The following is a 144,179-nucleotide window of genomic DNA, read 5'->3' as shown; positions in this document are numbered from 1 at the left end:
GCACTAGTACAGTGTATATCCACCTTTCGCACCAATGCAGGCTGCTATTCTCCCATGGAGACGATCGTAGAGATGCTGGATGTAGTCCTGTGGAACGGCTTGCCATGCCATTTCCACCTGGCGCCTCAGTTGGACCAGCGTTCGTGCTGGACATGCAGACCGCGTGAGACGACGCTTCATCCAGTCCCAAACATGCTCAATGGGGGACAGATCCTGAGATCTTGCTGGCCAGGGTAGTTGACTTACACCTTCTAGAGCACGTTGGGTGGCACGGGATACATGCGGACGTGCATTGTCCTGTTGGAACAGCAAGTTCCCTTGCCGGTCTAGGAATGGTAGAACGATGGATTCGATGACGGTTTGGATGTACCGTGCACTATTCAGTGTACCCTCGACGATCACAAGAGGTGTACGGCCAGTGTAGGAGATCGCTCCCCACACCATGATGCCGGATGTTGGCCCTGTGTGCCTCGGTCGTATGCAGTTCTGATTGTGGCGCTCACCTGCATGGCGCCAAACACGCATACGACCATCATTGGCACCATGGCAGAAGCAACTCTCATCGCTGAAGACGACACGTCTCCATTCGTCCCTCCATTCACGCCTGTCGCGACACCACTAGAGGCGGGCTGCACGATGTTGGGGCGTGAGCGGAAGACGGCCTAACGGTGTGCGGGACCGTAGCCCAGGTTCATGGAGATGGTTGCGAATGGTCCTCGCCGATACCCCAGGAACAACAGTGTCCCTAATTTGCTGGGAAGTGGCGGTGCGGTCCCCTACGGCACTGCGTAGGATCCTACGGTCTTGGCGTGCATCCGTGCGTCGCTGCGGTCCGGTCCTAGGTCGACGGGCACGTGCACCTTCCGCCGACCACTGGCGACAACATCGATGTACTGTGGAGACCTCACGCCCCTCGTGTTGAGCAATTCGGCGGTACGTCCACCCGGCCTCCCGCATGCCCACTATACGCCCTCGCTCAAAGTCCGTCAACTGCACATACGGTTCACGTCCACGCTGTCGCGGCATGCTACCAGTGTTAAAGACTGCGATGGAGCTCCGTATGCCACGGCAAACTGGCTGACACTGACGGCGGCGGTGCACAAATGCTGCGCAGCTAGCGCCATTCGACGGCCAACACCGCGGTTCCTGGTGTGTCCGCTGTGCCGTGCGTGTGATCATTGCTTGTACAGCCCTCTCGCAGTGTCCGGAGCAAGTATGGTGGGTCTGACACACCGGTGTCAATGTGTTCTTTTTTCCATTTCCAGGAGTGTAGAAATATCTGCACTTACACCCCTAACACCCTACATAATAAATCCATCAAGTAACTTTAAAATTAGTGCTATTTAACTGCTCACTACCAAAGGTAGGAACGGACTCCAACTGATATTAATAATGTGCCCTATCGTTTTTGTTTAGATAGAGTGAATCTTACGTCATACGACCTGCTAAATTTATTTCAGTTACTATTGTTATGATTTAGGAATATATTATATAAATGTTATATCTGCATTATACACTACAATTGAAAATTAATAAAATGACGTTCTCAGACTCGCTTGTGGGTGTGTTATCTAGTAATTTGAGACAAATGGAACATTGGGAGGAAGGCTAGCTACAGAAGTGTTGCTTGCATTACAGTAGCATGTGCCGACGAATTGGTGTGTTGCAATGGTTGGATGCCAACATATATCTGGAGACAACGACCACTGCATCTCCGCGCCTGTGGCCTGGCTAGACTACCAGTAACTCCAGATTATGGTCATCATCTACGAAAGCAATCAATATCATGAGAGATCTCGCAGCAGAGAATGCTTCAAACACAGCCTCCCACAAAAATATTCCACTGTGGGAAGACCTCTATCCTATTATCAGTTGTGATACTATTCATGTATCTGATCAGTCCAGCTCGGATTGTTTCTCTCGCCAGTCATATTACATACATCAAAAAAAGTTTTGCATCAGCCCAGTTCCCAGACATCCTGAATATAGACGTTGACTGTGGATAGTGTATCACAGACACAGACGCTTTGACTGTTCAGAGATGTCACAGGCCCAAAGACGTAAACAACCATGCATGAGCAGCACCTATCAGACAGAGGGTGTCCAACAGCCGATTAGTTCCAGTCATTCCACCAGGAAAGAGGTTCACGGCTTGTCTTGTCTCTAGTTCAGCCATGCGTAAATGGTCAATACCGGGGTTCGATTGCGTCTGCAATGTTACCTTATGACAGGAAGGGCTCCCAACAAAGGAAGTGTCCAGGCATCTTGGAGTGAACCAAAGCGATGTTGTTTGGATATGGAGGAGATACAGAGAGACAGGAACTGTCGATGCCATGCTTCGCTCAGGCCACCCAAAGGCTGCAACTGTAGTGGATGGCCGCTACCTACAGATTATGGATCGCAGGAAACCCTTACAGCAACACCAACATGTTGAATAACGTTTTTCGTTCAGCCACAGGACGCCGTGTTACGACTCAAACTGTGCACAACAGGGTGTATGATGTGTATCTTCACTACCGACATCCATGGCAAAGTCCATCTTTGCTACCACGGCACCATGCAGCGCGGTACAGATGGGCACACCAACATGCCGAATGGACCGCTCAGAATTCACATCACGTTCTCTACAACGATGAGTGTCACTTATGCTTTCAACCAGACAATCGTCGGGAATGCGTTTGGAGACAACCCGGTGAGGCTGAACGCCTTAGACACACACTGTCCAGCGAGTACAGCAAGTTGGATGTTTCCTGCTGTTTTGGTGTGGCATTATGTGTGGCCGATGTACGCCGCTGGTGGTCATGAAATGTGACGTAACGGCTGTACGAAAGGTGAATGCCGTCCTCAACCAATAGTGTAACCATATTGGCAGCATAATGACAAGGCTTTCGTCCTCATGGACGACAATTCGCATCCCATCTTGATCATCTTGTGAATGACTTCTTTCAGGATAACGACAGCTTTACTAGAGTGGCCAGCATGTTCGCTATACATGAACACTATCGAACATGCCTAGGATATGTGGAATAATCGCGTCTACTGCCGGATGTTTGTGTCGCCCTGGCACAGTATTTCGGCCATGTAACTCGTTGCCTACTTCAGGTGCTACCTGAGACTACCGTATTGGAGGAGCTCGTCCAGTATTTAGGCCCAGAGGGCGCTGGCTGCTCTCTTTGCCGTCCGCGCCGCCTGGCGCTGCTTGTAATGTGTTGTCTCTTCCCCGATGGTCCCTCAGACGTCCGCGCCCGACTTGGTCGCCATCTGTGGCAGCTGTCTGAGGCTCGTCCTGTGTCGGGCGTTCCGTTCGCGGTTCGCTCCAACCTGGTGCTGCTCCTGAGGTGCCCGGCTCGTCCACCATCTGTGGTCGTGGCAGCTGTCTGCAGCTGGACACGCGTTTGGCGTTCCGTGCGTAATCCGCGCACGCTTGGCGCTGCTCCTGAGGTGTTGGCACTTCCCTGGTGCTCCCATGGACGTCCGCGCCCGCCTCATCCACAATATGCATTTGTGGCAGCTGCCGGAGGCCCATCCCGCGTCGGGCTGCTTGTAAGGTGTTGTCTCTTCCCTGGAGCTCCCTCGGACGTCCGAGCCCGACTTGGTCTCCATCTGTGAGAGCTCTCTGAGGCCTGTCGTTTGTCGGGCGTTCCGTTCGCGGTCTGCGCCCACCTGGCGCTGCTCCTGAGGTGTTGGCACTTCCCTGGTGCTTCGACGGTCGTCCGTGCTCGTCTCGTCTGTCATCTGCGGTCGTGGCGGCTGTCAGAGGCCCATCCTACGTCGGGAGTTGCGTTCGCGGTCCGCGATCGCCTGGCGCTGCTCCTGCAATGTTACTACTTCTTGAAGAGTTTCTTGGTTCCTTTTATTGTTCCCTGATAAGTTCCAGAGCCGCACTCCACGCCGAGCTGCGCTGGTAACCGCCGTCTCGATTCATTAGGTTATCTGTGACCTTGATCTCGGTGGCTTCCTTTATGACACTGTCCCAAAGTCCTGGTGTCTGTGTCACAATTTTGGTGTTGTTGTAGTCCATTGTGTGACCAAGCTCCAGACAGTGCTCCGCTATGGCAGATTTGGTTGCCTGTCCGAGTCTAGTGTGCCTCTGGTGTTCTTTGCATCTGATGTCCACCGTCCTGGTTGTCTGGCCAACGTATGACTTTCCATACTGGCAGAGGATGTTGTAAATGCCTGGTTTACGTAGCCCCAGGTCGTCCTTCACAAACTCTAGCATTGTCCCAATTTTGGAGGGTGGACAGAAGACACTCTTTATATCATATTCTGAAAGAATTCTGCTGATCTTTGCAGAAATAGGTCCAGCATATGGCAGGTATGCCTTATGCCACCGTCTTCGCCTCCTCTGGCTCCTCCTCTGTACCCTGTGGTTGGCTGGTAGCACGAAGTGCCCTTTGGATGTCTGTGGAGGAGTATCCATTTCTGCTGAACACCAGCTGTAGATGTTCCATCTCTGTGGCCAGACTTTCCGTATCTAATAGAGCCCAAGCCCTGTGAACTAATTTTTTCAAGACTCCATTCTTCTGTGCTGGGTGGTGGCAGCTACTGGCTTGAAGGGATGTCATTGTGGGTGGGCTTACGATAAACACTGTGCCCAGGGTGCCATCTGCCATTCTCTTGACCAGGACATGCAGGAATAGGAGCTGACCATCCTTCTCTAGCTCCATAGTAAATTTTATACTTCGTGCTACCAGCCAACCACAGGGTACAAAGGAGGAGCCAGAGGAGGCGAAGACGGTGGCATACGGCATACCTGCCATATGCTGGACCTATTTCTGTGAAGATCTGCAGAATTCTTTCAAAATATGATATAAAGAGTGTCTTCTGTCCACCCTCCAAAATCGGGACAATGCTAGGGAGTGTGAAGGACGACCTGGGGCTACGTAAACCAGGCATTTACAACAGCTCGTGCCAGTGTGGAAAATCATACATTGGTGAGACAAACAGGACGGTGGAAGTCAGATGCAAAGAACGCCAGAGGCACACAAGACTCGGGCAACCAAATCTGCCATAGCGGAGCACTGTCTGGAGCTTGGTCACACAATGGACTACAACAACACCAAAATTGTGACACAGACTCCAAGACTTTGGGACAGTGGCATAAAGAAGGCCACCGGGTCAAGGTCACAGACAACCTAATGAATCGAGACAGCAGTTATCCTCTCAGCTCGGCGTGGAGTCCGGCTCTGGAGCTTATCAGGAACCAAGAAACTCTTCAAGAAGTAGGAGCAGCGCGAACGCAACTCTCGACGCAGGACGGTCCTCTGACAGCCGCTACGACCGCAGATAATGGATGAGTCGACCACCGACGACCGTCGGAGCGCCAGGGAAGTGCTAACACCTCAGGAGCAGCGCCAGGCGGGAGCGGACCGGGGACGGAACGCCAGACACAGGACGAGCTGCCACAGATGGCGACCAAGTCGGGCACGGATGTCTGAGGGAGCACCAGGGAAGAGACAACACATTACACGCTCCTCCAATACGACAGTCTCAGGTAGAACCTGAAGTAGCAACGAGTTACATGGCCGAAATATTGTGCCACAGTGACACAAACATCCGGCAGTAGACGCGATTATTCCACATATCGAGATCTCGCTGGGAGAGCCTGAAGAGTTACATGCCTAGGAGAGATTGAAAAGGGATTTCTATGGACGACGTGACCAACCAACCACTCTGAGCGATCCACGCCGAATCGCCGTTGAGGAATGTGACAATCTGGACCAACAGTGCGTTGATGAATTTGTGGATAGTACTCCACGACGAGTATAGACATGCATTAATGCAAAAGGACGTGCTACTGCCTATTAGAGATACCACTGTGTACAGCAGTCTGGACCACCACTTCTAAAGATCTCGCTGAATGGTAGTATGACATGAAATGCGTGGTATTCATGAGGAATAAAAAGGGCTGAACTGATGTTTATGTTGATCTCTGCTCCAATTTTCTGTACACGTTCCGGAACTCTCGGAACCGAGGTGATGCAAAACTTTTTTTGATGTGTGCATTTGTTAGTAACTTTTGTTGCTATTCCACAGCGGCTTGTTTTATACATACACACACACACACACACACACACACACACACACACACACACACACACACACACACATTTGATAAAAATGTTCCATTCCACAAGGATTCCGTTTAATCTTGAGAAATTTTTAGTTTGCAACAGTTGTAAAACACCATTCCGTCTTTGGTCGTTAACATCTCAGTCCCTTCGATCAACTCCACTGTAGAAAGTCTTGACCTGCAGAAGGAAACATGCTGTGAATGCCCATGTGGTACTTCTGGCTTTTAAAATAGATCGCAACAGTGAGAAATGGTGACTGCCCAGGGCAAACACTGTCTCTCAGTGTATCTGCACTGGGCCTTTGGGGTCAATCTGAGAAGCTGTAGCACACTCGTAGTAAACTCCTCTGCTACTGATGGTACACCGACCTGATTACAGATGACAAGCTGAAACTGTAGGCCTGGGTTCAATAAGCCTTTTTCTTGAGCACCGCTCAACTACTTGAACAGATGTGCAATTTTGCTACATTATAGAAAGTATTGTAGTTTGGAAAGTTTTTCTGTTTAGCATTGCCGGCAGTTAACACCATTAATTTATTAAAATAGGGGAAATTATCAGACTACTAAAGCGAAACGATACTGCAACAGTTCTAAGACCTACCAATGCTGCCCACCATCCTACACTGAAGCGCCAAAGAAGCTAGTGTGGGTATGCGTATTCAAATACACAGATATGTAAACAGGCAGAAAGAGGCAGTGAGGTCTTCAGTGCCTATAAAAACAAGTGTATGACGCAGTTGTTAGATTGGTTACTGCTGCTACAGTGGCAGGATATCAATATTTGAGTGAGTTTGAACGTAGTGTTACAGTCAGACCACAAGCGACGGGACACAGCATCTCCGAATATCAGCTGTCCGATAAAACATCAAATCTCCGTCATCGCTGTGGCCGGGAAAAGATCCTGAAAGAACGGGACCAACGAGGACTGGAGAGAATAGTTCCATGTAACAGAAGTGCAACGCCTCCACAAGTTGCTGCAAATTTCAATGATAGGCTATCAGCAAGTATCAGCTTGCGAACCATTCAACAAAACATCAGCGGTATGGGCTTTTGGAGCCGAAGGCCCACAAGTGTACTCTTGATGACTGCACGACACAAAGCTTTACACCTCGCCTGGACCTGTCAACACTGAGACTGGACTGTTGATGACTGGAAACATATTGCCTGGTGGAACGAGTCTCGTTTCAAGTTTTATCGAGCGGATCGACGTGTACGAGTATGGAGACAACCTCATGAATATACGCACCCTTCCAGTCATTAGGGTCTCTTCAAACTGTTGGAGGCTCTGTAATGGTGTGCGGCGCGTGCAGTTGATGTGTTATGAGACCCCTGGTATGTCTTGATACGACTCGGACAGTTGACACGTACGTAAGATTCCATTGTGCATTACGACGGACTTGCGCAATTCCAGCAGGACAATTCGACACCTCCCACTTCTAGAATTGCTACAGAATTGCTCCTGGAACACATTTGTTAGTTTAAAAATTTCCGACGGCCACCAAACTCCCCAGACACGAACATTATTGGGCATGTCTGGGAGGCCTTGAAACGTGCTGTTCAGAAGAGATCTCCACCCCCCTCGTACTCTTACGGATTTATAGGCAGCCCTTTAAGATTCATGCTGTCAATTCCCTCCAGCACTACTTTAGACATTAGTCGAGTAGATGCCTCGTCGTGTTACGGCACTTCTGCGTGCTAGTGGGGACCTCACACGATACTACGCAGGTACACCAGTTTCTTTGGCTCTTCAGTGTAGTGCAAATTGCGAATGACCTGATGAATTACTACATCAAGTGTCAACCTGTAACTAAGCGGAGGAGGGCACCTACTTCCCAATATAAAGCGAAACGGATTTTTAAATGCATGGTATGCAAAGTGATGCAGACACGTGAGTTATTTGGGCAAAAGAGACACGTGTACAAAGCGACAGGCAATGAATCTTGGGATTAATGTTGCACATGCTCGTCAGTTTCGTTCAGAAACAACATAGTGGATGACATTTTAATTTAATAACTCAGTCATAATGTGTTTTAACTACTTGCACACACAAAAACTACAAATGAAATAGTAAAAGTCTTAGCTTTTGTGAAGGAAGGAAGGATTATATTTGTCTGGGTGACATCTAATGAAGTGCTGAAATCTTGAGCTTATCTGACAGTTCTACACCTACACGCAAGCCACCTGACGGTGTGTGGGGGAGTGTTACTTGAGTACCTCTAACGGTTTTCCCTTCTATTCAAGTCTCGTACTGTTCGTGGAAAGAAGGATTGTCGGTATGCCTCTGTGTGGGCTCTAATCTCTCTGATTTTATTCTCATGGTCTCTTCGCGAGATATACGTAGGAGGGAGCAATATACTGATTGACTCCTCGGTGAAGGTATGTTCTCGAAACTTCAACAAAAGCCCGTACCGAGCTACTGAGCGTCTCTCCTGCAGTGTCTTCCACTGGAGTTTATCTATCATCTCCATAACGCTTTCGCGATTACTAAATGATCCTGTAACGAAGCGCGCTGCTGTCCGTTGGATCTTCTCTATCTCTTCTATCAAACCTATCTGGTACGGATCCCACACCGGTGAGCAGTATTCAAGCAGTGGGCGAACAAGCGTGCTGTAACCTACTTACTTTGTTTTTGGATTGCATTTAATTAGGATTCTTCCAATTAATCTCAGTGTGGCATCTGCTTAACCGACGATCAACTTTATATGATCATTCCATTTCAAAACACTCCTAATGCGTACTCCCAGATAATTTATGGAATTAATTGCTTCCAGTTGCTGACCTGCTATATTGTAGCTAAATAATGAGGGATCTTTCTTTCTATGTATTCGCAGCACATTACATTTGTCTACAAGGAGATTCAATTGCCATTCCCTAAACCATGCGTCAATTCGTTGCAGATCCTCCTGCATTTCAGTACAATTTTCCATTGTTACAACCTCTCGATATACCACAGCATCATCCGCAAAAAGCCTCGGTGAACTTCTGATGCCATCCACAAGGTCATTGTGAATAGCAACGGTCCTACGACACTCCCTTGCGGCACACCTGAAGTCACTCTTACTTCGGAAGACTTCTCTCCCTTGAGAATAACATGTTGCGTTATGTTATCTAGGAACTCTTCAATCCAAACACATAATTGGTCTGATAGTCCATATGCTCTTACTTTGTTCATTAAACGACTGTGGAGAACTGTGTCGAACGCCTTGCGGAAGTCAAGAAACACGGCATCTACCTGTGAACCCGTGTCTATGGCCCTCTGAGTGTCGTGGACGAATAGCGTGAGCTGGTTTTCACACGAGCGTCTTTTTCGAAACCCATGCTGCTTCCTACAGAGTAGATTTCTAGTCTCCAGAAAAGTCATTATACTCGGACATAATACGTGTTCCAAAATTCTACAACTGATCGACGTTAGAGATATAGGTCTATAGTTCTGCACATCTCTTCCACGTCCCTTCTTGAAAACGGGGATGACCTGTGCCCTTTTCCAATCCTTTGGAACGCTACGCTCTTCTAGATATCTACGGTACACTGCTGCAAGAAGGGGGGCCGAGTTCCTTCGCGTACTATGTGTATAATCGAACTGGTATCCCATCAGGTCCAGCGGCCTTTCCTCTTTTGAGCGATTCGAATTGTTTGTCTATCCCCCTGTCGTCTATTTCCATTTCTACCGTTTTGTAGTCTGTGCGACAATCTAGAGAAGGAACTACAGTGCAGTCTTCCTCTGGGAAACAGCTATGGGAAAAGACATTTAGTATTTCGGCATTTAGTCTGTCATCCTTTGTTTCAGTACCATTTTGGTCACAGAGTGTCTGGACATTTTGTTTTGATCCACCTACCGCTTTGACATCAGACCAAAGTTTCTTAGGATTTTCTGCCAACTCAGTATATGAAGTGTAATGTAAGGAAACCACAGAAAAACCAAAATCTGGAAGACCAGCTGCGCAGGTGCGCGATCGCATCGTTCTCACTCGTGTGTGTGACGTGTTGTACCAGTGCATATCCTTATAATCAGCTGAAAGACAGGAAAATCTGAACTTCGATGCCTTTGCACGGATTTGAACACCACACAGGAACGTGTCCAGCTAACAAGTGGCCCAGTACAGCGGTCAAGGAACAATGAGATGTGGTGTTCAAATCCGTGTTCTGGGATCGATATTCAGTTTGCCAGTCTTTTAATTGACTGTTCCACCAACTGTAAAATCGAACTGGTTACAGCTTCACATATTGTTGTGTGACAGTTACTTAATTCAGATATTGTTACAATCAATAAGTGAAGATTTATAGCCACACGTAACTAAATAATTCTCATCGTATACTCATTTTGCCTAACTACAATATGGCAGCCGTGCAACGATAAAAATCTGCACTTACACAGAGGTTATAATCAATGAAAGAAGGTTTACAAGTATGTTACTGATCCTTTAACAATTTTTGCCTCTCGATAATATGGCTGCAATTCAAGAAATCAGCACCCACTTAGAAGTTATGGTCAGTGATAGGTTTACAGTGGTAGAGATAGATAATCCCTAATGACATACAGTTTTTGATTAACAGCGATATGACGGGGATGCAACAAGAAGCATCTTTTTATAAGTTACGATCAACTACAGATAGCATAAGGTCACAAATAAGTACTTCTTGAATACGTACAATTCGCAGCGATGCAACGATAAGAATTAGCAGGCACACACACACAAGTTCTGTGTTGGAAGACGAGAGTTCTCCATCTAGACATCACGCAGATCTATGATTCTCGTACCGCCACTTCGAATAAGAGCCACCTGTTTCACGGTGTTCCACTGGTTCAACAAATAAAGAAAAATATCTGTATGCAACATCCTAGGATGTAAATTTTAGTTTTTATTCCTGAATTATTTTATATTTCAAGTAAAAACACGCTTGTCTTACGCTAACAGTAAACAAAGATCAGACATTACGAAATAATTTTCTGAACGACCTCTTGCTACATGGAAACGCGTTTACAGAGATACATCACTCAACTGTGCGTAAGGTGTTTTAGAATCTGACCAGTGTTCAGACTCAGCCCATAATCTATGTGGATACATAAACACCAAATCAGGGTGATACAATTAAGTGATCTGTACCAGATATAAATAGAGTATTTTATTCCCTGATTATAGGCTACATCCGAACACCGATCGGAAAATCGAATCATTTAAACGCAGCAAATTGGTGCAAGCGTCTAAGCTTCCTTATAAGTGTTATGCTGCGTCATTGTGAGACACCAAAATAATTACAAAAATGTCGCTTCGAACATCTTTGCAGCCATCCTCCTCAGGGTCACTGAATTTCTGAGTGTTTACAATATGTACCGTCCAATTTGGTTATCAGATGACAATTGATGTCACACTTCGCTACGTCAGTGGACAGATCAAGGTCGAGATGGCGGCAGATCTGTGGATGCACGTTCTACACCACTGAAGCAAGTGACTGGCACCGAACATCCAGTAGGCAGCTTGTTCACGGAGCAACGTTTCTCCCGCAGCGACACATCGCTGTCGCGTGACATTTCTCCAGGTCTCGTGAAGACGCGGCTGGCTCACAGACACCCCTGCGGAATTGGATCTTCATGTCGGCAAACTGTAGCTCTTCTCTCTGTTTAAGCCGTTGAGGCGGTATTTTTTTCCACTTTTTTAAGCCACCCTCAATTTCCGCCGCTTGATCGGTGGCTGCCAAGAAAGCACTTGGCATTCTCGGAAATTAGCATTGGAGATGGTTTTCAGATATTGCCGATTTGCTACGCTGCCCTGTCGTACATAGCATCCACACTCCGATCAGCGACTGCCAAAGTAGCTATCACCGCAATCACTTTTAAGTTCGTAAAGGCCTGCCTACCATATCCATCACGTTTCCCCATAGATCTCGGGTCTTTTGGACTCTCTGGAATATTGTGTTAATTGTACCGTGACCCAGCACCATGGCTATGCAGTTTCTGACGCAACTGCAGTAAGATATGACAGCAACTTGGAGCTGTTCCGGTCCATTGTTCTGTCTTCACAGCCTGTCACAGTTCATTGTACACCCAGCCATTCGGTCGGCCTGAGGGGGACTGCTGCAAGGTGCGTCGAAACATAGCGTTTATAGTTGAGTTAGTGTTTCAGAATGATGTGGTCTAACACCGAAGAGTACACTACTGGCCATTAAAATTGCTACACAAAAAAGAAATGCAGATGATAAACTGGTATTCAGCGGACAAATATATTATACTAAAACTGACATGTGATTACATTTTCACGAAGTTTGGGTGCACAGATCCTGAGAAATCAGTACCCAGAACAACCAAATCTGGCCGCAATAACGGCCTTCATACGCCTGGGCATTGAGTAAGACAGAGCTTGGATGGTGTGTACAGGTACAGATGCCCATGCAGCTTCAACACGATACCACAGTTCATGGAGATTAGGGACTGGCGTATTATGACTCGGCTACCATTGACCAGACGTTTTCAATTGGTGGGAGATCTGGAGAATGTGGTAGTCAGGGCAGCAGTCGAACGTTTTCTGTATCCAGAAAGGCCCGTACAGGACCTGCAACATGTGGTCGTGCATTATCCTGCTGAAATGTAGGGTTTCGCAGGGATCGAATGAAGGGTAGAGCCACAGGTCGCAACACGTCTGAAATGTAACGTCCACTGTTCAAAGTGCTTTCAATGCGAACAATAAGTCACCGAGACTTGTAACCAATGGCACTCCATACCATCACGCCAGGTGATACGCCATTATGGTGATGACGAATACACGGTTCCAATGTGCGTTCACCACGATGTCGCCAAACACGAATGCGACATCATGATGCTGTAAGCAGAACCTGGATTCATCCGAAAAAATGCCGTTTTGTCATTCGTGCACCCAGGTTCGTCGTTGAGTACACCATCATATGCATTCCTGTCTGTGACGCAGCATCGGCTAAACGCAGCCATGGACTCCGAGCTGATAGTCCAAGCTGCTGCAAACGTCGTCGAACTGTTTTTGCAGATGGTTGTTGTCTTGCAAACGTCCTCATCTGTTGACTCAGGGATCGAGACGTGTCTGCACGGTCCGTTACAGCCATGCCTGTCATCTCGACTGCTAGTGATACGAGGCCTTTGGGAGACAGCACGGCGTTCCGTATTACCCTCCCGAACCCACCGATTCCATATTCTGCTAGCAGTCATTGGATCTCGACCAACGCGAGCACCAAAGTCGCCATACGACAAACCGCAATCGCGACAGTCTACAGTCGGACCTGTATCAAAGTCGGAAACGTGATGGTACGCATTTCTCCTCCTTACACGAGGCATCACAACAACGTTACACTAGGCAACACCGGTCAACTGCTGTTTGTGTATGAGAAATCGTTTGGAAACTTCCCTCGTGTCAGCACGTTGTAGGTGTCGCCACCGGCGCCAACTTTCTGTGAATGCTCTGAAAAGCTAATCATTTGCATATCTCAACATCTTCTTGCTGTCGGTCAAATTTCGCGTCTGAATCACGTCATCTTCATGGTGTAGCAATTTTAATGGCTACTAGTGTATATTTCTGGTAGAGGGCCAATGGCTATTTTTTTCTAATCTGTATATATAAATACAAAAAATTATGATTAGTATTGCTGTAATCATTCTAATACCTCATTACTGCTTACAGATCTTGAAGCTACTTACGTTTAAAGTAGAAGACATGAAGAGAAAGTCAACAACTGTTGAGTCTCCAGCATTGGAGATACACCAGGGCGCCAGTGGAAGGAGTCGACTGGACAAGAGCAGACGGGTGCCTCTTCGTGAAGAGAGGTTTGGCAACAGCGCACTTAAGCAGTTGACAACACCAGGCGACGGAGTCGTGCGCGGCAGTGCAGCTGGTGAGGCGACGCTGCACGAAGCGGCGAGAGGAGGCGACTGCGAACGTGTAAGGCAACTGATCGGAGCCGGAGCCGGCGTCAATGCGCAGAACAATCAGGGTGAATCAGCGATACATTTGGCAGCAAAATCTGGTCACGTGGAATGTATAAAATTGCTACATTCTGCAGGTGCTGACGTCAGTTTGCGAGACAAGAAAGGCAAAACTCCATTGCACTGTGCGGCAGCGACCGGCAGGGCCCAGAGTGTGGAGCTACTGCTGGAGGCTGGCGCAGACGCCCTCGCACAGGACTCCGAATGCTGCACACCACTGCACGTGGCAGCCATCAGGAGGAACCCTGAATGTGTCAGGCTGCTGTCCTGCGCAGTCGGAAACCTGGAGTCGACAGACGCGAGTGGCTTCACAGCGCTGCACTATGCTGCACGGAATGGTGACGAGGAGTGTCTGAAACACCTGTTAAGTGCAGGCGCTCACCACAGCCCAGTGAGTGACACCCTGAACACACCTCTGCACCTGGCGGCGGACAGAGGTAAAGCAGAGTGCGTGAGGCAGCTGGTGCAAGCGGGAGCAGACGTGACGGCGAAGAACGCCGACGGTTTCACCGCGCTGTACTTGGCCGGACGGAGCTGCAGCCCAGACTGTCTGAGGCACCTCCTGAAAGGAGACGCAGACATCCAGGAGAAGGACGGGTTTGGTAGGACACCGCTACACTGGGCGGTGAAAGGAGGCTCTCCAGCCTGCGTCAGGGTACTGCTGCACGAAGGAGCTGATGTGGACGAGAGAGACAAAAATGGCGCCACTGCTCTGCACGAGGCGGCGCGCACAGCCTGGCCCGATTGTGTCAGGGAGCTGGTGGACGCGAAGGCGGACGTGGCAGCGAGGAACGCCGACGGAAAGACGGCGCTGCACTTGGCCGCGCAGGTCGGCTACCCCGGCTCTGTGAAGGATCTCCTCGAGGCGGGCGCAGATGTCCAGGCGTTGGATGATGCCGGTAGAACACCGCTACACTGGGCCACAAAAGGAGGCTCTCCGGCTTGCGCCAGGCTACTGGTGGAGGCAGGAGCTGATACGCACCAGAGAGACAACAAAGGTGATACACCACTGCAGTTGGCCGACAGTTACAGTGACAATGAGATTATGAGGAGTATTTGGGATTCTGTACTGAATGTGGGAAACCGTTGCTCGAGCCCAGAGCACGCATCGAATGAGTGAATCAAGACGGTCACATTGCACCCTACTTTATTGCCGGATCTGGTCAAGGAGCGTGCGTCAGGCTACTGTGCGAAGCTGAGACTTACTCTGAAACAACATCGAGCAGCTGGTGTCCGTGACAGAGCCAATATTCACGTACAACATGTCGAGAGCGTTACTCCACTGCACTATGCAGCACGTTCTAGTTCTATGCACTGCGTAAAAAATCACCTCGAGGATGGAGCAATAGTCTGAGTAAACGACAAGTCTCGTATCACACCTCTGCAAAATGCTGCCAGCTATAGTGGCGCTTTTTTAGATTAGATTAGATTAGATTGTTTTTTCGTTTCATAGATCCGTGATGAGGAGATGCTCGTGGATGTGGAACATGTCAATTTTTTTAAAAAAAGCTGAAATAATAATACTAATAGTATGAATATATGCATACATCATTTGTTTCGATTAAAAAATTCGTCAATGGAGTAGGAGTTGGCCACTAGTAAGTCTTTCAGTCGCCCTTTAAACTGATCCTTCTTTGTAATTAAATTTTTTATGTTTGCTGGAAAGTTATTGAAGATGTGTGTTCCTGAGTAGTGGACCCCTTTTTGAACTAAAGTAAGTGCTCTTAAGTCCTTGTGCAGATCATTTTTGTTCCTGGTATTGTATGTATGAACTGAGCTGTTTATTGGAAAAAGATATATATTATTTAGGACAAATTTCATCAAGGAGTAAATATACTGAGAGGCAGTAGTTAGTATACCCAGTTCTTTGAAGAGGTCTCTACAGGACGTCCGTGAATTTACTCCACAAACAATACGTAATAGACGCTTTTGAACTCTGAAAACTTTTGTCTGACTGATTGTAGAGGCTGCAGCTAATTTACAACTGCAAAATATTGACGGTTGCACATCTTTGCTAAGTGCTATGCTGAGAAGCAACTTGAACTGCAACTGAAAGGTTGACAGGCGAATGTGCCGCAGCCATTGGTAGTGTCGAGACCATTCGGGTTCTGGGAAGGTAGGTGCTACTGTGCAGGTTGTAACCTACTCTTCTGTACAGGGATACAAATAATATTTAAAATTGTTCAGCAAACCTGAATGGTGAACAGTGATGTGGTCTGTGTAAATAATTATCAGTTCTTTGAGAACACGAAAAAGGGGTGAATTCACATTGTAAAATTGTATACTATTTATCTTTATCACTGTTTTGTACATTTCTACGTGTTTCCCACTGGCATAATATATCTAGAAGTATGTTTCATGTTTGGTGAGGAAATATCGATGATAGTGATTTTTGTTACACGTCTACTTAAATGATTTGTTGTGAACGTTTTACTCATGATTATTTCCATATTTTAATACTTCGTTTTGAACGACACACCATAGCACTCAGATACTGAAAGACCAAAACTGTTCTATAAAAATGTTAGCATTGTCACCACATTGGCTCACGGCGTACAGCCCTCAGCAAAAAGTAATAAACACTCGCCTCACAACGACAGAAAACCCGCCGCTAACCACACAGCTCAGCGATATATTTTGCCATACTAAGATATTGTTTGAGATCGATATACACAAAGACAATGTTATGTGTAATTTAGAGCTGTGATAATTGACATTATAAATTTCGTAAGTAATCGTAGAAAAATTGTAGAGGAAACAATAATAAGAATAATAACAATAATAATATTAATAACTATAACAATTTTAGTGTTAAAAATATTCTATCTGAAACACCTTATATTACATATTTTTACATTTGAATGCAAAGAAATTGCACGTTACCATCTGTTTGAATGAAAATGGAAATGAAAACTAACTGTTGCAAAAAAAGTCATTGCTTTGGGAGTGACTTTACTTTTTTATCGTGTTTTCATTTTAAAAAAAAAGATGTGTATCACTGATCATTTGCGACATTAGTATTTAAAGGCACATTTGCACGCTGAGCGGTTATTTAGGAAAAATTCGTAGTTGTAAGTTGAAAAATAAAGATATAATGAAAAATCACAGATGAAATACACGGCTGTGCAAGCATTGTCTGCAGCCGCTGGAAAACAGTGGAAGAATTACGATAGTCAGATGAAGAAAGTATAGGTTACCTTTTGTTTGATAGGTCCTGACAGATCAGACGTGTGTGGTACACGGCGATTAACATTGTATTATTTCAATATTTTATTCTCGAATTGCGATCAGCGGCACTCGTAATCACATGATGTAAGTGTATTTTTAAACTATGTCTCTACCTCAGAATATAATTATTACTACTCCATGTATATTTTATTTTGTGTCACTAGTTATTTGTAAGATTGTTCAGTGTCTTAGCTTGGCAAAGAAAGGATCCGTAAATTGACGAGATAGTCGTCCAGCACGAACCATCGACGTCTTCGGGTGCTGATGATCTCAAATACGAATATATAGATAAAAGGTGAATGTGGAAGAGCGCGGTCATATTTAACATAACGGACAAAGATGTCTTGCCTAAGCACATAAAAAATCAAAGTTTGTAAAATATCAAACATAATTAATATTGCATACTGTTACCTCTCTTCTGTGTGTGTAAAGTTCAGATACAAAAAAGACCATTTATATTTATAAGTTTTAGAATGACAAACCTGAGACATTACTACACATGGAAGCAGGCTGTTGCGGTGAATGTCGTCGTAAGGCAGAAAATGAAGATCTGTAGTATGATGCTCAACAGCAACATATGACAGTAAAATATAAAATGCAAAACCACAGTGACTGTGTCACAGACCTATTGAACAGTGGTACTAATGTTAACACCGCGACTACTAGATCGAAACCACCCGTACATCGTGCAGTAATAAATGAAAATTACGAATACCATAAGGCACTACTGGAGGCGAAAGCAGAAGTAAGCATATGTAACATCTGTGGCTCGACACCACTGCATGGTGCGACTAAATATCACCCAACTGTCAGGCTGTTGTTGAGTGCAGGAGCCGCCGTGTTTGTGCAAGATATAAATGATCACAAGACACTTCATTATGTGGTACTTTACGAAAAAAATTAAATTCCAGTTGGAGTTACTTTAGTCACCACGAATTTCTGAGTGTTGAGGCGTGTAGGGTTGACATCTTTGGACTTGGCAGCCATTACTGCCTACGAATATTGCGTGTGGCAGCTACTGCATAGACACTACGCGAATCTGCCTTGTGTGTGCAAGGTTCTACCCACACTAACTAAATTCCCCCACTAAACTTGTACTGTAACAAGACTGTCATCGGCGAGGTTGATGGGAGCAGTTGCAATGACAGAAATCTAATGGAACACCATTGCCAGATTCTGTCTGCTGCCAACCTTAGCTGGCTGAAAACACCGCGCCAACAAAAGAAAGAGCCACTGACTGAGCTGATGATAGCTGGACTATTATAAATACCTGATTCTGACGGCAACAAATTTATTCACCTGCAAGATTTGTTTGGCACATTCCAGTCATTCATGTACACACCTACGAACCCAGTCTCAAGCAATCGACTTCTCTTCATAGATTACACATCCTTCCTTTGCAACTGTTCTCCCAATGAGATCTCACACTCTCTTCCCTATAGTTCCTTATAATAGGACTCCCCCACCCCCTGTAATACTTTTCTATCTACTCTACAAATATACCTTTGTGCCATCCAATAACACATAACCCAGTTTGCCACGTTTTCGTGACCACAAACGTATCACTCACTTCATTATTGCCTTCCGCGCAAGACTTAATTTTACGTCCTCAAGATTAATATTTCGCCATGTGGACGTTCCCAATCAGTAACCTTTGGGCCCCATCTGCAGTGTTTCACCATCACCATTATCAAAACAGATTTTTAAAACAGCAAATTACAACCATGCATTTGATAGTTTTATAATATCTGTATGTTTTACCACTATTAGGATATTTTGAATCTGTTTTGATTTGTAAATTATTTAGCCTGAAAATTAACTTTTGTTCATGAAATCTTTCCTCACAAAACAATAGTGCCTTTCTTAAGCAACGTGTTGTTGAATGAACATATTTTTCTACAAATCGTAACTGTGAAGGTTAATCCAAAATCATAAAGTACCACATCTCTCTATACGTGGTGACTCATAAGTAAGCTTAAATACAGGGTGAAAAGTATTTAAACCGACAAACACTGGGAGGTTGTAGGGCACATCAAAACAAATATTTTTCCCTAATATCATTTTTCCCTATGAGGAGTATTTAAACCGGTAGAGGAAGATTTCTTTAGCTGCAAATTAATAAAACCAACAAACACTTTTCCATTTTTTATGACCAAGAGACAACACATTAACACAACCCAACTTCAACTGCAGTAGATTTTCAAAAATGCCTCCATTGACACGTAAACAAAGGTTACACCGTCGGATCATGTTCTGTCTGACACTGGCAAAAACCTCAGGAGTACCCTGAATTGTTCCTGCTGCTGCTGCTGCTGCTGCTACTATCCAGACAACCAGCTCCTCTTCTGATGCAACAGGAGTTGCGTAAACAAGTTTGCGCATCTCTCCCCACACAAAAAGTCCAGAGGGGACATGTCTGGGGATCGAACAGGCCACGGTACAGGACCAGCACTGTCAGTCCACGGTTCTGTGAAACTTCGGTCCAGGAATCGACGCACACAACGACTGAAATGTGTAGGCGCACCTTCATGTTGGAACCACAGGTGTTGTCTTGTAGGGAGCGGGACGTCTTCCAGCAATTCTGGAAATGCACTGGCGCGAAAATTATAATAGTGCATGCCATTTAATGGCCTAGGTAGCAGATACGGCCCAATTAAACAGTCCCTAACAACACCGACCCACACATAAACGAAGAACCGCACTTGATTGTCGCTAGTAACTGTAGCATGTGGGTTATTCTCACTCCAAACATGAGAATTGTGCATGTTGAAGACTCCATCACGCCCGAACGTTGCTTCATCGGTAAACAATACAGACGATGGAAATGTAGGATGGATTTCACACTGTTCCAGGTACCACTGCGAAAACTGTGCTCCGGGTGGATAATCAACTGGTTCCAGGTTGTGGACACGCTGTAAGTGAAACGGACATTGCTGTCGAAGGACTGTTCTTACATTCGTCTGATTTGTCCCCATGTTAGGTGCAGTTGCACGAGTGCTGATCGAAGTATCCCTCTCCACATGCTGCAAGACAGATTCCTCAAATTGCAGCGTTCTTACCGTGCGACGTCATCCCCGTCCAGGTAATCTGCTAAATGACCCGGTCTCACGCAGACGTTGGTGCACAGCGGCAAAGGTCGTATGATTCGGGATACGGCGATTAGGATATTGTTGTTGATAAACCCGCTGTGCAGCTCGTCCGTTGTGGTGCGCTACGTAGTACGCACCAACCATATCAGTGTACTCACTCCAGTTGTGTCGCTCCATTAGTAAACGGAGTTAATGCACTACTACACTGGTGGGCAACAGTTGCCTACAACTGAAGATCGTAATACGCCATCTAACAGCTGAAGTGCGTAATACGGCCTCTACCGGTTTAAATAATCCCCAAAGGAAAAAATGACATTAGGGAAAAATATTTGTTTTGATGTCCCGTACAACCTCGCAGAGTTTGTCGGTTTAAATACTTTTCACCCTGTAATTCATGGGTGTAGTGTATGCATCAAAAGGCGAGTAAAATGGTAAATAAAGTTTGGTCTGAAGCTGCTTTATTTCCGAGATATGATGGATAATGTCATTTGTGCTAGGCTTTACATCATGGGCCAAATACAGGCTTTTGACGTGTCGTGTTCGCCTGCATATCGACTGATGTTTCTTTATACAAACATCTCCACTGATCGGTTGATTCTGGCATGAAATGCCTTTCATTACGTGACATCGGAGTGGACCGTCACACGCTATCGCGCTGTTGAAGCGTAACGGCACCAGACGTACTTCGTACATTCATTCTGTCAGTAGAACATTGATTGTAGTCGTTGTATATGCTTCGATGGCGTACCCAGACAGTGAATACGCGGATGTGCCACTCCTCTACGGTGCAGCAGAGGGCAATGCACGATCATCAAGACGATAGTATTAGGAAATATTCCCAAAGGGAAGAGTACAAACCATCAGACGTCCACACCTGTGGACAAGTGTTTAAGAGAATATGGTATCCACGGTGTGATACGGTTAGCTTGGCGTTAACTGCCATGTTGTTGTTGTTATGGTCTTCAGTCCTGAGACTGGTTTGATGCAGCTCTCCATGCTACTCTATCCTGTGCAAGCTTCTTCATCTCCCAGTACCTACTGCAGCCTACATCCTTCTGAATCTGCTTAGTGTACTCATTTCTTGGCTCCATCAACGGTTTTTACCCTCCACGCTGCCCTCCAATACTAAATTGGTGATCCCTTGATGCCTCAGAACATGTATGACCAACCGATCCCTTCTTCCAGTCAAGTTGTGCCACAGACTCCTCTTCTCCCCAATTCTATTTAATACCTCCTCATTAGTTATGTGATCTACACATCTAATCTTCAGCATTCTTCTGTAGCACCACATTTCGAAAGCTTCTATTCTCTTCTTGTCTAAACTATTTATCGTCCACGTTTCACTTCCATACATGGCTACACTCCATACAAATACTCTCAGAAATGACATCTTAACACTTAAATCAATACCCGATGTCAACAAATTTCTCTTCTTCAGAAACGCTTCCCTCGCCATTGTCAGTCTACATTTTATATCCTCTCGACTTCGACCACCATCAGTTATTTTGCTCCCCAAATAGCAAAACTCCTTTACTACTTTAAGTGTCTCATTTCCTAATCTAATTCCCTCAGCATCATCCGACTTAATTCGACTACATTCCATTATCCTTGTTTTGCTTTTGTTGGTGTTCATCTTATACCCGCCTTTCTAGACACTGTCCATTTCTTTCAACTGTTCTTCCAAGTTTCTGACAGAATGACAATGTCATCGACGAAGTTTTTATTTCTTCTCCATTGATTTTAACACCTACTTCGAACTTTCTTTTGTGTCCTTTACTGCTTGCTCAATATACAGATTGAATAGCATCGGGGAGAGGCTACAACCCTGTCTCACTCCTTTCCCAACCACTGCTTGCCTTTCATGTCCCTCGACTCTTATAACTGCCATCTGGTTTCTGTACAAATTGCCTGCCATACCATAATAATAACTGAAAAAAACATATACACGTAGCCTATTAGCAAATTCCCGTCACAATCTTCTAGGACTCATAGAGGGGAGTGAGTAGATAATACAGGGTGTATCAAAACGAATAATCCGATTTGGCACATCTATAGTTCCGAAACTAAAAAACGTATAAAATGAATTTTGTTTTTTGATGAAAATTTTTTTTCATACCTTTCCCTAGGTGTTCCATACGCAACCCCTGAGATGCACGGCATATGTCAATCCAGAATTCAAATAGTTACCACACTGCAGCGAGCATGTCTTGAGCTACAACTTACGTAGCTGTTGCTATGCGATGTTTCAGTTCATTCGCTGTTGTTGTTAACGGAGGCACATAAACAGAGTCATTTAAAAGCCCCACAAGAGATAATCACATGTAGTCAGGTCCGGTGATCTTGGAGGCAAGTAACGTAAGGCTCCATCATTTGGCCCAATAAGACCGATCCATCGCTCAGTACTCCTTAGATTTAAATATTGCCGCAATTCCAGACACCAGTGTGGCGTTGCCCTATCTTCTTCGAATCAGTCTCCAACTGTGGAAAAAGAAAGTTCTCAGGCATATGTGTTTCCTGTAACAGTGTTCTAGGCAAATAAAAATGGACCATACACTTTTTCTTGTGAAACTGTACAACACACACTAAATTTTGGAGAGTCCCTCTCATGAGTTATGCGTGGATGACAGTCGGTGGAAATAAGCTACGTCTGGTCAAGGCCACCACGCGGGCATGGCGTACGTCCCACCAGTCATGCAGGCGGGCACAGTCCCTTAACACACGGATTTTTACTCCGGCGGGAGGACCCCCCAATCTGCAGTGCTTGTGGCGTCCAGATTACTGTCCGCCACATTTTACTTGACTGTCTTTTATTCTCTGACCAGAGGGCGGTGGTTTCCTTGCCACCGGATTTGCCCTCTATTTTGCAAGACGACGCAACGACTGTGGTAAAGGTATTACGGTTTTGCGTCCTGTCCAATTTGTCGTCTCGGATTTTTGGGAGAGGATTTTAATGTGCTGCTGGGTGACTCGCTCACCCAGGTTTTAGGTAAGAGGTCCGCCAGTCACGATTACCTACTTGTTTGATTTCGATTTCTGTTCTCTTTTCTTTGTGTTTCCTTTCCTTTTTAGAGCGTTTCTTCTCCTCTTGTTTTGCCTCTGTATGTGAGGATTTGGAAATGCGTCAGGTCTCTGTCTTTTACCTGTTCTCCTTGTTCGCTGTCCGTCTTCGTGCCTTCACCGCATGTGTTTCTGTTTCTATGCGTTTGGGCGCTGATGACCACGCTGTTTAGCACCCGAGAACCTCAAAACACACACACACACACACACACACACTCATGTAGCACAACTTCATGTGGTTGTTACGTACCCCGTATTCTCACATTATGACGGTTCACCTTTCCATTTAAATGGAGTGTTGCCTCGTCACTAAACACTAAGCGCGGAGGAAAACTGTCATCCTCCATCTTGCCAGAACGAAATTACAGAACTCCACACGTTGTTGTTTGTCACCTCCACGAACAGCTTGCAGTAGCTGAGTTTTGTATTGTTTCATGTGTAAACGTTGACGCAACGCACGCCAGACGGACACGTTGAACTGTCGAGGCAGACAGAGAACGGATTTATGCGGACTGGGAAACTATGGCAGACGCGTTCGATATCTGTGTCAAACGCTCGGGGACGGCCCAGCGGTTTGCCTTTACACAAACAAAGTTGTAACCTCCCAACAGATAAATTATCGTAACCTACCAAAAGATAAAAAATATAATTATATAATTCACATTTAGCGTAACCTCCCAATAAATGAATTCCGTAACCTACCAATAATACAATGTGACTAACGTCTCAATAAAATTGTCGCTCACTTATAACCTTTCAATAATGACTGTGCATTTAAACTGGTAAATTTTGGACGTCAGCAGCGCTGCGTCATGGCCCTGAAACATCATTCTGAATAAATTGAAAATTCTTATCTCAATAAGGTCGCCGGATAACGCGTATATATCTGCTCCTACAAGAATTTTTTTTGGCACAGCTGAGTGCAATGCTGGCCGATAGATTTGTCATGTATAAAAAGAAACAACTGATTTTTCTTTACAATAATCAGGATGATCATGGATTGGAGAAATTAGTAAAATCTTTCAACTGAGTTGAATGATTGTCAAAAGTTAATTTTTATCAGAAAGATTATTATTAAGAGATTTCTTCTTAAAAACATTTACATGGGACTTGATATTACACAAACGCGAAGCTGCTTTTACCTTATACTACAACGCTCAGGCACCGCCATAGCTCCCACGACCGGCCCAGCCAACTCGATACACCAGACTGACAGCTACTACCTATTCCTACTACCACACAGTTCCTCCTGCATACAACACTGCTCTCTGGTCTGAGATTCTCTTATAGCTTACATATCGCAGGCAGCGCGTGAGCAATCCATCCAAATTACATCTGCTCGAGTGCGCTAGCAACAAATTCCTTAGTCATGGACCTCTTGCAACGTGTTTCTCGGAATTATTCATGCCATCGTGTAATGCTGTAGGAGGATCCACACCATACCCAGTACGAAAGTCACGCTGAACAGTTATTACTGACCCGCACTGCGCAAAACGTAGTACACAAAACGCTTTCTGTTGTACCGACACCATTTTTACCAGAACTGAAGTGGGCGCACACTGCTGCTACCTAGCGGGAACCATGTAAAACTGGAGAGTTTTCTGTTTCCAACAGCACATTCTTCGTGCACTTATCTGAAATTACATAACGGTTATGATTTTTTGAAATCGGAAGATTCTTTCTGGTACATCCTGTGTTTTGAATAGGTATCCATGTCCGGAAAAGCGCCGTTTCCGTGCTGCAGCCGTTTGAAAACATTTTTGCTTGGAAGGTATGCAACAGAGTAGTCATGGTGGGGGTTGCTAACGTCCGACTGGCTCACGGCATTTGACTTCTGTCCTACCTCTCTGACCTGGTTCGAATCTCATCCATGTGTCTACGAGTGTTAGAGCAACACGGTTCAATGCACGTTTTCAGAATACACCGACATGGTCCTTCAGTAGGGCGATGCTCACGGTGAATGACGAGCTGCTCGACGCGTTTATCAAGATCGTTCTCCACCACGTCCGACTCCATCGTATACCCTGTTCGTCACACTTACGCAATGGCTTCCAGTGAGGGAAACCCCCCACCCCCCGTCAGTAGACGTGACTGTAGTTCCCCAAGGAGACACCGCGCACCCGAATTGGCGTATTGCATCGCGCTGAAAAGAACCCGTCCATGAGCACTTGAGCGATTGTTGGATGTTGCTCCAGCACCGTCTAGTACAGGGTGATCAAAAAGTCAGTATAAATTTGAAAACTGAATAAATCACGGAATAATGAAGATAGAGAGATAAAAATTGACACACATGCTTGGAACGACATGTCGTTTTATTAGAACCAAAAAAATACAAAAGTTCAAAAAATTTCCGACTGATGGCGCTTCATCTGATCAGAATAGCAATAATTAGCATAGCAAAGTAAGACAAAGCAAATATGATGTTCTTTACACGAAATGCTCAATATGTCCACCATCAAATTTAAGCTGTAGTCTAGGAATAATGTTGTGAACAGCACTGTAAGGCACGTCTGGAGTTATGTTGAGCCATTGGCGTCGGATGTTGTCTTTCAGCATCCCTAGAGAAGTCGGTCGATCACGACACACTTGCGACCTCAGGTAACCCCAAAGCCAATAATCGCACGGACTGAGGTCTGGGGACCTGGCAAGCCACGCATGACGAAAGTGGCGGCTGAGCACACGATCGTCACCAAACGACGCGCACAAGAGATCTTTCACTCATCTAGCAATATGGGGTGGGGCGTCATCCTGCATAGACATCGTACGTTCCAGCAGGTGTTTATCAGCCAGGCTGGGGTTGAAGCGATTCTGTAAAATATCGGCGTACCTCTTACCCGTCACGGTAGCAGTTACAAAACCAGAATCACGCATTTCCTCGAAGAAAAAAAGGCCCCATAATGGTAGATGTGATAAATTGAACCCATGCCGTGACTTTCTCGTCGTGCAATGGAGTTTCCACGACAGTTCTAGGATTTTCGGTAGCCCAAATTCTGCAGCTGTGGGCGTCGACAGACCCTCGGAACGTGAAATGAGCTCCGTCGGTCCACAACACGCTACTCAACCAATCGTCATCTTCCGCCATCTTTTGAAACGCCCACACCGCAAATGCCCTCCGCTTCACTAAATCGCCAGGTAACAGTTCATGATGCCGATGGATTTTGTACGGATAGCATCGGAGGGTACGCCTAAGTGCCAACCAAACAGTAGTGTATGGAATGCCGGTGTGACGTGCGACTGCACGAGCGCTGACTTCCCCATAGACGAACCCGCTACAGTCGCCATTTCTTCCTGAACTGTCTCAGCAGCATTACGCCTTGTGCTCGGTCGGCCACTACGGGGTCTATCGTCTAAACAACCCGAAATCATTCTCGCCACAGCTTCATTTGTCAACGGACCTTTACCCTTTCGAATCCCCTTCCTATGGCGATAGGATCGTAACGCTAAACTATCACATTCCCCATTCTGATAATACAGCTTCACTAAAAGCGCCTTTTCAGGTAACGTCAACATGCTGCGACTGCTGGCACATCTGATTCTTTCTCTCATTACAGTTCCTTTATTACACGATTGTCACGCGCCGTCACTGAGGTTTTGCTGTCCAGTGCCATCTGTCGGAGGTTCTGTGAACTTTTTTTTGTTCTAATAAAACCCCTTGTCATTCCAAGCATGTATGTCAATTTTTACCTCTCTATCTACATTATTCCGTGGTTTATTAAGTTTTCAAATTTATACTGACTTTTTGATCACCCAGTACATTGTGGATGACCAACAACTACATCCATACCATCCCCAACACTCAATACCACCTCTAACACTCACAGACACGTGAACGAGACTCGAACACTGTGAGAGAGGTAGGATAGACGTCTAGCAAATATGTTTCCAAACGGCTGTAGCATGGAAACGGTACGTTTCCGGACATGGATTCCTGTTAAAAATATTATGTACACTCCTCTACAAGACCTAGAAAATTTTAGTGGGAATTACCAAACACCGTTTCATTTCAAGACATAAATGAGTTGGTAAATAAACTCATTGAAACTGGATTACAAAAGTGGAAATGAAAAATTATCTCTGTAGCCAGCTGTATTTCTGTAAACTGTAAAACTGGATACAGGTTATAATGGAACGTTTCATTCGTATTAGTCTTTACTGCCAACTCCTCAAATATTCACTCTTCTTCTGGAAACGCCCTCAATACGCGTATATGGATTGACAAGAATCACATGTTACTCCATAAATTAGTGATTAATTGAAAGTACGAAAATGTCAAATATTCTGAGTTCCTCCTATCTCGTGGTGGCTGTGCTATATGTTACCTGATACATTTGCTAGCGGAAGTGGAAACTGTCATGGATAATAGACACACTTCGATGACAATTATAACGAAAATTATGAATAAGAGACTTCACCTCTGGGAAGCCTACGGGATGTTCGGAGAAGCTCAAAAATGTTGAATAATGTACTTTTTGTATTGATCAGAACCTACAAGCATATGCTTTTGATATGTAACTACAGAATACTACGGATCCTCTCTAGTAAACTTTCAGTTGTTTACGCGAACCCTAAATGCATTATAGTGCTACCTATCAGGCGAAAAGAAAAACTTAGTAGTCTGTGGACATTTCAATGCAGATTTCTTAAAATATACGGTCATGCAAGCGAATTAAAATCATTACTTGGGTATTTCAGTCTAATTTCAGTAGTCGATTTCCTAACTCGTGTGCAGCAAGATAGTAGGACATTGATTCATAATGTTTTTGTAGGCAGTTCTAAAACTGAAACAGTTGTTAATGGACTGTCTGATCACGACGCACAATTAACGAAATAAACAATATGGTACTTCACAGTGCTGATGTAAGTTCAAACAAAGCAGTGAAGCTTACGGGTAAAAACAGGATATAACATTTTAAGAGACTCTCAAATCCAGTTTATGCCATAGCAAATTTGTGTCAATTTTTGAAAGTTTCTTTCCTCAAACGTTATCCAGAAAATCCACTAAAGGAAAAAGTATGCTGTAGACAACTAAGGGAATTAAAATCTCATGTACCAGGAGGAGGAAAATTATTGAGACTTGGCAGAAACAGTACGAAAAACTACTGAGTGTGTTGGAAGAAGGTTCTGCTGAGAAGCCTGCCGCGGTGGTCTCGCGGTTCTAGGCGCCCATTCCGGAACCGTGCGACTGCTATGGTCGCAGGTTCGAATCCTGCCTCGGGCATGGATGTGTGTGATGTCCTTAGGTTAGTTAGGTTTAAGTAGTTCTAAGTTCTAGGGGACTGATGACCACAGCAGTTGAGTCCCGTAGTGCTCAGAGCCATTTGAACCATTTTTTCTGCTGAGAGACAGTTCTCAAGAAAAATCTCTAATACGTTGTGGCACTTCAGAGTTGTTTTGCATTGAAGTTAGCCAGTCAGGCTGTTGTGCGCCCAGGTTGAAGAAACGTGCAAGATGCAAATGCCGCCGAATATGGTCGTCTTTTGATTTCTTCAAATCGAACAAAAGTAGCTTTTACTCACCTGGCATTAATTCATCACTTCTCAAATAGGACCAATTTAAGTGGTAGCGATCATTTCAACACGTGGTAACTCACAGACCCATGGATATTTGTGCATTATCGCATTTTAGCGCTTCCAAGTGCTTCAATTTGGTCTCGAAACAACACCGTTGGCCAGCTTCAACGGTAAATAACTCGGACTTGGAACAAGGTATAGAATTTTTTCTTAACAATTATTTCTCAGCACAGCCCTTCCTGCAACGCCCTTACATGCTTTTCAGATTCTATCTGACCAACTCTGTAAAAAGAGCAGAGTAAGTCAAGCTCTCACATTATTTGAATACTACAAACGGTGCTGTAATGTCTGAAAAATGTCATTAGACTGTCAGGCAGTATGTACAGTCTGACATAAATTAATAATGTGAATACTAAGATTAAAATACATGAGATATTGTCAAGCAGGAGACAGGACATCCAGTCAGCATAACAATTAGAAACTAAACTCCGTCATGGCAGGCCTTGAAGACTCAATGGTACCTACGACCATAGTGTCATCCTCAGCCCACAGGAGTCTCTGGTTGGAGATATGGAGGAGTACATGGTCAGCGCTGCGCTCTCCAGGCTGTTGTCAGTTTCTGCGACCAGAGCTGCTACATCCAAATCAAGTATCACCTCAATTGATCTCACAAGGTCTGAGTGCACACCAACTGCCAACAGTGCTCGGCAGACTGGACGGCCCACCAAAGAAGTGCTAGCCCAGCCCGACAACACTGAGAGGAACCAGAGTTACCACAGCGGCAAGGCCATTGCCAGTGTAACAGTTAAACTATATGAAAATGTTCTGGTTGGTAAGTCACAAGTTAAGACAACTATTAACAATCACTTCCTAAATGTAGCAGCAAGAATTGGATTCAATGGTTTAGATGAAGAAGCAAGAGAATGTATTGAAATTCCATTCCACAAAACTTAAAGTAACTAGAAATAGCGCCGACATGTTCAATGAAATTAATAGCATTACAAGATTTTTATGAAACAAAAGCTCATGTAGAGTTGATGGAATATCAAAAAGAATTCTCAAAAGTTGTTCCAACTTAATAATTAATGTCCTTATTGATATGTGTAATGCATTATTGACATAGGGAATTATTCCAGACACATCAAAATATACAATTTTTAAATCTTTTCATAAGAATTGTGACAAGGAAGACTTAAGCAATTTTCATCCAATTTCCCTACTGTCATCTTTTGCCAAACTATTCGTAAAAATAATGTGCTCAAGTAGTAGTCTCACACTTAAGTTGAAACAATTTACCTGGAATACCACTGTTGGGATTCCAGAAGGATTGCTCGGCCGATAATGTTATTTATATACCCTCTCACCAAACAGTACAAGCTTCAAATGCTAAAATATTCCCAGTTGGATTTTTTGTGATCCTTCCAAGGCACCTGAGTCTACAGCTCATGTTACTCTGTTGGAAAAGTTTAAGTTTTATGGAATTTATGGTTTTATATACAGCGAATTTGGAACGTGCTTAACAAACAGAATGCAGGCTGTCCTGCTGAATAATTCAAAGTGTGTTGAGCAGATAGAAAAATTATTGATTGGGGAGGAATCAGAATGGGAATCCCACATGATTAAATTTCTTGTCCATGCCAATTCTTTATATATCTGAATGACCTTAACACTCAACAAGGAGGATTGGTACTTTTTGCAAACGATACTAGTCTAATGGTAATTCCAATAAGATGGAATGCAACAGATTGTAAATTATGTTCAAATAATTTAAAGGAATGTAGCCAGATAACGTCGTCTACAATCACCAATATTTTGACAGGGACACACCCTGCCATTTTCAGGGGGGAACTGGAGTTTTGCCTTGAAAATGGCTGGATATGTCCCTGTCAAAATATCGGCAGGTGCAGATGTCACCTTACTGCTGTCTCTTAAGTTATTTGAACACTGTACACGACAGGAGAAACTAAAGTCTCACACTATAAAAGATGTTTTCCAAAGACAATGATTGTCAGAAAACGGTCTCTCTTTAAATTTTGAAAAACAAGAAAAAGGCAGACTATACTCAGTACTCTGTAAGAGATAGACTCATACCAACAATCGATGTAGTACATGAGTATAAATAAGTAAGTAGGGCAGGATACTACAAATTTTATATAGATGTAAATTTGAACTGGAAGAAGTATGTTATTGAGCTTCTCAAACAATTAAGTTCAGCTTCTTCTGCTCTTTGTATAACTGATAAAGTTGGAAACAAACACAGTAATCTCCTGATATATTTTGATTATTCCATTCAATAATTTATTACGAAATAATTTTCTGGAGTAATCCACCACATAGAAAGAAATTTTTGATTGCAGGAATGAGAGCAGTAAGATAATATGCGGTGTTCACCCACAGATCTCCCTGCAATCAATTAGCCATTTTAACAACACCATCACAATATGCATATTCAGTACTGAAATTCGTCATAAATAATTCATCACAATTTAATAGACGAATATCTGTTTAAAATCAGACAGTCTGTACACACAAAAAATGTTCTAAGTCTAGTTATACGACAAAACGTAAATGTTATGTTAACACTACAATACACATCCTCTAAACTGACTCGTTCCACATAATTTCACTAAACGAATCGTTAAAAATATATATGGAATTCGTAACCAACTATGTGACGATTGATGATAAATATAAAAGGGACCCTACATATCTTGAGTCCCTTGAAGTCTGAAGATGGTAATCTTTGGTCAGATACATGAAGAGGGAAAATATTCAAAAGATGAGAATCGTGGTTACAACCCCTAAGCCAAGGTCAACAGGATATATATGGAGAAAATAGAGAAGGTATGTACAAGTAAAGTAGCTGAAGTGATTGAATCTGCTGAGGATATAAACGTTAAGTGGAAATTTATATTATGACAGGAGTAACGTTTCAGTGGCTTGCACAGAATGTGACTGTCTTCATAAATTAAGGTTAAGTATAAATGATGATGAGTCCCTAAATACTGATATGTTAGAAAGTAATAAATATGAATGGAAAGAGGGCATTAAGTCAAGAATAAAGGACTAACAAGGTAAGTCAATAGTTATGAAAATTGTGGTGACATAACACCTGCAGATCACAGTATCAACTGACTTTGTGAAGTAATTCAGAAAGTTAGGTTCCAGTTAGAAGATGAAGATATTGCGAAAGAAGAGGAACAGGAAATTGTATTACTAGAAAGATATCATGATGAGAATGTATATTTTGTTAAAGCCATGGCAGTGAATAAGTCACTTATTGGCAACTTGAGAGAATTCGAACATAATACATAGGAAGTAGTAAACAATAAAACAGCACAGGCTTGGCCATTAGACAAAGTATGTACTAGAAAATTTCAAGGTCCTGATTTACTGATAACTGTTCTAATTGCTTTAAGTATCACCAGGGAGTATTCTATTACTCTGTCAATCTTTTGAATAGTGTGGCAAACTTTTCTGTATCAAAAAAAAGTTGAGACACACTAGGAAGATGTGGAAGTAAAAAATATGACACAAAAACGTACAGTGGGTTTTACCACACTGTCAACTAGACAATAACTAAGAATTCATTATTGCACTCTGCACATATAACGTACACCAAAGTGTTGTGAGCGTACAAAAATACACATGATAGGGGTGATGATTAAAAGTAACAGTAAAAGTCAGGTGAATAATGTTGGAAACGCAAATCGATATCTGTGGTCATAAAGTTAAGAAAGGTAGTTTCTGATTATAAATCAGCTTCTGCAGGCAGCTCAGATGGTTAAAGGAGATGTAAGGATGTAAGAGAAAACTGAACAATGTAGGTGATGCGTAGTGGCCCACTTTTTACTAAAAGGAATTTAGTCAGTAGGCGACCAGGAAGTCATTCCCATGATAACAGAAAGCAGCATGTCATTCTCAATGAAGAGAAGTCTTCCAAAGTAAGAGTGATTTCAGGTGTGTCGCAGGGGACTGTCATAGGACCGTTGCTGTTCACAATATACATAAATGACCTGGTGGATGACATCGGAAGTTCACTGAGGCTTTTTGCAGATGATGCTGTGGTGTATCGAGAGGTTGCAACAATCGAAAATTGTACTGAAATGCAGGAGGATCTGCAGCGAATTGACGCATGGTGCACGGAATGGCAATTGAATCTCAATGTAGAAAAGTGTAATGTGATGCGAATACATAGAAAGATAGGTCCCTTATCATTTAGCTACAAAATAGCAGGTCAGCAACTGGAAGCAGTTAATTCCATAAATTATCTGGGAGTACGCATTAGGAGTGATTTAAAATGGAATGATCATATAAAGTTGATCGTCGGTAAAGCAGATGCCAGACTGAGATTCATTGGAAGAATCCTAAGGAAATGCAATCCGACAACAAAGGAAGTAGGTTACAGTACGCTTGTTCGCCCAATGCTTGAATGCTGCTCAGCAGTGTGGGGTCCACACCAGGTAGGGTTGATAGAAGAGATAGAGAAGATCCAACGGAGAGCAGCGCGCTTCGTTACAGGATCATTTAGTAATCGCGAAAGCGTTACGGAGATGATAGATAAACTCCAGTGGAAGACTCTGGAGGAGAGACGCTCAGTAGCTCGGTACGGGCTTTTGTTAAAGTTTCGAGAACATACCTTCACCGAAGAGTCAAGCAGTATATTGCTCCCTCCTACGTATATCTCGCGAAGAGACCATGAGGATAAAATCAGAGAGATTAGAGCCCACACAGAATCATACCGACAATCCTTCTTTCCGCGTACAGTACGAGACTGGAATGGAAGGGAGAACCGATAGAGGTACTCAGGGTACCCTCCGCCACACACCGTCAGGTGGCTTGCGGAGTATGGATGTAGATGTAGATGTAGATAACAAGAAATTTTTGAATAGGTGAACTACATTTCCATCATATGTTATTTGAAGAAGTAAAGTACTGAGTAATACATGAGCTGGTAAGTTCTGAGGTAGGATTTTGCTAGCCATTCAAACAGGAAGGAACCATGAGGAAGTAACTTATAAACATTAATTAACATAGTTGTAGTAGCAGCAAATGATGTGCTGATATTTTATATTAAAGCAAAACTAAATGCCATGCAGAAACTATAAAGCCTAATATGGCACAATACTGTCACCTTTGTGTTGAAAAACGATATGGTGAACAGAAACACTAAGCATGTACTGAATTGAGTATTAGGGACATGTCAAAAAGAGCTTAATCCAACATAAGAAAACAATGCAGGCAATCAGTACAATGTGTACAATTTTGGCAGTGCAAAAAAGGACAGTGGGTACAATACTTGCATTCTACAGGAAATATGTCTTAATGAAGTAAAAATTAAAATAATATATCGACTGTATAGCAATGTTTTCAACCAGAAATATGGTCTTCATGTTTTTAACATCTAATGCAAACTGGTGGGAAATCTGAAGCAAACTTTATATTTCAAGAGCTGATAGGAAGGTAATGTGATATTGGGTTGTCACGTTAACAGCCAGGAACAGGGCAAGAAGAGGAACTGGTTTCAGCAGAGGGTTTAACCCTCAGCTGAGCGGACTAGCCCCAAGATAAAGTTCACAAAAATTACATAGATCAGGGAAACATGTAGCACCACAGAAAGCAGCTTCATTAACTGGCTAGAAACACAACTCACAAATTTAACAATGTCTAGTAACTCCATCATTAACAGTCATTTAGCACTTGAATCTTTAATTAATATGTATTTCTCTTGCAGAAATACAGTATGATTAGTAAATAGTTACAATGAGAGCACTAGGCATTCTTCATTACAAACCTTTTTTATGAATTAATTAAATTAACTATATTATATCATACAAATTAAATTAATGATATTGTATTATATTTTAAGGATTTTTTTGTATAAAAATCTTTATAAATAGAAAATAATAAAATATAGTGTAATTAGATAATTTCATTAATTTGTAACATTTAATTAATTTAATTAATTCATAAAAAAGGTTTGCATAAAAAACATGCCTAGTGCACACACCCCCAGTGCATGGAATGTATCCACTTACTACTATATATAAGCGTAAATAATGGCAATTTTGAGTGCATTACAATTAATTTTTTTTCAGATTATTTTGGAGAATTAAATCTAGACCATCCATAACTGAAGTATTATAAATAAAATGATTGATACACATAAAGTAATCATATTTTTTAAATTATATATATTTAACTAAAATGAAATATTAAATAATAAATTTGATATCAATTAATGTTGTCAATTTAATAACATTAAACATTAAAAACATTAAGATTCCTAATTGTCATACATTAAATTCAATGTTTCAGGGCCATGTAACATGAGATTATTGTGATATAAAAATAATACAAATTTATTTTACAATTAAATATTAATTGTAAAAAATAAATCAAATTTAATATATTTAAGATATAGTTACCATTAATATTTTAAATGTTATACATTATGTTCATCAAATTCTGTGACGGCTGGCTATCTCCCACAAAAATACTGTGAAAAACTCACAACAAAAATTCTACACAATGAAATTCATTGTTATTATTTTTCTGCTTCTTAATTCCTTTACATCTGTGTTAAATATTGCCTCCTTCAGAAAATTGAAAAGCCTAATCACTATCTAATTTCTAATATTTGTCTGGCAAAATAATTTTAAATTCGTAATTCAGTTCCAAAATTTATTATATCCAAATGTAGTATTCAGATATTTGCAACAGGCAACATTTTACAAAAATTTACTATTAGCTCCCTAATGTTTTAAACAGACTATTATTGCTAGTGTTGTTGAGATTCTTCAGTAGGGCTTTCATTTATATAGAATAAAAATTTATTAACAAAATTTAACATCTGTGTAGGACTGTATCATACTTTTCTAGAACTATTCCTTTCTCATGTTGAAATGAGAATTTCTCCTTAATTTGTAAGTCAATGAAATATTTAGTTTTTACATCTCTAGTTATTTGACTGTACTCTAATTGTATCTTTTCTTTCACTTCATAGTTAAAGAAACTCATCGTACACTCGCTATTCAACTTTTGAATATTCTTGTAATTTAAAGTGCAGGCTTTGACCTTTTCTCAAAATTATAACTTTTTGGTTCTGTTGAAGTCCAATTTGTAAACCATATCCTGTAATTCATCTGTCCATTCACCCAACATGTATCTTTATCTACAGTATTTTTACCATCAATGATATATACTGCACTGTCCATATTAAAATACCTAACAGGTTCTTCTAGTTTATCTAAGATATCAAAAATCTAAGCCTTGAAGTTCATATAGTGAATGGTGCTATAAGGTATTTGTAGCTCAGTTATTTTCCACAAAATAGTTCTTGAAATGTTTTCTGTACCATATGTTCATTACCAAAATCTGTATCTAAACAATCTAATCGATCATCCAATAAAATCTCATACAATTGTTTTACTCATATTTCGTTCTAGTCCAAAATTTCACCATAATTAATTTAGATATATCTTAGGAATAGCTCTTTTCCCTGAATATTCTTTTATCTTATCAAGATGTAAGTCCCTATTCTACTTTTCTTTAACTTCTTTGATATACATCTCATTAGTTTAGAAATAAGGGGGGCTGGTTTCTAATTTTATTTTTTAAAAGTATTTCAAATCATTTTTAAATAATATTTTGCTCTTATTTTGATAATTTCACACTTCTTACAAATCTAAAATTTTATAACCTATTCTATACATTTATTTATTTCATCTGATATCCAGTTATTATTTTTGTATATACCCATCCTTGTGACTTGAGGTCTGGCAGACAATGGCTGTTCACCACTGTAAGAAAATGTAACACCTACAGCGATTCTTATGATGTTACTTATTGTGTAGATACCAGTTTTGGCGCTTCAGTCTACCATCTTCTGGAATTAGTTGATGCTGAAGGGGTTATCAAGATCCATACATATGAGATATCAGTGGGCAACATAATTGGTTTACACAGACATAACAGAAACAATAGTTTTTCATTTTTATCAGTCTGTATTTGCACTGTTAAAACTGGATGATAAGATGTTTTAGGTGCCACTACTTTACGTTTTATTAGACCACAGATTTTTTTAGAATATCTTGGCTTATATATTTTTTTCTGGATGGCCTACAGGATAATAATCATAACGTTGAACAGTTGGATAAAAACTACATAAATATAAATATTTTATTTTTGTGTTTATACCTTCTGATTTACCACTTAATTTCATTGTATTTGTACAACCACCACAAAAAGCATGTCTTAGATTCAGTGGTTCAACAACTTCAGGTAACCGTATAAATAAGTTTTTTATACACTGCTGAGTTAATCAAATTACATCCCCACATCTCTGCTAAATTACATGACAAATTTCGTCTTTCTGTCCTTTCTCGTAAATATATTCTCTTATAAATCAACCATTGCTTCTCGACTTTTTGTTGCTAATAGTTTTAGTTTAGAAACGTTTTTTAGAACTATGCCAAAACAGCTATAGTATTGTTGATAAATAGTATTGGTTCCTTTATCAAAGTCATCTACTGCAACTCCAGCTATATTAACTTTATCACCATTGAGAGCTTAGTATTGTTTGAACTAATTAGCCAGCCTATAGGTTTGTTACTATAATTTCCCTTTTGTTATTTATCCAATACAGCTATTCTTCTATTAAGTAAATGTTTTTATCTCTACATAGCCATACAAACTCCAGAGATTGTTAGATAATGTAATGGATCTATGTTAGTTATTTCTATTAATAGTTTTCTTAATTCTAAACAACATCTTCTCAACATACGTACATCGGAATTACAATTTCCATTAATTTCTATCCTCACCTTGGACACGCATTTTTTTTACATTTTTACTGTCACTTGAGAAATATTTCCTTATCTTTCATTTTTATAGCATCAACACAAGAATATGCATTATCAGGAATTGGACCTCCATAGTTTTCATATTCTTATGTTTTGAACAAATGTGGGAAATGTCGGCTCTTTAGCTCTTTCAAATCAAATGTTCTTGGAAATCTACTAAGTAATTCTTGTACAAAATTACTGCTATCTGTAACTTTGAAACCTAACTGTTTTATCTCCAGTAACATTAATTTAGTTCCGAAGTAGGTGGTACATGGCTTTCTTATGTTTTAAACACAATACAATAAATTGTGAATGATATCCTTCAGCATTATGAGCTATAAATGTATAACCATTATGTTTATTTCATATTATCTGACTATAAAATTCATCATTTGTTTTAAATTTATAAACAGTATCACCACTAAAATTATGGACTATTAGATATTTGGAATATGTATTCCTGTTTCTTGTAAAGCTTCATAATCAAACTGCATGTATTTTTCAATATAGGTACAAGAAATTCCCTTTGTGAGTGCTTTCTAGAACACTTAAACTGTTTTCCTGTAACTGTATTTTTGCACTTCAAACATTCTGAAATACAATGCTTTATAATTTTCCATTAAAATAACAACCAGTTTTACCACATTTTTGGCAACCTTTCAGTATATATTCTTCGATGAATTTTCTTTCACATAAACCGCCTTTTTGTGTTCTGTATCGCAAGAACATTTTTTTTATATTTAATTTCTAATTCTAGATTACAGTTTCTGTGTTTCATAGTCACATACATGTTCTTTAGCTCTCGAACAAATCCTTTCCCAATGTTGACATTTGTAAATTATAATACAAACTTATTGGTGATTGTTTAAGGATTCTTTGTTACAACAGTATTTGTTACATTTTTCACAGTATATCTTATTTTCCACAGAACCATGTTCTGTATCATTGCATAACATACATATTTTATTTTATAGTTTGCTAGTATGTTCATTCTTGTTGTTATACCTTTTGTTACACTTATCACAGACAGATGATGAGTGTAAGAATGTTGACACACTGTTAATTACATCTAAATAGATAGGACTTTTATACAAATACATTTTTATTGTTTTCTCAGGGTCATGCTAGATAAATGAATTGAAATTTTCAGCATATAGCACATTTATTTGAATATCCAATAACTGCTCCACATTTTTTATGTTGTCTAGAGTTAATCCTCCTTTGTTGTATGCACCTAACTGATTACATAATATACTGGTTAAGTCTTTCTGTAATTTGTTTAATGTACTTCACTAATTTTCTTAATTTCACCAGTAGTTAATTGAAAAAGGCAAACTCTGTGTGATATGTTAAAGCAATTGTTATTGCTCTAGGAAACACAGGTTATCACTATTATTAATTCTAGTAATGCATCTTTTAATAATCTTATCATCTCCTAAATTTATCATCTTGTTACCTTTGCCACCTCTTGGAATTGAATGTCAAATATAGTACTTGCTATACCAGTAGACGTGTCAGATGTTAATAAATCTCTGATTTTATAGCCTAAAACTTTAACATATTGTTTAGTATTATTTAGTGCTTTATAATTTTGTAGAAATTGAACAAAACATTTTAGGATTTGATGTTATATTCAACATATCTCCTTTCTTAAAGTTAGTTCTCTTTTTCAACACTTCTATCACAGAATTGAGTGCTTTCTCTATATGATCTGTTTTCTCAGTAGTGGTATCGAGTTCATTAATATTACCATCGATAAAGACAGATTTATAGTCATCAAACTGAGCTTTACATTTTTCATTACATTTAGATTTTATTTCTTTAATCTCATATAAATTATTTGCTGAAAGTTTTTACTTTTTATTTTTGCTCAGATCGTTTACTACTGTATTTGACTTAGCCTCACTGTTTCTTTTCTTCTTGGCACTCAAGATTTTCAAAGACATCATCGTCAAATCTGTAAAAATAATCAATATTAGATACCCATTTTGGTCTTGTTGTAGTCTTTTGGGATTATTCTCGATGAAAAGAAAAATCTAGTAAAATAATTTAATTAATTAATTCTGATTTCCTCAATTTCCTGTATCCTTTGATATCAAGATTTTAACCCCCCATTTTAAGTTCAGCTGCCATATTAGTATTGAGACTCTTTGTAGGAATAGATAATTAAAGTGATATAATTATATTAATTAATTCATCATCATGTAATTTGTTGTGATTAGTTATACTAGTTCTTATACAACAATCACAAATTTGGGTAATTATCAATTGCTCCAGTTTAGTCTTTTATTTAATACAAAAAAATTATTAAGGAATTTTACAAAAGTCACAGCCAGGATTTTAATTTTAGATTTCTTACACCACTTGTATGTTAGTTTTTCCATGATGAATTTGAGCATAAGTAATCTAAAACTTTAATTTCTAGTCAATCAACACATTTTTACCCTCATTTTGTTGTTCAGCATTTATCATTGACAACAATACCTTTGAATGTTCACTTCGACTTTCTTGTAACTGATTTTTATAACAGTATGTAGAAACATTTTCTCCACCCCCCTCCCCCCTCTCACACACACAAGGAACTGGATAGTGTTGTACACTTTGATATGATATTCATTTATACTTTGTCTAAACATTTTCCTATAACCATCTGCTGCATATTTCTGTGAAGTAAAATTACAGTTGACTCCTTAGCTTTACAATATTTAAACACTGTGTATTGGATAGTTTCCATTTGTATAGAAGCAATTTTCACTGGGAAAAAGTAAAATTTTCTAGTTTTTGCAACGTATGTTTTAATGTATGGTGATGGTATATTGCAATCAGTACCAAATAAAAATAAATTAGCTGTACCAGCATAAAATAATTTTTTTGTATCATTATAATCATACAATATATTATCCTTTCAAAAATACAACAATCTATTAATGTACCTAAACATAGAATTTATTGTTGTATGCCAGGCTAGAAATTCATTAGTTATAACACCTCATCTATTATGTGTAAAATTGCTTCACAAAAGAAAAAAAATTGTTCTTCCGGTATATGTTTTTATTACACCACTTAATTTGAAATCTTTACTTAACAATGAGTGATGCCCACCCTCAAGGATGCAGGTGAAGCCTTATGGCTCTGAGTGTCAACTATAAATGGCAGAACTGATGGGGCTGTAACTAATATTGTAGCTGTGGCATCGGATGATGTCATACACACAGTGAGTAGCCTCTCAAATTTCCTTTTAGCTGTAGTGTTGGTCAGTCGGTCCAGAGTCTTGTATTCCATGATTTTCCTTTCTTCCTGGTAAATCCTGTAGTCTGGTGGGCACGATTATCGTCGGTGAAGAAAACGACACCGCACAGTAGACGGAGGAAATGCACCCAAGAAAGCGATAAAAGATGCTAAAGATCTCAGCACATGATGGACACAATGCACCACATAAAATGCCCTCTCCAATTAGATCACTCCTTGGAAAAATTTTGAAGAATGTAGATCAAACCGAACAGGGGTCCATCACAGAAAGGCTGAAACGTTTGAGACTCCTTTTAGTCGCCTCTTATGATGGGCAGGGATGCCTCAGGCCTATTCTAGCATCTGAATCTGCAGGGGAGTAAAGTAACGCCCACTCAGTGCACAGTCATGTGTTGTAACTTTGATGCTATCATCTTTTTGTCCCCCCCCCCCCCCTGTGTATGAGCAAAGCAACTCTAGTATGGAGCCCAAAGGTTTCTGATGCAAGCACGTTTATTATTGGAGCTATTGTGAGATTTATATATCCCATTTTTCAACTTCATCAAGCTTGATACTTAACTGAACAGATTTAACAGAACAATTATTGTTCTAGTCTGTTACAGCTTCCAGCCGGCTGGACTATACGAGCGGTACTAGGCACTACAGTCTGGAATCATGTGACTGCTAAGGTCGCAGGCTCGAATCCTGCCTCAGGCTTGGACGTTCATGTTGTCCATAGGTTAGTTATGTTTAAGTAGTCCCATAGTGCTCAGAGCCATTTTGTTACAGTTTCCAACTGTAAAATGATAGAATGTCTTAAAATTGTTGCTAAATGCTGGACATCAAATAATTAAATAATAGAGAAATTATCTATCTATCTCACATTCGCCACATTGGGTAGCTATGCAGTCTGAGGCGCCTTGTCAAGGTTCACGTGCCCCCCCCCCCCCCTATCAGAGCTTCAACTCCTCCCTCGGACATGGATGTGTGTGTTGTCAATAGTAGAAGTTACTTAAAGGTAGATTAAGTAGTGTATAAGCTTAGGGACTGATGACCGCAGCAGTTGGTCCCATAGAACTTACCACAAATTCCCAAAAATTATCTCACCTTCTATTGAACATATGGGTGACTCAGTATGAGATGTATGGATGTAAGTAGTGGGATAAGTGACCTATGAGCACATTTTGTTTGTAAGGGTCACATACATTCAGGGGCGAGCATACATTTGGGGAAAGTTATCCCCTCTCCTTAATCTATTGTTATACTGATTTATGATGCCTCTGGAGGTTGTTTCATGACACCCTGGGGTAATTAATCCTTCTGATTAACCCCACCGCTCCTGACCACCTTCATCTCCTGCACCCTACTGGAAAAATGGTTGCCGATTTGGGAGATTTTTGTCATTTCCTTCTTTGTTCATTTCTGAGCTACATCCCCTTTTTTGTAATCCTGCAAACTTCGTCCCCTACCCACACCTCCACCCTCCCTCTCCATCTGTGTCAGTTACATTGTCATGTACATAATATATAAAATTCAATTTGTATATTCTTTATTTAACCAGTTTTCAGGAGACAGAGCTCCTCCTCTCCATTTCACCAGTTGTGAATTGAAGGAAAATACTCTGTGTTGAGGTGCTGGAGAGGAAGGACATTATGTATTATCTTTGGAACTGTGTTCATTTATTTATATGTGTATTATCCTGCTGGAAAAATTTCCTAAATTTTGGCAGGAAAACCGAACAGTTATCTTACAGCCTTGCTGCTGAAATTCAAATAAACGTAACTGCTCTGCTCCACCACTTGTGAACTGGTGGGGAAAAGACTTAGTTTGTGCTGGGTTGCCACAGAGGGCTGTCTCCCCTCTTCCAGTTGTGAATTAGTGGGAAAAGCGGCGGAAAGAAAGGTGCTGGCTCTTTTTTGGCGGGAAATGTGTTCAACTGACGAGAGTTTGGTGCTGAACAGAGAAGAGTTTAATAAATGTATTACCTATTAGCGTTCAACTGAGGACTGCAGCTACAACCTCCTACAGGAGGAATGGAACGAGGTGATAATTAATAAGTATAGGGTAAATACTTTTCAGTAAAAAATGGTGATGAAACAGCATGCATTTTGCAACCCATAGAGGCTACTGCTTATGCTGGAGCTGTTTGTGTTTTTTTCAAATGGGCGATCAGTCCACAGTGCAGGAGATAAATTTATACCGCTCCACTACCCCACTAAATGAACCAGAAGTGTTTGTCTTGGTGTACGGGACGCGTGAAACGGGTATTATTCTTCTTTTCGATCGTGTGTGTGTATCTGTTCACCTTGCTGTGCGCACTAGTCTACGATACCATTCGATACTGATGGGAAACTCTCCTACAGGCGCTGCCAAAAAAATTGCCTTCTACTGAACTACAAGCGAATAGCTGCTAAGGAACTTGTACACAGATACATGGTGAAAAGGAATAGGAAAGCAAATTATCACTTAAGTGTAGGAAAAGTTGCCTCCTACCGATGTAAAGGTGAACAGCAGCTAATGACTTGTGCACACACAGATACGTACATGGGAAGAAGGAATGGGGCAGCAAACCACCACTGAAGTGTAGGAAGGCCGATACTCGCCACCACAAACGATGTAAAATGCTTCACTGATCTGATTACAAATCGAAATTGTCGTGAAAAAAATACCTCTCGTAAACAATGGATCATAATGGCACACACACACACACACACACACACATACACACACACACACACACACACACACACACACACTGGCAAAAAAAACATCATTATAACAACAGCAGTTGAGTACTGCTCCATAAACCGACGTCAAAATATCTCGCCACAAGAGAGTGGCGGCAGTTGCATGTATCTTCATCTCGATGTGTGGATACAGTGTATGCAACTTAGAACCAGTCTTAGCTCCCCTCCTGCCTCCCCTTCGCCTTCCTGTAAAGCTAGGACTGCTAGTTTTCTAGGTCTGTTCTAATCTGTCACTGATGGTACATAAGGATTTCAGTCCACAACAGGCGCTCTGTTTTGCTCAGTGTTAGGTTGCCAATGTTGTACTCCTTCTGGTCGGGAGCTGGAGCCTTCCATAGGTAGTGGTTCTGCTTTTCCAGTCCTGTTCTAACCTCTCGCTGATGGCACTCAAAGAGACCCATTTGCTGATAATGCTCTGATTTGGTTGGCGTTGTGTTGACAATGATATACGATTTGAGGTTTGCAGAAATTGAACATATTTCTAGGAAATGCCGATCCCTAATCAATAGTGAAATATTTGATTGTTCATCATGGGGAATTTTCAAGAAGAAGAATAGTCCTCAGCTGTGTCTTGTGATGGAAAGAGGCAGCTCCAGGGCTGCACTCACCAGAGGGTGGGCGACATAATCAGTTGCTGTTGCGGTCGCTGCAGGCAGTCGATATTCAATTTACCAGCGCCACCACCCCGGCAGCTGCCAGCTGTACCCAGCAGCCTCCCACATCCCGTGTGCTCTCCCAGCTTCCAGGCGCTCAAAATTGGTGTCTGTAAAAGTCATGTAAATACAATGTCACGCATTTGGATATTACAGCATTTCACATGGACAAATATCAAGACAGAACAGCAGCTTTCACCTTATTATTGTAGAACATTCATTTGAGTAAAAGAATTCTAATTTCCAAAAACATTCAATCTCCCGAAACATCTACTTCATAAGGTGTGTTTGTGACCGAAATTTTCAGCGGAACAGCTGAATCTAATGTCAAATTCTCTCTTACAAGCGCTCAGCTATTAAGTAAAAAGCACACACTTTTGCAATGATAATAAAGCAGATGTTTTTCCGCAAGAACTGATAAAACCTATTTCTTTCAGTTAGATGAACAAATTGGCAAAGTTGAGAGCATTCCTGACATTCAAAATTGCTGTGTGTGGAACTCTTGCAAATAAATTGTCGAGAACGTGGATATTACATGGTTTTCAGATGCTTGAAATATCGATACAGAATAATATCTTTCATTTTATCCATTTACATGTTGGGAAAAAACCATAGTCATTTTTATGCTCAACAGTATACTACATTCGTATTTTTATCTCTCTCTCCCTCTTTTTTTCCCCCCTCATTATTTTGTAAGATCTGACAGAATAAAATTACAAACTACAACAACCCCCACTAACGTCACCTCTTACAGAATTCAATAGGATTTTTAACCTGGCTCTTTCTTCCAATATATCAGAAACAAATATTGTCCACATGATGACATCGAACATATGTGGCCAGTGATCGAATTCTCTTCCACAGACCTCTACAGGAAGAAGACCATACCCCACAGAATACCAGTCAGAATAGAGGGTTCCTGAGTTGTAGTTTCATAATTAGTCTGAGACTTTGTTTTCCGCTGTAATGCATCGAAATAGTGTAAGACTACAGTTTTTTAGACCAACATATGTTCTCTTTTCATCCCATGACATTGAGTTCTATGTCAGGTGCTAAACAACATCAATACATTTCACCGGCCAGAGTGGCCGAGCGGTTCTAGGCGCTACAGTCTGGAACCGCGCTACCGGTACAGTCGCAGGTTCAAATCCTGCCTCGGGCATGGATGTGTATGGTGTCCTTAGGTTAGTTAGGTTTAATTAGTTCTAAGTTCTAGGGGACTAATGACCACAGCAGTTGAGTCCCATAGTGCTCAGAGCCATTTTTGAATACATTTTAATTCATTGGCTCTCATAGAAAGTTACAGTTGCTGTGTTGTGCTGCTCCCACAACACACACAGGGTGGTGAAAATAAAAGACAGAGGTAATATTTCTTATTCACAAAAATGTGGAAGACATCGCAACATATGGAAACTGGAAGAGTTTCCAGCATCCAAAGGTATGACCTCTACATTTAATCTTAAATTCTACAATGACGGGGTGCAGATTTCTCAGCATTTAGTTTCCAAAGACACCAAGAGCACTGATTCCTCATATTGCACCTAGGTACATGATCACTGTTTTGATCTCCTAAGTGTTGGGCATCTTGACCGCCACATCTTTGGACAACAAGTCATTCATTATTTTAGGGATTACAATATGTAACCATGTGTGGAATAGGGTGTATTTTGCAGGACTTAAACATATAGAGCATGGGTAGTATGTTCCACCAGTTGTGAATTTCACAAATGGAGGAATGGAATGATTTTCATGCAGCCAGGTTGGCACCTTACAGGCACATATCGAACAATGGGTATTTTGCATTACTTAAACCCATAGAGCTTGTACATGCGACATTGCGCTAGTAGACGAATGGAATTATTTTCATACACTCAGCTGAACATATGAGTATCCTCAATTTCATGTATTTTCAATAAATTTTCGAAATTTTACAAAGTTTTCCTTAATTTAAATGCACATTACCCAATTACTCGAGTTCGAAACTATTGATCTCGACGACTTGTCAACCACTTATCACGTCAAAAAAAAGTCTCATTACATCGATCCTTTGATGCTCTCAGCTTGATTATCAATTTCAGTATCACTGCTAAACCAGCTCTGTGCTATGGGCTCCTTTTACATGGAACAGACTAGATCCTCTGGATGTTCGGCTAATTTGATACCATTGCAGCCATTCATGGGCTTCATGATCCCAGAAAAACAATGGAATTTCTATGTATGACACTGCACCATGTCACTGGGGCACAATTGTTCCCGATTGGTTTAAAGAACATTGTGGACAGTTCGAGTAAACGATGTGGCTGGCCAGATCACCTGACATGAATTCCATCGGACATTTATGGGACATAATCGACAGGTCAGTTTGTGCATAAAATCTTGCACTGGCAACACTTTCGCTATTACGGACGGCTATAGAAGCAAAATGGCTCAATATTTCTGCAGGAGACTTCAGACGATTTGTCTGGCTACTACATTACATTGGGCGAAAGTTGGTTCAACACGATATCCCATGGTCTTTCTCACCTTGGTAAAGATATATGTGCATGAATAGCTATTCACCAAAACAACAAATGTCATTGTTTTACTGCAGTTCTGTTGTTAGTCACTTGGTGAATCCTCAAAATTCAATACTAAAAATCATCTTTCTGTGGCAACCTCTAAACGTGGTCTACCTATTTGGAGGGGTAAGGGCGTTACCACTACAATATTGCTCTCTAGCTTGGGATCCGGAGTAGGTAGGACTGGAAAGGGAAACAGGGAACATTGTGGACAGTTCGAGCAAATGAGTAGTGCGTTTCGTCACAGGTTCGTTTGGTAAGCACGAAAGCACCGCGGTGATGCTCAGCCAATTGAAGTGGCAGATGCTACAAGAGTGTCGTTCTCTATCACGGTGTGGTTTACTGGTAAGGTACTGAGAGCGTTACAGTGTTAGAAGAGTGCAGCAATAAACAGCGTCCCGCAATATATACACTCCTGGAAATTGAAATAAGAACACCGTGAATTCATTGTCCCAGGAAGGGGAAACTTTATTGACACATTCCTGGGGTCAGATACATCACATGATCACACTGACAGAACCACAGGCACATAGACACAGGCAACAGAGCATGCACAATGTCGGCACTAGTACAGTGTATTTCCACCTTTCGCTGCAATGCAGGCTACTATTCTCCCATGGAGACGATCGTACAGATGCTGGATGTAGTCGTGTGGAACGGCTTGCCATGCCATTTCCACCTGGCGCCTCAGTTGGACCAGTGTTCGTGCTGGACGTGCAGACCGCGCGAGACGACGCTTCATCCAGTCCCAAACATGCTCAATGGGGGACAGATCCGGAGATCTTGCTGGCCAGGGTAGTTGACTTACACCTTCTAGAGCACGTTGGGTGGCACGGGATACATGCGGACGTGCATTGTCCTGTTGGAACAGCAAGTTCCCTTGCCGGTCTAGGAATGGTAGAACGATGGGTTCGATGACGGTTTGGATGTACCGAGCACTATTCAGTGTCGCCTCGACGATCACCAGAGGTGTACGGCCAGTGTGGGAGATCGCTCCCCACACCATGATGCCGGGTGTTGGCCCTGTGTGCCTCAGTCGTATGCAGTCCTCTTTGTGGCGCTCACCTGCACGGCGCCAAACACGCATACGACCATCATTGGCACCAAGACAGAAGCGACTCTCATCGCTGAAGACGACACGTCTCCATTCGTCCCTCGATTCACGCCTGTCGCGACACCACTGGAGGCGGGCTGCACGATGTTGGGGCGTGAGCGGAAGACGGCCTAACAGTATGCGGGACCGTAGCCCAGCTTCATGGACACGGTTACGAATGGTCCTCGCCGATACCCCAGGAGCAACAGTGCCCTAATTTGCTGGGAAGTGGCGGTGCGGTCCCCTACGGCACTGCGTAGGATCCTACGGTCTTGGCGTGCATCCGTGCGTCGCTGCGGTCCGGTCCCAGGTCGACGAGCACGTGCACCTTCCGCCGACCACTGGCGACAACATTTATGTACTGTGGAGACCTCACGCCCCACGTGTTGAGCAATTCGGCGGTACGTCCACCCGGCCTCCCGCATGCTCACTATACGCCCTCGCTCAAAGTCCGTCAACTGCACATACGGTTCACGTCCACGCTGTTGCGGCATGCTACCAGTGTTAAAGACTGCGATGGAGCTCCGTATGCCACGGCAAACTGGCAGACACTGACGGCGGCGGTGCACAAATGCTGCGCAGCTAGCGCCATTCGACGGCCAACACCGCGGTTCCTGGTGTGTCCGCTGTGCCGTGCGTGTGATCATTGCTTGTACAGCCCTCTCGCAGTGTCCGGAGCAAGTATGGTGGGTCTGACACACCGGTGTTATATATATATATATCACGAAATCACCATCATGACAAAATTAAAGGGATTCGAACCCACACAGAGGTTTACTAGCAATCGTTCTTCCCACGAACCATTCGCCACTGGAACATGAAAAGAGAAAAACGACAGTGGTAGACACTGCACTCTCTGCCACACGCCATAAGTTGGATTGCGGTTAGATGTAGACGTCGACTGGAGACATGTGAATGCTTGTAAAGGTCAGAGCCAGTACTTAATTTCTAAACTTTTAGGTGCCCGAACTCACTTCTTCAACTATACAATCTTCCACACACCTCCTCTCTCCCCCTCACTAGTTTTACTTTTTCAAATCTGTGGTAAAATTTCCAATGAGAAACTATTTTATAAAAAATATTTCTCTGAAATTGATATTCGTGAACATAATTTCTCATAATAAAAACAATAAACCAACAAGAGTCAATAAAAACAAAAGGTACCACCGTGTGTCCCAGTAGCAATTTCGTTCTGCTCCCTAATTCTGCTCCATACGTGTCGGAACAAGTAGCTCGTCTTAGTGACCACAAAGTAACGAAACGAAAAACCGACCGGATGAAATCGATACCGGCATTTTAATTCGAAATAACCGATATTTTTCGGTATTTATAGGACGATAGCTATCCACATCTAGCTTGTTATTACCAGGCCTTGATATTGCAACAATGCGAGGGGGATGCGCCATGGCCCCAGATTCGGTTGAAGATGGTGGCGCTGATAATCCACTGTCAGGTGTTTAATCATTTGGGAATGGCGGCAGTCCAGTCGCGTAGTTGTGTCAGGACTATCAGCAAGGGCGGTAATTCTTAGATCCAGCGGTGCGAGCATAATGCTCGGCAAGACATTCTGCGATTACATCCGGATCATCACATACATCTTCAAGCGTGGAAATTCCAGGTATGTCTGCAGGGGTCTGGTGCCCATAAAGACATCTGAGCTTGTTCCAAACCTGGGAAGGAGAGGTTCGTGCGCTAACGTTGGAGACGTATCGTTCCCAACACTCCTGCTTCCGTTGTCTGATGAGCTGACACGCCAAAGCACAAAGCCATTGAAAGGCAATGAGATGCTCCAGGGATGGGTGGCGGTTATGACTTTGGAGGTCCTGCGCATGGTAATGGCTGCAGAGTTTTCCGGCGACCACCAAGGCACTGTCTTCCACTGGGTGCAATCTGAGGAACAACGTATTGCCGATTCAGCTGCGGCAAGAGTGGTAGTAGTGCCGGTCTGTATAACTTCATCGATGTTGCCGTGCAACACAGGAAGATTCAATAGTGATAGCAGAAGTGTAACCGCACCAGTCAGCCTTAGTAAGATCGCATCTGGGTAACCAATCAAGTGAGTCTCGCTGAGGAAGCGACAGGAATAATGGAATGTGGTCACTACCACACAGGTCGACGTGAGCTCTCCAAAGGATGCGCGGGAGAAGGCCAGAACATCAAACCCAGAGAACAACGGCCAAGTATATGACATGTTTCACACCGAAATCTGTGAGAGCACCTGTACTTAGGAGGCAAAGATCGAGTTGTGTTACTAGATCATCGACATCTTTACAATTGCCACTAATCTTGGTTCCACCCAACGAGGGCTTATGGATGTAAAAGTCACACAGAAGTAGAAAAGGTGGAGAGGGTTCGGAAATCAGAGCAGCCTACACAGAGGGGTCCTTGATAGTGACCGAACCAAATATCTCACGAAATAAGCATCAAACTAAAAAACTACAAAGAACGAAACTCGTCTAACTTGAACGGGGGAAACCAGACAGCGCTATGGTTGTCGCGCAGGATGGCCCTGCCGTAGGTCAAATGGATATCAACTGCCTTTTTGTAATAGGAACCCCATTTTTATTACGTATTCGTGTAGTACGTATAGAAATATGAATGATTTAGTTGGACGACTTTTCTCACTTTGTGATAGATGCGCTGTAATAGTCACAAACGTGTAAGTAAGTGGTATCACGTAACATTCCGCCAGTGCGGACGGTATTTGCCCTCGTGGTACATGTTGTTGTTGTTGTTGTCTTCAGTCCTGAGACTGGTTTGATGCAGCTCTCCATACTACTCTATCCTGTGCAAGCTGCTTCATCTCCCGGTACCTACTGCAACCTACATCCTTCTGAATCTGCTTAGTGTACTCATCTCTCGGTCTCCCTCTACGATTTTTACCCTCCACGCTGCCCTCCAATGCTAAATTTGTGATCCCTTGATGCCTCAAAACATGTCCTACCAACCGATCCCTTCTTCTAGTCAAGTTGTGCCACAAACTTCTCTTCTCCCCAATCCTATTCAATACCTCCTCATTAGTTACGTGCGCTATCCACCTTATCTCCAGTATTCTTCTGTACCACCACATTTCGAAACCTTCTATTCTCTTCTTGTCCAAACTAGTTATCGTCCATGTTTCATACATGGCTACACTCCAAACAAATACTTTCAGAAACGACTTCCTGATACATAAATCTATATTCGATGTTAACAAATTTCTCTTCTTCAGAAACGCTTTCCTTGCCATTGCCAGTCTACATTTTATATCCTCTCTACTTCGACCATCATCAGTTATTTTACTTCCTAAATAGCAAAACTCCTTTACTACTTTAAGTGTCTCATTTCCTAATCTAATTCCCTCAGCATCACCCGATTTAATTTGACTACATTCCATTATCCTCGTTTTGCTTTTGTTAATGTTCATCTTATATCCTCCTTTCAAAACACTGTCCATTCCGTTCAACTGCTCTTCCAAGTCCTTTGCCGTCTCTGACAGAATTACAATGTCATCGGCGAACCTCAAAGTTTTTATTTCGTCTCCATGAATTTTAATACCTACTCCAAATTTTTCTTTTGTTTCCTTTACTGCTTGCTCCATATACAGATTGAATAACATCGGGGAGAGGCTACAACCCTGTCTCACTCCTTTCCCAACCACTACTTCCCTTTCATGCCCCTCGACTCTTATGACTGCCACCTGGTTTCTGTACAAATTATAAATAGCCTTTCGCTCCCTGTATTTTACCCCTGCCACCTTTAGAATTTGAAAAAGAGTATTCCAGTCAACATTGTCAAAAGCTTTCTCTAAGTCTACAAATGCTAGAAACGTAGGTTTGCCTTTTCTTAATCTTTCTTCTAAGATAAGTCGTAAGGTCAGTATTGCCTCATGTGTTCCAACATTTCGACGGAATCCAAACTGATCTTCCCCGAGGTCTGCATCTACCAGTTTTTCCATTCGTCTGTAAAGAATTCGCGTTAGTATTTTGCAGCCGTGGCTTATTAAACTGATAGTTCGGTAATTTTCACATCTGTCAGCACCTGCTTTCTTTGGGATTGGAATTATTATATTCTTCTTGAGGTCTGAGGGTATTTCGCCTGTCTCATACATCTTGCTCACCAGCTGGTAGAGTTTTGTCAGGACTGGTTGTCCCAAGGCCGTCAGTAGTTCTAATGGAATGTTGTCTACTCCGGGGGCCTTGTTTCGACTCAGGTCTTTCAGTGCTCTGTCAAACTCTTCACGCAGTATCGTATCTCCCATTTCGTCTTCATCTACATCCTCTTCCATTTCCATAATATTGTCCTCAAGTACATCACCCTTGTATAAACCTTCTATATACTCCTTCCACCTTTCTGCCTTCCCTTCTTTGCTTAGAACTGGGCTGCCACCTGAGCTCTTGATATTCATACCCGTGGTTCTCTTCTCTCCAAAGGTCTCTTTAATATTCCTGTAGGCAGTATCTGTCTTACCCCTAGTGAGATAACCTTCTACATCCTTACATTTGTCCTCTAGCCATCCCTGTTTAGCCATTTTGCACTTCCTGTCGATCTCATTTTTGAGACGTTTGTATTCCTTTTTGCCTGCTTCATTTACTGCATTTTTATATTTTCTCCTTTCATCAATTAAATTCAATATTTCTTTTGTTACCCAAGGATTTCTAGCAGCCCTCGTCTTTGTACCTACTTTATCCTCTGCTGCCTTCACTACTACATCCCTCAGAGCTACCCATTCTTCTTCTACTGTATTTCTTTCCCCTATTCCTGTCAATTGTTCCCTTATGCTCTCCCTGAAACTCTGTACAACCTCTGGTTCTTTCAGTTTATCCAGCTCCCATCTCCTTAATTTCCCACATTTTTGCAGTTTCTTCAGTTTTAATCTACAGGTCATAACCAATAGATTGTGGTCAGAGTCCACATCTGCCCCTGGAAATGTCTTACAACTTAAAACCTGGTTCCTAAATCTCTGTCTTACCATTATATAATCTATCTGATACCTTTTAGTATCTCCAGGGTTCTTCCACGTATACAACCTTCTTTCATGATTCTTAAACCAAGTGTTAGCTATGATTAAGTTGTGCTCTGTGCAAAATTCTACTAGGCGGCTTCCTCTTTCATTTCTTAGCCCCAATCCATATTCACCTACTATGTTTCCTTCTCTCCCTTTTCCTACACTCGAATTCCAGTCACCCATTACTATTAAATTTTCGTCTCCCTTGACTATCTGAATAATTTCTTTTATTTCATCGTACATTTCTTCAATTTCTTCATCATCTGCAGAGCTAGTTGGCATATAAACTTGTACTACTGTAGTAGGTGTGGGCTTCGTATCTATCTTGGCCACAATAATCCGTTCACTATGCTGTTTGTAGTAGCTTACCTGCATTCCTATTTTCCTATTCATTATTAAACCTACTCCTGCATTACCCCTATTTGATTTTGTGTTTATAACCCTGTAGTCACCTGACCAGACGTCTTGTTCCTCCTGCCACCGAACTTCACTAATTCCCACTATATCTAACTTTAACTTATCCATTTCCCTTTTTAAATTTTCTAACCTACCTGCCCGATTAAGGGATCTGACATTCCACACTCCGATCCGTAGAACGCCAGTTTTCTTTCTCCTGATAACGACATCCTCCTGAGTAGTCCCCGCCCGGAGATCCGAATGGGGGACTATTTTACCTCCGGAATATTTTACCCAAGAGGATGCCATCATCATTTAATCATACAGTAAAGCTGCATGTCCTCGGGAAAAATTACGGCTGTAGTTTCCCCTTGATTTCAGCCATTCGCAGTACCAGCACAGCAAGGCCGTTTTGGTTAATGTTGCAAGGCCAGATCAGTCAATCATCCAGACTGTTGCCCCTGCAACTACTGAAAAGGCTGCTGCCCCTATTCAGGAACCACACGTTTGTCTGGCCTCTCAACAGATACCCCTCCGTTGTGGTTGCACCTACGGTACGGCCATCTGTATCGCTGAGGCACGCAAGCCTCCCCACCAACGGCAAGGTCCATGGTTCCGTGTTTCCGGACACATGTCCACATAACATATTTTCTTTATTTGTGTGTGAGGAATGTTTCCTGAAAGTTTGGCCGTACTTTTTTGTAACACAATGTATATGGTGCGGCATTATGGGAGGAAGGATAATTGGCCCCCCATTTTATCGATCGGAATGGTGCAATGTATGCTGATGTCCTACGTAATGTTCTACTGATGTTACTACAAGATGTTTCACAGCATGACAGAATGGCGATGTACTTCCAACATGATGGATGTCCGGCACATAGCTAGCGTGCGATTGTAGCGGTATTGAATAGCACATTTCATGACAGGTGGATTCGTCGTCAAACGACCGTAGCATGTCCCGCACGTTCACCGGATCTGACGTCCCCGGATGTGTCTCTGCGGGGAAAGTTGAAGGATATTTGCTATCGTGATCCACCGACAACGCCTGACAACATGCGTCAGCGCATTGTCAATGCATGTGCCAACATTACAGAAGGCGAACTACCCGCTGTTGAGAGGAATGTCGTTAAACGCATAGAGGTTGACGGAAATCGTTTTGAGCATTTATTGCATTAATGTGGTATTTACAGGCAATCACGCTGTAACAGCATGCGTCTCGGAAATGATAAGTTCACAAAGGTACATGTATCATTTTGGAACAACCGAAATAAGTTGTTCCAACGTACCTACGTTCTGTATTTTAATTTAAAAAACCAACCTCTTACCAACTGTTCGTCTAAAATTGTGAGCCATATGATTGTGACTATTACAGAGCCATCTATCACAAAGCGAAAAAAGTAGTCCAGCTAAAACGTTCATATTTCTTTACGCACTACACGAATACGTAATAAAAAATCGGGGATCATATTTTTAAAAAAACGTTGTTGATATCCGTTTGACCTATGGCAGCGCCATCTAGTGGGCCAGCCACAGCGCCATCTGGTTTCCCCCTTCATGCTAGACAAGTTTTGTTCTTTGTAGTTTCTTCGTTCGACGCTTTTTTGTGAGATATTTGCCCCGGTCACGATCAATGGACCATCCTGTATAAGGTGCAGCACATTACCATCTGGAGAATATGTCGATGTTACAGACGATAATTTGCTATGTTGTCCTCACCCTGACAGCCACAACATTTAAAGTTGTTTGAAGGGGGCACAGATTTGCTACAGACAGAGGTAAGGACATAGGTACAAACTTCACCTGACCGTCTGTCACAGTCAGTACGGATTTTGTAGTACCCCCAATAGCCATGGAGAGCAGGGCTCTGCATTTCAGGAAACCAAGTTTCCTGAAGGAGAATGAAAAAAGCAGCTGTAACGCTCAAAAGTTGATGTAACTCAGTCACGTGAGAGGAAACACCGCTGCAGTTCCACTGAACCACTGAAGAATGACGCTTTCTGTCATCTGTGAAGGCCTGAAGGGACCGAGGAGGCAAACTACGCCTCAGTATCACCAGCTGAGTGTTCGCATCCAGTACCATTGCATCCGAGGCGCCGGCGATCTCTAGGTCCATCAGAACCTCCATGTGCTCAGACCCATGGGGGACTGGTGGTGCTGGAGCCCCCACCTTGTCCTCAGATGCTAAACTGTAAGGTAGTGGTGGTGTTGAGGCCACTGGTGTCTCCTGTTCCTTAGCAAACTTCTTCGTCTGCTTGCTCTCTCGCTTCTCTTTAGGGGCCTGCTGGGAGGACTTCTTGAAAGTAGCTTCAGGCACAGAGCACAATCATGAAGCCCTTCGTCGAGCAGCTTGTGACTCTTTCAGTCACTTCTTATTGGTGGAGACCTAGGAAGAGAGAGTCCAAAGGGCCCCTTCCATGCGGAAGGAGGTGGCTGTTGCTTCGCCGACTAGGGTGTGAGGACCGACGTCCCTGGCATTTGAAGAGGCACTCCCCAAACCACCAAGGGGCAGAGGAATATAATAGGGCGGTCCTGAGGGCCCACTGTACAAAGCAGAAGTGAAGAAGCTACCATCGCCAGTACAGATGATGTCAACACAGCTGCAGTATACGTAGATGTCAAATGGATGGGGTGCAACCGTTCATATTTCTGTTTAGCCTTGTGGGAAGTCAGTTAGTCCAGGGTCTCGCACTCCATAATTTTTCGCTCTTTTTGGAGTATTGTGCAGTCTGGCGAGCAGAAGGAGTGGTGCTGTCCACAGCTGACACAGGTGGGATTTGGTGCACAAAGAGTATTCAGATGCATCAGACGTCCGCAGTCTAGACATGTGGCGCTGGAATTGAATGGGAAGACATGTGTCAGCACTTAAAGCACAATGTAAGGAGGGGGATGTATGATTTTATGTCACATTTGTATACCATAAACTTGACCTTTCAGGCAATGAATCACCCTAAAAGTCCAAGATGAAGGCTCTGGTGATGCTGAGGGAATTAGATTAGGAAATGAGACACTTAAAGTAGTAAAGGAGTTTTGTTATTTGGGGAGCAAAATAACTGATGATGGTCGAAGTAGAGAGGATATAAAATGTAGACTGGCAATGGCAAGGAAAGCGTTTCTGAAGAAGAGAAATTTGTTAACATCGAGTATAGATTTAAGTGTCATGAAGTCATTTCTGAAAGTATTTTGTATGGAGTGTAGCCATGTATGGAAGTGAAACGTGGACGATGAATAGTTTGGACAAGAAGAGAATAGAAGCTTTCGTAATGTGGTGCTACAGAAGAATGCTGAAGATTAGATGGGTAGATCATATAACTAATGAGGAAGTATTGGATACGATCGGGGAGGAGAGAAGTTTGTGGCACACCTTGACCAGAAGAAGGGATCGGTTGGTATGACATGTTCGGAGGCATCAAGGGATCACCAGTTTAGTATTGGAGGGCATCGTGGAGGGTAAAAATCGTAGAGGGAGACCAAGAGATGAATACACTAAGGAGATTCAGAAGGATGTAGGTTGCAGTAGGTATTGGGAGATGAAGAAGCTTGCACAGGATAGAGTGGCATGGAGAGCTGCATCAAACCAGTCTCAGGACTGAAGACCACAACAACAGCAACAACAATGGTGGCCGAGCAACTGGCTCGTCACAATACGCCAGTCACTGCTCTAGATGAATTGCGGTATCACGTTGAAGCTGCATGGGCAGCTGTATCTGTACACACCATCCAAGCTCTGTTGACCCAATGCCCAGGCGTATCAAGGCCGTTATTACGGCCAGAGGTGGTTGTTCTGGGTACTGACTTCTCAGGATCTATGCACCCAAATTGCGTGAAAATGTAGTCACATGTCAGTTCTAGTATAATATATTTGTCCAATGAATACCCGTTTATCATCTGCATTTCTTCTTGGTGTGGCAGTTTTAATGGCCAGTAGTGTATCTTGAAACATGTAAGTCAGAGGAAGTCGTAAGAGATTTGAACGTTTGTGCGACGTCTACGTTTAGTGAGCGGTAGAAAAACGGATAATCGGGTATTTCGAAACCTGTAAACTTGAACGGTTTCAACAGTCAGATAAAACCAGACGATGTAACCGAAAACCGCTTGTTTCAGCGATTACCGTCATCCCGACCACAGCAGAACGTCTGCCTCGGGCCTGTGGTGACCCTCTCGCCATGAGCAGTGAGCCCCTCTCTGCCACCCAGCATCGGCGGCTCGTTCCGTTAATGCCCTGACAAGGTCAGACCACTTGTCCCTATTCGGACGGCGGAGGCGGAGGCGGTGATGGCGGCGCAGTCTGGCCACACCAACGGCAACGACGAGACGAGGGACTGCAGCCAACTCTCAGCAGCTAACAAGGTACCGCTCGTTACTCTTATGGTGGCAGGCGTGGTGCTACTGTTTTCATTTACAGCAGCGCCTACACTGGGCTTTCTTTAGCCTACTACTCTCACCTGTTTCTTTTTCATTACACTATCAGTCTTCTGATCGGTTTCATGTCTTCCATCACGACTTACCCTCTTGTCCCATTTCATCCCAGGGTAGCTATTACACACTTTTGCATCAACTATCTCTTAGCTGAATTCTCTGGAGATTTCAACACCTATTGAATCCACCTAAGGCCATGCAAAGAAAACTCCCACATGCATTGCCGCATGTCAGTTGTCATATCACTGCAGTTATGGACTGTGCAGCTGATCCCGGCGGAGGTTCGAGTGCTCCACCGGGCATGGGTGTGTGTGTTTATCCTTACGATAGTTTAGGTTAAGTAGTGGGTAAGCTTAGGGACTGATGACCTTAGCAGTTAAGTCCCATAAGATTTCACACAAACACAGAGTTGTCATATCACAATACACCTTCGTCTTGTTAGTATTATCACCTAATTCGTTGTTCGCCGATTTGAACACTATGTCTACATTTCTTACATCATCAGTCTGCCTAATTTTTCCCTGCTGTTCCCACTGTGTCCGCAGCTCGTGGTCGTGCGGTAGCGTTCTTGCTTCCCACGCCCGGGTTCCCGGGTTCGATTCCCGGCGGAGTCAGGGATTTTCTCTGCCTCCTGATGACTGGGTGTTATGTGATGTCCTTAGGTTGGTTAGGTTTAAGTAGTTTAAGTTCTAGGGGACTGATGACCATAGATATTAAGTCCCATAGTGCTCAGAACCATTTGAGTTCTCACTGTCCATGTCAGTTACTTATTTGCTGAATTAGTTTCAGGTAGCGTGGACGACGTGTAAAACTAATTTTGGTGCTGTGAAATAAGTTATTGTACTACATATCAAGTCTGTGAGTTACGCAAACATATGTGTTTTATATAAACAAAACATATTTAACATCTTTGTGCCATGGTCAGTTGTTGTTGTCTTCAGTCCTGAGACTGGTTTGATGCAGCTCTCCACGCTACTCTATCCTGTGCAAGCTTCTTCATATTCCAGTACTTACTGCAACCAACATCCTTCTGAATCTGCTTAGTGTATTCATCTCTTGGTCACCCTCTACGATTTTACCCTCCACACTACCCTCCAATACGAAATTGCTGATCCCTTGATGCCTCAGAACATGTCCTACCAACCGATCCCTTCTTCTGGTCAAGTTGTGCCACAAACTTCTCTTCTCCGCAATCCGATTCAATACTTCCTCATTAGTTATGTGATCTACCCATCTAATCTTCAGCATTCTTCTGTAGTACCACGTTTCGAAAGCTTCTATTCTCTTCTTGTCCAAACTATTTATCATCCAAGTTTCACTTCCATACAAGGCTACACTCCATACAAATACTTTTAGAAACTACTTCCTGACACTTAAATCTATACTCGGTGTTAACAAATTTCTCTTCTTCAGAAACGCTTTCCTTGCCATTGCCAGTCTACATTTTATATCCTCTCTACTTCGACAATCATTAGTTATTTTGCTCCCCAAATAGCAAAACCCCTTTACTACTTTAAGTGTCTCATTTCCTAATCTAATTCCCTCTGCATTACCCGACTTAATTCGACCACATTCCATTATCCTCGTTTTGCTTTTGTTGATGTTCATCTTATATCCTCCTTTCAAGACACTGTCCATTCCGTTCAACTGTTCTTCCAAGTCCTTTACTGTCTCTGATAGAATTACAATGTCATCGGCGAACCTCATAGTTTTTATTTCTTCTCCATGGATTTTAATACCTACTCCGAATTTTTCTTTTGTTTCCTTTACTGCTTGCACATTATACAGTGAGTATTCTTTATTTAGTTCCGTAAAATGTAAACATGTTTTAAGTAATAATTATGCAAGCGATTCGCTCAAAAAACCGTTATCGTTTGTTGTTGTCATTAACTTTTTTGTTTACATTTTTGGGTTCAGTGGTACCGTCTGCACATTATAGCAGTTTGATAACATGTCTCCGGCAATTAATTAATTTTACTAGGAGTTTGGTAGGCAAGCTAACAAACCACTTTACCTATAAACATAATTTTGTTGTACAAACATAATTCGCTGCACCATTTTGTAAAGAAATTGAAGAAATGTATGATCAAATAAAATAAATTATTCAGATAGTGAAGGGTGACGAAAATTTAATAGTCATGGGTCACTGGAATTCGGTAGTAGGAAATGGGAGAGAAGGAAACGTAGTAGGTGAATACGGACTGGTGCAAAGAAATGAAAGAGGAAGCCGCCCGGTAGAATTTTTCACCGAGCACAACTTAATCATAACTAACACTTGGTTCAAGAACCATAAAAGAAGGCTGTATACATGGAAGAAGCCTGGAGATACTGACAGGTTTTAGATAGATTATATAATGATAGGACAGAGATTTAGGAACCAGGTTTTAAATTGTAAGACATTTCCAGGGGCAGATGTGGACTCTGACCACAATCTATTGGTAGATTAAAACTGAAGAAACTGCAAAAAGGTTGGAATTTAAGGAGATGGGACCTGGATAAACTAAAAGAACCAGAGGTTGTATAGAGTTACAAGGAGAGCATAAGGGAGCAATTGACAGGAATGGGGGAAAGAAATACAATAGAAGAAGAATGGGTAACTTTGAGGGATGAAGTATTGAAGACAGCAGAGGATCAAGTAGGTAAAAAGACGAGGGATAGTAGAAATCCTTGGGTAACAGAAGTAATATTGAATTTAATTGATAAAAGGAGAAAAAATAAAAATGCAGTAAATGAAGCAGGCAAAAAGCAATACAAACGACTCAAAAATGAGATCGACAGGATGTGCAAAATGGCTAAGCAGGGATGGCTAGAGGACAAATGTAAGGATGTAGAGGCTTATCTCACTAGGGGTAAGATAGATACGGCCTACAGGAAAATTAAAGAGACATTTGGAGAAAAGAGGACCACTTGTATGAATATTAAGAGCTCATATGGAAACCCAGTTCTAAGCAAAGAAGGGAAAGCAGAAAGGTGGAAGGAGTATATAGAGGGTCTATACAAGGGCGATGTACTTGAGGACAATATTATGGAAATGGAAAAGGATGTAGATGAAAATGAAACGGGAGATACGATACTGCTTGAAGAGTTTGACAGAGCACTAAAAGACCTGAGTCGAAACAAGGCTCAGGAGTAGACAACATTCCATTGGAACTACTGACGGCCTTGGGAGAGCCAGTCCTGACAAAACTCTACCGTCTGGTGAGCAAGATGTATGGGACAGGCGAAGTGCCCTCAGACTTCAAGAAGAATATAATAATTCCAATCCCAAAGAAAGCAGGTGTTGACAGATGTGAAAATTACCGAAGTATCAATTTAATAAGTCACAGCTGAAAAATACTAACGCGAATTCTTTACAGACGAATGGAAAAACTAGTAGAAGCCGACCTTGGGGAAGATCAGTTTGGATTCCGTAGAAATATTGGAACACGTGAGGCAATACTGACCCTACGACTTACCTTAGAAGCTAGATTAAGGAAGGGCAAACCTACGTTTCTAGCATTTGTAGACTTAGAAAAAGCTTTTGACAATGTTGACTGGAATAATCTTTTGCAAATAATGAAGGTGGCAGGGGTAAAATACAGGGAGCGAAAGGCTATTTACAATTTGTACAGAAACCAGATGGAAGTTATAAGACTCGAGGGACATGAAAGGGAAGCAGTGGTTGGGAAGGGAGTGAGACAGGGTTGTAGTCTCTCCCCGATGTTATTCAATCTGTATACTGAGCAAGCAGTGAAGGAAACAAAGGAAAAATGAGGAGTAGGTATTAAGGTCCATGGAGAAGAAATAAAAACTTTGAGGTTCGCCGATGACATTGTAATCCTGTCAGAGACAGCAAAGGACTTGGAAGAGCAGTTGAACGGAATGGATAGTGTGACTTGAAAGGAGGATATAAGATGATCATCAACAAAAGCAAAACGAGGATAATGGAATGTAGTCGAATTAACTCTGGTGATGCTGAGGGAATTAGATTAGAAAATGAGACACTTAAAGTAGTAAAGGAGTTTTGCTATTTGGGGAGCAAAATAAGTGATGATGGCCAAAGTAGAGAGGATATAAAATGTAGACTGGCAATGGCAAGGAAAGCGTTTCTCAAGAAGAGACATTTGTTAACATCGAGTATAGATTTAAGTGTCAGGAAGTCTTTTCTGAAAGTATTTGTATGGAGTGTAGCCATGTATGGAAGTGAATCATGGATGATAAATAGTTTGGACAAGAAGAGAATAGAAGCTTTCGAAATGTGGTGCTACAGAAGAATGCTGAAGATTAGATGGGTAGATCACATAACTAATGAGGAAGTATTGAATCGGATTGCGGAGAAGAGAAGTTTGTGGCACAACTTGACCAGAAGAAGGGATCGGTTGGTAGGACATGTTCTGAGGCATCAAGGGATCAGCAATTTCGTATTGGAGGGCAGCGTGGAGGGTGAAAATCGTAGAGGAAGACCAAGAGATGAATACACTAAGCAGATTCAGAAGGATGTAGGTTGCAGTAGGTACTGGGAGATGAAGAAGCTTGCACAGGATAGAGTAGCATGGAGAGCTGCATCAATCCAGTCTCAGGACTGATGACCACAACAACAAACAACAAAATTTTGTCATTACTTAGAATTATTTCCCAATATCAGTTATATGCCTACGGCGTCAACAGCCCACTTTACTTACATTTGGCCGGCCGCGGTGGTCTCGCGGTTCTAGGCACGCAGTACGGAACCGTGCGACTGCTACGGTCGCAGTTTCGAATCCTGCCTCGGGCATGGTTGTGTGTGATGTCCTTAGGTTAGTTAGGTTTAAGTAGTTCTAAGTTCTAGGGGACTGATGACCACAGCAGTTGAGTCCCATAGTGCTCAGACCCATTTTTACTTACATTTGCGAAGTCACGTGCAGCTCATTACCCTGAAACAAATGACGTCTCACATTCTGGTTGCCTATTTGCTGGGACAGGTCAATCCAGCCTGGCGAAATCAGCGACCTCACAGTGGTGGGGATTTCCAACAGCCAATCACAGCCTAGTATGCTGTCAACAATTAAAGTGAAACAATCAAAGACATAAATAAATAAATGCTTCTGAGATAATTACTGCTTCTCGCCACACCTGAAGTACTTTGTTACGTGTGTGTCGTGATGCAGATACTGAACATGACTAGCAAGCTGTCAACAAGAAACTAATGCAGTACTGGATCATCTGTGAAGAGTTTCATTGCGAGTGTCTAAAGGTTGTGATTAGGGCTGTTGACAAAATGTCGTTACATCGATGTTTTCTAAGAAAAAGTGTCGATATATACCGCTGATATTTTCTTCAAAGATATACCGATATGTCAGTATTGAAATGGCAATATCTAGTGCGGATACTTTTATTTTATATTATATTTAATCGCAATTTTCGATAAGTATCTGAAGTCGTTCTTTTGTAGTAGAACATAATCTTACTTTCACTGTGTAAAGGAGTCTTACTACTTTTTAGATTTCACCACTTGCTGTCTTTGTCTTTGACTGTGTGAAACAAAGAACAAAGATTGCACAAGGGAGAAGTCCGTTTGCAACTGGTGGGGCCGGGGGGGGGGGGGGCGATATGAATTCAATAACAAGATATCCAATAAGAAGAATTAGCACAGCAGTTGCCTTAAAAAATAGTTTCTAACGCAACTTGTGTGCTATTTCTTTACATCCGCATTCTTCAAAAACTGTTGCTGAAAAGAATGATGAAAAATCTAAATGACAAGATCGGTCTTTGTGGTGGGTGGAGACGTGTGAGGGGAAATGCTGACGTAATCGGCGCTCTGCTCTACCGACAGAAACCGCAACGCTTAACTTCACCACGCAAAGAAATGAAATGATCGTATGGCGTTGTTGGCCGGGAGCCTCCCCCCCCCCCCCCCCCCCCCCTATTGCTACGTCGCTGGAGTTGACGGAAATGAAAAAAACAGGGAAGTCGACATGAAGTGTTCCAGACAAGTTCGATATGTGACGAACCCGAATGACTGACCCATCGGACACCTTTTGTTGTGCCATTTACAGTTGACATGCTGCTAGCTTGTTGATGTACAGAATATCTAATAATAAATTAATACTTAAATAAACAGCTCTAAAACTGGCAGTATATTTACAATGTATTTGTCCAGTACGTCTATATTTTTTTCGACGATATATCGATGTAAATATAAATTTGTTCGGTACATCGAGGATCGATAATGATATTTTTGTAAAATATCGGTATATCGGATTACAGATATTTTGAAAAATATCAACAATCCTCTCGTGATACTGTAAGGCATGTAGAAATTAGTAGTAATTATTGTATTCTACGGAATCCTTTCACAAAGAAAAGTACTTGTGATGTGTCCAGAGAGATTACACCCATGAATGTTCCAGCAGGAAGAGAACATCGTATCTTGGTGTTCTGGGTGTGGCATATCACAGACTGCTTACTGACAATGCAGTGTAGTCAAATGGTTCAAATGGCTCTTAGCACTATGGGACTCAACTGCTGTGGTCATTAGTCCCCTAGAACTTAGAACTACTTAAACCTAACTAACCTAAGAACATCACACACATCCATGCCCGAGGCAGGATTCGAACCTGCGACCGTAGCAGTCGCACGGTTCCGGACTGCGCGCCTAGAACCGCGAGACCACCGCGGCCGGCGCAGTGTAGTCAAGCGTGAAGCTACCATTGTCAAACATTCTGGTACTTTGTTTTACACGTTTCACATCTGTACCTGTTGATAATTTCCGTCACATTTACCATGGATACCTTCTGGGCAACAGCTTTGCTGCTCTCTGACTGGTTACATTCTGTGACTCATCATCATCATCTCTTGCAGGTACCACAACTATATCCATCGATAACATCCTACCGTTTCACGATGTGGAAGCCAACAGTATGAGCTTGCTCCTCTGTCTAGTAGGAACATGTGAGTCTGCCAATTTCCTGTGCCTAGTGAACACCATTTTTTGCAGACACTATATCTGCATCCATTCATAATACATTTCAGGAAGTGGAAGACTAAATCTGAGCTTTGCCCATACTGGCCCACTTTTTAGTGGGGCTCTGTGTGTCTAAAAAGAAAGTACGTATAATGAGCACCACATCTCGCAGCCACTAACGTCCTACTGTTTCGCAAGGTGAAAGTCTACAGTCTCGTTCCTTTGTCGGCTGCATCACTGTAAGACCTCCAAGAAACTAGATGTGAAGAGTATATAATCACCCCATATTCATGCATCTGCAATGCTCTTCTATTTCCTGATGTAGTATAGGAGAATCCAGGTTCCAACAGTAATAACCTCAATTATGATGGGACTCTGTGAGCCCAATAAACTCAGCTGGTTTATGAGAACTACAGTCATGCTCATAAACTAAGAATGATGCTGATACATGGTGAAACAACGCTCTGGTGGGCGGTTTGCAGGTATAAATCACCTAAGGGTATGACCATGGGGTCGTCGCACGGTGGCGTTGGCAGCAGTCCACATATGCAGAGATGTGTTGGTGCATGTAAGAGTATGGTGTAGCCAATAAGTGTGCAGACTTTTTCAGACGTGCTATGATGACTGTGTGATGGAAATGGCTCAAAGAACACATATTGATGACGTTATGAGGAGCAGAATACTAGGACTTCTGGAAGCTGGTCAAGCACAGCAGATCGTAGCATGGGACCTCCGTGTGTCACAAAGTGTGACCTCAAGATTATGGCAACGATTCCAGCAGACAGGAAACGTGTCCAGTCACTACAGTACGGGACGTCCACATTGTACAACACCAAAAGAAGACCGATATTTCACCATCAGTGCCCGCAGACGGCCATGGAGCACTGCAGGTAGCCTTGCTTGGGACCTTACTGTAGCCACTGGAACAGTTGTCTTCAGACCCACAGTCTACAGACGGCTGAACAGACATGGTTTATTCGCCTGGGGTGCATTCCACTGACCCCTAGTCACAGGAGAGCCCGAAAAGCCTGGTGTCAGGAACACAGTACATGGTCATTGGAACAGTGGTCCCAGGTTATGTTCAACGACGAATGCAGGTATAGTCTGAACAGTGATTCTCGCCTGGTTTTCATCTGGCTTGACCTGGAACCAGATGCCAATCCCTTAATGTCCTTGAAAGAGGCCTGTATGAAGGTCGTGGTTTGATGGTGTGGGGTGGGATTATGATTGGTGCATGTATACCTCCGCTTGTCTTTGATGGAGGAACAATAACCGGTTAGGTGTATCGGGATGTCATTTTGCACCAGTATTCTGCCTTTTCAGTGGTGAAGCGGCTCCCACCTTCCTCCTGATGGATGATAACGCACGGCGCCACTGAGCTGCCATCGTGGAGGAGTACTTTGAAACAAGATATCAGGCGAACGGAGTGGCCTGCCTGTTCTCCAGACCTAAACCCCATCCGTCACATCTGGGATGCTCTCGGTCGACGTATCACTGCAAGTCTTCAAACCCCTAGGACACTTCAGGAGCTCCGACAGGCACTGGTTCAAGAATGGTAGGCTGATACCCCAGTAGCTGGTCGAACACCTTATCCAGAGTATGCCAACCCGTTGTGCTGCCTGTGTACGGTAGCATGGTGATCATATCCCGTTTGATGTCGGGGTACATGCGCAGGAAACAGTGACGTTTTGTAGCACATGAGTTTTGGGACGGTTTTCTCAACTTATCACCAATACAACGGACTTACAGATCAGTGTCGTGTATGTTCCCAATGCTATGCCTATGCTATTAGCTCCAGTTTTCTGTAGTACCACGTTGTGTGGCACCACATTCTGCAATTATCCTTAATTTATGAGCATGAGTGTACTTCTCACAGCCATGAGATTTTTTTAGTACTTGATGATGCTCTATTGTTTCAGAATGCTGGTGAGTGCATTTCGAAAGCTTGACAATCTAATTCCTTGACTGACGGGCCTCTGTGAACCTGTGAAGATCATGTACTTCGTAATCATCCTTAAATGCTACCGTACATCTATCAGTTGATGATGTCCTACTGTTTCAGGATGAGGAGGGCTACAGTGTGGGCATCGGCAGTACTGGTCCTGTGCCTGGCGGGCCTCTGTGAGTCGGCCAGGATCCTCTGCCTGATGAGCACCGTCTCCCACAGCCACCACATCTTCAACCGGGCCCTCACGCTCGAGCTCGCCAAACGCGGTCACCAGGTGACTGTGTTCACTCCAGACCGGGAGAAGAAACCCGTTCCCAACCTCCGGGAGATCCTCGTAGAAGGGGCATACGAGGCTGCACATGAAGATTTCGACTACGAGACCTTCGCTGAAATGAGTGAGATGGACATGGTTGGCGAAATTTTCGGCTGGGGTGTAACCACTTGCCGTCACACCTTAAAGTCGAAAGGTGCCCGACACCTGCTAGAACTGGCGAAGAAAGAAGCTTTCGACCTCGTCATCAACGAATACGGCCTACAGGAATGCCTGCTGGGATTCATCAGCAAATTCGGCAACCCTCCAGTGATCGGAATCGCAGCCTACCCCAGTCCTCCATGGGCAAATGAGGTGGTGGGGAACTTCCAGAACCCGTCCTATGTGAACACTTACATTTTGCCTTTGACCGACCACATGACATTCACGCAGAGGATGCAAAACTTTCTGCTCGATAACTATGCGTCTCTCTACCGCCGGTTTTTGTACATGCCGAAGCAGGATGAGCTCAGCAGGAAGTTTTTCGGTGACTCTACGCCGCTGCCCAGCGAGGTCGAGAAGAATGTCAGCTTCGTGATGGTCAACACCCACTTCAGCACGGACTACCCCAAGCCGCTGGTGCCAGCCATCATAGAGATCGGCGGGCTGCAAGTGAAACCTCCACAGCCGCTACCCAAGGTAAGCTGAACCTTGTCACAGTTTACTTCTCCAATTTATGAATGCTTGTATATGTTACATCTGTAACATCCGTCTTTTTGACAATGTCAGTCCCTCATATGCTTAGTTACGATTGTTGCGGCCTTACAAGTAACGCTAAGTCTACATCATTGGTGCCTCAGCTCACATTCGGTCTAATAGCTATAATCACAGTTGACCTACCTATCATGTCAACATAATCGCAACATGAAACTTTTTATGCGTTATCTGCAAACTGCATCTTGGCATGGACAGGATACTTTCAACGCACACAACTCCATTCCTGCTCTAACAGTGTGGCTAAATACAACTCAAAAATACTATTGGTATATATCATGTATGCAGGATTGTCTCAGGTGACTGTTAACATAGGAGGGTTATGTAGGGACTTTACTAAAAAGGATCAGGTAGTGATTGCGTGTGGGGCTGGTAATAGTATTGATAGGGATGGGGAGTATGACATAGATGGTCACCTGGAAAAGATAGCCACTCAGACTGGCAACACGAATGTGCATTTCGTGGGACTGTTTCAGCGTCACGATCGGCATCATCTCAAAACAGCCGTCAGGCGTAATAACAAGAGACTTGGGGGTGCGCTGATGACAGAAGGCATGAGTCACATTTCAGTGGTGTCGGTGGAGTCTATCAGCAGGACGGGTTTCACTAGACACGGCCTGCACCTCAACAGGTATGGAAAGGGGAGGTTGGCAAAGCTTATAGGTGACAGCATAGGTAGGGGTGGTGGGATCACTCATGGGAAAATTCCGGTAGTTGTGGGTGTTAGAGCTGTACCTTTTTTGGATTGAAGTCAGCTGATACGTATTTCTGCTTAAGGTAAGTCTCTCTAACAAGGAAACCACTTTCGACAAAGCTTAGGTATCCGATTAATGAGGGAATTAGCATATTTCATCAAAATATACAAGGTATTAGAGATAAAGTTAGTGAACTGCTTATAGATGTTGACTCTGAAATTATTGATATATCTGAACACTTCTTAAATAAGGAGATAATCAGAGGCTTCCTTTACCAGGATACAGGTTGGCTGGCAGCTTTTCGAGGAGCTCTTTGCGGTGTGGGGGAGTAGCCATGTATGTGAAAATCGGCATCCCATTTGAGTCAATTGATATTTCAAGGTACTGCATTGAAAAGGTGTTAGAATGTTGTGCAGGTGTGGTTAAATTTAACGGAGGTAAACTTCTAACTGTTGTTATTTATAGATCCCCAGACTCCGATTTCACAACATTTTTGCTAAAGCTTGAGGACGTTCTTGGTTCACTTTATAGGAAATACAAAAAGTTAGTTACATGTGATGACTTCAATATTAATTGTATAAATGATTGTGCAAGGAAAAGGATGATGATAGACCTCCTTAATTCATATAATCTTATGCAAACCATATTCTTTCCAACGAGAGTGCAAGGGAACAGTAGAACAACCATAAATATTTTTGTTCATTCCTCATTACTAGAACGGCATTCAGTTAGCAAAAAGGTGAATAGCCTTTCAGATCATGATGCACAAATTTTAAGTCTAAAAGATTTTTGTGCTGCAATACATGTTAAATATAGTTACCAACTTTTTAGGAAATCTGATCTAGTTGCCGTAGAGGCTTTTGTAAACCTTATCAAGGGACAAGAGTGGCAAGATCGTGCGCTTTGAAAGTTGCTTTCCGTTAGAACGTTCAAAACAGGGTAGTTGCACAAACAGGCAGCCTGGGTGGCTGACTAAAGGGCTAGGAATATCTTGTAGAATATCTAAGTCTCAGGATAAAATTGAAATCATATGGTCAGTCGTAAAGGAATTGGCTGGTCTGTAGAGACAGGTCGAGGATATAGAATCAGTGCGTAGTGGGAATGTCTGTGATACTGATAAGTCGCATATATGTACACTACTTAATAATCACTTTCTGAATATAGCAGATGAACTAAATAGAAACCTAGTCCCAACAGGGAATCATATTACGCTCGAAGAGAAAAGTGTACCGAGACTTTTGCCTCAAATGCTCCTCCATGATACTGACAAGAAGGGGACTGAATTAATAGCATCTAACATCTACACTCCTGGAAATTGAAATAAGAACACCGTGAATTCATTGTCCCAGGAAGGGGAAACTTTATTGACACATTCCTGGGGTCAGATACATCACATGATCACACTGACAGAACCACAGGCACATAGACACAGGCAACAGAGCATGCACAATGTCAATCTAGTACAGTGTATATCCACCTTTCGCAGCAATGCAGGCTGCTATTCTCCCATGGAGACGATCGTAGAGATGCTGGATGTAGTCCTGTGGAACGGCTTGCCATGCCATTTCCACCTGGCGCCTCAGTTGGACCAGCGTTCGTCCTGGACGTGCAGACCGCCTGAGACGACGCTTCATCCAGTCCCAAACATGCTCAATGGGGGACAGATCCGGAGATCTTGCTGGCCAGGGTAGTTGACTTACACCTTCTAGAGCACGTTGGGTGGCACGAGATACATGCGGACGTGCATTGTCCTGTTGGAACAGCAAGCTCGCTTGCCGGTCTAGGAATGGTAGAACGATGGGTTCGATGACGGTTTGGATGTACCATGCACTATTCAGTGTCCCCTGGACGATCACCAGAAGTGTACGGCCAGTGTAGGAGATCGCTCCCCACACCATGATGCCGGGTGTTGGCCCTGTGTGCCTCGGTCGTATGCAGTCCTGATTGTGGCGCTCACCTGCACGGCGCCAAACACGCATACGACCATCATTGGCACCAAGACAGAAGCGACTCTCATCGCTGAGGACGACACGTCTCCATTCGTCCCTCCATTCACGCCTGTCGCGACACCACTGGAGGCGGGCTGCACGATGTTGGGGCGTTAGCGGAAGAAGGCCTAACGGTGTGCGGGACCGTAGCCCAGCTTCATGGAGACGGTTGCGAATGGTCCTCGCCGATACCCCAGGAGCAACAGTGTCCCTAATTTGCTGGGAAGTGGCGGTGTGGTCCCCTACGGCACTGCGTAGGATCGTACGGTCTTGGCGTGCATCCGTGCGTCGCTGCGGTCCGGTCCCAGGTCGACGAGCACGTGCACCTTCCGCCGACCACTGGCGACAACATCGATGTACTGTGGAGACCTCACGCCCCACGTGTTGAGCAATTCGGCGGTACGTCCACCCGGCCTCCCGCATGCCCACTATACGCCCTCGCTCAAAGTCCGTCAACTGCACATACGGTTCACGTCCACGCTGTCGCGGCATGCTACCAGTGTTAAAGACTGCGATGGAGCTCCGTATGCCACGGCAAACTGGCTGACACTGACGGCGGCTGTGCACAAATGCTGCGCAGCTAGCGCCATTCGACAGCCAACACCGCGGTTCCTGGTGTGTCCGCTGTGCCGTGCGCGTGATCATTGCTTGTACAGCCCTCTCGCAGTGTCCGGAGTAAGTATGGTGGGTCTGACACACCGGTGTCGATGTGTTCTTTTTTCCATTTCCAGGAGCGTAGTATCTAGCAGAATACTGAAGTATTGTTCCATGTATGTTAGCCCAGTACTTAGCCATATCTGTAACTTTTCCTTTAGGAGTAGTCGGTTTCCTGACCGATTAAAGTACTCGGTAGTGAAGCCACTTTATAAAAAGAGAGACAGGAATAATGTTGACAATTATAGACCTATTTCTATGCTAAAGTTATCGAGTGGGTTGTATATACAAGGTTCCTGGTGCATTTAAATTCACTAATTTGCTGTCAAATGTACAGTTTGGTTTTAGAAATGGCTTAACAACTGAAAATGCTACAGTCTCTTTTCTCTGTGAGGTTTTGGACGGATTAAATAAAAGGTTGCGAACGTTAGGTGTTTTCTTTGATTTAACGAAGGTTTTTGACTGTGTTGACCACAAAATATTACTGCAGAAGTTGGACCATTATGGAGTAAGTGGAGTAGCTTACAATTGGTTCGCCTCTTACTTTAAGAACAGAAAGCAGATGGTAGTTCTCCGCAATATTGAGAGTGGTAGTGATATTCAGTCCTAATGGGCACTGTTAAATGGGGCGTTCCCCAAGGGTCGGTGCTGGGGCCACTGCTGTTTCTTATTTATATAAATGATATGCCTTCTAGTATTACAGGTGATTCAAAAATATTTCGGTTTGCTGATGACACCAGCTTGGTAGTGAAGGATGTTGTGTGTAAAATTGAAACATTATCAAATAATGTAGTTCATGAAATAAGTTCGTGGGTTGTGGAAAATAATTTGATGTTAAATCACAGTAAGACTCAGTTTTTACAGTTTCTAACTCACAACTCAACAAGAACTTATATTTTAATCAGACAGGATGGGCATATTATAAGCGAGACGGAACAGTTCAAGTTCCTAGGCGATCGGATAGATAGTAAGCTGTTGTGGAAAGCCCATGTTCAGGATCTTGTTCAGAAACTAAATGCCGCTTTATTTACCATTAGAACACTATCTGAAATAAGTGACGTTTCAACACGAAAAGTAGACCGCATATTTTCATACGCTTATGTCATATGGTATTATTTTTTGGAGTAATTCTTCTGATTCAAAAAGGGCATTTTTGGCTCAAAAACGGGCTGTTCGAGCTATATGTGGTGTAAGTTCGAGAACCTCTTGTCGACACCTATTCAATAGTCTGGGAATTCTGACATTGCCCTCACAGTATATATTTTCTTTAATATCGTTTGTTGTTAGCAATATTAGCCTATTCCCAAGAGTTAGCAGCTTTCACTCAGATAATACTAGGCAGAAATCAAATCTGCATGTGGAATGCACTTCCTTGGCTCTTGTGCAGAAAGGAGTGCAGTATTGTGCTGCATCCATTTTCCATAAGTTACCACAAGAACTCAAAAATCTTAGCAGTAGCCCAAACACTTTTAAGTCCAAACTGAAGAGTTTCCTCATGGCTCACTCCTTCTATTCTGTCGAGGAGCTCCTGGAAGAGCTACAAAATTAAGCAAATTCCAGTGTTACATTCTTGATTTTCTTTATTTAAACAAACGACTTGTCGCCTGAATATGTTTCTTATATTTCTTTTATCTGTTTCTACAATCTACAACTGAATATATTTCTTATATTTCATTTTATCTGCTTCTACAATCGTGTTATAATTTCATGTATTGACTCGTTCCATGACCATGGAGACTTCTCCTTAATGTGGTCTCACGGAACAATAAATAAATAAACACTTTCATCGTTTCCAGAAAAGCCGGCCAGAGTGGCCATGCGGTTCTAGGCGCTACAGTCTGGAGCCGAGCGACCTCTAAGCTCGCAGGTTCGAATCCTGCCTCGGGCATGGATGTGTGTGATGTCCTTAGGTTAGTTAGGTTTAATTAGTTCTAAGCGACTGACGACCTCAGTAGTTAAATCGCATAGTGCTCAGAGCCATTTGAAACATTTTTCCACAAAATATATCTGGCGCAATAATAGAAAAAAGCAGTTTTCCCAGGTATATATAAAAAATACAGAAATAAGAATTTATACAGTGAAAGAATTGACACTGGAAATAAAGATAAGCTACGGAGTTCGGCAGGGCTGTAGTATGTCACCAACAGTGTCCAACGTATGCATCAGCAAATTTGTCAGGGAATGAATGGAGGACAGTACACCTCAATGTATAACGACAGGGACAGATAAATATCTATAATGTCTGTATACACACTGAAACAACGAATGAAAATTTGCAACTAAAGCTGGGATTCGAAACCGAGTCTCCTGCTCACTACGCAGATGCCTCAACCATTACGCCACCATGGCACAATGGCTTTGCACAGCTGCGCAGACTATCCTAGCACACTTCAGAATCCTTCAAATGGCTCTGAGCACTATGGGACTTAACATCTATGGTCCTCAGACCAGGCCAGCGGTCTAACCGACATTTCATTTTCAGTCCCATAGAACTTAGAACTACTTAAATAAATATAACTAACCTAAAGACCTCACACAACAGCCAGTCATCACGAGGCAGAGAAAATCCCTGACCCCGCCGGGAATGGAACCCGGGAACCCGGGCGTGGGAAGCGAGAACGCTACCGCTCGACCACGAGCTGCAGACCCTTGCACACTTCCCCCCCCCCCCCCTCCCCCCCCCCCCCAATCGGAGCCTCATTGATGCGCTAGCCCACTTGGTATTCCCACTAAACTCGTACATCATTGCAGAGGCTCCCCAACTGTATTGGAATAGCACGTCAGCATCGAACGAAGTAGGGTATCCTGCCAGAAAGCCAGGCACAGGTGCTTTGATCAAATGAAACTATACGTTCCAAGAGATCTTTTAAAGTCTCAAACATCGATCACGTATGGACGTATTGAGCCGTGCGTGGCTCGTGTTCCCTCCATCACGTATTTTACACCGCGCAACGTACTTCCACCTCACTACGTTAGTTCAAATTGCTACTGTCACTGATTTTCTGCTTTGCCTGACCGTTACCGGCACTAGCAGCGCGTATCGATATATACCCTCTCGTAGTATCTTTGCTGGACTGCCATTACTTTCCGGACGTTGTGGGTCGTAAGCCAGTTCAGGTCGCAAGTTCGGGTCTCGAGTTCAGGTCTGCCAGTCAGCTGGAACGCGTCTGGAGCGCAGTCCGGACCTGCCAGTTGGGGAGTTGCAACGCGACACTAGTGCACTAGTGCAGTCGGGTTGGAGCAGCAGTGAAGTCTGCGTCGACATGGCTCGCCCGACCATTGCCGCCGCGCTTCACTTGAGCCGGGCCACGGTCTTGGTGGATCGTCGGTCGGTCGTCCTACCGGACGACGCGATTTGGCTCGCTGATCGTTCATGTGTCGGCCGTGTGTGTGTGTGTGTGTGTGTGTGTGTGTGTTTGTGTGTGTGTGTGCATCGGCTCCCGATTTGTCTTCGTGCGCCCTTAGTTACTGTTGGGTATCGTCCAGGTATTCGTGCAAGTGTTTGTCAGGTAGTGTGTGTGTGTAGTTGCGGTTATTTCCAGGGACGACTTGTTTTAGATATTGTCGGCATTCTGAGGGGAGTCGGTCGGTTGCTGCGGACCAGGGGAGTTACCTCCACGCGGTGCAGTCGGCTGGGTCTGCTGGCGGTCCCTGCGCGGTGTCGGAGCATGTGTGGAGCTGTCAAATGGCTACGAGTTTCGTGCTTCACCGACCCACGACGTCAACGTTGAATAGGGATTTCCACTGACCAAGCCACGTCTATTCGTGTGGTTCGTTTCGGTTGTTCGCTGTTGTCGAGGTTTTCCTGTGAGCAACACTGTTTCTATTGCTGAAATATAGCCGGCCCGCGGTGCAATTAACTATGTTGGTTGACTGCAATTCGAGTGCACCAGCGAAATTTTCTGACTTGTGGCCGTTAGGGTTCCGACGGATCAAGTGCAGACCGACTTCCCTGGAGGCTTCTGAGTGCCGTTTTCTTTATTGTCCTTCTCACTGGTGTTTAATTGCCTGTTTATAATCTATCATAGATAAAGATTTAAAATGTCTTGTTTTTACTGGACTTCATGTATTTTTTGAATTTTGGAAAATCAGTAGTTTGCCTTAAGCCGCTTAAAACCTTATTCTTGAAATTACCCTTTAAGCAAAAACATTGCAGCCTTCTGCCTTAAAAGTTTATGGTAATATATTTTGAAAATTTCAAATTTAATTGTGGCCCTCAGCCGCTTGTATTGCACCTTGCATATGTTTGTTGTATCTGTCTTTGCCTTAAGACTTTCCAGCCTGGATGTGATACCATGTATGTTTTAATTATTTTATTTCCTATTTTAACTGCATTTTTATTTTGTTGATTTTTAAGATTTCTTGTTTGGAGGCCTTCAGTCGTAAAATAATTGCCTTTTGGAAACTCGTAGTTGTAAAGGTTCGGATATGTGCCGTTTTGGTTTAAAGGTGTTATTAAATTACAGTAAATTACAATTTTGAGTGAACCTGACCGACACCTTATTTGGCCCTTTCCACAATCCTAATCACCTGTTCTGCCCTGCAGATTTAGTGGGTGTATCGCGTATGTATACAGACAGAAGCGACGGATAAAAGCTTGTACTAGTGCTGAGATTCGAACTCAGGCCCCGTGTTCACTACGCAGATGCACTACGCCACCCTGTCACAGTGGCTTTGGACAATTCGACGTACTACCCTAGCATGCCTCCCCTCTCAATCCAAATCCGAATTCACGCCTCCGCGCACTCAAACGGCATTGCGGAGGCTCTCACACTTGAGCAAATCCATTGTACTAGGGTGATGTAGTGGTAAGTGCAACTGCCTAGAGAGCAGGTGACACGCGTTCCAATCCTGGCCCTGCTACAAATTTACATTCGTCTCTTCAGTCTGCATATACAGGGTGAGTCACCTAACGTTACCGCTGGATATACACTCCTGGAAATGGAAAAAAGAACACATTGACACCGGTGTGTCAGACCCACCATACTTGCTCCGGACACTGCGAGAGGGCTGTACAAGCAATGATCACACGCACAGCACAGCGGACACACCAGGAACCGCGGTGTTGGCCGTCGAATGGCGCATTTGTGCACCGCCGCCGTCAGTGTCAGCCAGTTTGAGTTTGCCGTGGCATACGGAGCTCCAGCGCAGTCTTTAACACTGGTAGCACGCCGCGACAGCGTGGACGTGAACCGTATGTGCAGTTGACGGACTTTGAGCGAGGGCGTATAGTGGGCATGCGGGAGGCCGGGTGGTCGTACAGCCGAACTGCTCAACACGTGGGGCGTGAGGTCTCCACAGTACATCGATGTTGTCGCCAGTGGTCGGCGGAAGGTGCACGTGCCCGTCGGCCTGGGACCGGACCGCAGCGACGCACGGATGCACGCCAAGACCGTAGGATCCTACGCAGTGCCGTAGGGGACCGTACCGCCACTTCCCAGCAAATTAGGGACACTGTTGCTCCTGGGGTATCGGCGAGGACCATTCGCAACCGTCTCCATGAAGCTGGGCAACGGTCCAGCACACCGTTAGGCCGTCTTCCGCTCACGCCCCAACATCGTGTAGCCCGCCTCCAGTGGTGTCGCGACAGGCGTGAATAGAGGGACGAATGGAGACGTGTCGTCTTCAGCGATGAGAGTCGCTTCTGCCTTGGTGCCAATGATGGTCGTATGCGTGTTTGGCGCCGTGCAGGTGAGCGCCACAATCAGGACTGCGTACGACCGAGGCACACAGGGCCAACACCCGGCATCATGGTGTGGGGAGCGATCTCCTACACTGGCCGTACACCTCTGGTGATCGTCGAGGGGATACTGAATAGTGCACGGTACATCCAAACCGTCATCTAACCCATCGTTCTACCATTCCTAGACCGGCAAGGGAACTTGCTGTTCCAACAGGACAATGCACGTCCGCATGTATCTCGTGCCACCCAACGTGCTCTAGAAGGTGTAAGTCAACTACCCTGGCCAGCAAGATCTCCGGATCTGTCCCCCATTGAGCATGTTTGGGACTGGATGAAGCGTCGTCTCAGGCGGTCTGCACGTCCAGCACGAACGCTGGTCCAACTGAGGCGCCAGATGGAAATGGCATGGCAAGCCGTTCCACAGGACTACATCCAGCATCTCTACGATCGTCTCCATGGGAGAATAGCAGCCTGCATTGCAGCGAAAGGTGGATATACGCTGTACTAGTGCCGACATTGTGCATGCTCTGTTGCCTGTGTCTATGTGCCTGTGGTTCCGTCAGTGTGATCATGTGATGTATCTGACCCCAGGAATGTGTCAATAAAGTTTCCCCTTCCTGGGACAATGAATTCCCGGTGTTCTTATTTCAATTTCCAGGAGTGTATTTCGTAAACCACATCAAATACTGACGGACCGATTCCACAGACAGAAAGTGAGGAGAGGGGCTAGTGTAATTGTTTAATACAAACCATACAAAAATGCACGGAAGTATGTTTTCTAACACAAACCTACGTTTTTTAAAAAATGGAACCACGTTAGTTTTGTTAGCACATCTGAACATATAAACAAATACGTAATCAGTGCCGTTTGTTGCGCTGTAAAATGTTAATTACATCCGGAAACATTGTAACCTAAAATTGAGACTTGAGTACCACTCCTAAGCTGTTCGATCGTGTGTATCGGAGAGCACTGCAACATATATCGCGTTTCCACAGAATGATCTGCCAACGTTGCTCGAAAATGTCGCACATTCCGCAATTAACACTAGGCTGACCCTTGACAGGATATTCGACGGACGTTTCATAGGACGTGGAGGACGCATAAATTGGCCAGCCCGTTCTCCTGATCTTACACCTCTGGACATCTTTCTGTGGGGTACGTTAAAGTGTAATGTGTACCGTGATATGCCTACAATCCTAGAGGGTATGAAACTACGAATTGTGGCAGCCTGTGACGACATTACACCAGGTGTACTGCGGCGTGTACGACATTCATTACGCCAGAGATTGCAATTGCGTGCAGCAATTGAATATCTATTGGCCTGACATGTCGGGACACACTCTATTTCACTCCGAAATTTAAAACGGAAACCACGTATGTACGTGTACCTCACCCCTCATGGTAATGTACATGTGCGTCAGTGAAAAAGACCAACAAAAAGGTGTTAGCATGTGAAAGTACTGTGCTGTTCCAGTCTCTTCTGTACCTAAGGTCCATCACCGTTCCCTTTCGATCCCTACGTAATTTGGTGCTCTCCGATACACACGATCGAACAGCGGAGGAGTGGTACTCAAGCGTCAACTTTAGGTTACAATATCTCCGGATGTGATTAACATTTTACAATGCAACAAACGGCACTGATTACGTATTTGTTTATATGTTCAGATGAGCTAACAAAACTAACGTGGTTCCATTTTTTAAAAAACGTAGGTTTGTGTTAGAAAACATACTTCCGTGCATTTTTGAATGGTTTGTATTAAACAAGTACACTAGCCCCTCTCCTCGCGTTCGGTCTGTGGAATCGGTACGTCAGTATTTGATGTGGTTTACGAAATATATCCAGCGGTAACGTTAGGTGACTCACCCTGTATACACCTTAGATGTTTGAGCCTGAAAACGTTTCTGGCGCCATATGGTTTCATTTCTTTAGATATATAGCTGATGCTTTTTCCTGGCGACCAAGTCCTCATACAGCACAGTGAAGACCAGATGCAAATAGCGCTACACAGATTAAGAAATATTAGTTTTAATAACACTACTGGCCATTAAAATTGCTACACCACGAAGATGATGTGTTACAGACGCGAAATTTTAACCGACAGGAAGAAAATGCTGTGATATGTAAATGATTAGCTTTTCAGAGCATTCACGTAAGGGTGGCGCCGGTGGCGACACCTACATCGTGATGACATGAGGAAAGCTTCCAACCGATTTCTCATACACAACAGAAGTTGTCCGGCGTTGCCTGGTGAAACGTTGTTGTGATGCCTCGTGTAAGGAGGAGAAATGCGTACCATCGCGTTTCCAACTTTGATAAAGGTCGGATTGTAGCCTATCGCGATTGCGGTTTATCGTATCGCGACATTGCTGCTCGCGTTGGTCCAGATCCAATAGCAGAATATGGAATCGGTGGGTTCAGGAGGGTAACACGGAACACCGTGCTGGGTCCCAACTGCCTCGTATCACTAGCAGTCGAGATGACAGTCATCTTATCCTCATGGCTGTAACGTATCGTGCAGCCACATCTCGATCCCTGATTCAACAGACGGGGACGTTTGCAAGACAACAACCATCTGCAAGAACAGTTTGACGACGTTTGCAGCAGCTTGGACTATGAGCTCGGATACTGTGGCTGTGGTTACTCTTGACGATGCATCACAGACAGGAGCGCCTGCGATGGTGAACTCAACGACGAACGTGGGTGCACGAATGGCAAAACGTCATTTTTTCGAATGAATCCAGGTTTTGTTTACGGCATCATAATGGGCGCATCCGTGTTTGGCGACACCGTGGTGAACGCACATTGGAAGCTTGTATTCGTCATCGCCATACTGGCGTATCACCCGGCATGATGGTATGGGATGCCATTGGTTACACGTCTCGGTCACCTCTTGTTCGCATTGACGGCACTTTGAACAGTGGACGTTACATTTGAGATGTGTTACAACCCGTAGCTCTACCCTTCATTCGATCGCCTGCGAAAGCCTACATTTCAGCAGGATAATGCAGGACCGCATGTTGCAGGTCCTGTACGGGCCTTTCTGGATACAAAAATATTCGACTGGTGCCCTGGCCAGAACAGATCTCTCACCAATTGAAAACGTCTGGTCAATGGTGCCCGAGTAACTGGCTCGTAACTGGCTCGTCACAATACGCCAGTCACTACTCTTGATGAACTGTTGTATCGTGTTGAAGCTGCATGGGCAGCTGTAACTGTACACACCATCCAAGCCCTGTTTGACTCAATGCCCAGGCGTATTAAGGCCTTTATTATGGCCAGAGGTGGTTGTTCTGGGTACTGATGTCTCAGGATGTATGTACTCAAATTGCGCGAAAATGTAATCACATGTCAGTTCTAGTATAATATATTTGTCCAATGAATACCCGTTTGTCATCTGCATTTCTGCATTGCTGATAGTCCGTGCTGCTGCAAACGTCGTCGAACTGTTCTTGCAGATGGTTGTTGTTTTGCAAACGTCCCCATCTGTTGACTCAGGGATCGAGACGTGGCTACACGATCCGTTACAGCCATGCGGATAAGATGCCTGTAATCTCGACTGCTAGTGATAAGAGGCCGTTGGATGCAGCACGGCGTTCGCGTCTTTACACGAGGCATCACAACAACGTTTCACCAGGCAACGCCGGTCAACTGCTGTTTGTGTATGAGAAATCGGTTGTAAACTTTGTGGGTGTCGCCACCGGCGCCAAACTTGTGTCAATGCTCTGAAAAGCTAATCATTTGCATATCACAGCATCTTCTTCCTGTCGATTAAATTTAGCGTCTGTAGGACGTCATCTTCGTGGTGTGGCAATTTTAATGGCTAGTAGTGTATTTGAAGAGCATGAAAATTTACAGTATGGAGGGTCCCCTTGTAAGATAGTCATCAGTAACTCGATCACTTGTTCCATTTCTAGCATTTAGGATTTGGCACAGCTTTCAAATAAGATGAAGATATAAATAAGAAAAGTAACGCCTGCCTACATATCTGTGGCTCGATAAGAACATTGAAGTGAAAAACGAGAAGATAAACCCAAATTAAATTTCATAAAGTCACGGCACTACCAACACTACTATATGGAGCAAAACAGTTGGACATTAAGGTCACATGACCTAAGACAACTAGAAACGTCAGCTATGAAGTTCCTTACATCTTTAAATCTCCCCAAAAGGGGAAGAAAAAATATGAAATCACAGAAGAATGAGGATACAGCTATTAGCTGAGAAAGTTATCCAACAAAAGCAAGTCTGGAAACAGCATTATTGTGTATGTCATCCCAGAGAACCCAGGACAAGCAATGCAAGACAGATCCTTTGGAGGAAGTAGTGTGGGAACGTCCAAGAAGAAATGGTTAGGCTGGAACAGGACATAAGACCTAATCGTGGCTTGACAGAAGACTCAGTTTTCCGACTGTTGCATGCGTTACACAGGTTTGAATCGCGTCATGGGCAAGTCTTCTCGCTCCAGCAGTAGAGCACAGACAGGGGGCCTTTAAGAGCACAGGTAAACACGCGAACCGTACTTCAATCTCGTCTCGGATCTTGCGTTTGGTTCAGTACGACAGGTGTTCCTGGGACCTTTTCTCCTGACGGTGGAACACTGTTTTGCGGTTCTGCTGTTACTATATGATCGAGCTGCACTTATGTAAATTCTCTTCGAAGACTCTTTCCATTGCTGAATACTTACTAGTATCCTTTGTTCAACTAAGGCATTTCTCTAGTGATTTTCATTTCATAGTAGATCACTGCAGCAGAGAACGCACGCTACCATGCGACCGAGAAAAGGAACAAGACACCTCCGTTATCAACAACTATCGTCAGACAGGTCGTATTATCAAGACGAGTATATCGAAATCTGAAGCACCGATTTTTAATATTAGTTATACGAGAAGGCCAACGGAACTTACATATACATCTACATCTACGTGATTCCTCTGCTATTCACAATAAAGTGTCTGGTAGAGGGTTCAGTTAACCACCTTCGAACTGTCTCTCTGCCATTCCACTCTGTGTGAACTCTGATTTCTCTTATTTTATCGTGATAATCATTTCTCCTTATGTAGGTGGGTACCAACAGAATGTTTTCGGAATCGGGGGAGAAAACCCGTGATTGAAATTTCATGAGAACATCTCGTCGCAAAAAAAAGCCTCTCTTTTAATGATTGCAATTCAAATTCACGTATCATGTCTGTGACACTATCTCCCCTATTTCGCGATAATACAAAACGAGCTGCCCTTTTTTGTACTTTTTCGATGTCATCCGTCAGTCCGACCTGATGCGGATCCCACACCGCACAGCGATACTCCAGAATAAGGTGGACAAGCGTGGTGTAAGCAGTCTCTTTATTACACCTATTGCACCTTCTAAGTGTTCCGCCAATGAATCACAGTCTTTGGTTTGCTCTTCCCACAATATTATCTATGTGATCGTTCCAGTTTAGATTATTTGTGATTGTAATCCCTAAGTATTTAGCTGAATTTACAGCGTTCAGATTTGTGTGACTTATAGCGTAATCGAAATTTAGCTGATTTCTTTTAGTATTCATGTGAATAACTTCACACTTTTCTTTATTCAGGGTCAATTGCCACTTTTCGCACCATACAGATATATTATCTAAATTATTTTGCAAGTCGTTGTGATCATCTGACGACTTTAGAAGGCGGTAAATGACAGCATCATCTGCAAACAATCTAAGACGGCTACTCAGATTGTCTCCTATGTCGTTAATATAGATAAGGAACAGTAAAGGGCCTATAACACTTCCTTGGGGTACGCCGGATATTACTTCTGTTTTACTCGATGACCTTCCCTCTATTATTACGAACTGTGACCTTTCTGTCAGGAAATCACGAATCCAGTCGCACAACTGAGGCGAAACTCCGTAGGCAAACAGTTTGGTTGGAAGACGCTTGTGAGTGACGGTGTCGAAAGCCTTCTGGAAATCTAAAAATATGGAGTCAATTTGACATCCCCTGTCTATAGCACTCATTTCTTCATGAGTATAAAGAGCTAGTTGTGTTTCACAAGAAAGATATTTTCTGAATCCGTGCTGTCAATGAATAGTTTTCTTCAAGGTACTTTATAATGTTCGAATACAGTATATGTTCCAAAACCCTACTACAGATCGACGTTAGTGATATAGGCCTGTAATTCAGCGGATTACTCCTACTTCCATTTATGGGTATTGGTGTGACTTGAGCAATTTTTCAGTCTTTAGGTACGGATCTTTCTGTGTGCAACTGACTGTACATAATTGCTAGATTGTTGTTGTTGTTGTCTTCAGTCCTGAGACTGGTTTGATGCAGCTCTCCATGCTACTCTATCCTGTGCAAGCTGTTTCATCTCCCAGTACCTACAGCAACCTACATCCTTCTGAATCTGCTTAGTGTATTCATCTCTTGGTCTCCCTCTACGATTTTTACCCTCCACGCTGCCCTCCAATGCTAAATTTGTGATCCCTTGATGCCTCAAAACATCTCCTACCAACCGATCCCTTCTTCTAGTCAAGTTGTGCCACAAACTTCTCTTCTCCCCAATCCTATTCAATACCTCCTCATTAGTTACGTGATCTACCCATCTAATCTTCAGCATTCTTCTGTAGCACCACATTTCGAAAGCTTCTATTCTCTTCTTGTCCAAACTAGTTATCCTCCATGTTTCACTTCCATACATGGCTACACTCCAAACAAATACTTTCATAAACGACTTCCTGATACATAAATCTATATTCGATGTTAACAAATTTCTCTTCTTGAGAAACGCTTTCCTTGCCATTGCCAGTCTACATTTTATATCCTCTCTACTTCGACCATCATCAGTTATTTTACTTCCTAAATAGCAAAACTCCTTTACTACTTTAAGTGTCTCATTTCCTAATCTAATTCCCTCAGCATCACCCGATTTAATTTGACTACATTCCATTATCCTCGTTTTGCTTTTGTTGATGTTCATGTTATATCCTCTTTTCAGGACACTGTCCATTCCGTTCAACTGCTCTTCCAAGTCCTTTGCCGTCTCTGACAGAATTACAATGTCATCGGCAAACTTCAAAGTTTTTATTTCTTCTCCATGAATTTTAATACCTACTCCAAATTTTTCTTTTGTTTCCTTTACTGCTTGCTAAATATACAGATTGAATAACATCGGGGAGAGGCTACGTCTCACTCCTTTCCCAACCACTGCTTCCCTTTCATGCCCCTCGACTCTTATGACTGCCATCTGGTTTCTGTACAAATTGTAAATAGCCTTTCGCTCCCTTTATTTTACCCCTGCCACCTTCAGAATTTGAAAGAGAGTATTCCAGTCAACATTGTCAAAAGCTTTCTCTAAGTCTACAAATGCTAGAAACGTAGGTTTGCCTTTTCTTAATCTTTCTTCTAAGATAGGTCGTAAGGTCAGTATTGCCTCACGTGTTTCAACATTCCTACGGAATCGAAACTGATCCTCCCCGAGGTCCGCATCTACCAGTTTCTCCATTCGTCTGTAAAGAATTCGCGTTAGTATTTTGCAGCTGTGACTTATTAATCTGATAGTTCGGTAATTTTCACATCTGTCAGCACCTGCTTCCTTTGGGATTGGAATTTTTATATTCTTCTTGAAGTCTGAGGGTATTTCACCTGTCTCATACATCTTGCTCACCAGCTGCTAGAGTTTTGTCATGACTGGCTCTCCCAAGGCCGTCAGTAGTTCTAATGGAATGTTGTCTACTCCGGGGGCCTTGTTTCGACTCAGGTCTCTCAGTGCTCATTTCGTCTTCATCTACATCCTCTTCCATTTCCATAATATTGTCCTCAAGTACATCGCCCTTGTATAAACCTTCTATATACTCCTTCCACCTTTCTGCCTTCCCTTCTTTGCTTAGAACTGGGTTGCCATCTGAGCTCTTGATATTCATACACGTGGTTCTCTTCTCTCCAAAGGTCTCTTTAATTTTCCTGTAGGCAGTATCTTACCCCTAGTGAGATAAGCTTCTACATCCTTACATTTGTCCTGTAGCCATCCCTGCTTAGCCATTTTGCACTTCCTGTCGATCTCATTTTTGAGACGTTTGTATTCCTTTTTGCTTGCTTCATTTACTGCATTTTTGTATTTTCTCCTTTCATCAATTAAATTCAATATTTCTTCTGTTACCCAAGGATTTCTAGCAACCCTCGTCTTTTTACCTACTTTATCCTCTGCTGCCTTCACTACTTCATCCCTCAGAGCTACCCATTCTTCTTCAACTGTGTTTCTTTCCCCCATTGCTGCCAATTGTTCCCTTATGCTCTCCTTGAAACTCTGTACAACCTCTGGTTCTTTCAGCTTATCCAGATCCCATGTCCTTAAATTCTCACCTTTTTGCAGTTTCTTCAGTTTTAACCTACAGGTCATAACCAATAGATTGTGGTCAGAGTCCACATCTGCCCCTGGAAATGTCCTACAATTTAAAACTTGATTCCTTAATCTCTGTCCTACCATTATATAATCTATCTGATACCTTTTAGTATCTCCAGGATTCTTCCATGTATACAACCTTCTTTTATGATTCTTGAACCAAGTGTTAGCTATGATTAAGTTATCTGTGCAAAATTCTACCAGACGCCTTCCTCTTTTATTTCTTAGCCCCAATCCATAATCCTCTACTATGTTTCCTTCTCTCCCTTGGCCTACTGACGAATTCCAGTCACCAATGACTATTAAATTTTCGTCTCCCTTCACTGCCTGAAGATATATTGGAGCTATTTTATCAGCATACTCTGAGAGGAACCTGACTGGTATACAATCTGGACCGGAGGCCTTGTCTTTATTGAGTGATTTAAGCTCCTTTGTTACACCGATTATATCTACTTCTATGTTTCTCATCTTGACAGTTGTTCATTATTGGAATTCAGGAATATTTACTGCGTCTTCTTTGGTGAAGGAGTTTCTGAAAATCGTGTTTAGTGACTCTGCTTTAGTGTCACTGTCATCAATGACTTCACCGTTGTTATCACGCAGTGAAGGTATTGATTGCGTCTTGCCACTGGTGTGCTTTATGTATGACCAGAACCTCTTTGTGTTTTCTGCCAGATTTCGAGGCAGAATTTCGTTGTGGAAATCATTAAAAGCATCTCGCACTGAAGTACGCGCTATATTTCCAACTTCTGTAAAACTTTGCCGATCTTGCGCCTTTTGCGTTCATTTAAATTTGGCATGCATTTTTCTTTGCTTCTGCAATAACGATCTGCCCCGTTTTATGTACCATGGAGCATCAGTACCATCACTTATTAATTTATATGGTATATATCTCTCAATTGCAGTCGACACTATCTGCTTGAAAACATTCCACAACTTTTCTACACTTACATGATCAGATCGGAAGGAGTGAAGACAGTCTCGTAAAAAGGCGTTAAGAGCATTTTTATCAGCTGTTTTAAATAGATATATGATCCGAAATGTACTTTGCATTAGATGTGCACAAAAAAATATGTGTATTCATAGCGGTTAAGAGAGGTAAAAAGAAGTAGACATACACGAGAAAAGTTTTCGTCTGTCTCTCGCACTGTTATCAACCTACCCCGCGTCCCGCTCACGTGCTATGATGCAGGTGACACACGAAACTAACAACTTCACGTGAAATCGCATTCGATGGACGTTTATGTTTAAATGATGCAGATGGCAAATTTGCATTAACACACGCGTACCGGACAGCTACAATGCCACAATTGCTACGCCGTTGTCGATGTTGTCAGCAGTGGAAAACAAAAGATCGTAGTAGCAGCAACAAATCCTTCAGGCGCAACACAAATTGTACTAAATGTTGATTGTTGGGGTTGTCGTTTCGCTTACTTTTACCTAAGAGTAAATTGAACTTACTTCGTGTCCATCTGCCGCCGTTACCACAAAGTTTTTAATTCGCTATTTCTTCATTTAGAGCAGCTACGGCTTCCATTATTACACGGAAATTATTTTTGTTCTAGGCTATACCTCAAAGAAGAACACTGAAGGTTCGGACTGAAAGACAAACAGGAGGACAACACTATTTTTCGGTAAAGAAGGTATTAGGAATAATGTGAACATTACTTTATAAACAGCATTGGTCGAATTTCGACCACAGGCTATACCAGTACACACAATAGCGCCTGTGCAGAATAACGAAACAGTTTTTTTTAACTACTGTTATAATCGTTCAGGGAAACTAAAGTCTGTTCTATAGAATCAGGGACTCCGAAATGATAATGTGGAAATCATCTCGCTCTTTTCGTCCATGAAATCAATGGGCTTTCACAAAGTGGCACCGAGGTTTATGGCAATTTTCTTTCGGTTATTCACGCACTGCGGCTTACAGAACAAAGCACAAGCTTAGCGATTCGAGGACCAGTTTCGGATGGTCATTTGTGAAATTCTTGAAGACAGAGAAAACATTCGTGTGTGAATACGTTTTATGTTATGAATTCGTCAAAGTCTCATCAATTTTTTGACTGTAGCCTAATCTGCGTAACTTTATGTCTTTAGCTGTATCACAAATCGTAAGTCCAGATACATATAATCGAAACGTTTATAATTTTATGACATCACAGTTTTGCTGAGCATGAGCTGACTGATGGGCACTGCTACCAACGACAGTCACATGTCCTCTGCTTAGCAAACAGAAGTGAAGAAGTGTGGGAGTAGTGGAAAGCAACGAACTTATGGGCCACAATCCTGATTTAATATTAAATGGACAAATGGTATCAATATTCTGCGTTTTCCAGTTACGTCCGTATTTATCCAACCTAGCTGTTTTATCTTTGTCTACATCACCAAAGTGAAACTTGTCACAACAAGGACAAGTAATTTTGTGTACGCCACTGTGGCTCGTAATTGGGTTATATCTTTACTATTGAAAATACACAGGGCTGTGTTGTTTCTCACGTAGTAGAATCTCCTATAGTTGCAGGGTTTCTGTGCTTTGGCTACAAAAAGACATCCAAATGGCTCTAAGGACTATGGGATTTAATGTCTGAGGTCATGAGTCCCCTAGACTTAGAACTATTTACACGTAATTAACCTAAGGACAGCACACACTTCCATGCCCTAGGCAGGATTCGAACCTGCGACCGTAGCAGCAGGGCGGTTCCGGTCTGAAGCGCCTAGAACCACTCGGCCACAGCGGCCGGCTTTTGGCTACACTTTTCGGCACATGTGTTATGCATGAAATTGTACACCACTTCCTGCAACTATTGGAATAGCAGGGGGTGCATATAAGGGGGGGGGGGAGTTGGGAATCATTTTCCACCTTTAGTTTCTTCTGTACGATCTGACCAGTCGAGTCAGAATTCATAGCAATAAATTTCTCTAGATCAAATTCTTCGTTAAACTTGGGTACGAATAAGAGACGCTAAGTGCAAAGCTGCATGTTTGTGTGTGACTATTGCAAACAAAAAGGCATTACGAGCTTGTAATATAGTTTTTCTTTAAATTTTGAAACAATGCGTTTGTTTACTGATGTCAGTGGTTAAATTTAGGAAATATGTGGTTTTATTTTGTAAATGGAAGGGTGAAGGGGCAGAAAGTAAAGAACTATTGAAAACAAAGAACTACTGATGTCAGCTGCCTATGTCGATTGTGAACAGAAATTACTCTTTTTTTTTTTACAGAAATTACGTAACTCATAATGAAAAGAAATACAGGGAGTTTTTGCAGTGAACTTTTGTGACGAGATGATTCAGAAGAAGCAGGAGATAATAGCATAAGAGCTTGCAACGGGTGGGATACTTAAAGCCAAAGCTTCTTGAAAGTACTGAGAAATTCGGTGAATTTTCTCCCTGTATTTTAGGTAAATATGTGGTGTATAACGTCCAGTTTTCGACTTTCGATTTATATACGTAGGATCTGTAACGTGTAAAACGATGTGGGGTCTCTCGGACTCCTACGTTTAAAACGAGACTTACGACACAAATTATTTGATATTTTTACTTTATGTCCCGAAGATCATTCAATAAGTAAAGCCTCACATTTTTTAAAGTCATTCATATACATACGCAAACGTCCTTTTTGGGGGTTCACATTTGATGTTTATTCTGTACGCAGGTGAAGTTTCGAACCGTTCTGGCAGATGGTAGACCAGCAGTACAGTGTTAAAATGGCGTCATATTACAAGCAGGCTGCTGTTATTGAATTCTTGTTTGCAGAAAAAGAAACTGTGGTGAACATCCGTAAACGTTTGTGTGCAGTGTATGGCGATGTGCAGTTGATTGGAGTACAGTTGTGAAATAGGTAAAGAAAGTTATAGCCTCAGAAAATGCAGAAACAGAGCTCCATGATCAGCCATGCTCGGGACGTCCTGTCACAGCCACAGCTCCAGACATGTTGAATCGTGCTGATGCCATGACTCGTGCCCACTGGCGCATCACAACTCGATAATTGGCTCTACAGTTGTCGATCAGCTTTGCAAGTGCGTCTACAATGATCGACACTCCTGGATATTCAGAGAGGTACTCACGTTGGATACCACGAATGCTGACAGCCGACCACAAGATACAAAGAACGACCATTCCATCTGAATTGTTGGAGCATTTTGAGACCGACGGAGAGGCCTTTCTGTCACGGATCGTTACGGGGGACGAAATCTCGGAGACAGAAAGGCAGACAATGGGCTGACATCATCCTCATTTACCACACAAGAAGAAATTCAAGACCCCCCCCGCCCCTGCTGGAAAAATCATGGTGAGAGTCTTCTAGGATTGTGATGGCGTCATTCTCGTGGATGCGATGCCACAGGGTCAACCATCAATTCAGAGGCATACGTGAAGACCCTGAATAAACTCCAGAACCATTTGCGACGTGTTCGATCGGACAAGAATGCAGCAGAAATCTTGCTCCGACACGACAACGCACGGCCCCACACATAGGTCTGAGAACTCGGGAACACATCGCCAAATTGGGTTGGACATCATTGCCTCATCCACCCTCCAGTCCAGACCTGACATCCTCGGACTTCCTTCTCCTTTGGGCCGCTTAAAGATTCACTGTGGGGAACACCAAAATGTAGTGAAAACATGGCTACGTCTACAGTACAAGAGCTTTAACCAGCAGGGAATTCACGCTCTTCCACAATGCTGGCGTACGGCCATAGAACGTGGTGGAGACTGTGTAGAAATATAGGACATTGAGAAGAAATGTTGATGTGTATTGTCACCAAATTCTGACTCTTAACTGTAAATATGTTCTGAGAAATAGAACGTGGGACATTACCTATTGAGCGAGCCTCGTATATATCTACATCCATACTCCGCAAGCCACCTGACGGTGTGTGGCGGAGGGTACCTTCGGTACCTCTATCGATTCTCCCCTCTATTCCAGTCTCGTATAGTTCGTGGAAAGAAGGATTGTCGGTATGCACCTGTGTGGGCTCTAATCTCTCTGATTTTGTCCTCATGGTCTCTTCGCGAGATATACGTAGGGAGGAGCAATATACTGCTTGACTCCTCGGTGAAGGTATGTTCTCGAAACTTCAACAAAAACCCTTACTGAGCTACTGACCGTCTCTCTTGCAGAGTCTTCCACTGGGGTTTATCTGTCATCTTCGTAACGCTTTCGCGGTTACGAAATGATCCTGTAACGAAGCGCGCTGCTCTCCGTTGGATCTATCTCTCCTATCAACCCGATCTGGTACGGATCCAACACCGGTGAGCAGTACTCAAGCAGTGGGAGAACAAGTGTACTGTAACCTACTTCCTTTGTTTTCGGACTGCATTGGCTTAGGATTCTTCCAATGAATCACAGCATCTCCTTTACCGACGATTAATTTTATATGTAATGTTTTGCATTACCTCCGTTCCGAGAGATCAGGAACCTGTACAGAAAATTGGAACAGAGATCAACATAAACATCATTTCCACCCATCTTTTTTGCTGATGAAAACCACATATTGCGTATTGTACCACCATACAGTGAAACCTTGAGAGGTGGTGGTCCAGATTTCTGTACACATCGGTGCCTCTAATACCCAGGAGCACGTCATCTTGCATTGATGCATGCCTGTACTCGTCGTGGTAGACTATCCACAAGTTCGTCAAAGCACTGTTGGTCCAGATGGTCCCACCCCTCAACGGCGAGTTGGCTTAGATCCCTCAGAGTGGTTGGTAGGTCACGTCGACCGCAAACAGCACTTTTCAATCAATGCCAGGCATGTTGGATGGAGTTCATGTCTGAAGAACATTCTACCCACTCCAGTCGAGCGATATCGTTATCCTGAAGGAAGTCATTCTCAAAATTGTGCACGATGGGGGCGTGAATTGTCGTCCATGAATGCCAAGCCAATATGCTGCCGATGTGGTTGCACTGTCGATCGGAGGAGGCATTCGCGTATCGTACACACGTTACGGCGCCTTCCATGACCGCCACCGGCGTACGTCGGCCCCACATAATGTCACCCCAAAACAGCAGGGAACCTCTACCTTGCTGCAGTCGCTGAACAGTGTGTCTAAGGCGTTCTGCCTGACCGGATTGCCTCCAAACACGTCTCCGACGATTATCTGGTTGAAGGCATACGCGACACTCATGGGTGAAGAGAACGTGATGCCAGTCCTCAGCGGTCCATTCGGCATGTTGTTGGGCCCATCTGTACCGCGCTACATGGTGTCGTGGATACAAAGGTGGACCTCGCCATGGACGTCGGGAGTGAAGTTGTACATCATGCAGCCTATTGCGCACAATTTGAGTCGTAGCACGACGTCCTGTGGCTGCACGATAACCACTATTCAGTATGGTGGCGTTTCTGTCAGGATTCCTCCGAGCCATAATCCGTAGGTAGCGGTCATCTACTGATCAGCCCTTGCGCGGCATGAGCTAGGCATGTTCTCGACAGTTCCTGCCTCTCTGTTTCTCCTCCATGTCCCAACAACATCACTCTGGCTCACTCCGAGACGTCTTGACACGTCCCTTATTGAGAGCCCTTCCTGGCACAAAGTAACAATGCGGACGCTATCGAACCGCGGTATTGACTGTCTAGGCATGGTTGAACCACATATAATACGAGCCGTATACTTCCTTCCTGGTGGAATTAGTGGAACTGATCGGCTGTCGGGTCCCTTCCGTCTAATAGGCGATGCTCATGCATGGTTGTTTACAGCTTTGGGTGGGTTTAGTGACATCTCTGAACAATCAAAGAGACTGTGTCTGTGATACAATATCCACTAACGTCTATCTTCAGGAGTTCTCGGAACCGGGGTGATGCAAAACTTTTTTGATGTGTGTATTTCGTTAAGATTCGGACCCCTGATCGCTGCGTCCTCCAGGCTGGCCAACCGCTGCACTGCACAATCGCCTCTGTTCAGCGCAACGTCGGCTTCGATGTAATAAAGTCAATGACACACGTTCCTTTGTTTCTCTGCACGCTCTGGCGTGAGTCAACCATCTCTCCCAAACCATACCTCTCGATCGATCTGACATATTACAACCCCTGCCCTCGAGGGGTTGTAACAGTACATATAAATGAATTGTTAGATAACTGAATTTTCATTCTGAAAAAGTTATGCTATCTCTGTAGCACGTAATTTTCCACATGAAACTTAATTCCAAGATTCTAACTTGCACATAAAAATTCCACTCGATAATTACAAAAAGAGAGTCTGCGAAAGCCATTGCTGGGATGCACATTTTTCTTATGACCACTCAGAGCACATTTTCATATACAATAAAATTTTTGTATTTTATTGGAGAAAAAGACGTTTCCACATCATAGCTGTTGCGAATTTCTGCTTGTGGATGACGCTCTTGTTCGATAGCAGAACCGTAATCACTGTCTGTTGTAAAATCATCACCCTATTCGTCTGTTTCTTGCTCTATCGCTGACACCTTGCTCCACACAGAAACTTACAATATCGTCAAGCTCGTGAAAGTTAAAACTGATACGTTGTTCAAGCGAACACATTTTGTACTACACGGTACCGTACTCAATGGAAAAGGTACGTAGTTCACGAGGCGCTGTCTAGAAGACCTGTCAATAACACGTGTAAACAACAAACAAAGAAGGCGATAACCGAACCGACAACAAGACATTTTAGGGTGGGCAATTTAAGGAGGCTAGGGAGAGTACATCTACATCTGCATTACATGGATACTCTGAAAATCACATTTAAGTGCCTGGCACAGGGTTTATCGAACCACCTTCCCAATTCTCTATTATTCCAATGTCGTACAGCGAGCGGAACGCTTGTTTTATCATGGTGATGGTTTCTCCCTATGGAGATCGGCGTCAACAAAATATTTTCGCATTCGGAGGAGGATTCTGGCTATTGGAATTTCGTGAGAAGATCCCTCCGCGACGGAAAACGCCTTTCTTTTAATTTTGTCCACCCCAAATCCTGTGTCAATGCAGTGACACTCCCTACCATATTCCGCGATAGTACAAAACGTCCTGCCCTTCTTTGAACTTTTTCTCTCTACTCCGTCAATCCTATCTGGTAAGGATCCCACACCGCACAACACTACTGTAAAAGAGGACGGACAAGCGTAGTATAGGCAGTCTCCTTAATAGATCTAATACATTTCCTGTCCTTCCAATAAAACGCAGTCTTTGGTTAGCCTTCCCACCAACAGTTCCTGTGTGTTCCTTCCAATGTAAGTTGATTGTAATTGTAATTCCTAGCTATTTAGTTGAATTTATGGCCTTTGACTGATTTAACATGAAACCTAAGTTTAACAGATTCCTTTTAGCACTCATGTGGCTGGCCTCACACTTTTCGTTATTTAGCATCAGTTACCAATTACAAGTTTTCGCACCAACCTAAGACGGCTGCTCAAATCGTCTCCCAAATCGTTTATATAGCAAGGGTCTATAACACTACCTTGGGGAACGCCAGAAATCACCTATGTTTTACTCCGTGACTTCCAGTCAATTATTACGAACTGTGACCTCTCTGACAGGAAATCACGTATCCTGATGACGATGTCGTTTGGTTTGTGGGGCGCTCAACTACGAGGTTATCAGCGCACGTACAGATTCCCAATCTTTGAGCAGTGCACGTTCATGAATGATGATGAAATAATGATGAGGACAACACAAACACCCAGTAATCTTAAGGCTGATGAAAATCCCTGACCCCGCCGGGAATCGAACCCGAGATCCCGTGCTCGGGAATCGTGAACGCGACCGACAGACCACGAGACGCGGACATCACGAATCCAGTCACGTAACTGAGTCGATATACCATAAGCCGGGAATCGAACCCGGGGTCCCGTGCTCGGGAATCATGAACGCGACCGATAGACCACGAGATAGGGACATCACAAATACAGTCAAATAACTGAGTCGATATTCCATAAGCACGAAATTTCACTACAAACCGCTTGTGTGGTACAGTGTCAAAAGCCTTCCAGAGAACCATAAATACGGAAGCAATTTGAAATCCCATGTCGACAGCACTCAACACTTCGCGAGAGTAAAGAGCTAATTGTGTTTCACAAGAACGATACTTTCTAAATCCGTGTTGACTGTGTGTCAATAGTATAGAAGCATTCCGCCACAGCTGACATCGTGGAGTGAGTTCGAAAGTTTAGAGCGTTCTCAGAGACCACATCGAGGGAGTTAAAGGCTAGATCAGTTACCTATCAACAGCGTGTGCAAGTCGAAGTAAATGGGAGGCTACATGGGAGGCTACTGCTGAGTTATTTGTTTGCTGAAGGGGAAAAGCTGCAAAATGTTCATTAAACTTAAGAAACTTGCACCTGATAAACCACTGGTACTGCAAGTGATAAAGTCTGTTGAGAGTTCGCGCTTACGGCCTATGCAATGATATACGCGGTTGGATAGAAAGTTTTCTAACAGACAGGGAGCAGTATGTCATCCTGAACGGAGTAACTTCAACAGAAACAAAAGTAACTTCAGATGTGCTCCAGGGCAGCGTAATAGGTCCTCTGCTTTTTACGATTTATATAAACAATCTGGTTGGTGGTATTGACAGCGGCCTTAGACTGTTTGCCAATGGTGTTGTAGTCTACAGGAAAGCAGTATCACACCAAAGTTGTGAACAAATCAATGAGGATTTGCAGAAGATAAATGCATGGTATAATGACTGGCAGTTATCTCTCAATATTAGTAAGTGTAACCTACTGCATATAACAAGGCGAAAATCCCCATTAATGTATGGGTACAAAATAAATGATCAGTCTTTGGAAGCTGTAACATCTGGGTGTGACTATTCGAAATGATCTCAGATGGAATGATCAGATTACACAAGTAACGGATATGGCGAACTCTAGAGTGCAGTTTATTGGTAGAATCCTGAAGTTATGCAGTCCTTCAACGAAGGAAATAGCTTACAGTACATTAGTTCGTCCAGTCTTAGAGTACTGTTCGTCTGTGTGGTACCCTTACAAGTTAGGACTGATTCAAGAGATTGAGAAGGTCCAAAGAAGAGCTGCAAGATTCGTGACTGGTACATTTAGCTATAGCGAGAGCGTTACAAATCTCATAGAAAGTTTGAAGTGAGACATACTTGCAGATAGACGACGCGCTAAACAATCTTCACCGAGGATATAGAGCATATATTATTACCACTAACTTTGAAATCGCATAATGATCATCATTCAAAGATAAGGGAAATAAGAGCTCGTACTGAGGCGTTCAGACACTCGTTTTTCTCTCGGGCGATCCGAAAGTCAAAGAAAGGGCAGAGGGAATTTGGCGTGAATTGTGCCCTCTGCCACACACCGTTTGATGGCTAGCGGAGTATATATGTTGATATGTAGATGTAGATGTAGACGTAGATGTAGAGTCTTCCAGTAGCGCTCCAGTGAAATTGACCTTGTGTCCCACCACGGCTAAATGACAAAATAATGACATAAGTCGGATGTCAATCTGAAAACGACTACAGCAGACGTCCGTCCGTACCATGGAGCACTTCGAGTGTTGAGCTAAACCAAGGGGTTAATCGACCACGCCTTATTATTCCATTCTCCTCGGACACCAGTCAATGAGTTTCTAACATATCTTGGAGATAAAGACATCACTATCGTTTTCAAAGCTGCTGAACCACCAACATCGTCAGACGGTTACCTTCCTTTTATTGTAGGACCTGAAGGATTTTCTCGACTCAGCAAACGAAGGGGCTGTCTTCATGAGCCTGGGCAGCAACATCCGCAGCGATAAGCTTGGCGAAGCCAGCAGGCGGGCCTTCCTGGAGGCCTTCCGGGAGCTGCCCCAGAAGGTGCTCTGGAAATGGGAGTCAGACTCTCTGCCTGGTCAGCCGTCCAACGTCAAGATCATCAAGTGGGCTCCTCAAAACGACATTTTGGGTACGTGCACTTCATCTTCATACACCACTGTCTATACTTACTCTATCAGGACACGTCTATTAGACCAGCAGCTATCTGACACACAGAAGACAGACGTCCCATATGACCCTTTGGAGGCGATATGATATAAGCTCGTCAAACGCATGCGTCGTCTAGCGCTACCTTTTCGACGAGCATAAACATTGTCTCTGCCGCAATGAAGAGTCACCCGAGACACTTTTCATCTCGGTACTCTACTACTTGTCTAGTCTTGATATACTGTGACCCATGTATTGTGCAGCTATTCTCTACCCTGTTCAGAGTCGGTTCTATTCCAGTTTCGTATTGTTCGTGGAAAGAAGGATTGTCGGTATACTTCTCTGTAGGCTCTAATCTCTCTGATTTTATCCTCGTCTCTTCGCGAGATATACGTAGGAGGGAGCAATATATTGCTTGACTCTTCGGTGAAGGTATGTTCTCGAAACTTTAACAAAAGCCCCTACCGAGCTACTGAGCGTCTCTCCTGCAGTGTCTTCCACTGGAGTTTATTTATCATCTCCGTAACGCTTTCGCGATTACTAAATGATCCTGTAACGAAGCGCGCTGCTCTCCGTTAGATCTTCCCTATCTCTTCTATCAACCCTATCTGGTACGGATCCCACACTGCTGAGCAGTATTCAAGCAGTGGGCGAACAAGCGTACTGTAACCTACTTCCTTTGTTTTCGGATTGTATTTCCTTAGGATTCTTCCAATGAATCTCAGTCTGGCATCTGCTTTACCGACGATCAACGTTATATGATTATTCCATATTAAATCACTCCTAATGCGTACTCTCAGATAATTTATGGAATTAACTGTTTCCAGTTGCTGACCTGCTATTTTGTAGCTAATTGATAAGGGATCTATCTTTCTATGTATTCGCAGCACATTACACTTGTCTACATTGAGATTGAACTGCCAATCCCTGTACCATGCGTCAATTCGCTGCAGATCCTCCTGCATTTCAGTACAATTTTCCATTGTTACAACCTCTCGATACACCACAGCATTATCTGCAAAAAGCCTCAGTGAACTTCCGATGTCAACCACCAGGTCATTTATGTATATTGTGAACAGCAACGGTCCCATGACACTCACCTGTGGCACACCTGAAATCACTCTTACTTCGGAAGACTTCTCTCCATTGAGAATGGCATGCTGCGTTCTGTTATCTAGGAACTCTTCAATCCAATCACACAATTGGTCTGATAGTCCATATGCTCTTACTTTGTTCATTAAACGACTGTAAGGAACTGTATCAAACGCCTTGCGGAAGTCAAGAAACACGGCATCTACCTGTGAACCCGTGTCTATGGCCCTCTGAGTATCGTGGACGAATAGCGCTAGCTAGGTTTCACACGATCGTCTTTTTCGAAATCCATGCTGATTCCTACAGAGCAGATTTCTAGTCTCCAGAAAAGTCATTATATTCTAACATAATACGTGTTCCAAAATTCTCCAACTGATCGTTTAGTTGGTTCCGACTATCCGTGACCACCTGAAGCTCTCCAATTCCTTCTGTCCTCCACTTTTTACTCTAATATTGACCTTTTCGTTCTCTTTGCAGTCCATGGGACTCTAAGAAGTTTCCTCCAGCAACACAATTCAAAGGCGTCCATTCTTCACCGATCTGCCATTCTAATGGTCGAGGTCTCACATCCATACATCACAAATGGAAAGACTATACCCCTTACAATACGGATCTTTGTTGCTAACGTTATATCTTTACTCTCTAAAACCTTGCCAAGATTTGAAGTTGCATTTCTACCAAGCAGCAAGTGGCTGCAGCCACCATCAGCAGAAATCTGGGAACCGAGAAAATTAAATGTAGACACTACTTCCATTGTTTCTCATTCTATTTCTCATGAAATTATACGTGTAGTTGCTATAATTTTCGATTCCGTAACGTTCAGCCTAAGACCAGCTTTTTGACTTTTTTCTATCGCCGTCAGCAAAAGTCCTTAATTCTTCTTCAATTTCTGCCAACAGTATAGTATCATCTGGGTATCTAAGGTTGTTTATATTTATTCATGCTACTTTCATCCCTGTTTCTTCTACATCTAGCCTGGCATTCGTCATAATTTGTTCTGCATACCGATTCAATGAGTAAGGTGACAATATGCAACCTTGCCGTACTCCTCTGTGAATCTTGATCCATTTACTTGTTCGATGTATAATTATCGTGGCTTCTTGGTGTCAGTTTATACTGCTATTCCCATATTTGTTTAGTACTTCCCATAATTTATTGCGATCGCCACAGTCAAAGACTTTGGCATAATGAATGAAGCAGAGATACACACTTTTCTGGAAGTTTCATGCCTTTCCCATAATCCACCGCATGTTGGCAATTTGATCTCTGATTCCTCTTCCTTTAGGAAATCCCGCACTATACCACTATATACTACTTGCATCATACGCCGCATCCAGCGGTGACTTTTAACCGCCACACTTGACGTATTTTGAAATTGAACAGACTTTCCTTGACTTCTAGCTGCTCAGTCTGGTATCTGCACAGTGGGGTACTTAGCCGACTTTACGTGTGATGTAGACTTCCCGCCAAGCCCACTTTGTAAAGCTACAGTTCAATACTAGCTCTGTGAACAACGAGTCAGTGGTTTACTTTCAGGCAATATTGCAAGGGAGACATCTAGAATGTTTTGATGTGTACTCTTTTCTTTTATACGGTAGTGGAAATCAGTATATCACATCTGTAGGAAAACTGATATTATCGGTTGGAATAGTTGTGCATAGTGTGCACGCAGTCAAATGGTATCGCATTTTATGTCAGTAGCACAGTGTTTAACAAGACATCAATGATTCAGGTGGTAGAGGATGGAAGCAACCGGCTGATATGACCGAGCGGTTCTAGGCGACCCGTACGGTCGCAGGTTCGAATCCTGCCTGGGGCATGGGTGTGTGTGATGTCCTTATGTTAGGTTTAAGTAGTTCTAAGTCTAGGGGACTGATGACCTCAGATGTTAAGTCTCATAATGTTTAGAGCTATTTTTTTAATCTAGCCTACCTCTTCTTCCTGGAATTTCGGTCCATATTTGTCATTGATAGGCAATTCGGTCTTTTCTATCGAGATCATCAATTACTGCAACTGCTACTATCATCATCATTGTTCTTACTACTGTTAGCAGTGTTAGTAGTCACTATTGGTATATTTGTTGAAGTAATTAACGTCAAACTAATATCTCAGATAGACATAACTGAACCACAAGTCGTTATCATTATATTCGGTTTTGGTTGAGGGATCCTTACCTGTTCCAGTTTCAAGTAGCATGTAGCTGGTTTTCCGATCTCTTCTTGGGGCGCCCAATACTCCTTGTCCATTGAGACATACACCTGTATATTAATTTAGGTAATCGTCATTTCTTCTTTACGCCTCTATTTTCTGAAGTATGCTTTTCACACACAGTTCAAAACTGAACCGAAAATTTACTTTCAATTTTTTTTCTTAAAGAATTTACTTTATTTACTAGCGATTCATCAAGAACATTAACACATTTAATCACACTAGGTGAGCGTGGAAGAAGTTGCCAGGAAGTAACTAATGGAAACCATGAAATTAGTATTAACAAACGTGATTTTTTTCCTAAAAGCTTTTTCAAAACAGATTTAAAATTATAAGCAGAAAAGCACCCTCGAAACATCAAGTTACATTTTTATTTAGAGGCAGAAAGAACAATATTAACAGTATGAGACTTCGGGCTGAGAAGCTTGCCTGCTCCCTTTCAACATGGTCGTAGTCATGAATGCTCACAACACCCTCTGAATGAGTACAAATGGTTCAAATGGCTCTGAGGACTATGGGACATAACTGCTGTGGTCATCAGTCCCCTAAAATGTAGAACTACTTAAACCTAACTAACCCAATGGCATAGCACACATCCATGCCCGAGGTAGTATTCGAACCTGCGACCGTAGCGGTCACGCGGTTCTAGACTGTAGCTCCTAGAACCGCACAGCCACTACGGCCGCCTAAAAAGTACACTGGTACAAATCTGCAACACACCAGATTACATTAAACTAAAAAAAAAATTTAACAACTCACAAAAACACGTAAACTATGCACCCCGTAAGAGGGATGGAAATGGTACAACACTCAAATTATTTGCCACCGAAAGTGCAATTTGTTTTCTTTTTTAAATGACTCTTACGGTTTAAGGGTGGCTACCTTATAACCTAATATGACTATTTAAATAAAACCCATAAAATGCAGACTTATATAAAATGTACAACATGCTCTACATGAAACATATACCACCTCGCAATATGATAGGCAAGATAAAAACATATTTCAAGAATTCGGCCTTTAAGCAATAAATTCGTTAACACAGAATCCGACAAACATGACAGAGGCGGTTATTAACGTACGGCAGACCGACAGACAGACAGACACTAACTGCCTAACAAATGCGGACGAGAGACAGTCGAACAAGCTGGGGACGAGTGACTGACCGAGAAACACGTAGAAGTTAACAAGTAACTGAAACAACATATCAGAAATCACTCAACTTCTAATAAACTGCGATGTCTGACTGAGACCACCAAAACGCTCTCCCGAACCGTCCGCTGCCAGCCGCTTCAACGGACGCAGGAAGGCGCGAAGATCTCCCGTCTCACGGCGTCGCAGCTCGCACCGGGCAGACCGATGTCGTAGGTTGCCTCCTGTTGGTCTCGTGTCGGCCGCGAAGCCACTGCCCCTCGCTATACGGCGCGGCCCACTGGACTCACGTGGCGACCTCACATGCGCCGACGCTCCAGGTGGACCAGTCATCTTGTGTCCGAGTGCGCGACCGACCAACCGATCGATCCAACCGCCAATGCCCATTGCCAGAGCAAACCCGAGCAGACTGGCGGCCTAACACATACTAGCACTCCGGACGACAGACGGACACTAACCGCCTCACCAATGCGGACGAGAGACAGACCCAGACTAACTTGGCTGACCAACCGACCAGACTCGCCCAGACTGACAGACTGATTTTTTTTTCTTTATTGTATTTCAATTCCCCATCGGGGCGGGCTGGCAGCAGCAGATGCGCTGCTCTTCAGCCGAAAGACATAGAACAAACAATAAAAGACATTTAAAAATAACAAAGGAGAGAATATGGTGAACATAGATATGAAATAAGGAGGAACATCATGGAAGGCAGTAGACAAAGAAACGGGGTGACTGTAAAATGGAGATAAGAAACTGTTTAAAAGTAGCACACACAAAAAGCCACACGCTGCGATAATTAAAAGAACACAAGGCACAGTATGACTGGAGCATAAAAGGTATCGACAGATGGCGTAGCACAGAACAAACACTGACGACGAACCTCAAGGCAGTACACAATTAAAATCACACCTCTTGATGCACAGGAGAAACAGCACTAAACACAACACTGATGTGGCACATGGACGATGGTCAAAATGGAGGATCTGCCAGGAGCAAGGAGATGAGGGAGACCGGAAGAAGGGATGGAGGGAGAGGAAGAGAGGGGGGAGATGAGTGGGGGGCGCGCTGAAGAGGGACAGGTAGGGAGAGATGTGGGAAGGAAAGAGGCAAGTATGGGGTGCAGGGTCTCGGGGGGGGGGGGGAGGAGGAAAATCCGATCTGGGAGAAGGAGGGGAGAGGAAAAAGGGGGCCCTGGGGAGGGGGGGGGGGAACAAGGCGAGGCTATAGTTGGAAGGAAGGGTAGATGTCATGGCGAAGTTCGTCATCCGGGAGCGGGAGGTGTTATTGCCCTGATGAAGGAGATGGAGTGTGTGGAGGTGGAGAGAGGGAGGGATACAGCGATAGAGGCGCGACAACAGGCGGGGGGTGGAGAGGAAGGAGGAAACCAGAGGGTGGGGAGATCAAGCCTGCAGACAATGTAAAGGATGCGGAGATGTTGGAGGAACAGGAGGAGGTGGGGGAAGGGGATCAGTTCATACAGGAGCCGTGTGGAGGAAGGAAGGCGGATACGGAAGGCAAGGCGGAGTGCTTGGCTTTCAAAGACTTGGAGGGCCTTGTAAAAGTGGGTGGGGGCAGAGATCCAGGCAACGCTGGCATAACAGAGGATAGGACAGATGAGGGATTTGTAGGTGTGGAGGATGGTAGAAGGACGCAATCCCCATGTCCGGCCAGACAGGAGTTTCAGAAGGCAGAGATGGGTATGCTCTTTGTGCTGGACAGGCTGGAGATGAGGGGTCCAGGTGAGGTGTCGGTCGAGGGTGAGGCCAAGGTATTTCAGGATGGGGGTGAACTGGATGGGACAACCATAAAGGGTGAGGTAGAAATAATGGAGGCGAAAGGAGCGACTGGTGTGGCCTATGATGATTGCCTGGGTTTTGGAGGGGTTGAGGCAGAGGAACCATTGGTTACACCAAGTGGTGAACTAGTTAAGGTGGGTTTGGAGGGTACATTGGGACCGTTGAAGGGTAGATAGAGAGCCAGGAAGGCGGTGTCATCAGCATACTGGAGAAGGTGGACTAGTGGGGGTGGCTTGGGCATATCAGCCATATACAAGAGATAGAGGAGAGGGGAGAGGACAGAACCCTGGGGGACGCCAGCCGTGGGATAAAAGATATGGGAGTTGGTGTTGTGGAAGGTGACATAGGAAGGATGGTGCGAGAGGAAGGAAGCGACCATACGGACGAAATTGATAGGCAGGGCGTAGGTTTCGAGTTTAAAGAGGAGGCCGGGATGCCATAAACGGTCATAGGCATTTTGGAGGTCAAGGGAGACAAAAATGGCAGAGCGACAGGAGTTGAGCTGGAGGGACAGAAGGTGAATGAGGTTGAGGAGTTGGTCTTCAGCAGAGAACGAGGGTCGGAAGCCACACTGGGTAAGGGGGAGGAGGTGGTGTTGACCAAGGTGCTGATGGATACGGTGGGAGAGGATGGATTCAAAGACCTTACTGAAGACGGAGGTGAGGCAGATGGGACGATAGGAAGAGACAGCAGAAGGGGGTTTGTTGGGTTTGAGGAATAAGAGGACGCGGGAGGTCTTCCACAGGTCAGGGTAGAAGCCAGTAGAGAGGATGACATTATAGATATGGCCGAGGACAGTCAGGAAGGAATAGGGGCTTTCTCGAAGGTGACAGACTGACCTTCTGGCGAGCTTATAGCGCCCCTTGAATGCACGTGAACAGGCAACCTTTCCCCTTTCCCACTAGAGGGAGACACCAAAGCTGCGATCGCCACAGCGGCGCCACCGCCAGAAACTTAGGGCGACTGCTTTACACTACTAGCTGCGGCGCACTCTTCAAAACAGCTAATTTTACCACGACTCAAAAACTTATTTCACAATTTGTTATTCGATGTTAGAATCTGGAACCAGCCAGAGACATTGGGAACCTCACCTTTGATGCTTCAATACTCCTTCTTCGACTGGCGGTTAGAGCCCCTGAGCCATACATCAGAAGTGGCAGTGTCATCACATTATAAAATTTTAGTCCTGTCTCTTTTCCAACTTTTGGAGGCGAGTGTGAATTACAGTTCCTACCAATTGCTGGAATGTTTGCACTATGTTATCTTGATCACAGTGCATGATATACACTGGCGTCCAAAATTAAACAAAAAACTGAAATTCTGTAAGGTTGCATTTATTTTGCCACGAAACAGTAAAATTAGTAAGGTATCAACAATATAAATACTACAGAACGTAAAAAACTGCAACATGCGTAACTGTAGACCAAAATGTTCCTTCTTTTTTTTCACTTTAACGGATCTGCATACACATTCCGACGACTGCTTAATGTGCTCACTATTGGATGTGACCACCTCTGGCAGCAATACAGTCCTAATAACGATGGGGCAGCTGTGATGATGTCATTAATCTCATATTGAGGCAATGACACCCATTCTTCTTGCAGAGCTCCTCACATGTCTTGGAGAGGGGTCGACGGATGATGACGTAATGGAACCCATCTCATAGTGCATCCCAGACATGCTCTATGTGGTTCAAATTGGGAGAGCTAGCAGGCTACGCCACGCGTGCAACATCTCCAGTTTTAAAGAAAACATCAACCACCTGTACTGTATGAGATCGAACATTATCGTCCATCGATGCGAAGTGTGTGCCTGCACCACCTCGCAACGACCGCCCATGAGGTACCCAAATCTCGTCACGATACCTGACAGCAGTTAAACCTTGCCGATTCACCCGTACTATTTCGTAAAGAGGTGATCGAGTGGTGAACAAAATCCCTGCCCACACTATTAGGGATCCTCCTCAATATCGGTCTCTTTCCACAATGTTTGGGTCCTGAAATCGTGTTCCACATTCCAACCAGATACGAATCCATTGAGAATCATTCTCCAGACCAAATCGGGTCTCATCTGTGAAAAGAACATTGGCCCACTGTTCGATCGTCCAGGTGGCATGTTGACGGCTCCACTCCAGACGTTCCCTTATCTGAAGACACGTCAGATGTACACATACGGCAGGTCCCTGACAATAAAGGTCGCTCTGCTGAAGCCTTCTATTCATCGTTGGCCTCGATGCAACACGTCCATTGGATGCTGCCAGGTCAGAAGGCAGCTGCTGTGCAGTACAGTTTCAGTCTCTACAAACTTTTGGCTACATCCAAGAAACAACAGAACGATTCACATGAAGCCATCAGGCCACATCAGTTTGCAACTGCCCTGATTCCATTCTTCCTATGGCCCTCCATTGCAGAGAGTCTGGTAGGTATCTTCTCTGTGCCATACTGCACCGTCTGTCTACACACTGACTGTGGATGTGGGACTTCCTGGCAAACACTATGCTGTTGATATGTGCCCTGACGTCATCGTTGGCATGACTGTCCGTTGACCTCAATGTTATCTTCCCTGCAGAACACGATCGTATGGATATCTGTTGACAGTCTGTATGATCTTAACGTGATTTGCCCATCCAGCAAGCCACGTGGTTTAACGCGCTGCTTCCCGAACGGGAAGGCGTGCCGATCCCCGGCACGAATCCACCTGGCGGATCAGTGTCGAGGTCTGGTGTGCTGGCCTGCTTGTGGATGGTTTTTAAGGCGGTTTTCCATCTGCCTCGTCGAATGCGGGCTGGTTCCCCTTATTCAGCCTCAGCTACACTGTGTTGGCGATTGCTGCACAAACACTGTCTTCACGCACACGTACACCATAATTGCTCTACCACGGAAACATTTGGGGTTAGACTCGTCTGGTACGAGACGTTCACGGGAGGTCCACTGGGGGCCGAACCGCACAATAACCCTGCGCCTGGGTTCAGTGTGGGGCACCGGTGGCGTGGGTGGTCTGCTGTGGCCTGTTGTGGGGTTGTGGACCACTGAGGGCTACAGCTGGATGTCTAGGTCCGCAGTTGAAACCCAACATGCTCTACAGAGAGTAGACATGTTGCCTTGGCCCGCTGCATCACGTGGTCTGTCTCCAATCGAGCACATCATCGGACGACAACCCCGCAAATGCAAGAAGCATGCACCTCCATGCCACCAACTGACATCTGGCACCTCTACAGCTCAGTGTATGTAGGTTTACATGCTTCCATGCTTGCGTTCGACATTCTGGCAGTTCTACATCTACATCTACATGCTTACTCTGCAATTCACACTGACGTGCCTGGCAGAGGGTTCATCGAACCGTTTTCATACTACCTCTCTACCATTCCACTCTCGAATGGCGCGTGGTAAAAAGGAACACCTAAATCTTTCCGTTCGAGCTCTGATTTCTCTTATTTTATTTTTATGATCATTTCTCCCTACGTAGGTGGGTGTCAACAAAATATTTTCGCATTCGGAAAAGAAAGTTGGTGGACATAAGTTTTCTGGGTTTGGTACCGCGTCATAAGGTAAAAACTACTGCTGCTGGAGAAAAACCAACGTTTTGGCCACGGTTGTAGCGGCCTTCTTCTGAGTCAAATGGTGACCCAGAAGAAGGCGGCTGCAACCATGGCCGAAAAGTTGGTTTTTCTCCATTACATTATGACGTGGTACTAAACCGGGAAACTTATATGTCAACTGACTCTGGCCGCAGAAGCCTAGGCAATTATAGAAAGTTGGTGGTTGAAATTTCGTAAACAGATCTCGCCGCAAAGAAAACCGCCTTTGTTTCAGTGACTGCTACCCCAACCCGCCTATCATATCAGTGACACTCTCACCCCTATTGCCCGTTAACACGAAACGAGCTGCCCTTCTTTGCACTTTTTGAATGTCCTCTGTCAACCATACCTGGTAAGGATCCCACACCGCGCAGCAATATTTCAGAAGAGGACGGACAAGTATAATGTAGACTGTCTCTTTAGTGGGCTTGTCACATCTTCTAAGTGTACTGCCGAGAAAGCGCAGTCTTTGTTTCGTACGTGGTCTTTCCAGTTTAAGCTGCTCGTAATTGTAATTCCTAGGTATTTAGTCGAATTGGCAGCCCTTATATTTGTGCGATTTATCGTATACCCACAATTTATCGGATTTCCTTTGGTACCCATGTGGATGACCTCGACTTTTCCTTGTTTAGTGCCAACTGCCATTTTTCGTACCACATAGAAATACTCTCTAGGTCATTTTGTAATTGGAACTGATCGTCTGATGATTTTACTAGACGGTAAATTACAGCGTCATCTGCAAACAATCTAAGAGGGCTGCTCAGATTATCACCTAGATCGTTTATGTAAATCAGGAACAGCAGAGGGCCTATGACACTACCACGAGGAACGCCAGATATCACTTCTGTTCTGCTCGATTATTTACTCTCTATCACTACGAACTGTGACCTCTCTGAGAGAGAATCACGAATCCAGTCACACAACTGAGACGATACTCCATATGCACGCAATTTGATTAACAGTCGCTTGTGAGGAACGGTATCAAAAGCCTTCTGGAAGTCTAGGAATATGGAATCGAGCTGAGATCCCTTATCGGCAGTACTCATTACGCTGAATATTACTGTACCAGCATTTCACTTTCTCAATGGCTTATCTCGCGCTTACATTAACATGCTAGTCTCTTAACTATGTTACCTAGATGAATGTATTTCAGGAATTTCATTAAATTATCTATTTTTTTGGTGTTGCGACTTTTTTTGTCAGCGTATTTGAAATCTTTTTCCGGCATCCTTTCCAGCCAACTCAGTCGTTCCACTGGAATGTCCCGATGTAAGCCAATGTTAAACTGTTTCTCATTTTCAGCGCACCCCAATGTGAAGGTGTTCATAAGCCATGGGGGGATGCTGAGTACCATGGAGGCGGTGTACCATGGCGTCCCCGTAGTTGGTGTCCCATTCATGGCGGACCAGTACCCAAACTTGCGCAGAAACGTGGCCAGGGGTACAGCTGTCGAACTGGACACACTGAAGTTGACCAAGGAGTCTGTCTTGGAGGCGCTCAACAAAGTTCTCAACGACCCCAGGTATCGGTCTCAAAACATATACCACCTCATACGAAGATCATGCCATGGTGTCACTTCTGCCTGCAATTTCTTTAAAAATCGCATATAAATCTATAACTCTATCCTATGGTATAGCGCAATGCTCAAGTATTAGGTTTGTGCATAAGTTCACTGCATGTTGATATTCCAGTTTCTATGGGTTTATTTATAGACTGTCATTTCACTGTTGCTATTTGAGTTTGTGTTTTGTCCTTTTGTCATTTGGAGATAGTGAGTTGAATTGTGGACGCTAGAAGACCGAGCGCCAAGTGGAAAATTCGGAACATTTCCGACATATTCTTTTGTTTGAGTTCAATAGAGAGATGACAGCAGCGGAGGCAATCAGGAACATTTGCGCCGTATATGAGGATGATGCCAGTACGAGGTGCATTCAAGTTCTAAGGCCTCCGATTTTTTTCTAATTAAATACTCACCCGAAATCGATGACACTGGCGTTACTTCTCGACGTAATCGCCCTGCAGACGTACACATTTTTTGCAACGCTGACGCCATGATTCCATGGCAGCGGCGAAGGATTCTTTAGGAGTATCTTTCGACCACTGGAAGAAAATCGCTGAGACAATAGCAGCACAGCTGGTGAATGTGCGGCCACGGAGAGTGTCTTTCATTGTTGGAAATGCCAAAAGTCACTAGGAGCCAGGTCAGGTGAGTAGGGAGCATGAGGAATCACTTCAAAGTTGTTGTTGTTGTTGTTGTTGTTGTTGTCTTCAGTCCTGAGACTGGTTTGATGCAGCTCTCCATGCTACTCTATCCTGTGCAAGCTGCTTCATCTCCCAGTACCTACTGCAACCTACATCCTTCTGAATCTGCTTAGTGTACTCATCTCTCGGTCTCCCTCTACGATTTTTACCCTCCACGCTGCCCTCCAACGCTAAATTTGTGATCCCTTGATGCCTCAAAACATGTCCTACCAACCGATCCCTTCTTCTAGTCAAGTTGTGCCACAAACTTCTCTTCTCCCCAATCCTATTCAATACCTCCTCATTAGTTACGTGATCTATCCACCTTATCTTCAGTATTCTTCTGTAGCACCACATTTCGAAAGCTTCTATTCTCTTCTTGTCCAAACTAGTTATCGTCCATGTTCCATACATGGCTACACTCCAAACAAATACTTTCAGAAACGACTTCCTGATACATAAATCTATATTCGATGTTAACAAATTTCTCTTCTTCAGAAACGCTTTCCTTGCCATTGCCAGTCTACATTTTATATCCTCTCTACTTCGACCATCATCAGTTATTTTACTTCCTAAATAGCAAAACTCCTTTACTACTTTAAGTGTCTCATTTCCTAATCTAATTCCCTCAGCATCACCCGATTTAATTTGACTACATTCCATTATCCTCGTTTTGCTTTTGTTGATGTTCATCTTATATCCTCCTTTCAAGACACTGTCCATTCCGTTCAACTGCTCTTCCAAGTCCTTTGCCGTCTCTGACAGAATTACAATGTCATCGGCGAACCTCAAAGTTTTTACTTCGTCTCCATGAATTTTAATACCTACTCCAAATTTTTCTTTTGTTTCCTTTACTGCTTGCTCAATATACAGATTGAATAACATCGGGGAGAGGCTACAACCCTGTCTCACTCCTTTCCCAACCACTGCTTCCCTTTCATGCCCCTCGACTTTTATGACTGCCGTCTGGTTTCTGTACAAATTGTAAATAGCCTTTCGCTCCCTGTATTTTACCCCTGCCACCTTTAGAATTTGAAAAAGAGTATTCCAGTCAACATTGTCAAAAGCTTTCTCTAAATCTACGAATGCTAGAAACGTAGGTTTGCCTTTTCTTAATCTTTCTTCTAAGATAAGTCGTAAGGTCAGTATTGCCTCACGTGTTCCAACATTTCGACGGAATCCAAACTGATCCTCCCCGAGGTCCGCATCTACCAGTTTTTCCATTCGTCTGTAAAGAATTCGGGTTAGTATTTTGCAGCTGTGACTTATTAAACTGATAGTTCGGTAATTTTCACATCTGTCAGCACCTGCTTTCTTTGGGATTGGAATTATTATATTCTTCTTGAAGTCTGAGGGTATTTTGCCTGTCTCATACATCTTGCTCACCAGCTGGTAGAGTTTTGTCATGACTGGCTCTCCCAAGGCTGTCAGTAGTTCTAATGGAATGTTGTCTACTCCGGGGGCCTTGTTTCGACTCAGGTCTTTCAGTGCTCTGTCAAACTCTTCACGCAGTATCGTATCTCCCATTTCGTCTTCATCTACATCCTCTTCCATTTCCATAATATTGTCCTCAAGTACATCACCCTTGTATAAACCTTCTATATACTCCTTCCACCTTTCTGCCTTCCCTTCTTTGCTTAGGACTGGGTTGCCATCTGAGCTCTTGATATTCATACACGTGGTTCTCTTCTCTCCAAAGGTCTCTTTAATTTTCCTGTAGGCAGTATCTATCTTACCCCTAGTGAGATAAGCTGCTACATCCTTACATTTGTCCTCTAGCCATCCCTGTTTAGCCATTTTGCACTTCCTGTCGATCTCATTTTTGAGACGTCTGTATTCCTTTTTGCCTGCTTCATTAACTGCATTTTTATATTTTCTCCTTTCATCAATTAAATTCAATATTTCTTCTGTTACCCAAGGATTTCTAGCAGCCCTCGTCTTTTTACCTACTTTATCCTCTGCTGCCTTCACTACTTCATCCCTCAGAGCTACCCATTCTTCTTCTACTGTATTTCTTTCCCCTATTCCTGTCAATTGTCCCCTTATGCTCTCCCTGAAACTCTGTACAACCTCTGGTTCTTTCAGTTTATCCAGGTCCCACCTCCTTAATTTCCCACATTTTTGCAGTTTCTTCAGTTTTAATCTACAGGTCATAACCAATAGATTGTGGTCCGAGTCCACATCTGCCCCTGGAAATGTCTTACAACTTAAAACCTGGTTCCTAAATCTCTGTCTTACCATTATATAATCTATTTGATACCTTTTAGTATCTCCAGGGTTCTTCCACGTATACAACCTTCTTTCATGATTCTTAAACCAAGTGTTGGCTATGATTATGTTGTGCTCTGTGCAAAATTCTACTAGGCGGCTTCCTCTTTCATTTCTTAGCCGCAATCCATATTCACCTACTATGTTTCCTTCTCTCCCTTTTCCTACACTCGAATTCCAGTCACCCATTACTATTAAATTTTCGTCTCCCTTCACTATCTGAACAATTTCTTTTATTTCATCGTACATTTCTTCAATTTCTTCTTCATCTGCAGAGCTAGTTGGCATATAAACTTGTACTACTGTAGTAGCTGTGGGCTTCGTATCTATCTTGGCCACAATAATGCGTTCACTATGCTGTTTGTAGTAGCTTACCCGCATTCCTATTGTCCTATTCATTATTAAACCTACTCCTGCATTACCCCTATTTGATTTTGTGTTTATAACCCTGTAGTCACCTGACCATAAGTCTTGTTCCTCCTGCCACCGAACTTCACTAATTCCCACTATATCTAACTTTAACCTATCCATTTCCCTTTTTAAATTTTCTAACCTACCTGTCCGATTAAGGGATCTGACATTCCACGCTCCGATCCGTAGAACGCCAGTTTTCTTCCTCCTGATAACGACATCCTCCTGAGTAGTCCCCGCCCGGAGATCCGAATGGGGGACTATTTTACCTCCGGAATATTTTACCCAAGAGGATGCCATCATCATTTAATCATACAGTAAAGCTGCATGTCCTCGGGAAAAATTACGGCTGTAGTTTCCCCTTGCTTTCAGCCGTTCGCAGTACCAGCACAGCAAGGCCGTTTTGGTTAATGTTGCAAGGCCAGATCAGTCAATCATCCAGACTGTTGCCCCTGCAACTACTGAAAAGGCTGCTGCCCCTCTTCAGGAACCACACGTTTGTCTGGCCTCTCAACAGATACCCCTCCGTTGTGGTTGCACCTACGGTACGGCCATCTGTATCACTGAGGCACGCAAGCCTCCCCACCAACGGCAAGGTCCATGGTTCATGGGGGGGTCAAAGTTGTTATCACGAAGAAACTGTTGTGTAACGTTAGCTCGATATGCGGGTGCGTTGTCTTGGTGAAACAGCACAAGCGCAGCCCTTCCCGGACGTTTTTGTTGCAGTGCAGGAAGGAATTCGTTCTTCAAAACATTAACGTAGGATGCATCTGTTACCGTAGTGCCCTTTGGGATGCAATGGGTAAGGATTATGCCCGCGCTGTCCCAGAACATGGACACCATTATTTTTTCAGCACTGGCGGTTACCCGAAGTTTTTTTCGTGGCGGTGAATCTGTGTGCTTCCATTGAGCTGACTGGCGCTTTGTTTCTGGATTGAAAAATGGCATCCACGTCTCATCCATTGTCAGAAAGTCCCATTCATGCTGTCGTTGCGCGTCAACATTGCTTGGCAACATGCCACACGGGCAGCCGTGTGGTCGTCCGTCAGCATTCGTGGCACCCACCTGGCTGACACTTTTCACATTTTCAGGTCGTCACGCAGGATTGTGTGCACAGAACCCACAGAAATGCCCACTCTGGAGGCGATCTGTTCAACAGTCATTCGGCGATCCCCCAAAACAATTCTCTCCACTTTCTCGATCATGTCGTCAGACCGGCTTGTGCGAGGCTGAGGTTGTTTCGGTTTGTTGTCACACGATGTTCTGCCTTCATTAAATTGTCGCACCCACGAACGTACTTTCGACACATCCATTACTCCATCAACACATGTCTCCTTCAACTGTCGACGAATTTCAATTGGTTTCATACCACGCAAATTCAGAAAACGAATGATTGCACGCTGTTCAAGTAAGGAAAACGTCGCCATTTTAAGTATTTAAAACAGTTCTCATTCTCGCCGCTGGCGGTAAAATTCCATCTGCCGTATGGTGCTGCCATCTCTGGGACGTATTGACAATGAACGCGGCCTCATTTTAAAACAATGCGCATGTTTCTATCTCTTTCCAGTCCGGAGAAAAAAAATCGGAGGCCTTAGACCTTGAATGCACCTCGTAGAGAGAGCATGGAGATAAAATAGTTTTCTCTTTGTAAAGAGGACTGTTTTGACGTTAATGACTTCCTAAGTTCAAAAAGGCCTTCGGGGTTTGGTAGCATCAACTCTAAATGGCTCAAATGGCTCTGAACACTATGGGACTTAACTTGATTCAAATGCCTCTGAGCACTATGTGACTTAACTTCTGAGGTCATCAGTCGCCTAGAACTTAGAACTACTTATACCTAACTAACCTAAGGATACCACACACATCCATGCCCGAGGCAGAATTCGAACCTGCGACCGTAGCAGTCGCGCGGGTCGAGACTTTAGCGCCTAGAACCGCTCGGTCAGCCGGGCCGGCGCATCAACTCCGTCCCTAAGTTGTTTGAGAGTGGCAGAGAAGGACTCTAAGGAGAATTTAAGCAAAAACTTCCTCGTTTTATAAGGACACTTGCTAATTCAATCTGAAGTGCTTCCTTAATAATTGCATCCCAACAGTTGTAAGCATGCGGTGGGGCGGGGTTGGCCTCTCACAATCTTTTAAACAATCAGTCCATCTGCCTGGATAGGTTTCTGGTTTCCTGCTCCATGACTCTGTCCTGGTCAGATGAGTCCCGATTTCAGTTGGTAAGAGCTGATGGTAAGGTTCGGGTGTAGCCCATATCCCAGAAATCCGAGAGACCCATGTCGTCAAGAAGACTCCGTGCAAGCTGGTGATCGCCCCATAATGGTTTGGGCTCTGTTTACATGGAATGGAAAGGGTCGTCTGGTCCAACTGAACCAACTAAGACCATTTGCAACCATTCACGGGCTTCATGTTCCGAAACAACGATGGAATTCTTATGGATGAGAAAGCGCCATGTCACTAGGCAACATGTGATCGCGACTGGTTTGAAGGACATTCGGGAAAATTCGAGAGAAGGATTTGGCCATCCATATCACCCGACATGAATCCCATCTAATATTTATGGTACTCAACCGAAAGATTAGTTCGCGTACGACATCCTGCGCCAGCAAAATTTTCACAGTTACGGACGGCTGTAGAAGTATGGCTCAATATTTCTGCAGCAGACTTCCAACAGTTTTGTTGAGCACGTGCGACGTCAGTTGCTGCATTACGCCGGGCTAAAGGAGGGTCGTCACGTTATTAGTATGTACCACATGACTTTTGTCGTCTCAGTGTATTTATACCATAAGAGCGAAATTTGCAGTTATTTACTTTGAAGTTCTTAGAAAAAGTTGCCAACTGTCTATTTTCGTAGCATCCTCTCACTCGAATGTGCAACTGGCACAAATGGTTCAAATGGCTCTGAGCACTATGGGACTTAACATCTGTGGTCATCATCCCCCTAGAACTTAGAACTACTTAAACCTAACTAACCTAAGGACATCACACACATCCATGCCCGAGGCAGGATTCGAACCTGCGACCGTAGCAGTCGCGCGGTTCCGGACTGCGCGCCTAGAACCGCGAGACCACCGCGGAACTGGCACAAATATTAGAACTTTGGACTTTTATAATAATAATAATAATAATAATAGTAATAATAATTGTAGACACTTAACAAATTTCTCCAGAATTTTCAGGACATTTACGAATACCACTTCTTGAACGGTTACGATCTGACACGTTGCAGAAAGACTGTTTTAAAAATATTGTGAAGTGATCTCTGCTCAAAGACGTACATTAACAGCAGAACATGCCAAAAACTTATTATTTCAATTTCTTTAAAACAGAAGTTTTGGAACTGATAATTTTTCCATCTATATTACCTTTAATTTGAGTGGTTTTTTCTGTCTATTTCTTCATATCTTTTCTATATACGTGTAATGTAGTGTATAATTAAACTCTGTTTTCAGTAATGAATTCATAAAACCCACTCCTCACAGTTCTGAAAAGCACGTCAACCATAATTAACCTGGATAACAAAACTAGTTACTGGCATCGTTAATTCGGAATATCGATATTTAAACGTTGCTTTAACTTGTACCAAGCTGTAACGATGACTAACCATTATTAAAACATTGAATACCTGACACCGTTAAAACAGAATATTCCTAGTGCTTCAGATCGTTTGTATCTGCCATACCCAGTGAAACCGGATCTATTGATAGACTTAACTGGCACCACTGTAATGTCAGAGATGCCCTCCGCCATCAGCGCCTTCTCCAGTCCCATGTTAACACGCTTTAAAAGCAACATTAAAATAAGGTCGATCATCACGCTGAAACAGCTGCCAGAAATGCACTTTAATGCCACCAGTTTGAATAGCTATCTTTACCAGTTCGCCATCTACATCATACTCCCCGTCCCTATCAAGAGTATTTCCAGCTCCACCCACAATCACCACCTGATCATCTATCGTAAAATTCCTGCATAGCTCTCCTATGTTAACAGTCACTTGAGTCAACCCTGCTCTAGGCTTCACAATGCTGGTGACCTGGTACTCACTACCAACACTTCCTGCAACTGCTGGCCTACACCTCTGCCGTGAGAACTACCTAGCAGCAGAGCCTTACTCATTCTGTTACAATTTGCAGCTGACCTAGGCTCCCTAACTGCTGAGAACTGCTACACGTTTCCTACACCTGCTGCTGCAAGAGGCTCCTCGGCACTCAACTCTGACATTTGGTCAAATCTATTGGTTATAAGCAAAGTACTACTGTCTGAATATCTCCTTCTCCTAGCTGTCTTCTTACCAACTGCCCTTTCCCATTCCCTAGCGCCCTTCGCCCTTCTCAACCTATCTGTTTCCTCCTTTGCGTCTTGTAACTGCACCTGAAGGCCACAGATCTTACGTTTCTGCATCTCTGTCATCTAATTTCTGCTACAAATTGCATTTCCAGGAGAGGATCTCACAGTTGTACTTTGTAGGAGGATCTTCAGCGAATTGACACATGGTGCAGGGAATGGCAATTAAATCTCAATCTAGACAAGTGTAATGTGCTGCGAATACATAGAAAGATAGATCCCTTACCAATTAGCTTCAAAATAGCAGGTCAGCAACTGGAAGCAGCTAATTCCATAAATTATCTGGTAGCACACATTAGGAGTGATTTATAATGGAATGATCATATAAAGTTGATCGTCGGTAAAGCAGATGCCAGACTGAGATTCATTGGAAGAATCCTAAGGAAATACAGTCCGAAAACAAAGAAAGTAGGTTACAGTGCGCTTGTTCGCCCACTACTTGAATACTGCTCAGTAGTGTGGGATCCGTATCAGATAGGGTTGATAGAAGAGATAGAGAAGATCCAACGGAGAGCAGCACGCTTCATTACAGGATCATTCACTAACCGCGAAAGCGTTAGGGAGATGATAGATAAACTCCAGTGGGAGACTCTGCAGGAGAGTCGCTCAGTAGCTCGGTAGGGGCTTTTGTTAAAGTTTCGAGAACATACCTTCACCGAAGAGTCAAGCAGTATATTCCTCGCTCCTACGTATATCTCGCGAAGAGACCATGAGGATAAAATCAGAGAGATTAGGGCCCACACAAAAGCAGACCGACAATCCTTCTTTCCACGAACAATACGAGACTGGAGTAGAAGGGAGAACCGATAGAGGTCCTCGAGGTACCTTCCGCCACATACCGTCAGGTGGCTTACGGAGTATGGATTTAGGTGTAGAACAGTCAGATAAGCTCAAGATTTCAGCACTTCATTAGATGTCACTCAGACAAATATAATCCTTCCTTCCTTCACAAAAGCTAAGACTTTTACTATTTCATTTGTAGTTGGATGTAGATGTAGATGTAGATGTAGAACTATATGAAGAACTAACAATAGTGACGTTGAATGGCGCTCTCTACTGAGAAAGCAACTACTTTTGTTAGTACTACTAAACCACAACTATAACCAATACCTCAAAAGCTTCTCACAATTTCTTATCTAAAACCGAAAATTCAACCGAGCACTGCAACAGTCTACGAAATTAAGCACAGTGAACGAAAGATTTACTGAAATATTTCACTACAAACAATAAAAAACGTGAGCTGAAAACTGCCGTATTAAATTTAATAAATCTTCCTCCCATTTATTTAGGCTACTTTGTTGCTCACATAATACGTATTTGAGTGACTGCACGCTGCCTCACCCCCCCCCCCCCCCCCCCATCCTGGATGTTGCTGGATCTTGAAAATGGAGGTTGTTAAACCTTGTATCTTACAGAGTAGCAATGGCTGCGTGGTCATTTAATTCAGTTAACCCATACTCAATCATAACGTGTGGTCATCTTCGTGTTATGATTAGACGCCTCTCCGTGGCGATCATCTTATAGTACGACGCCTGTTGCGTTGTCGTGACACCGGGACAGTTCCAAAGTTTCTGAAGGTGAGAAGACTGTTTCATTCAACGCTACAGGAGCGGTTTCATCAAACATGTCGAGGACTGGCGGTAACTAGCAGTCATGTGTTAAATCTCCATTTATTGATTAGTAATGCAATGCAGCTTTGTGATTGGAATAAGGTGGATAGTCTAGTATAATACAAAAAAAAAATATTATTATTATTAGGTTAAATATATTTGAATTTTTTTCCAATTTAAATCTGTGTTTCATACTAGAATGTCGTGTTCCCAGTTTGGCACAGCTTTGCCACAGGAGACACGAAAGCGGTCGAAGACGTCCGTCTTCTGGTCGGCTCCTGATTGTTGTCAGAAGTAGGCTGGTTTTTGATTACGCAAAGACTTCTATTATTTGGAAAAGAACAACCCGGATTTCTTTACGTAATCAGTATGAATTTTATAATTACCTAAGGGACCTTTAACAATGAACGGTAAATAAAAATTGCATTTGCAAAAAAAAAATGGTTCAAATGGCTCTGAGCACTATGGGACTCAACTGCTGTGGTCATTAGTCCCCTAGAACTTAGAACTAATTAAACCTAACTAACCTAAGGACGTCACACACATCCATGCCCGAGGCAGGATTCGAACCTGCATTTGCAAATGAAATCATTAATAAATGGGGCAGCGTATAGAAGACAAGGGGCGGCCTTCCGTACACGACCAGGATACCGCAGTATTCTCTGCTGTAGTAAAGGCTGTTTGACATTTATAAAAATAATATGGCATGGAGGTTAAAAAAGGGAAAAGAACAGAATACGAAATCTGGTAAACACTAAATATATTCAAACAATTCTCACTAGCAAATTAGGGCTTATTTATAAACAATATAACTTACATAAGTACTTTTCTAACTGTATGGTGCTCTCATATTTCAGCCTGCCCTGTGCTGTCTCCTTGGTTCACGTTTTTGTCACAAATTACAGTCATTACTTTTCTCCTTCGTTAAAGACAATTCTTGCACCGTTCAACACCATCATAACAATAACTCGCCAGTTTACAGTATCGAACATAAAGTACTCGAATTTTATTAATTAATAATGTTGTCTGCACGCTGGCAAGACCGCTCACTTTTATAGCTTAAAGTCGACCTACTTTATGTTTTCAAATTACAAGCAGAAGTACATTAAAATCTGAAGATTTACAAAAGTTTGTTTCTGTCATCTTTTATGTAGATCGAAGGGGAACGTCAGTTCAGCTTCTGTTACAATGTTTATTTAACTGCGCAGTCGATGTATTAGCGTCCGCGCTAGATGCGCATCTTTACAGTTATGTAAATTATATAAAACAAATGTCTTTCAAAGAATAGGTCTCATCTCATAAGTTGATCATTTAATATAAAGATAGGTGAACGCCTTTTCAAGGGTACTCACAGCTTTCATACTACGGAAATCCCAATAATATTACAATAGGTTAACATTTAGATCTATAGAACTTGGTGCAGAAGTGTCCTCTAATAGGCAGAAGAAGAAGTTTGATACTTTACAGAAGGGCAGGCCGTTTAACCCATACCTTTTCTTCGTCTCTCAATAAACCCTCATTGCATTCTGTGACAACTGATGAGACTGGTGTCTTAGTATTAGGTTCTGATGAAAAACAATAAATCATTGGTTTAATTTGGATAGTGTAACAAATGTTGATACAAGAACGTTTCTTTCGTCACGGAGTAAGTATCGAAAGAATGATGCGATTATTAAAGTGCTCCGTGTTCTAAAAAAAAGTATCGAATATTTGCTCCCATTTACTTGTGCCGGTAAGTCGCAGAGTGCGCGACAGTAAGATGTGTGGCAATGGGTACATCTGGTATTACTATCGCCCCCATCTCTCTCCCCTATCCCCTTCGTGACTGTCACGTCTCTAGAACGAACTGCGTTAAGTCTCCGCTCGAACTCGCATTTCTCTACATTTCCTCATCGTTATCACTCCCGTAGATGTATATGGGAGGATCTAACTGACTGTCCGAGTCTTCTTGAAATGTACGCTCCATTTGTAGCGTCTGCAACTGTAGACTGTTCAACATCTCCACAACGCCATGGCTCGTACCATACGACACCGTCATGAAACGCGCCGATTTTAGTTGTATCTTCTTTGTCGCTACTGCTAAGACAAGCCCGCATCTCGTGGTCGTGCGGTAGCGTTCTCGCTTCCCGCGCCCGGGTTCCCGGGTTCGATTTTCTCTGCCTCGTGATGGCTGGGCGTTGTGTGTTGTCCTTAGGTTAGTTAGGTTTAAGTAGTTCTAAGTTCTAGGGGACTGATGACCATAGATATTAAGTCCCATAGTGCTCAGAGGCATGTGAACCTTTTTTTTTCTTTGTTAAGACAACCTGGTAAGGCTCAAACGTTGATGAATAATGCTAGACAGCCGGCTAAACAAGAGTTTTCAAAGTTATTTGTTTCGTGGATGAATTTCATTTTATTTAAGACTCTGAGGGAATTCCAGCGTGACAGCATTTCCTGTAAATGATTTCAGGTGGCCGCTCCACTTTAGATATAACGGATGGTTACTCCTATGTAATTTACGGTTCGTACTATTTCCAGCGGTTTATGCAAATAGTGAAGATTCTCTCCGCCTCTTTGCGCGCAGTGCGTTACATTAACTGACGTACAGCATAAACTGCCCGTTCCTGCACCAATGACCGGACTTTTCTGGTCGTCCTATATTTCTACACTGTATCGGGGGTTACGTCTTGCGATCGGACCTTTCTATACTAGTCCCGTCAAGAGTCTTCATGCTGAAGTCGGTGAATTGCCATTAACCTGCCGGCGCGAAATACCGTCCGACCACCCGTTCCTTTTTTGATGACTCTCTCGACTGTCAATACGGGTCGTATGTATCTGCCCTGCTACCCCCTGGAGCTCGCCTTCGTCGCCTCCTTCTGCACCTTGATTTTTCACTCACAGAAACCTTTAGAGTGGGCGAGAGCCAGACGCCACCTAGGATCCAGGCTGAGGTTCGCGTTCACCTTGACCTCAGCTCGCTCCCAAAGGAGGTTGTCACCACAGCTTCGGTATACCGCTCGCGGTTTGTCGAACTTCGTTCGAAGTTCATTAATACGGTCTTCATTAATACAGATGGCTCTAAGACCAATGACGATGTCAGGTGTTCTTTTATTGTCAGACCACACAGTTTCAAATACCGGCTCCATGGCCATTGTTCGGTCTTCACAGCTGAGCTATTTGCCCTCTATCAGGCTGTTCTTTACATTCTGCTTATGTCATCTGCTATCATTCCCTGAGCGCCATCCAGAGCCTCAGTGATCCGTATCCGGTTCACCCTTTCGTGCACCGGATCCAACGCTGTCTTCAGCAGCTGGTGGACGTCGGTTCTCCGGTTACCTTTTTAGCGGAACGGCCCTCAGCGCACTGGCGGCGAGGTGAATTGGGCGCGACGGAAGACGACTCGCCGTGGCGTTGTATACGTTCTGACGTAGGGGAATCCACTCCACGACCAATCAAAACAAAGAAGAGGAAACGGACGTTTTCGGAAGAATATCTACATTTTAATTATATATTTATTTATAAAGAAAATTTAAATTAATGTTTCATGGTCCACTCAAAAAGATTATTCATGTTATTAGCTTAAAAATTGTTTTATTAAGAAGAATATTTGCCAGTAATATATACGGTGAAATAATGACAGATGTATAATTGTTATAGGTAGAGGGCAATTTTACTGTTACCAATCAGGTTACTCTTACAAAAACTGCGATATAATGTTTTAACAGATTGAAATTTACTTTACTTATGACAGTTAACCGTGTGTTCAGTACGGACAGGTTACTCTGTAACGACAACATATGGTATGTTGGCATTTAATACGTTCCAAAATTTCTTTTTGTAAACTAAGATATTTCTATCACTGACTGTATCTCTCTTACTAATTACATTTTTAACTTTGTCTAACTGATCTGAAGATGGGCAGCTAGCCCGAAACCGGTAATTGATTGAAAATAAAGAATAGCAATCGAAGACTGAAACGCCATATTTTATTTAACGAACGATCGCGGAACTCCCAAATAAGACACTCATGTCTAGTTTTGATAAACCTTTATGTGGGTTCCTGGCCATGTCGGTATCCCTGGGAACGAAGCTGCAGATGCCGCGGCCAATGCTGCGGTCCTCCAGCCTCGGACAGCTTCTTGTTGTGTGCCTTCATCTGATTTTAGCAGGCTCATTTGTCGGCGCATTTTATCGGAAGACTTCTCTCCGTTGAGAATGACATGCTGCGTTCTGTTATCTAGGAACTCTTCAATCCAATCACACAAATGGTCTGATAGTCCATATTCTCTTACTTTGTTCATTAAACGACTGTGGGGAACTGTATCTAACGAATTGCAGAAGTCATGAAACACGGCATGTACCTGGGAACCCGTGTCTTTGGTCCTCTGAGTCTCGTGGACGAATAGCGCGAGCTGGGTTTCACACGACCGTCTTTTTCGAAACCCATGCTGATTCCTACAGAGTAGATTTCTAGTCTCCAGAAAAGTCTTTATACTCGAACATAACACGTGTTCCAAAATTCTACATCTGATCGACGTTAGAGATATAGGTCTACAGTTCTGCACATCGATATTCTGGACTACTTTGTCTGTTGGGTACAAACGTTGTAGAGTGAAGGTCATTCAGAGAATCAGAACAGACTGGAGAGCTAGCGCCGGAAGAACGTCTCATCTGCTCCAGTGCCCGCGAGATCGCATATAATTCTGTGTCCATAACAGTAAAGTGTTGAGGCAATCGCATCTTGAGGAGAGGATCGGAAAATATCAGAGCAACCGACTGTGGCCCCCGGTTGTGCACCAACCCGTAAACAAAACAAACAGTTGTGGCGGTCAGACAAAACGTCAGAAAATGTCGGATTAAAAACTGAAAACGGAGTGTAATCCCCCCTGTACCGTGCCAAATCTAAAATCACTCTGGGTCTCTGCGGTAACCAGGGCGGCAGACGGGTAACACCTTGGATTTGCGGTTCTACTTGCTCCGCATCGAGTGACACCAGAACGCGTTTCACACGGATTCCTAACAGAAAAGACGTTCCAGAGGCAGACGAGCACAGTAGCGTACGCTGGCGAAATCGGAGCTGCAAAGAACTTGCCTGCCCAACGCACCAAAAGGAGCCGCCGCTGCATGGTGAGTGGCGGTTGTGGGTTACACTCCGTCCGGTCGATTAGAAGATGGGACCTCTCCACTGAGTGATCTCTGAGTGCTGTCTAATGCTTCTACAGGATTTTCTTTCCTCTCGTATGATGTAGAATGTGTTTTGGTTGCAATTTCGATGTTAATTGCTACTTAAGTTTTTAGTACTCTGATATTTGTTTGTCGGATAAAAGTGACCCGGTCTTAGTACAGATGTGCCACAGGCTGAGGATGTGCCTTTATGGTGACTCCTTTTGTCTGTACAACGCTGCAGATATGTCTTCCTTAGAGCTTGTTATAGCAACAGTTGTCTGATTTCGGGATGCTTTCCTTGTGTGATGAACCACAGGTGTGCGGATTTACTGCAAACTTCGTACAATCGTAGTACTTCATGAGGACAACAAAATGTGTAAGCTGCAGCGCGTACTTCTCAAACGTTATTGAGAAAATCACAAGATAATTTCAGTCGTCGAATATATATATACGTGCGTGGCCATTTATACCATGAAGCAGCTGCAGCCAGGTGGTGCCGGCACGGTAGCTCTGCTTGTTCGGTCAGACGGTTAGCTGCCCTCTGTAATAAAAAAAAACTGAGTTAATCGATCAATAACGAACTTAAACCGATGTCTCACGACGCCCGCCCCGAGCGGATGAAGCGAACAAAATGAGATTTACAAAAACAAACAAAAAAGCGTGTTCGGCCAGAGCGTTAGCTTCCTTTACAATAAAGAAACTGAGCGAACGGATCAACGAACAAATTGAACGGGTGTCATGGGACGTCCGCTCTGAACAAATTCAGCGAACAATATAGAACTTTTTTTTTAAGTGGTTGGCGTTCAAGCCGCTGGATCGCTGGATCGAGTTCGTCAGTTTTTTTTTTTTAATTTCAACACAGTCATTTTTTTACTATTTATATTATAGTTGATATAATGGGTTCAAAAATGGTTCAAATGGCTCTAAGCACTATGGGACTTAACATCTGAGGTTATCAGTCCCCTAGACTTAGAAACTACTTAAACCTAACTAACCTAAGGACATCACACACATCCATGCCCGAGGCAGGATTCGAACCTGCGACCGTAGCAGCAGCGCGGTTCCAGACTGAAGCGCCTAGAACCGCCCGGCCACACTAGCCGGCTTATAATGGGAAAAATAAGTGTAATCGGATGAACTTTTATTAAATTTACAATGTTATTTGGCAGTCAACTAATTTTTATTATCACAAATAATATAATATTCATAAGTATCGACTAGTAAACGACCAAATGCATAAAGTCATACTGTAAATGTATGCAGACCGTTCACCGGGTGACGGTCTTTCGATTTGACGCCACTTGGGCGACCTTCAGTCGGCGAGGATGATACGATGATGATGAGGACAGCACAATACCCAGTCCCTGGGCGGAGAAAATTCTCCGACCCAGGCGGGAATCGAGCCCCGGGCCCAGAGGATTGAGAATCCGTCACGCTGACCATTCTGCTACCGGGGGCGGACATTATACCACGTGAGAGTTCAAGATAGATGCCAAACAGTTTTAAATCGGAACTCATTGCTGGACTGTCTCGGGATATGTTGATTCATCGCGGCCACTTTGTGTTCGATGCCTCTGGTTAGGTTCGATTTCGTGCCCCTGTATTACCATAACAGGTCGCTTTCCTAACAGCGTCACATTAATTGACAACCTCTTAAGGTTCTTCTTCGTTGGCCTTCCCTTGCTCGTCCGGAGCTAGTGTTCATTTTCTCTACTAGTGCCTCTTGTCAAATCATGGATTAAGAACTGTAAGCTGCAACGCTTTAGATGTATGTCTTGCGATCTGAAGTTATGTTCCATCTGAATTTATGTTTTGTCTACTCGTCTGACGAGTACGGAAAGTTGGATTTCTGTGTAATAAATATCGCGATAGTTTCTTATGATTTACTTGCAACTCAGCTCTTGGCAACACACCGAAAATAATTGCTGATCACCATTTCTGTTACACTCTATTTCAAAAGCGCACACTAGTTAACGTCTTTGATGTCTTCTCCTCATGAACGAGGTTGAATAAGAGTACTGAAATGTGTATAAGTGCTGGCCGAAGTAGCCGTGCGGTTCTAGACGCTGCAATCTGGAAACGCGATACCGCTACGGTTGCAGGTTCGAATCCTGCCTCGGGCATGGATGTGTGTGATGTCCTTAGGTTAGTTAGATTTAACTAGTTCTAAGTTCTAGGGGACTAATGACCTCAGACGTTGAGTCCGATAGTGCTCAGAGTAATTTGAACCATTTTTGTTGTGTGCATAGTTCCGCATAGTCAGCGCATACATAACTTTCCCAATAGAGAGCGCTCCGCTAAGCACAACAGCGCAGGTGCAGCACTGGTCCGTCTTCGCACTACGAGATGGCGCTGTCTTAGAGACGGACCAAATTCTGCTTCTGCCGATCCGCGTATTAATATGTAACGCAGCCAATGAGATTGCTGCTAACGCAGAACCTTTTCTCCTTGTGGATCACACTCGCGCAGTGATACTTGAATGCGTGAGGTATTATAACGAGTGTACAGACCTCCGATTAGTCAGTTTGCATTAGTCTGTACCAGTCTATAGTCAAGTTTCAGTCTGCGCCTAATAAGATTATCATTTTCCTGCACATAGCCATGAAGAGAAATGTATAGACACTTTGTCAAGCATCAGAGATATGTGAGAATAAGATTAACGTACCAAGACCAAAGGAACTTCAGATTGTGAATTGTAAACAGCGTCCAGAATCCAGTTACGTTATGTCTATGATTTGTATTATTTTAATAAATGTGTGTGAAAATTAATCAAGTTCTGTTTCAAGTTGGTCACCGTCAATCTGCTACTCTAAGCGTGCAAGTGAGATTTCTATTGTCTGACCTAACGGCAGAAGACAAACACGCCACGATAAGACCACGAGACATTTTGCTCACACTCACCTACTTCGTTAGAGGGACAAGTGAAATAATCTGATGGTGTGTGTACCGGAGGTCTTACAGTACGCACACCACAAAGTGCTGTTTGCTTCTGACACTGATCAGCCAGAACATTATGACCACCTACGTTGTAAGTAGGCTGTTTAGATTTTTATGTTGGTAACGCCACGTAGCGCTCTATATGAAAATCACTGACTGTGCTGTGTGAAGGCTGTGGTTGGTTAGCATTGTTGGAGTATATGCTATTGTAGTGTTGGGCAGTTGGCTGTTAACAGCGCGTAGCGTTGCGCAGTTGGAGGTGAGCCGCCAGCAGTGGTGGATGTGGGGATAGAGATGGTGCAATTTTGAGAGCGGACGATCTGGACGTGTGTCCATCAAAAAGATTAAATTTGTAATATTGGATATCATGGGCTGATAGATATATATTATGACTTTGGAACACTATTAAGGTAAATACATAGTTTGTTCTCTATCGAAATCTTTCACTTACTAGCTATGCATATCAGTAGTTAGTGCCTTCAGTAGTTTGAATCTTTCATTTAGCTGGAAGTAGTAGCGCTCGCTGTATTGCAATAGTTCGAGTAACGAAGATTTTTGTGAGGTAAGTGATTTGTGAAACGTATAGTCAGGGCCATTCTCTTGTAGGGATTATTGAAAGTCAGAATGCGTTGCAGAAATGTCTGAGTACGTTCCGTTTTGCTCAGCTGTTTGAAAATCAATTAACGTAAGGGGTTTACCAGTACAGTAATTCACTACTTTTTCTAAAGGGACGTTTCAACGTAATGGCCAGTATGTTCAGCTCTGGCACGGCTGAGAGCGGCGACGCGTCGCGGCATGGAAGCAATGAGACCTGGATGGGTCGCTGGAGGCACCACATCTGCACACACGAGTCACCTAATTCCCGTTAATTCCGGGGTGGGGACCATGAGCTCTGGCGCCGTATTCAACCACATCCCAAATGTTTTCGATCAGATTGAGATCTGGCGAGTTGTGAGACCAGCGCATCAATAGAAACTCGCCACTGGGTTCCTCGATCCACTCCCCCACACTTCTCGCCTTGTGACATCGCGCACTGTCTTGCTGAAAAATGCCACTGCCGTCGGGAATCACGATCGTCATAAGGGATTGTTCGTGGTCTGCAACCAGTGTACGATAGTCCTTGGCCGTCATAGTGCCTTGCACGATCTCCACTCAACGCATGGACGCCCACGTGAATGATCCGCACAGCTTGTCTCACCAGTACAGATGTCAAAGAGCTTTTACCCTGGAAGACGACGGACTCGCATCGTCCCGTCGGCATGATGAAGAAGGTATCGGGATTCATCAGACAGTGCACTGCGTTGCCACTGCGGCAACTTCCAGTGCCGATGTTTTTTTGTCTCATTTCAGATGTAGCTGTCAATGTTGTGTTATTTGCATTGACACATGCACGGGACTTCAGCTGTGCAGGCCGATCGTTAGGAGTCCTCGGTGAACTTTGTGTTCGAGTACAATTGTACTCTGCCCATCATTAAAGTCATTTGTTGTGCCGCAGTTCGCCGTCAGTCCTTTTTTACCAGTATGTCCAGCCTGCGATGTCTGATACCTGTTGTAAGGGTGGCCACCCAAGCCCACGACGTCTGGACGTGGTTTCGCCACGTGTTGAAGACACTCACCGTAGCACTCCTCGAATACCTGAGAAGTCGCGCAGTTTCCAAAACGCTCCGGGCCATCACAATCTCCCCTTGGCCAAACTCGGACTTGTTAATTAGTCCCCATTCTACATACGGTGTAACATTCTGTATGGTGTCTGTTTGTTCTATTTCGTGTCTCCCTACCACTTTCGCGCAACTACGCTCTGAGCGTGTTTTTTAGGGAATTTACTAGTTTGCACCTGGGACCTGTTGCTGGTAAGCAGATGCCAGACCGCACTTGACATGTAGAGTTCAGAAGAGTTCAGTGAAACAAGCGATGATATAATCAAATACTTAATGATTTCAGCATCAGCTCCACTGCACTCCCTGTAAAACAATCTTAATACTAACTAAATTTAGTGGAAGGGGTTCAAGGCTTTCCTATTTTTAGTTAGCTGGTAAAATAACGTCGAAAAAGCAGTCAACTTTACCACTGGAATTTTTATTCTACTCACAAAACATTGTTTATAAATTGCACTATTGATAAAAAGAAATATTTTAATACAGGATGGTAAAAACCAACTGCGTTCAACAAAAATGCGAACGAATATTCCCTGAATGCGTTTCCAAGCTCTACAATGGATCGAAGGATGACCTATGCCATATCACATCTATAATCTAGGTTTAAATTAACTTCCGTGAAAGAGAATGCTATCAAAATGGTTTACAGTGACCCTCAATTATCTTTAATTACTTATTCTACTTGTCATAAATTACAGTGGCTAATGTGGCTTCTCAATAATTATATAACAGAAAAATCATCGCGTTTCAGATTTTTACTTCCAGTACCAAATGTGAATACCATGAGCTATAATTGACGATCGACACTAGTATGTACAGATGAGACTTCTGCAGTTCTGAGTGAAGTCTTATGCGGTTTTATGCAGCATCGCATGCGTTCATTACCTTGTTGGTGGTTAGGCAGCGTCAGGGAGCGGCGGGCGGCGCAACCCCACACACCTCACTGTCTCGTAAGAAACTCTCTCTAACTTCTCTTTACTACAATTCATCGAAGTTGGTTTAAAAAGAAAGTTATCTGGCTGTGTTTTCAAGTGACCAGTCAGGGTCTCAATGTTAACCTTAAGATCCGCCTACAAAAATTCTGTCCATCCTCTGAGATATATACTATTCGTGGTGGGGCAATGTTTTTTAATGTTCGCTATGTAACAGAGAAGTGTACAGTCTCATGCTAAAACTTACAGCTAGTGAGGCGCTTTTAGTGTTCTCGTAAGATCTATACTGTTCTTCTGGAGGGCTCTATCTTTTAACATGGGCTGAGGGGTGGTCTTGGCGTTCGGCGAGGGATGTGGGTGTCCATCCCTTATCGTAGGGCCTTCTAGCTTACATGAGTCTGCTCTCGGCTTCTGTTCTCGTTTCTCTCCTCGGAACTGCGTCTGTTTCATGGTGGGAAGGTATGACATGTATTTAGGCGTTCTTGTGTTAGTTTGTGGTAGTCCATTTGCTCATTCGTTGATTGTATCACTTTGGTTAATTTAATGTCAGGATTTATTAGTAGCTATTTGACATACTGCCAGATTTGCTATCATGTCAGGGTTTTCATGGTAGGTGTCGAATTTGCCTGACAGCTTACATATCACCACCCTTCGAACTTAATTTTTGCACTGAAGTTAGGCAATGATAGAATCCTTGTCTAACTCAGTCAAAAATTATTCCTTTATCTAAATTTTGTTGCCTACTGTTCAGCCATGTTATTCTAATTCTATGCTGGTTCACAGTACTAATTTATATTTTCATATTCTTCCACATTATTTACAAAAATATGTTTATATTGACTAGAGAAGAATATTTTTATGCTATTATCATTATTAATTTTTAATTATTTTCTTTATTTATTTAAGTGTGAAGTTTTTTTTTAAGAAGTTTGCTATAGAAAGTGAGGAGTCTTTCACATCGATTTTCTTAGAAATATTTTTTTATAAATGTAGTAATTAAGTAAAAAATATTCCTAAAACATTTTCTAAATATGATGTACAAGAAAAATGTTTTTGTTTCTATACACTCATTTCAGCATTGTTACACTAACAAATAAGAATTATTTCCAAGAATTGCTTTGACAAAGAAATATACATACATAAGTATTGAGATATTATCCTAACAAATGGTACAAATGTTAAAAAAGGGAAACATCCCATAAGATAATTTTTTATTCTATGTTTTTATAAGGAGAAAATAAGTAAAATATAGTTATTCTTTTATTTTTATGAAGAGAAAATAAGTAGCATATAGTATTAGTGTTTATTATGTCTTACTTTTGAGCTTTATACGCTGTCCATTTCAGAAGTAATGAGTTATTTTTATCGATAGTCTAATTTTTACTTAAGTCCATGGTCAATGACTGTTATTTTGTAGTTTATTAGCTGTCTGGTGTGCTTTACTTATTTACTTTTTCACATGTGTCTTTTGCACAATTCCTAAATCATATAATTTCACATATTTTCATTATTCTGTGAATGTCTATGAATGAGGTTGACGAATGTTTTTGCACGAAGTTGAGGGACTTGAGCGAGATGGATGTGGGCAGGTATTTGATGTACAGCTTTGTTCGTCGTTTCTTGTTGCCTTTGCAACGCTGTATTGCTGTTGTGGAGGTCCCATAATGGAATGGAGCTGTGAGTGTGGTATCTCGTGATTTACTGGCTCTGTATGCATGAAAGTCATCGTTATGTGTCGCTGTAAGCGATCGTTGTTCGTTATAATACTTCGCAGACGACTAGTTTACAATAGGATAGGGATTTGGGAAGGTATGTCATCTATTCTTCACCCATCTTCTTTCTTGGTCTCAATCATGCGAACCTTCAACTTCGGTTCTTCCTGCTCTTTCTCTGCGTCTTACTTGATTCTTGGTTCTTCTCCGGGCAGGATATGGGAATATTTATTGATAAATAGTCGCTTGGAAGTTCTCCTCCTAGTAACAGTTTGATAAATTGTTTAGATGTGTCATTTCTACTTTGTGGAAGTTTTCTTCAATTTCGTCCATCAGCCTGCTGTTTAATAGCAGTAGTGTGACTTTTACACATATTTTTTTTCCAATGGTGGTTTGCCTAAGCGGTCTACTCATCGGGCCGTTTTTTTGTTCGCACCGCTGAGTCTGGGCGTCCCGGTGCTTACGAGCGGCGAAAGTCCGGTGTTTGTCTGCTCCTGCACGGATCCCTTTACCAGTACATTTACTGCCAACTTTGTATACAAGTGCTCTTTGTTGGTCTCGCTGTCGTTTCCCTTCTCTTGACGCTTCTGCCTTGTATGAATCGTGTCTTGCTAATTACGTTCTTTTTTTCTTGATACTTCTCTCCTTGCAACTTGTGGGTTGTTGTATCGGGTTTTTGATGGAGTTTTTTTACAATGGTTGTTACAAAAAGTTTTACTTATAATCATGTAACATATGTCTAGTACCTACATTGTTTTACACCTTTTAAAAAGCTTTACAAATTTCAGCGTCCTTTCCATGTTACAATTCTAAGATAATTCGAGTCTTAACTTCTACAAGAATCCTCAAATTCGTTTTTTATTTTTGTGTAGTGTCATCGTGTATAGCATTTTAGTATTCATGCTCTTACACTATCTATGTTTTATCCCTTCACCATAAGCTATGCTACTAATGGTGTTATTTTTGTTTTTGTTTTTATTAAAACTACTTTCATTTTCCCACCTACCTCTCTCTTCATTCTTCTTTCTCCTCACGATCTTATCTGCAACATGAACTTTAAATATTGTGCTGATTATTTACTTGAACTTCTTGAAATTTTTCGTCAATTTCTTTAGGGACTTCTAACATGAGTTGAGGCAATTCCCCATTTTGTGCATACCATTCTAATTCTTCATCCTTTTTATCTCGCATCATTCTTAATTGTTTGTTCATAACTAGTATTTCTTTTAATTTTAGCTTTTGCTCAAAGAGAAGTGTGACATTCCTGAATGTTACGCTACCTATCTCCACATCTATTATCGCTCGTCTCTCATTTAAAAAATATGCAGCTATAATGAAATCTACAGTTAGTTTAGGTATAATCACGAAGTTGGCTTCGATCTTCTGACCTTGGCACGAAAGAGTTAACCTAGTTTGTCCCGTAACTTCTGCAGCATTGTTTATAATAGGACCTCTTACTTTAATCTTACATGTTTTCAGAACTGGCAATTCCTCATTGGCATTACACTGCATGAATACATTTTCAGAGATCACGGTCAGTTCACTTCCACTATCAGTTGCAATATTGACTGGGATATGTTTTACCATGGCCTTCAGAACTGGTTGAATTTGAAATGGTTGGTTCTGTTCTTCTTCTTGCATCAACGAATCCTTCACTGAATCATACATGAATCTTTTCAGGACTTTCCCCTGTGAATTCGAGCTTTCTGTAGGATAAGCTCCGACTGCTACTTCTCTCTCTTTTATTTCCTCTTCCCTATTTCTTCTGTCATTTATGCTTTCTTCAACATCCTCTACTTTTTCCTCTTCCTCGTATATCTTCTCCTTCATTGTCACTACTTCCACATAATCGCATCTAAATTCTCTAATTATCGCTTCATAATTTCCTTCTTTATATACGATGGGTTGTGTGTCCACTAGTAACTTATTTTCAACTTCTGTCGACTGTGCAATATCCTCATTGAATTCGCTTTCCCTGGTTTCCGGCCACGGTGGTCTCGGGGTTCTAGGCGCTCAGTCCGTAGCCGCGCGACTGCTACGGTCGCAGGTTCGAATCCTGCCTCGGGCATGGATGTGTGTGATGTCCTTAGGTTAGTTAGGTTTAAGTAGTTCTAAGTTCTAGGGTACTGATGACCTAAGATGTTAAGTCCCACAGTGCTCAGAGCCATTTGAACCTGGTTTCCATCTCAAGTAGCTCTGCAATACTCATTTCTTCATCCTTTCCTCCTACATTCGTTGTGCATGCCTTTGGTAATTCATCTTCCTTGTCAGTGTTCTCCAGATTAATTTCATCCCAACACGATATTGTTATTTTCCTGTTTTCGTTTTCATCTCGTCCCTGCGGTTTTCTTTCTTCCTTCTTCTCTTCTCGTTATAAGGTATTTACTATTCTGTTCAAGGTGCTGCAATTATCCTGGGTCGGTGCGTCATTCTCTTTGGTTTGGGCGCTTAGCTGTCAATTCGAACGTTTTTCGGGGTTTGGTGGTCTTACCTCCACCTCTTCTATCTGTATTCTCTTTTCTTGTTCAGCTTGTTGATAGTGGTTTCTTTGTCGATAATTTGTCAGTCTATTGGTTGTCCAATACCTGTTCCTGTTGTCATTATTCCCTCTGTAATAGTTCCTGGGTGAATTATACACTCCTGGAATTGGAAAAAAGAACACATTGACACCGGTGTGTCAGACCCACCATACTTGCTCCGGACACTGCGAGAGGGCTGTACAAGCAATGATCACACGCACGGCACAGCGAACACACCAGGAACCGCGGTGTTGGCCGTCGAATGGCGCTAGCTGCGCAGCATTTGTGCACCGCCGCCGTCAGTGTCAGCCAGTTTGCCGTGGCATACGGAGCACCATCGCAGTCTTTAACACTGGTAGCATGCCGCGACAGCGTGGACGTGAACCGTATGTGCAGCTGACGGACTTTGAGCGAGGGCGTATAGTGGGCATGCGGGAGGCCGGGTGGACGTACCGCCGAATTGCTCAACACTTGGGGCGTGAGGTCTCCACAGTACATCGATGTTGTAGCCAGTGGCCAGCGGAAGGTGCACGTGCCCGTCGACCTGGGACCGGACCACAGCGACGCACGGATGCACGCCAAGACCGTAGGATCCTACGCAGTGCCGTAGGGGACCGCACCGCCACTTCCCAGCAAATTAGGGACACTGTTGCTCCTGGGGTATCGGCGAGGACAATTCGCAACCGTCTCCATGAAGCTGGGCTACGGTCCCACACACCGTTAGGCCGTCTTCCGCTCACGCCCCAACATCGTGCAGCCCGCCTCCAGTGGTGTCGTGACAGGCGTGAATGGAGGGACGAATGGAGACGTGTCGTCTTCAGCGATGAGAGTCGCTTCTACCTTGGTGCCAATGATGGTCGTATGCGTGTTTGGCGCCGTGCAGGTGAGCGCCACAATCAGGACTGCATACGACCGAGGCACACAGGGCCAACACCCGGCATCATGGTGTGGGGAGCGATCTCCCACACTGGCCGTACACCTCTGGTGATCGTCGAGGGGACACTGAATAGTGCACGGTACATCCAAACCGTCATCGAACCCATCGTTCTACCATTCCTAGACCGGCAAGGGAACTTGCTGTTCCAACAGGACAATGCACGTCTGCATGTATCCCGTGCCACCCAACGTGCTCTAGAAGGTGTAAGTCAACTACCCTGGCCAGCAAGATCTCCTGATCTGTCCCCCATTGTGCCGACATTGTGCATGCTCTGTTGCCTGTGTCTATGTGCCTGTGGTTCTGTCAGTGTGATCAATGTGATGTATCTGACCCCAGGAATGTGTCAATAATGTTTCCCCTTCCTGGGACAATGAATTCACGGTGTTCTTATTTCAATTTCCAGGAGTGTAGTTACTATCATAATCTCTTCTAAATCCATAACCGTTCCTATGTTGAAATCTGTTGTTTCTTGGTACGAAATTATCACGTGGTTCGTAATTATTATTTCTTCGTACTGTGTCTTGTGGATTCCACTGCTTTTTGCTTTCGTTTTGACGTGTGCTTCGTCTTTTTCTCGCGTTATCTTCCGAAAATATAAACTGTAGTTCCCTTAGAATACCTTTAAATGCTTCGACGTCATTGTCTCCGCGTCCTGCTAATGATTGCTGGTATTTCAAGGTAACTTCATCGCGCACAATTTAATCAACTCTCCGTCACTGTATGGTACATCTAAGCATTGATTTTTCTTTGCCATTACTTCGAAAAATTTCACGGGACTCTTCTCTCCTGATTTTTCAAAATATGGGTTCTGTAATAATTCGTACTTCACTCTGTTCTGTGCTTCGATGGACCAATATCGTGAGAGAAACTTCTCTCTGAAATCTTCATACCATCGGCATGTCGCTGCAACATTCTGCATGGTTTCTGCGATTGTTCCTGACATGTGTGCACATATCAAGTCTAATTTGTGTGCTAGCGTCCAGTGTTCTGGTAATCCTACTCGGAATTGATGAATAAAAGTCTGTGGATGTAATGAGTTTCCTTCTCGCAAGTGTTGAAATTTTCTGACTGTGAGGAAATGATCGTCGTCGTACTTCTTCATGGTTTCATATGAAATTCGCGATTCTTCGCCACTTTTGTTTCTGATCATTTCTCCCATTGTTCTTTCAGATTGTGGTGGATCCATTGGATATTCTCCACTGTAACTTTCGCCTGCCCTTGCGTTATATCGTTGAAGTGATACGCAATAATTTTCTTCCATCAGTTGTGAACATGTAGCTGAATGCATTGCACTGTACTCTTCGCGACCTGGCTTTCCATTGTCACGTATTGGTTGGGTATCTTGTCTGGCTAACCTTGCCGCTTCCTTGCACGATCCAAACTGTCTTGAAACATACATTTGTGGTTCCGCATGTGTTTGTAGTGCCTTTTGTTCATCAAGAATTTCGAAACGTGTTTGTTGCTGTGCAGGCTGTCTGATTTCACTTATGTTACTTTCCGCCTGTCATTGGAATCGAAAATGCATGATATCTCCGTTAATTGCTTGTTTTTCCGGTGCTGTTACAGATACGGATGTGGTTGCAGACTCTGTGCTTGTTCGATCCTGTTCACTACGCTCTTCAATGGTTTGCAACAACTCTGTTCGCAATTTCTGAAATTGTTGCTTCGTTTGCGCTTCTATTTTGACTATGCGATTATCATATCTTTTCAGCACTGCTTTTGTGATACGTTTGGGTAACACACTGTTTTCAACAATTTCACGCGCTGTACCTGCTGATTGTCTAGTAATTACGTTTATCTGTTTCTCTAGTTTCTTGACCTCTCACGTAATGTTTTGATCTCGTCCTGAGTGTCATTAAGCAATGTTTGTAGGTCCACATGTACCTTGTCAATGTCTGTTCTTAATTGATTGTGACCTGTTATTAAATTTCCTATCACTTCTGGGGATTCTTTTGCCTCGTCTTGAATTTTTTTTTGTTTTGTTCTTTAATCTCACGCATTTGTTTCGTGGTTTCTGCATTCTCAATTTGAATTTGGTTCGCAATTTCTTTGTTTTGCCTTTTCATGGTTTCTGTCATTTGTTGTAATAATTCTGCCAGATTGGTTGGTCCTGTTGCGTTTCCTTCCGACGTCCTACGCTCTGTATTTTCGCCCCAAGTGTTGGTTTGCAACCGATTGCATTGAACTGTGCGGTGACACGTTTCTGCTCGAATTCCTTGTACTCTGTTGTGAGGGAGCTCTGATTACTTGTACTATGGGTTCTACGTATTCAAAACGCAAGTTAGAAACCTCATCGACTGTCTCTCTACTTCCCTGCTCATCCGTCGTATGCCGACCTACGTTTTCTTGCCTTGGTGTACATTATCCTCGTTATGGTACGTTATCTGTCCTATTTCTCGCGGTACTGCATCGTCAGTTGTACTGTCCTCTCTCTGTCCGTCTTCAAGCTGGGTGTCTACCTCAATTCGATCAAGGTCTCCATCTGCCATTGCTAATCTTTCCGATTCCCTTATTTCCTATTTTAAAAGCAATTCAAGCGCCCTACTTCGCGTTAACATGCGCTCATACGATCTCACGCCTTTTTGTTCACACGACTTCACACTTATTATACCTAAGACTGACAATTCGTTCACTTACTTGTTGGATCAAAACCAACTTGTCAACAATGTATCCGCCACTTGTGCGCTTGCATTGGAGAGAAAACTTAATTCTAACAATATTAAAATTCCTAATTTAATTATGCTATTGTCTCTGCTAGAATGTCTCACTTTCTAATTAATACTTCCTATCTATCGCTGCAGCTACTGTTTTCGACTATTTATGCCTTTCAGAAGAAAATTTTCGTTACGCAAATTTTTCAACAGGATATTTTTCTGACCTCGTTAGGCATGTGGACGACCTTCAAACATGGTATTTTACCGTCATGGCAGGGTCGCCATTCTCTAACATTCTGCATGGTGTCTGTTTGTTCTAAGTCGTGTCTCCCTACCACTTTCGCGCAACGACCCTCTGAGCGTGTTTTTTAGGGAATTGACTAGTTTGAACCTGGGACCTGTTGCTGGTAAAGAGACGCCAGACCACACATGACATGTAGAGTTCAGAAGAGTTCAGTGAGACTAGCGATGATATAATCAAATACTTAATGATTTCAGCGTCAGTTCCACTACACTCCCTGTAAAACAATCTTAATACTAACTAAATTTAGTGGCAGGGGTTCAAGGCTTTCCTATTTTTAGTTAGCTGGTAAAATAACGTCGAAAAAGCAGTTAACTTTACCACTGGAATTTTTATTCTACTCACAAAACATTGTTTGTAAATTGCACTATTGATAGAAGGAAATATTTTAATGCAGGATGATAAAAACCAACTGTGTTCAACAAAAATATGAACGAATATTCCCTGAATGGGTTTCCAAGCTCTACAATGGATCGAAGGATGACCTATGCCATATCACATCTATAATCTAAGTTTAAATTAACTTTCATGAAGGAGAAAACTATCAAAATGGTCTACAGTGACCTTCAATTATCTTTAATTACTTATTCTACTTGTCATAAATTGTAGTGGCTGATATGACTTGTCAATAATTATATACCAGAAAAATCATCGCGTTTCAGATTTTTACTTCCAGTACCAAATGTGAATACCATGAGCTTTAATTGACGATCGACACTAGTATTACGCAAAAAGGGGATGTACAAATGAGACTTCTGCAGTTCTGAGTGAAGCTTTATGCGCTCTTATGCAGCATCGCATGCGTTCATTACCTTGTTGGTGGTTAGGCAGCGTCAGGGAGCGGCGGGCGGCGCAACCCCACACACCTCACTGTCTCGGAAGAAACTCTCTCTAACTTCTCTTTACTACAATGTACCGAAGTTGGTTTAAAAAGAAAGTTATCTGGCTGTGTTTTCAACTAACCAATCAGGGTCTCAATGTTAACCTTAAGCTCCGCCTACAAAAATTCTGTGTATCCAATGAGATACGTTATACTTTTCATGGTGGGGCAATGTTTTGTAATGTTTGCTACATAACAGAGAAGCGTATAGGCTCACGCTAAAACCTGCAGCGGGTGTGGCCCTTTTAGTGTTCTCGTACGATGTATACTGTTCTTCTGGAGGGCTCTATCTTTTAACATGAGCTGAGGGGTTTTCTTGGCGGTTGGCGGGAGATGTGGTTATTCGTCCCTTATTGTAAGGCCTTCTAGCTTAGATGGCTCTGCTCTCGGCTTCTGTTCTCGTTTCTCCCCTCGGAACCTCGTCTGTTTCACGGTGGGAAGGTATAACATGCATTCAGGCGTTTTTGTGTTAGTCTGTGGTATTCCATTTGCTCACTCGTTGATCCTATTACTTTGGTGAATTTAATGTCAGGATTTATTCGGAGCTATGTGACATACTGCCAGATTTGCTATCATGTCAGGGTTTTCGTGGAAGGTGTTGGATTTGCCTGACACCTTACAACGGACAGCACGCTCACTAATGCTAGATGCACCATGCGTGTGTCTGACTATCAGTCATCGCTCGCCAGGTTACTTTGCTATCTCCTGGACGGGCTTATGTCAATAACATGTCGGTTATCATAATGTTCTGCCTGATCAGTGCATATCATTATTTTAATTGCGTAATGTGCATGATTCCCTGTGTCAAGTTTTTAAGTAACTGGCTTGCCAGGAAACTTGTGTATCATCTTTGCTTGGGAGAATTATTTCCCTTTTTTGTGTATAATATAGCGCAGGTAGGGTCAAGGATTTTTCCTACCTCAAGATGACTGGGTGTTGTTGTGTCATCATCATCATCATCATCATTCATCCCCATTACGGTCGGAGGAAGGCAATGGTAAACCACCTCCACTAGGACCTTGCCTAGTATGACGGTGCGGGTCTACCGCATCATTCACATACGCTCCGTCACGGAGTATGGTACTTCATCATCATCATCATAGCGCAGGTAACGCTAGAAGCAGAAAGTGTCTCTGGCTGTATGGCCGAAAGTCATTAACAGGTTTTGTAACATATTGCTTAAGTAAACTCAATAAGTCGGAGCACATGCACAAGGTAAGATAAGTAAAGTATTCAGTGCTGAAATTAGTAAGACACGTGGTAAAGTGTTCCGGTTCTTTGAATTTCTTCAAGCATAGAGTAACAGGAGATAAGCAATCCACCATAAGTAACAAACAACAGTAAAACGATGGCGGCCAGCCGGGGTGGCCGAGCGGTTCTAGGCGCTACAGCCTGGAACCGCGCGACCGCTACGGTATCAGGTTCGAATCCTTCAAGGATGTGTGTGATGTCATTAGGTTAGTTAGGTTTAAGTAGTTCTAAGTTCCAGGGGACTGATGACCTCAGAAGTTAAGTCCCATAGTGCTCTGAGCCATTTGAATCAAGACGATGACGAAAAAGGCACGCAGTAGTCAAATCTTGGCCCATAATATATTATCATAAAATATGCGCCAACAAAGGCTGGCCCACTCCTAAAAGTATAAAAACAAATATCAAGAGAACCTAGATTACCTGCTGATAATCATAAACACAATAAATGAGAAATGAAAATTTATTGAATGGAGCAAACAATAATCTACACATTATCAAGCTTTAATACACTAGGTGACATGCCTCAGTGGAGCTGCAACGTGATCTCTTGCATAGTTCAACCTCCCTATCAAAGACTTCCCCTGAACACAACTGGCACAACCACAGTTAACTACAGTAGCCTAATCCGTACACCAGACCTAACATCATTTGCGGCCGTGTTGCAGCCCCTGGATGCACTAAGTCGAGCAGTGTCCTGCATCTGCATACTGGGATTGATGTCCCATGTGGATAGTGAGCCACAGCAAGCCCTTACAGCAGATTCCCCCAAACTGCCTCGCTGCTTTTCTTCAGAAACAACCTCGTGCCGCTTGCTGTCCTCTGAGAAAGCTGCTAGCCTTCTGGCGGCCGTCTTAATACCCAAAGTCTCAACTTTGGGTCCCTCTGATGACAATATCGACCCTCCGATCTCCAGCTACACATGGACACGATCAACAGTCATCTCCCTTGGCCAGCCATCCTCGTACACAAATGGATCCAACCAGCCAGTTCAGCACGGTCTGGCGCCATATGACGAGCCTGGTCAGTGGCTGCTGGCAGCCTCCAGTACTGGCTGCAATATGATGCCGCTTCCTCCACTCAGCTGTGCCTCGCTCACTGAAGTGGCACATGGCCACACCTAGGCCCAGCGAGTTGCTGTGTTCGTCAGACTACCAGACACTCGAGCCCTGTGCCGTCGCAGGAATGCTCTGGTGCCAACGCTAGTTGGGGAGGTAATTCAACAGGCGTGTGACTTGCTAATTGCTCCGAAATGAGATGAAAACAGGAGTAAAATAAGACTTCACTTATACCTGAATTACGAGGGTCACTCCAAAAGAAATACACACTATTTTTTAAAAAAAGTCCGTCTTTTATCTACATGTTTGAAAGTTTTACAGTGTGTAGATACATTCTTTAGGACCAATAAGTTCATTTCTCCACATAATTTCCATCCCTCTCAACTGCCTTACGCCATCTTGGAACCAGCACCCGTATACGGGCACGGGAAAATTCTGAACCAACCTGTTGGAGCCATTGTTTGGCAGCGTGCACAAGGGAGTCATCATCTTCAAACCTTGTTCCACGAAGAGAGTCTTTCAGTTTCCCAAAGACATGGTAGTCACATGGAGGCCGGTCAGGAATGTAAGGTGGGTGTTTGAGTGTTGTCCATCCGCGTTTTATGATCGCTTACACGGTTTTTCGACTGACATGTGGCCGTGCATTGTCGTGCAAAATATCCTGCTATTGCCGATGTGGTCAAACACGACTCAGTCGAGCTTGAAGTTTCTTCAGTGTCGTCAGATATGCATCAGAATTATGATGGTTCCACTTGGCATGATGTCTACAAGCAAGAGTCCTTCGGAATCGAAAAAAACCGTAGCCATAACTTTTCCAGCAGAAGGTGTGATTTGGATTTTTTTTTCTCGGGTGAATTTGCATGCTGCCACTCCATTCATTGCCTCTTTGTCTCTGGTGAAAAATGATGGAGCCATGTTTCATCACCTGTCACAGTTCTTCCAAAAAATTCATCTCCACCATTCTCATACTATTCCAAAAGGTCGCTGCGTACCGTTTTTCTTGATTCTTTGTGAGCCACTGTCAACATCCTGGGAACCCACCTGGCACAAACCTTTTTTAACACCAACACTTTCAGTATTCTGCAAACACATCCTTCCCCTATCCCAACGTAGCGTGACAATCCGTTCACTGTGATGCTGATGCGTCTATCAGCAGTCACCAGTTCGTTAACTCTCTGCACATTGTTTGGAGTGCGTGCAGTATGAGGCCTGCTGATGCGAGAACAATCCTCAATATTGCTGTCCTGCTTTCATACGTAACCTGTTTGCCCACCGACTAACTGTACTGCGATCGACTGCAGCATCTCCATACATCTTTTTTAACCACTTGTGGTCCGCCCCCGGTAGTGAGTGGTCAGCGCGACAGACTGTCAATTCTAAGGGCCCAGGTTCGATTCGCGGCTGGGTCAGAGATTTTCTCCGCTCAGGGACTGGGTGTTGTCCTAATCATCATCGTTTCATCCCCATCGACGCGCAAGTCGAAAAAGGGGCTTCAAATCGAAAGACTGGCACCAGGCGAGCTGTCTACCCGACGGGAGGCCCTCGTCACACGCCATTATTACTACCTTCTTGTGGATGTTTCCCACTGTCTCGTTTTCACAGCACAGGAATTCTATGACAGCACGTTGCTTCTGACGCACGTCAAGTGTAGCAGCCATCTCGAAGACATGCTGTGACGGCGGCACTCACGGGAACAGGTTGAACAAAGTTTGAAAACAAACACGAAGGATGTATCTACACACTGTAAAACCTTTACAAGTGCAGAATGATAACCGTATTTTTACAAAAATAGTGTGCATTTCTTTTGGAGTGACCCTCGTACTTTGTTGCAAATTCGATTAAACTTTTCTTCTTTGCATAGTGTCTATGTCTATGAATAACTACTGCCGATAGCACGGTTGTGAACCAAACCTGTTTTTGCCCCCAGCTACGAGCAGCGCATGAAGCGGCTGTCGGCCATCTACCGCGACAGGCCGCAGACAGCCCTGGAGACGGCCGTCTGGTGGACGGAGTACGCCCTGAGGCACCAGGGGGCGCCCCACCTGCGCTGCGCCTCGCTAGACCTCCACTGGTTCCAGCGCTGGCTGCTCGACGTCATCGCCTTCCTCCTGCTGGCCGCCGCTGCCGCGTCCTCAGCTCTGTACCTCCTCACCAGGAAGGTCCTCTCGGCGCTGTTCCAGGAGGGCGGCAAGCTCAAGAAGTCGTGAAACAGCAGTCCAGCTATGGCAGCTGGCGACCCTGACAGGACAGCACAAACCTTCCCAGTCATCACTCAACACTTCCGGGCTGAGATGCCGTGGTCTATACATAAAACTCTCCCCTGACATTTCGCCTTCTACGGTGCAACACATCCTCCGAGGACAATGGGAGAACTGCAATGAGAGCTCGAGTGAGCGCCGTATATATAAGCCATCCAGAGGGCGCCGCTGTCAATCACGTGACGTCGGCTGTGCTATGACCTCTGATATTGCCAACTTTCTCAATTGAAATTAATCGATTGTCACGCTGTTGCTGCAATGCTCACATCAATATCTGATCCAGCTTAATGCCTTCATCTTTCCTATTGAAATTATTGCTGTGTTTGGCAATCTCAATGGCCTCTCTGTACATTCACGCATAATAATGCGACGTCTTCGCTATGACGGTCGTCACTAAACTTTATTTCATGATCACCTTCCTGAAACACATGTTCCGCTACAGCCGATTTATCAATATGTCCGAGGCAGCAGTTCCTTTTATGTTCACCCGAACGGGTATTGACGTTTCTTTTTGTTATGCCCATATAATCCTTTCCACAACTGCACGGAATTTTATACACACCTGGTGTAGCTAGAGGATGTCGTTTATCTTTTGTGGATCTTAACGGGGGTAGGACGTCACACGGGCCGACTTGGAGCAGGAGAGGCATCACAGGACATTTTAATTTCCAGTGTCTACACTTTTACAAATAAAGTCATAAAACTTTGTCAGTAACACCAGGAAAAATTCGGGATTCACACTGATAGCAGAGGAAGTTCGAAAACATGACAAAAGAACTTTTTTTCGTGTGAAATTTCATTATTTTTTATCTTACTAATGGCTGCATTTGTTGCTATAGGTACACCTTTCTTCGTAAGTAAGAGAAATGGTTCGATAAATTTTTCACAGCATATATACCATACTTACAGGTGTATGAAACTCTAGAATTCATTTAATTTATGAAAAGACGAATGATCTGTTGTGTTTTAAACTTCATGTTTACAAAAAACACCAATTTTGTAGTTAATTATCTCAATTTTTACCACAGCTTTTAATAGATACACCTTTAAGTTTGGTTGGTATGCTGTCAAAAATTCATCGAACCATCTCTCTTACTTATGAAGAAAAGTGTACCTACAGCAAAAAATGCTGCCTTCAGTAAGTGAAAAAATGATGAAATTTTACATGTAAAAAAATTACGTCGTTGTGTTTTCGAACTTCCTCTGCTATGAGTGTGAATTCTGAATCCTTCCTGGTCATGCTGACAAAGTTTTATGAATTTATTTGTAAAAGTATAGACAGTGGAAATTAAAATGTCCTGTGGTGCTTCTGCTGCTCCAAGTCGGCCCGTTTGACGTACTACCCCCCTTAAACATTCTTTTATTTTCGTGGTGAGTCTGAAAACAGTTTCCACGTCGTACTTGCTTAACATTTTTCCAATTCGGTCAGTGACCTTACTGATGAATGGTAAGAACACTTTCGCCTTGGGTTGGTGACGATTCTCTTCCGTCCTGGCTGTCAGTCTAGGGTTTAGTGCCCTCTCTGTGCCCTTCTTCTTGAAGGTCGCTCTAAGGTGTTCAATCTCATCATCTAAGTGAGCTGTTTCACATATTTTGTGCACCCTGTCTAGTAATGTTTTAATCACCCCTCTTTTATGTCTTGGGTGGTGGTCAGATTCTTTCTGCAGATAACGATCAGTGTGTGTATGTGCCTTTTCTGAAAACCTTATGACCCAATGATCCATCGTCTTGTTTGATTACAGTCACATCTAAGAAGTTCAGGTGATCATCGATTTCCTTTTCCATAGTGAATTGAATTCTTGGATATAACAGGAAGGCATCCAGTTCCTCTTACCGATGGGTCCATGTAACAAGTTTTATGTATGCACCACGGCATCTCACCCCGGAAGTGTTAAGTGATGACAACACCTGCCGTGAAAGCCTTCACTCTATAATCAATCCTTCCCAGTGTTATTTAGTTTACATTGTCATTCAATTCTTGTCAGAATGCTTGACATTGTGTATCATTGTTATCATAGCCGAGTTGCAAAAGGAAATCGTGTTTAGTTTCTCTCTCTCTCTCTCTCTCTCTCTCTCTCTCTCTCTCTCTCTCTCTCTCTTTTGTCATCAGTCTTGGGACTGGTTTGATTCACCTTGTGACCAATTCCTCATCTCAGAGCAGCAATCTACATCCTCTATTATTTGCTGGATGTATTCCAATCTCTGTCTTCCTCTACAGTTTTTGCCCTCTAAACCTCCCTCTAATACCATGGAAGTCATTCCATGATGTCTTAACAGATGTCCTATCATCCTGTCCCTTCTCCTTATCAGTGTTTTCCACATATTCCTTTCCCCTCCGATTTTGTACAGAACCTCCTCATTCCTTCACTTATAACTCCACCAAATTTTCGACATTCGTCTGTAGCACCACATCACAGATGCTTCGATTCTCTCTGTTGTAAGTGCGACCGGGACGGTTGTAGGGTTGAAATGACAGAAAGCGCGGCGGGACCCGCGGAGAAGCCCGCAAACAACAACACAACAGGAGAGGACGGACACGGCCAAGGAAGGACAGAACGAACAACTACAAGACCAAACAACGGAGTCACAAGGAAACCTAACACGTTCACTCATACACAGAACATGAAAGTAAGATGTCTAACGCGAGGCGATGTGTCCACAGACGTACGCGAGATTATACTGACTGGCAGAGCTTTTGGTTTTTTCTTTTTCTTTATTGTGATTTCATTCCCCTGCCCCATAAGGACAGGCGAGGGCTGTCAGCGGCACAATCCGACGCTCTTTAGCCGAGTGACACTACAACTAAAACAAGAATAAAATGATACATACATAAGGAGATAAAAAAGGGGAACACAAAACAGAGTAAGGGGAGATAAAATATACACTGACATGGGGACGTTCATGGGGGACAGGTAAAAAAGTCACCAGAAAGTTAAAAAAAACACAGTTGGCGATTCTTAAAACACAGAGAAGACATTGAATGCGCAAGCACAGGTTAAAAGTCGGCCACAGTAGTAAAAACACTCCTGAGCAACACACTTAAAACCCACTTGGAGCACACACGACGAAGAATAAAACTGCCATGTGGGACCCGCCGAGGGAAAAGGTCAGAGAGGGAAAAGGAGGGGAGAGCATGAGGCAGCTGGGGAAGCGGCGGTATGAAGAGAGGAGGGGAATCAGTGGGTTCACAAAGAGGCAGGAGACACGTGGGATGGGAGAGGAAGAGGGAAGACAGGGCAGGA

General features: G+C 43.4%; 1 protein-coding gene across 1 annotated transcript; it reads left to right on the top strand.

Moving 5' to 3' along the window:
* Positions 1–57,699: 57,699 nt before the first annotated feature.
* Positions 57,700–143,546, top strand: LOC126292138 (UDP-glucosyltransferase 2-like). Its single transcript, XM_049985975.1, has 5 exons — positions 57,700–57,760; positions 66,814–67,648; positions 95,760–95,982; positions 107,127–107,346; positions 140,607–143,546. Exons 2-5 carry the CDS (start codon positions 66,815–66,817, stop codon positions 140,884–140,886), a joined length of 1,557 nt encoding a protein of 518 aa, XP_049841932.1. The 5' UTR covers positions 57,700–57,760; position 66,814; the 3' UTR covers positions 140,887–143,546.
* Positions 143,547–144,179: the final 633 nt, after the last annotated feature.

Source organism: Schistocerca gregaria, chromosome 9 (genome assembly GCF_023897955.1).
Source record: "Schistocerca gregaria isolate iqSchGreg1 chromosome 9, iqSchGreg1.2, whole genome shotgun sequence".
In the NCBI taxonomy this organism is placed as follows: domain Eukaryota; kingdom Metazoa; phylum Arthropoda; class Insecta; order Orthoptera; family Acrididae; genus Schistocerca; species Schistocerca gregaria.
Note: the sequence above shows the minus strand (reverse complement) of the source record. Positions and strands in the feature narration are given on the sequence as shown.

Excerpts from the sequence above, each read along its gene's own strand:
- LOC126292138 (XM_049985975.1), top strand. The coding sequence starts at position 66,815 with ATGAGGAGGGCTACAGTGTGGGCATCGGCAGTACTGGTCCTGTGCCTG. Across the intron at positions 67,649-95,759 it reads CTCCACAGCCGCTACCCAAG|GACCTGAAGGATTTTCTCGA; the intron begins GTAAGCTGAACC and ends CTTTTATTGTAG. Across the intron at positions 95,983-107,126 it reads TCCTCAAAACGACATTTTGG|CGCACCCCAATGTGAAGGTG; the intron begins GTACGTGCACTT and ends TCTCATTTTCAG.